The sequence below is a fragment of the Nerophis ophidion genome, linkage group LG02, assembly GCF_033978795.1.
Source record: "Nerophis ophidion isolate RoL-2023_Sa linkage group LG02, RoL_Noph_v1.0, whole genome shotgun sequence".
Lineage (NCBI taxonomy): Eukaryota > Metazoa > Chordata > Actinopteri > Syngnathiformes > Syngnathidae > Nerophis > Nerophis ophidion.
The window spans coordinates 37,291,133-37,414,830 of NC_084612.1; the positions used below are offsets into that span (position 1 = coordinate 37,291,133).

General features: G+C 40.3%; 3 protein-coding genes across 8 annotated transcripts in view; 1 reads left to right on the forward strand and 2 right to left on the reverse strand.

Annotated features, from left to right (window-relative positions):
- The window catches only part of sbf2 (SET binding factor 2), a 269,232-nt gene extending 256,875 nt beyond the window's left edge, over positions 1-12,357 (forward strand). For all 3 annotated transcript variants that reach the window (XM_061882963.1, XM_061882974.1, XM_061882982.1), the window contains 4 exons: positions 2,449-2,639; positions 4,486-4,573; positions 4,652-4,783; positions 11,495-12,357. In XM_061882963.1, coding sequence (XP_061738947.1) covers positions 2,449-2,639; positions 4,486-4,573; positions 4,652-4,783; positions 11,495-11,593 — 510 coding nt within the window. In that variant the 3' untranslated portion in view covers positions 11,594-12,357. The remainder of the gene's footprint in view (positions 1-2,448; positions 2,640-4,485; positions 4,574-4,651; positions 4,784-11,494) is intronic.
- Positions 12,358-27,429: 15,072 nt separating this feature from the next.
- On the reverse strand, positions 27,430-86,074 carry swap70a (switching B cell complex subunit SWAP70a). Of its 4 annotated transcripts, XM_061883002.1 has the most exons (12): positions 85,889-86,074; positions 82,493-82,633; positions 51,508-51,681; positions 51,204-51,428; positions 46,825-46,971; positions 46,614-46,722; positions 46,354-46,535; positions 32,927-33,034; positions 30,884-31,050; positions 28,743-28,926; positions 28,465-28,561; positions 27,430-27,929 (listed from the first exon to the last, which is right to left on the reverse strand). In XM_061883002.1, the coding sequence occupies exons 1-12, from the start codon at positions 85,982-85,984 to the stop codon at positions 27,817-27,819; spliced, it is 1,743 nt and encodes a 580-aa protein (XP_061738986.1). In that variant the 5' UTR covers positions 85,985-86,074; the 3' UTR covers positions 27,430-27,816. The 4 variants fall into 4 exon arrangements, with proteins under 4 accessions (XP_061738986.1, XP_061739004.1, XP_061739013.1 ...); XM_061883020.1 differs by lacking the exon at positions 82,493-82,633; XM_061883029.1 differs by lacking the exons at positions 82,493-82,633; positions 85,889-86,074 and adding an exon at positions 78,210-78,287.
- A 91-nt stretch (positions 86,075-86,165) lies between these two features.
- On the reverse strand, positions 86,166-120,837 carry ipo7 (importin 7). The gene is made up of 25 exons (XM_061882990.1): positions 120,601-120,837; positions 115,049-115,130; positions 113,509-113,662; positions 108,798-108,956; positions 108,561-108,717; positions 104,916-105,005; positions 104,718-104,812; positions 104,556-104,640; positions 104,334-104,468; positions 103,474-103,573; positions 103,315-103,391; positions 103,064-103,180; positions 102,764-102,853; positions 102,448-102,613; positions 102,179-102,339; positions 101,840-101,968; positions 100,474-100,540; positions 100,147-100,272; positions 96,262-96,359; positions 96,085-96,180; positions 95,776-95,996; positions 90,502-90,713; positions 90,182-90,388; positions 89,954-90,070; positions 86,166-87,297 (listed from the first exon to the last, which is right to left on the reverse strand). The coding sequence occupies exons 1-25, from the start codon at positions 120,682-120,684 to the stop codon at positions 87,200-87,202; spliced, it is 3,123 nt and encodes a 1,040-aa protein (XP_061738974.1). The 5' UTR covers positions 120,685-120,837; the 3' UTR covers positions 86,166-87,199.
- Positions 120,838-123,698: the final 2,861 nt, after the last annotated feature.

Here is a 123,698-nt window from a genome sequence, read left to right on the forward strand (position 1 = left end):
CTGATTGTCTCATCCTAACATCATTGGAGCCAACGTGTATTACTATATTCGCATAACTAGTGGTGCGGTTAGCCTGCCGTACGTGTTTACTAGACCTTTTGCGAGTTAGCTCCCTAAGATTAGCTTCAATGTCAGGTGCTCTGCCCCCGGGAATACACTTAATTGTGGCTGGTTTGCTAAGCTTTATGTTTCGGGTGATGGAGTCCCCTATGACTAAAGTGTGGTGCCCGGTAGACTGGGATGTAGGACTAGCTAAAGGGCTAAATCTATTATGCGTCTCAACCGGTACACCGTAGCTTGTAGGCCAGTTAGGGCTGCTACAAGCTGGGCTAGTTAGCTCGCTACAGCTAACGCTAGCAGATGTGTCCGCAACATCTAAAGTTACGAAATTACACTGCTCTAACTGGCGGACACGGCTCTCTAGCAAAGCCAACCTATCCATGAGTAAAGTGCACGAAGCGCAGGAAGCCATACTCACAGAAACTTTCCGTCGCCGAGTGGGGTGCCAGCTGTCTTCGGGAAGTGGTGGTCACGGTGGCGGGGGAGAAGCTTCCTTCAGACCGGCGCTGCCTTTCTCCGCTAGCCTCGTTAGCTTAGCAGCTAGCTAGCTAAGTAGTTGTTTGATGTATGAAGACCGAAACTCTTGGTCAGGACAGAAAATCTCCTCTGGCAGTGACAGGCAGCAGACTAATTATGGACCGTAGATGTTGAAATCCCTAAATTTCTTGCAATTGCACTTTGAGAAACGTTGTTCTTAAACTGTTTGACTATTTGCTCACGCAGTTGTGGACAAAGGGGTGTACCTCGCCCCATCCTTTCTTGTGGAAGACTGAGCATTTTTGGGAAGCTGTTTTTATACCCAATCATGGCACCCGGCTGTTCCCAATTAGCATGCACACCTGTGGGATGTTCCAAATTAGTGTTTGATGAGCATTCCTCAACTTTATCAGTATTTATTGCCACCTTTCCCAACTTCTTTGTCACGTGTAGCTGGCATCAAATTCTAAAGTTAATGATTGTTTGCAAAACAAAAATGTTTGTCAATTTGAACATCAAATATGTTGTCTTTGTAGCATATTTAACTGCATGGCATTTTATTTTTTTTACATTTGCAAATTGAAAAAAATAATACAACTTTTCACATTGTCATTATGGACTAATCAACGTGTGTAGAATGTTGAGGACAAATATGAATGTATTAAATTTTGGAATAATGCTGTCACATAACCAAATGTGGCTTCACGGTGGAAGAGGGGTTAGTGCGTCTGCCTCACAATACGAAGGTCCTGCAGTCCTGAGTTCAATCCCAGGCTCGGGATCTTTCTGTGTGGAGTTTGCATGTTCTCCCCGTGAATGCGTGGGTTCCCTCCGGGTACTCCGACTTCTTCCCACTTCCAAAGACATGCACCTGGGGATAGGTTGATTGGCAACACTAAATCGGCCCTAGTGTGTGAATGTTGTCTGTCTTTCTGTGTTGGCCCTGCGATGAGGTGGCGACTTGTCCAGGGTGTACACCGTCTTCCGCCCGATTGTAGCTGAGATAAGCGCCAGCGCCCCCCGCAACCCCAAAAGGGAATAAGCGGTAGAAAATGGATGGATGGATGTATTCCGTTTATATTTACATCTAATACAATTTCCCAACTCATATGGAAACGGGGTTTGTATATAATGTTGCTAAAGTTTATTTTAGACCGTGTGTGGAAGAAAGAAAATAATGTTGACGACTTCAAGATTTATATTTGAACTGTGTACATTTTCAAAAGCTAAATGATGATATTTTAGAAGAGGGTGGGACGTGGTGTCATTTTCATTCTTGGTACACCTTCAGAATTGTAAAACTTGCAGACAAATTTAACAAAACACTTTATAAAAGTGACTGTGTGGAAAAATGTACACCAAAGTACATCTAATATGTAGTATCTAGGCCAGTGGATTCTCAAGCTGTGGTACACGTACCACTTGCGGTACGCCAATGATTAGAATTTTTTTTAAGTGCAGTATTTTATTTTACTATATTCAACCAGTGTTACAGTTCGAACTGTGCTTAATGTTAAAATGGCCAAAATATTAAATTAACCTCCGCCTTGTTTTTAATGAATACAAGGACCTACTATGCTACGGTATTTCAATGATGGTACGAGGAGAGCCAAGTGTTTTCTGAGGTGTTACTTAGTGAAAAAAGGTTAAGAACCACTGTTCTAGATCACAAGGATATGTTTCTAAATGTAGATTAAAATCATTATAGGTCCTCTCCAAAATCAAGGTAAAAGGTTCAATTAATTGTGATTTAGGTTTTTGCAATGAAACACTTACAGTATTATGTAATACAGTATTATGATATATAGTATATACCATTGAAAGAGTATTAAGTAAAAAACAAAAACAAAGCCTGTTTTCCTCATTTGCCGTTTTTCCTCACTGCTCATATGTCCCATTTTGTATCTGCAGCTCTGCAAGCAGTCGTCGTCCATTTCCGCCCTCATTCCCACATCGAGCATGCAGGCTCTGCAGCGACGCTCCATGATGCACCTGCCAGACAGCGGGACAGCAGAAGACCGCAGCACAGCCACATCCAATGGAATCAACCGCCGCGCCGCTACTCTGTACAACCAATTCACCCCCAAGAGCGAGGAGAACAGGTGGGTCGTAAAACCCTGAACCCCCCCCCCCACCCCCACCTTCCCCCCTCAACACACACACACAGTCTGAGGTTCACTGTTGATTTACTCCCAGCCGGTGCAGGGAATCTTTCCGGATGTTAAGTCAGCGCTGAGGAATGCTGTGTGTCATGATGGCAGCCATCGGCTGTTGAAATGTGCAAAGTACAATTCTTGGCACTGACATGGATATTTTTCTCCCAATCACAAGAACATTTGAAAAATGTCATGCAAATTGTACTTTTTGTCTTCCAAAAAAGCTTCCACAGATGAAATGCTGATGTGTTTGCGTGATGCATTGCCCATAAATCATACAATTCTCTTTTGTGTCAAATCCACAATCCTGTGTGGAAGCCTCACACTCTTCCTCAGTGAGCCAAATGCTGATATCTTACTTATATCAAAATATATATGTAAAGGTCTTCCTCTTCCCTTCCGGCTCCCAGCGGACCAGTGTGACCACAACACCTTGAGACGTTGGTCTTTAACAGGAGGGTTTTAATTTTTTCGTTTGTTGTCGTTTTCAAAGTTCGTCTTTTTGCTTGGCCACGGCCATCTGTGCACCCGGCCTGTGGACCACCTGGAAGTTGTAGGGTTGCAATGCGAGGTACCACCGGGTGATCCGCGCATTGGCGTCTTATATTCGGTGGAGCTACTGCAGAGGTTTGTGGTCTGAGCAGAGACGAATGGCACGCCCCAACAGGTAGTAGCGGAGGGCCCCGACCGCCCACCGGATGGCGAGGCACTCCTTCTCCACGGTGCTGTCACTCGCCTCCTGGTCCGACAACTTCCGGCTGATGTAAAGCACGGGGCGGTCGACGCCCTCCACCCGCTGGGTCAGCACTACCCCCAGTCCCCGGCTCGACGCCTCCGCCTGCAGACAGAAGGTGATATCAAATTTTGGCATGTGCAGCACTGGCTCCTCGCAGAGTGCTGCTTTTACCTCCTCGAACCCCCGCTGGCACTGCTCCGTCCACTGGACCAGATCCTGAGCACCCTTTCGGGTGAGGTCAGTCAGTGGGCTGGTCAGGTCTGCAAACCGGGGAATGAATCGGTGGTAGTAGCCCGCCAGTCCCAAAAACTGCCTCACCTCTTTTTTCGTCTTGGGTGGTGGACAGGCCGCGATCGCCGCTGTCTTGTCGACTTGTGGCCGCAGCTCCCCCCCGCCCCCAAGTGGTACCCCAGGTACTGTACTTCCCTCCGGCCAACTGCACACTTTGCCGGGTTGGCGGTGAGCCCGGCTAGCTCAGTCGGTAAAGCATGAGACTCTTAATCTCAGGGTCGTGGGTTCGAGCCTAACGTTGGGTGCGAGCCCAACGTTGGGTGCCAGTTGTGAAGGTCTTCCTCTTCCCTTCCGGGTTCCAGTGGACCAGTGTGACCTTGAGACGTTGGTCTTTAACAGGAGAGTTTTAATTTTTTCTTTTGTTGTCGTTTTCAAAGTTCGTCTTTTTGCTTTTCTGCAATCTGGTTTGTTTATCAAAGTTTCTTCTTTGCTTTTTCAGCAATCTAGTTTTTCTATCAAAAGTTCCTTCTTTGCTTTTCAGCCTCTCGGTCTCTCCTGCTCCCACGATCTCCTCCCCTCATGGTCTCCGGTGCTGCTAATAAAGGGAACAGGTGATTAGATAACTCGTTCCAGCTGAGATTATCCACTCACCTGTTGGCTGCTTTATGGCCGGCTCCTGCACACACCCTGCCCGCAGGGAACGCGTGACCACGCCCCTTTCCACAATATATTTTCACCACATTAGGCCCAGCATGCACACATGCAGCACACCGTGTAATAGAGCTCACAGTGCTACATGCTAACACAGTGTGTGTGCACCTGCAGGTCGTACGAGGGTATCCTGTACAAACGCGGAGCGCTGTTGAAAGGTTGGAAGCCTCGCTGGTTCGTATTGGACATCACCAAGCACCAGGTAAGAGAGAGCAAGCCACTAGGTGGCGTCAGTGAGTGGTGTTGGCAAGAGTTTGTGACGTGGCTGTTGTGTGGAAAGATGAGGTACTACGACACTGGGGAGGACACCAACTGTCGAGGACACATCGAGCTTGCAGAAGTGGAGTCTGTGATCATTGCGGCACCGACAATTGGAGCGCCCAAACACATCAGCGAAAAGGCTTTTTTTGATGTAAGTAGCAGCGTGTTCTTTTACATTACAACATCAGAGCAAGTGCACACATTTATGCTCTGTTGTCTGGTTTACAACTTTAGTGTTGGCAATAACGCCGTTGCAACATTTTGTAAATTGTGCACATATTTTGGAAGGGCCACTAAAGCACACCTGTGCAATAATCCCGCTGTCTCATCAGGATCTTAAAAGGACACACTGAGGTGGTAGGATGTGCTCACCAACACGTTCGACAGTATTTGAGAGCAAAAGTTTTTTATATTTGAGTTCAGCTCGTGGAAAATGGCAGCAGTGTTGTTTACCATGAATTGATTAACGTGGACCCCGACTTAAACAAGTTGAAAAACTTATTCGGGTGTTACCATTTAGTGGTCAATTGTACTGAACTGTGCAATCTACTAATAATATTATCAATCAATCAAAAAAATGTTGTTCATACATACTGTACATACATTTATTCTGGTTGCGTGTTGCTTGACAAATACATATATGGAGAGCTGGACAGTTCCCTTGATGCCATTGTGACACAAACTTTGAATAAATTAGCCTCTTTATCCAACTCCTAAATGTAAGATGTCTTCCTTGAACCAAGTATTTGTAATCCTAGCAATGCTGTTAAACTCAAAACTAATATTTAAAACTAATGACAAATAATCATTGATTTTCCCAATTAATTGATTAATGAAATTTTCTGTACTACAGCTGAATATTAGTACAGTTGTTACCATAGCATTGTGTAGTGGCCATGGAAGTATAATACACATAACACGTCAGATGCAACTTGTGTCTTGTTGGTTCTGTGACAAGCTCTTAAGTCAAAACACTTTTTATCTTAAATCAACGTCTCCCATTGAAATGAATTAAAATCAATTAAAGTGGTGGCCGCCCAGAACAGCATAATTTTAACATGTAACAAAACCATCTTTTAGATAAGAAATATTGTATAAAAAAAACATTATAAAAGAATGTAGTAGAAAGGCTAAGTGTAATAATAATGTGCAGCATTAACTTTGAAGATTAGACTTCTACAGTATTTCCATCAAGCTTTCTTCTTTGTCAAACACACCATCAGCAGCTTGAGAATATATTTTCATGGTTAAATGTCCACCATTTAGATGTTAATTTCATGTTCTTGGCTGGAGTTCTTCTCAGCACTGTCATTCACACTCACTTTCCTTCTTCCTATGGTTGGAAAAACCAGGGTATGTCCATCTCTGGCTATAAGCTAATGCTAGCGAGTTTGACCAAATGTTTTGGTCGAATCCAACAAGGTTCTCTGTGATATTAGCTACATTAACTAATGACGGAAATGCTTGTTTCTCCAATATTTACTTCTGACTTAAACAATGGTGAAAAGCAGAGAGACCGCTTTTATCTCAATACACTGTTAAGTTGAGGAACCACTGCATTTACAGGAAGAGAGTGGCAAGTACTGTATTGACACAAATAGAAAACTGTATTTTGTCCCCGAGAAAAACATCTCAATAAGTTGAATTGTCTTATATTGATGTTGTAGACATTTATACATGCAAACTAACAATTAAGTCCAAATAAGAGATTCATAGCTTTTCTTCCTGACACTTCCACCTGTGGTGATCTGCTGACATGGAAACCAGCTAGATAAAAGTGACTGATAATTACAACAGAGGATGTTAATTTAACGATAACAATGATCAATGGCGTTCAGTATTCAAATAACTGCTGAACAGCTTAAAAATATACATTTATTATAGCACTGATATTAAAGGAGTCATATGTACAAATCTGGAAATGGTACTGCAATCACGGTCAAAATTCTGTAGTCCCCTCCCTCTCTCCTTGACTGAGGTTGCCAGATACACGTATACATTTTACACAGAAATTGGGCTATTTTCCGGAAGAAGTACGGCATACATGCGTACAACATCACAACAAATGGCAATCATATGGTGATTGTCAGTACTATCAGAATACAAAGACTAAAAGGAACTACAACTAACGTTAGCATTGGTCATACTGGTGAAAATAAGTAGCGCATGCTTAGCAGCCTAATGTACGGCCAAAACTAAAAAGGATACATTTTTACCAAGGTGTGCCTATAGGCTACTGTTTCAGACGTTTCAGATTGTCATATAACTTGGTACATGTAGTCCACAATATGCAAACACGAATGAGGAATTATTTTATTATGTGATTTGGCTGTCTCCATACGTTTCACATTGCCGTGACAGCCGTGCTAATGTTGGAACCCATTTCCTCGGCATATCAGCATATTGAGAACAAATTAGGAACTGACTCTACCCGTATCCACATAGGTTTTATTTGTCAAAAATATAGTTTGCCCTGTCAGTTCAATGACGGATCGACATACAGCCGATATGTCGATGTGTCATTGACCGGGCTAGCATGCTAAGCATTTGTTGCACGAAGACACTAGCTTTGTTAGAAAAGATTATAGAATGTATTGGACAATATAGTTTACATACAAAATGTCCATTTCCATTTATTACAAGTAATAACAAAACGTAAATGCCTTACTTCCCTATGAAGGAGGCAATTAGCAAGTTTGGCATCAGATGAAAAAAATCTTCTCCGCCTTAAATTATCTCCATCTTTCAAAGGCATCCCCGATACAAATCGTTGTTATGTTCCTGGCTTTGTCATAAAGAAGTTGAATCGTAATGAGGCCTTTTAGATTTACTAAGGTCTGACATGTTTAGTAACTTTACCAGTGGCAGTAGCTCGACGAAGGTGGCTGTGTGTAACTGGCAACCTGGATGTGACACACTCACAGACTTTCTAATTGGTTAAACGATGGAGGGCGGGGCATCGAAATGAAATAAATAACAAGATTTCGAGGCTGTAAATCAAATTTTGAAATGAGCATATCTCGGCTGAACTGCTGTTATCAGTTACAGAGGTAGTTGAAAATAACTTGATTTATTAATGCCTTTTGACATATCAGGGCCATTTAATGATGACTTGACATTCAATTCTTATATATGGCTCCTATAATTCTTTTGTACAAACATTTATTTTGCCCTTTTTTGTCCTAAATAACTTTTTTCCTAAAAATGGGTGTTAAAAAAGAGTCTGGTCATAATATCATGTTTGTTTTAGGTGTTTGATCTCTGCAGTATGTATTAAATATTACAAAACAAGTAAAGTTGGCACGTTGTGTAATTCGTAAATAAAAACAGAATACAAGAATACAATGATTTGCAAATCCTTTTCAACTTATATTCAGTTGAATAGACTGCAAAGACAAGATACTTAATGTTCGAACTGGGAACACTTTTTTTTTTTTTTTTTGCAATAATCATGAACTTAGAATTTAATGGCAGCAACGCATTGCAAAAAAGTTGGCGCAGGGGCATTTTACCACTGTGTTACATGGCCTTTCCTTTTAACAACACTCAGTAAACGTTTGGGAACTGAGGAGACCCATTTTTGAAGCTTTTCAGGTGGAATTATTTCCGATTCTTGCTTGATGTACAACTTAAGTTGTTCAACAGTCTTGAGTGTCTGTTGTGGTATTTTACAATGAAGCCCCGCTGTTGTAACACGTGGCTTGGCATTGTCTTGCTGAAATAAGCAGGGGTGTCCACGTTGCTTAGACGGCAACATATATTGCTCCAAAACCTGTATGTACATTTCAGCATTAACAGGGCCTTCACAGATGTGTAAGTTACCCATGCTTTGGGCACTAATACACCCCCATACCGTCACTGATGCTGGCTTTTCAACTTTGGGCCAATAGCAATCCGAATGGTTATTTTCCTCTTTGGTCCGGACTACACAACATCCACAGTTTCCAAAAACAATTTAAAATGTTGACTCGTCAGACCAGAGAACATTTTTCCACTTTGCATCAGTCCATCTTAGGTGAGCTCAGGTCCAGCGAAGCCGGCGGCGTTTCTGGGTGTTGTTGATAAATGGCTTTGGCTCTGCATAGTAGAGTTTTAACTTGCACTAACAGATGTAGTGACCAAATGTAGTTTTCTGAAGTGTTCCTGGGCCCATGTAGTGATATCCTTTACACACTGATGTCGCTTTTTGATACAGTACCGCCTGAGGGATCGAAGGTCCGTAATATCATCGCTAATGTGTAGTTATTTCTCCAGATTCTCTGAACCTTTTGATGATATTACGGACCGTAGATGGTAAAATCCCTAAATTCCTTGCAATAGCTCGTTGAGAAATGTTGTTCTTCAACTGTTGGACCCACGCCCCGTCCTTGTTTGTGAATGACTGAGCCTTTCATGGGAGCTGCTTTTATACGCAATCATGGTACCCAACTGTTCCCAATTAGCCTGTTCACCTGTGGGATGTTCCAAATAAGTGTTTGATGAGCATTCCTCAACTTTCTCAGTCTTTTTTGCCCCTTGTGTTAGCTTTATTTAAACATGCTGCAGGCATCAAATTCCAAATGAGCTAATATTTGCCAAAAATAAAGTTTTCCAGTTCAAACATTAAATATCTTATCTTTGCAGTCTATTCAATTGAATATAAGTTGCAAATCATTGTATTCTGTTTTTATCTATGAATTACACAATGTGCCAACTTGACTCATTTTTGGTTTTGTACAATGTGTGTACAGTACAGTAGGACATGTAGTAAATATTCCAATATATTTACAGTAGGTAGAGTAGTATGTGTAGTAATTATTTAATACATTTACAGTATGTACAGTACAGTAGTATGTAGTAAATATTCCGATACGTTTACAGTATGTACAGTAGTAAATATTACAGTATGTGCAGTACAGTAGTATTTAGTAAATATTAATTTGTACAGTGGAGTCATATGCAGTAAATATTGCAATGTATTTACAGTATGTACAGTAATATGTAGTAAATAAATAAATAAATAAATGATAAATGGGTTGTACTTGTATAGCGCTTTTCTACCTTCAAGGTACTCAAAGCGCTTTGACACTACTTTCACATTTACCCATTCACACACTGATGGAGGGAGCTGCCATGCAAGGCGCCAACCAGCACCCATCAGGAGCAAGGGTGAAGTGTCTTGCTCAGGACACAACGGACGTGACGAAGTTGGTACTAGGTGGGATTTGAACCAGGGACCCTCGGGTTGCGCACAGCCACTCTCCCACTGCGCCACGCCGTCCCCGAATACTACATAATCAAGTATGTGTAGTACAGTAGTATGTAATATTAGTTAGTACAGTACTGTAATATTTAGTAATTAGTTTGTACTGTAGAGTCGTATGTAGTAAATACTGCAATATTGATACAGTATGTATAGTAGTCATATGTAGTAAATATTGCAATTTATGTACAGTATGCACAGTAGAATCTTGTGTCGTAAATACTGCAATATAGTTAGTATGTATAGTAGTCATATGTAGTAAATACTGCAATATAGTTAGTATGTATAGTAGTCATATGTAGTAAATATTGCAATATATGTACAGTATGCAGAGTAGAATCTTGTGTAGTAAATACTGCAATATAGTTACACTATGTACAGTAGTTGTATGTAGTAAATATTGCAATATATTTACAGTATGTACAGTAAAGTCTTATGTAGTAAATACTGCAATATAGTTACACTATGTACAGTAGTTGTATGTAGTAAATATTGCCAAATAGTTCCAGTATGTACAGTAGAGTTGTATGTAGTAAATACTGCAATATATTTACAGTATGTACAGTAGTATGTGTAGTAAATATTACAATATATTTACCATATGTACAGTAGTAAGTACTACAATGTATAGTATGTATCATACAGTAGTAAGATGTGACTTTAAGGTTTTACTACTTACGTATAAAATACTACACGGTCTAGCTCCATCCTATCTTGCCGATTGTATTGTACCATATGTCCCGGCAAGAAATCTGCGTTCAAAGGACTCCGGCTTATTAGTGATTCCCAAAGCCCAAAAAAAGTCTGTGGGCTATAGAGCGTTTTCCGTTCGGGCTCCAGTACTCTGGAATGCCCTCCCGGTAACAGTTCGAGATGCCACCTCAGTAGAAGCATTTAAGTCTCACCTTAAAACTCATTTGTATACTCTAGCCTTTAGATAGACTCCCTTTTTAGACCAGTTGATCTGCCGTTTCTTTTCTTTTTCTTCTATGTCCCACTCTCCCTTGTGGAGGGGGTCCGGTCCGATCCGGTGGCCATGTACTGCTTGCCTGTGTATCGGCTGGGGACATCTCTGCGCTGCTGATCCGCCTCCGCTTGGGATGGTTTCCTGCTGGCTCCGCTATGAACGGGACTCTCGCTGCTGTGTTGGATCCGCTTTGGACTGGACTCTCGCGACTGTGTTGGATCCATTATGGATTGAACTTTCACAGTATCATGTTAGACCCGCTCGACATCCATTGCTTTCGTCCTCTCCAAGGTTCTCATAGTCATCATTGTCACCGACGTCCCACTGGGTCATTATTGTCACCGATGTCCCACTGGGTGTGAGTTATCCTTGCCCTTATGTGGGCCTACCGAGGATGTCGGGGTGGTTTGTGCAGCCCTTTGAGACACTAGTGATTTAGGGCTATATAAGTAAACATTGATTGATTGATATAATAAATATTAGTTTGTACAGTACAGTAGTATTCAGCAACTATTAGTTTGTACAGGAGAGTTGTATCTAGTAATATTGCAATATATTTACAGTATGTACAGTAGAGTGAGTGAAGGGCATGCACTCCCCAGCTGGGCAACGTCAGCCCATCAACAATGTGATGTTTGCTTGTGTTGTTGCAGCTGAAAACCAGCAAGCGAGTGTACAACTTCTGTGCGTCAGACGCGGCGAGTGCTCAGCTGTGGATGGACAAGATCCAGAACTGCATCTCTGACGCTTGAGAGCCGCTCCGTCGCAAGGTTATCAAGGTCGTACGGGGAACATCAAAGGCGGCTTCTTCTCTCAAAACGTCAGCGATTGGAGGAACGACACGCTCACGTCTGCACTGCTCTTCTCTTAGGAGGGGGCGGAGCTTCTTCTTAACACTCATAAGCAATATGACACTTAAGTTGTTTTCCTCCCAGCTTCTTTGTCAACCTCAATGAACTCACAGATTTTTCATGCAATTAGTTTGCACTTGCAGCTCCTAACGTATGCACTCCATAAGCAGACAGAAGACATGATGATGATGATTATTATAAATATGATTATTCACTTCTTTGTGACATGTTCTATTAAAAAAACCGTTTGCACAGCTGGTTAAAAAGTGACCTGACATTATTATTGTATTTAAATGTTTGCTCCATTTCCCATGTTGGTCAGGTCTAATAACCAATGGTTACATGTATCATAAATTATTTTTTTTATCACATTTCTTTGTGTAAATATGTTTGTTTTATGACCTTTTCTAACCTTCCTGGCGTGACTAAAAAGTGTTTTGTTTTTAACTTACTGGTGCAAATACCTGAGTGGCCTGTTCCTGTTGTTCAAAATTACTTCAAATGTTTGTAGGTTTTTATTCAAGAAACATTGTGCAGTTTTTACACACGAAAGAAATGAAGCTATTCAAAGATATCTGAGGCTTTTTTGTTGTTGTTACCAAATCTTTGTACCATGTTTTTGTGTGCACTAATTTTTATGGAAATAAATCAAACCAACCTGAAAAGAGCATTTATCATTGAGGTGTAAGAACTTAATTTGAATGACTTCATTGAGCTACAGTGCATTCGGAATGTATTCACTAGTGATGTGCCATACCATTCATTTTCTTTCCAATCTGAATACGAATAAAAGTCAGGCTGGTATCGAAGATATCGATACTTGGTGCAAATATACTTAATGTGTCAGTCAAAATTTAAATAGTTGTGCATTTCAAATAATATCTCATAGCATGAAGAATAAAATAGTTATTTACTTTAAACTATGAAGTATATTAAAGCGTGACTGACAATATAACCAAGCTAACAGAAAAAACAAAATCATACCAACTACATGAAAATTGTGTAATAAAAGCATAAATTATAAGAGCTACTATTAAAATAAAAAGTGAATCGCAATTCAGTTACATAAACATGTTAACATAAAAATACTGAACATGTAAACAACACGACACATTAGCTCATTCATTGTTTATACTGTGTTCCTGTTAATTATACACAATATCTCAAATGACAAAAGACTCGATAATAGGGGCATTAAGATCTGTTACCAGCAGCATCGATATTTCAGTATCGATCCGCTCATCATGAGTATTCACAGCGCATGTTTTATGTTACAGCCTTGTTCCAAAATGTAATACATCCATTTTTGTCCTAAAACTTCTACAGACAATGTGAATTATGTTAACTTTTTTTGCAAATGTATTATAAAAAATAAATCACATATACTTAAGTATTCAGAGCCTTTGTTCAATACTTTGTTGATTCACCGTTGGCAGCAATTACAGCCTCAAGTCTTTTTGAATACGAAGCACACATATCTTTGGGCAGTTTGCCCATTCCAAGTATCAAGCAAAGGCTGTAAATATGTATTTACATATGATTTTTTATTTACATAGTTGATACTTTAATGCAGGGGTCTCAAACACGCGGGCCAATTGCGGCCCGCGAGACGTTATTTTGCGGCCCGCACCTTAACATAAAAATGTAATGTTGATGCGGCCCGAGAGTTTTATATGAATGGCGCTTTACAGTGTCATACTTTTATACCCTCAATTATTCTGGGAGACTCCCAATTTTCAATGTCCCTCCAGGGGTTGTCGTTCCCCCGAAGTTCACCCAAACAACAATATTATGGGGGCACCGTGGAGGCACTGCCTTTAACGTCCTCTACAACCTGTACTAACAGCGTGTCAGCCCCGTCACATGTTGTATTTGGCTTCTGTAGACGGAGTAAGCAACTGCAAGACATACTTGGTCAACAGCCATACAGGTCACACTGAGGGTGGCCGTATAAACAACTTTAACACTGTTACAAATATGTGCCACACTGAACCCACACCAAACAAGAATGACAAACACATTTCGGGAGAACATCCACACCGTAACACAACATAAACACAACAGAACAAATACCCAGAATCCCACGTAGCCCTAACTCTTCCGGGCTACATAATATCTAAATGCTAACGAGGGGAAATTACACTGTTGTTGGCTTTGACAGAGTTGCTCATTTGCATCAAAACAGTTGTTTTTCTCACTGCCATAGGGCAAAATCATCCTTGTCGAGGCACACCCTCCTGGTTTTTAGAGTATAATCATTTGGGGTTTTGACACCAGCAGCTAGACTAGATCTGACCTATCTAAGTCTATGAGCACAAACGGATGAGCGGTGATACGTCTCCCAATACAAACCCAAAAGTCCAGTTGCAAACGATTGAATGCCCTGAGATGACAATGACCTGGATGAATAACAACATTCATAGACGCGTTATACTACAGTGCAGAACAACCACAATAATAATCTTGTTAAATCAATACTGCTTCTACTGTATCTCAAACCTCAACATTTTAATTTTTCAAAGGCAGATTTTTGTTTGGAAATTGACGTTTTAAATTATTAATTTTAATACACAATATAGAATAAACTAACCTATACATTAAATAGTATTAATTTGATGTCATGAATATGCCATGTCATTATCATTACTATATATATATATAAAATATGAGAATGGTACTAACCAGATGGTTAAGTGGTTATACTCGTTTAGTACTTTTCTACCTTCAAGGCAATCAAAGCGCTTAAACACTTTTTCCATATTCACCGGTCGCTCTACCCACTGAGCCACACCATCCCCAAATTATTATGATTAATATAGCCCGTGTTTGAGAAGACCATTCTTAGTTCCAACAGATTTGATATGTTTTGAAAGGCATCCATGTGCTCGCCCGGCTTGTCTGTCAAATTTCAAAATCCAATGTGGCCCTTGAGCCAAAATGTTTGCCCACCCCTGTCCTATATGTTTCATCTGTGAATAGCAAATAAGTAATAATGTAATAAATTATAATGCGAGTAATTGAGACGCTCATAAAAATCTACACTAATAATTAGGGCTGCGAATCTTTGGGTGTCCCACGATTCGATTCAATATCGATACTTGGGGTCGCGATTCGATTATATATCGATTTTTTCGATTCAACGCGATTCTCGATTCAAAAACGATATTTTTCCGATTCAAAACGATTCTGTTTTCATTCAATACATAGGATTTCAGCAGGATCTACCCCAGTCTGCTGACATGCTAGCAGAGTAGTAGACTTTTTTTAAAAAGCTTTTCTAATTTTAAAGGACAATGTTTTATCAACTGATTGCAATAATGTAAATTTGTTTTAACTATTAAACGAACCAAAAATATGACTTATTTTATCTTTGTGAAAACATTGGACACAGTGTGTTGTCAAGCTCATGAGATGCGATGCAAGTGTAAGCCACTGTGACACTATTGTTCTTTTTTTTTGTTTTTATAAATGTCTAATGATAATTCAATGAGGGATTTTTAATCACTGCTATGCTGAAATTATAACTAATATTGATACTGTTGTTGATCATTTTCATTTTAGTTTCACTACTTTTGGTTTGTTCTGTGTCGTGTTTGTGTCTCCTCTCAATTGCTCTGTTTATTGGAGTACTGAGCGTTGCTGGGTCAGGTTTGGTTTTGGAATTGGATTGCATTGTTATGGCATTGCTGTGTATTGTTTTGTTGGACTGATAAAAAAATAAAATAAAAAAATAAATCAATCAATTTTTTTTTTTAATGAGAATTGATTCTGAATCGCACAACTTGAGAATCGCGATTTGTATTCGAATCGATTTTTTCCCACACCCCTACTAATTATTATGCTTCTCCGTTAGATGTTTTACTGTCGCGTAGCCTAGTTAGCAATTAATACCTACATTCAATGAGATGTTATCTGCAAAAAATAAAACAAAACACAGAAAATACATTTTTGTAACCTAAGATCCAGGATTATGCAGAGATCCACTGTCTATATGTCTATATGTATTTATTGAAATAACAAAACATTTTATGAATGTATACATTTCTGAGATATTTGATGTCCAACATGAAAACATATTTTTGATATTGATGTTTTCCAGTTAAAGTATGCAAAGGTTCAAACAAGCCACACAAAGAACATTGATACATCCATCAATAATATCAATGATAAATCAAACATTGCACAGCCAAAGTGTCAAACTAGTGCCAAGAACATTGTGAGAAGATGACGACTTGATGAAAGTATTAGTTATTATTACTATGGTTACTTAAGTTGTGATCATCATCTTTAGAATTGACCCCAACGGTCGAGTTCATTCCTATTGATTGTCATTCGAATGAAAATAAAGTGTCCAATTATTTATCAAAACATTGTAATACAATTCCTCAATGGAACTTGGAAAGAAATGTTGTTGAAACTTCAACCTTGCTGGTCATGGCGGCACGTGCACAGCAAAGCTTTTTCGACCATCATTCAGATTTATAGGGGAACTGCACTTATGAGAGACAAGAACACGCGGGTCTTTTTTAAGATTTTAAAGATAATAAAAAAAACACTTGAAATATGCGGCTGATGGGAATCAATGTGGTAGCCTTCAAAGCCCTCTAAAACAACTTAAAAACCCTCCATTGACGTTTTATATACACACTGAAAGTCTACATATATTGTAGTAATAGACACTTATCTAGACTTAATCCCTCCCGTCCCCTATTGGAACATTAGGCGATGAACAGATGTTTCGGAGCCGTTGGAACATTCTTGCAGCTTTGCCACTTCTGTTATTGACGTCTTTCTCCATGTCTCCTGGACTTGGGATGTTACTTCCAAGATAGGTGGAGTCGTCAACATACCCTCTGTCATGTTGGTCTATAGTGAGTGGTGGAAAGTGTTGTATTTGTCCGACGGGCATGGCCTTGGTCTTTTCTTAGCCTAGCCGTAGTCCGACCTTTTCTCCGTGCTCATGAAGATTGTTGGTCATCTCTTGAAATGCATGCTGAGTATGGCTGACCAGAGTCAGGTCATCCGCAAAATCTAGGTCGGTTAATCAGCCACCTCCCCACTTGATGCCAACGTATGACTCGGTGACTGACTTTTCATCACCAAGTAAATGACAAATATGAACAGCAATGGCGACAGGATCCAACCGTGCCTCACAGTGGTCACAATGTCGAAGTCATTGGTTGTGCCGTTGTTAGTTTTGGCTCTGCAAGTAACGTTGTGGTACAGTGACTTGAATATGTTAATATACTTTGGTGGTATGCCATACAGCTGGACGATATGCCACAGTGACTGCTGGTGGTTGCTGTCGAAAGCTTTCTTGAAATCGATGTAATTGACCATGAAGAGTGTCTGATGTTCTTTGCACTGTTCAATGGTGTTGCGGAGTGTGAAGATTTGCTCGGAGCTGGAACTTCCCTTCCTAAAGCCAGCTTGCTTTTCCCTGAAGATGTTATCGACCTTGTCCTTTAAGCGTTGGAGCATCACACTGCAGAATACCTTGCCAGGGGTAGACAGCAGTGTGATGCGTCGCCAGTTATCACAGTCCCCGAGGTTTCCCTTCTTAGGCAGCGTCACAATGACGCCAGCTCTCCAGTCGGCTGAGACCTTTTCAGCATGCCAAATCATGTTGAAAAGGCGAGTGAGGCTCACCACAACAACTTCATAACCATGCTTTAACAACTCAGCAGTTACCTCATCAAGTCCCGGCACCTTGTTATTTTTAAGGCTCTTGATTGCTCTGGCAACCTCAGTCCCAGATATCTCATCGTTAGGAGCGGTTGTTTCCTGGTGAAAAGTTAAGAGCATAGGCGGAGTTGGCTGGTTGAGAACCTCTTTGAAATGCTCCACCCACCTTCCCTCCTGCTCTCTGTCAGTCTGTAGTGCTCTGCCATCCTTGCTCTTGACTGGCACACCAGAGCTGCGCCTGGAGCTGGTTTTCTTCCGCACAATCCTGTACAGGGTTTTTGTGTTGTTCTTGTCCGCTGCCTCCTGTGCCTCCCATGGCTTTTCCTCCAGCCAACACCTTTTATCCTTCCTGCAGCTCTCTTTCACTTCCCTGCCTAAGCGCTTTTATTCCTTATCCTCCATCCTCCAACTTCCTTTTCTGTTCTATTTTTACCCTGGCCATCTTTCTTTCATCTATAAATGTCCATGTTTTGCCTGTTATCCACCTTTTTTTGCTGGTACCTCTCCTTCTGCCCAAGACTGACTCCGCAGTCTCAGAGATGGCACAAGAGAACAGGCCCCGCTGCCTCTAAATGGTTGAAGGACGTTGCCATTCTTCAAGCTTCCTCTACAATTCCTCTCGGTAACGTTCTGAAATGTCGGTGTTCTCCAACTGGTCCACTGCGTAAGGTCTCTTTGTCTGCACCTTCCTCACCTTCTTCAACTTCAGCCTGATTTTACTCACCACAAAGAAGTGGTCTGAATCTGCACCCCTGTAGGAGCAAACGTCTATGAGTGATGAGCACCACATTGTGTTGATGCAGATGTAGTCCAGGTGAAACCCAGGTCATCTTATGTATTTGTTTATGGTTGAAAAAAGGTGTTTCCAATACTAAGACTATTGGTGCTGGTTAGCATCATCAGTCTCTCCCCATTGTTGTTTGTGGAGCTTGCAGACCCGTGTGGTCCCACTGTGGTTTTTAGGACCCTTCTGTCATTATCCAGCTGTGCGTTAAAGTCCCCGATCAGCATCTTGATGTCATAGCTGGGGAACTCTTCGAGGACGGTCTGGAGCTGGTTGTAGAAGGCGTCCTTGTCTTCTTCCGAGGCAACCTCGGTTGGGGAATAGACTTGCACGATCGTTACTTTGGCATGTCTGGTGTACAGACTTGCTGTCATGATGTGTTCGTTCACTGATTTCCATCCTACCAACCCTTGTGCTCCACAGCTGGAAAGTATGATGCCGACTCCATGCGTGTGGTGGACTTGTTTCCCGTAATAGAGAACGGTTTCTCCATCAATCATGAGGCACCCCTGTCCACCTAATTTCAGTAATGCCTAAGATGTCCAGGCGATAATCCTTCATGCTCTTCAGCACCTGGTCCATACGACCACACTGATGCGTGCGTTCAAAGTGCCTACTCTGGTGTTGGTCTTGGCATTGAAGATCGGGGTTATGGGGGGGCGGGCTTCCTGCTGGATTTCACTCGGCCCCGTCATAGATACATCCAAGGATGTACCGTCTCTTCTTCGCCGCAATTTACCGGAATGGCTACTTCTCGTCGTTTCCGCAACATACCTTTTGTTTTACAGTGTGAGGTTGTTAACCCCGCGCCCAATCCCCAACCTGGAGGACCGGTTGCTGACTTTTGTCTGACCTCTACTCTGAAACTTGTGTACATGGACCCTGAAGAAGCACAACCCAGGCACCAAAATATGGAACCACTAGATCTTTAGTGAATCGGTCCCCAGTAGTACGGCTGGTTTCGGTCGGTGATAAAGAAAGTGTACAGGATCTGGTGCCCATCCCTGTTAAAGCACGATCGTGATGTTAAACATTTATATTTTGTGAGCATTGTTTAACCGGATTAATAGCGCAGCGCCTTTTTTTTTAAGCCGTAAAAGTGTGGGATTGGTTTTAGAAAGTGTCTTGACATGTTTCAATGTCGGATCGACTGTTAGCTTGTCCCTTTCGTTTGCTTCCATAAACTGCATTGCTAACCACCAAGAAGGAGACTATTTTTGCATGTTAGAATGCAGAAAAAAAAAAGAAAAAAGTTTTCTTTTCTTTCATGATGATTGTGAACCATAGGCAAAATTCCCCCCAAAAAGTGCAGTTCCCCCTTAATCCTACTTCCTGCTGCATGAATTGTGTGGGCATGAAAGTGTTACAGATGATGCAGATTAGTTGTAATCCAGTTAGACAAGCACACATTATTGATCTTATGTAACAACAATGTGGAAAATGAAGCAACAATCATATTCATGAACACAGTCCACTTTCAGGACTACTAAATTGGGCACAGATCTGTGACCCCATGCAAGATGAAATCCTTTTTTTTTTCTTTGAAGTGTTGGCCTGTGAGCTCATCATTATCATCATCATCATCATCATCATCCAAAATCACATCTGTCAAATGTTTCCACAATCCTGAAGAATGTTTGGGTGAGGAGATGTTACTTGTGGATTCCAAATAAAATTATTTTGGACTGTAAACAGTTTTTTTTGTTTGTTTTGGGGGTTTTTGAACAACTGAAAATGTTCTCCACTTTGGATCACAGGCAGACATTAGCTATGTGCACATTGACATATTTAATCCGATTAAAAGACTAACCGGAATATAAATGCTTCATGTAAACATGCCATTCGGAATATTCTGACCCGATCATACGCGTTTGGATCAAAATTGCATTCCGATCGAGACCTGTGGTTTATGCTGAAAGTACACATCTTTCAAAATGTGGGTTAGACTTAGTCTTACCGCGCATGTCTTTGATTTTAGCTAAACTTTGGTGGTGGAGCGGGCACTAAATGAAACAGAATGGAGCGATTGTCTTGCTGCTGTCTCCCCTCATTCAACATTTACAGACGTAGCGTTATATACCGTTGAGTTTGATGCTTTAAAACAAAACAAGCAAAAACAAGAATATGCTCTGTATTGTCATGTGTCGATGTGAATATAAAAGAAGGGTTCCAGTTGTCGTCTTTAAGGCCTACTGAAACCCACTACTACCGACCACGCAGTCTGATAGTTTATATATCAATGATGAAATATTAACATTGCAACACATGCCTATACGGCCTTTTTAATTTACTAAATTGCAATTTTAAATTTTGCGCAAATTATCCTGCTGAAAGCGTCGTGGTATGATGACGTGCATGATGACGCGTGCGCGTGACGTCACGGATTTTAGTGGACATTTTGTTCCAGCACTGATCCCAACTATAAGTTGTCTGCTTTAATCGCATATTTACACAGTATTCTGGACATCTGTGTTGCTGAATCTTTTGCAATTTGTTCAATTAATAATGGATACGTCAAAGAAGGAAGATGTAGGTTGGAAGCGGTGTATTGCAGTCGCCTTTAGCAACACAAACACAGCCGGTGTTTCCTTGTTTAAAATTCCCGAAGGTGAAACTTTACTATGGAACAGAGCGGTCAAGCGAACATGGTTCCCTACCACATGTCAACCGGCAGGTTTCGGTGAGAAAATGGTGGTAATTAGTTGGCTCTTACCGTAGACATGAGCGGAGAGTTTGCGTCGTTCCTCCTGCAGCTGCGGACTCTCTTGCCTCCTCCTTCCACCGGCCGCCCCGACCGTCCGATGCGGGGGGGAAAAAAAAATCTCAGCCCGGCTGCCTTCGCCTCGTCGAGAAACGTGGCTTCCCTCGGAGACACTGGCAGTCACCACACCCGTGGCCACACCCCTTCGACTTTCAGGTACGACCATATAATCTCACTAAAGCCCTAGCAACACAATAAGCAGATAAGGGATGTCTAATAACATCTGAATTGCTCCCACTGCCCTCGCCTTTTTTTTTCTAGTCCTTCACTCTTACTTTCCTCATCCACAAATCTTTCATCCTCGCTCAAATTAATGGGGAAATCGTTGCTTTCTCGGTCCGAATCGCTCTCGCTGCTAGTGGCCATGATTGTAAACAATGTGAGGATGTGAGGAGCTCCACAACCCATGACGTCACGCGCACACCGTCTGGCAAGGCTTTTTTATCAGCGACCAAAAGTTGCAAACTTTATCGTCTATGTTCTCTATTAAATAATTTCAGCAAAAATATGGCAATATTGCGAAATAATCAAGTATGACATATAAAATGGACCTGTTATCCCCGTTTAAATAAGAAAATCTCATTTCAGTAGGCTTTTAACCAGTTGTTTTATTCGCGACATTACAGCTACTCCAAGTGCTAACTGCTAGCCTCCAACACATACACAGAATGTCGTAACAAACACGCACCGCAACTCGTACATAATCACAACATAAAAAGCACAGAACAGCTCCATTTCAAAGAGAGGTTAAACAAAAGTAGTGAACAGAAGGAAAAAAATATTAATACATACCGTGATGACGCTGTACAAGCAGAAATGCACAAAGCCATGTTTGTTTACAGTGGAAGCCACTGCTTAGTCAGCACCTGCAGTGAACAAACTCTTCCAAAAGATGGCGCCATAGCACAAATAAAAACACACCTTTCTGGTTGTGTTAGGTTCTCCGCATGTCAAAGTAAAGTGTTCTGATTTTCACGTCATAATCAGATCTTTTTTTTCAGGGTCCATGTACACAGTAACATTCTAATCTGAATGATGATCGGAAATAAATAATTGTTAATTGCTAAAGTACACGAGGCTACGGTGAAAGTTGGAAATGGAGAAAGAAGGAAGGGGGGCAGAGCCGTAACTAGGATTTGACAAAGACCAAGGTCAAAAATATGTGGACCAAGAGGAACCTGTTCCACATATAATATACATTATATTATCTATTATTACAACGAATTTCCAGAATAACGAAACTGTCATCGAGGTAGAACTATCACCTGTTATATTGTCAAACATCTTTGACAATCTGCAGTTCGCTAGTTTTATTAATATGCTGAAGTTTAGCGTATTAAACAATTTCAACGTCAGTAAAACATAAACTATAAAACTCACTATGATTTCAAGTATGTGCAGGGATCGTAGCCGGAAACTTCTCTTCGACAACGGGGTATTAATGATTGGCGCCACAAGAACTACCAGAAGTCTGAATGGGAAATTAGTGACCATGGTCTTATCAGTGACGGAGCAGGATGTGGCCAGGAATACGTTTGGGGAAAAATGTTATATGAAGTGCCTTGTCATCCAATAATTGACATTTGACACGTGGTTCTCCACACCAAACGTGCCCCGCACGGATGGTGAACACCTAGGCACAGCTGAGTTTAGGGCAGACGGGCTTAATCTCTGAGCAGAACCTTGCTGACATGACAACAGTATTTTCCCGACAGTGTTTCACATCGTTTTCATTCAGGTTAAAACCAACATTAGTTACGTCACTATAATTGAATGTTTACGTTATGTTGACAGCACATTTTGGATTGGATAATGTCATCAATAAAAGTAGACTTCAGTGTGTTACCTTGCTGGAGTATATTGTGAAAGGATGATCTACCATGGGCAGTACGGTGGTAGAGGGGTTAGTTAGTGTATGTGACTCACAATACAAAGGTCCTGAGTAGTCCAGAGTTAAATCCAGAGCTCGGGATCTTTCTGTGTGGAGTTAGCATGTTCTCCCCGCTACTGCATGGGTTCCCTCCGGGTACTCCGGCTTCCTCCCACTTCCAAAGACATGCACCTGGGGATAGGTTGATTGGCAACACTAAATTGGCCCTAGTGTGTGAATATGAGTGTGAATGTTGTCTGTTTATCTGTGTTGGCCCTGTGATGAGGTGGTGATTTGTCCAGGGTGTACACCATATTCCGCCTGAATGCAGCTGAGATAGGCTCCAGTCCGCCCTGCTACCCCAAAATGGATGGATGGATGATATACCGCATGGTGACGTACACAGTACAGCGCACACAATGTCGTCCTACACGATTTGCGGTCAGTCATATCTTCTTTTTGCCACTCAAAAAAATAGCGAGGACATGGCCTTGCTTTCCTCAATGGTAGTTAATGACATGAGTAGAACCACATTTTTTGGAGGTAAATAATTGAAAAAGCACTGGAAAGCTTCTAGTAAAATATGAAAGCTGCATTTACACTTAATGGCCACTAGATGGAGATACACATCGTTGAAGAATAGGCTCAGACTGACCACAACAAAGAATAATAATTAATTGATAAAAATCTGCTTGGAGTTTAAGGAAATATCAGATCCTCATTATCTGATCAGAGAAATGTAATCCACATTCTTCTGAAGAACACAATGTCTCGGGTAACTCCAGTTAATCCCAAACACGCAGTACTCGATGTCAGCTTTTCCATCGATCTAACCATTTCTACCGTTTGTCCCTTTCGAAGTCACAGGGGGGCTAGAGTCAGTTGTACTTGGGCGGAAGGCAGGGAACACTCTGGACAATTTGTCTCCTGTTTGCATGGCCAATGTCAGATATTTGGGTAATAAATCATTTTTAATTAATATTTGTATTTCCTCTTACAATCTTGATTGTATGTTTTTAACTGCAATATGGCTCCACATCCATCCATCCATTTTCTACCGCTTATTCCCTTCCTTGGGGTCGCGGGGGGCGCTGGCGCCTATCTCAGCTACAATCGGGCGGAACACAGCAAATGCGGTTCTGACTAAAACAAGCCTGCCTCTCTTTAACTATTTGTTTGAGCCACAACAAAACCAGAAGGGTCTGAGTGTTTGTGCCATATTCAGGGAAAATATACAGTATACACCCACCAATTGTCATTTGGGGTTTTTTCATCATTTGAGTGTGTGTCATTCAAAATGGAGATAAAACAATCATCCATACTTTGTATCACTATCTACAAACTTCAAATTAATGTATTGATGATTTTATGGAATTCAGTTGTTGCTTTTCTGAGCTGCAACTTTATCGTGGTAGAGGAGTTTGCGTGTCCCAATGATCCTAAGAGCTATGTTTTCTGGGGGCTTCTATGCCCCCTGGTAGAGTTTCCCAGGACAAACAAGTCCTAGGTGAGGAACCAAACAAAGAGCACTTCAAAGACATTTATAAAGAAGAAAAAACAAGGACTCAGATTTCCCTCGCCCGGACACAGGTCACCAATGGTCCCCTCTCGAGGTGGGGCTCGATGGCGAGCACCTGGTGGTCTGGAGAGGCAATGTGGGTCCCCCTTCCAATGGGCTCACACTCATAGAATGGGGGCATAGAATGTGGAGTGTGAGCTGGGTGGCAGCTGAAGGCAGGGATCTTGGCGTTCTGATCCTTGGCTACATAAATAAACTCTTGGAACGTGGAACATCACCTCGCTGGTGGGAAAGGTGCCGGAGCTGGTGGGCGAGGTAAAAAAGTTCCAGGTAGATATAGTCAGACTCACTTTGACGCACAGCAAAGGCTCTGGAACCTGTTCTCTAGAGAGGGGCTGGACTCTCTTCCACTCTGGTGTTGCACGCAGTGAGAGGCGACAGGCTGGGCTGACAATTCTTGTTGCCCCCCGGCTCAAAGCCTGCACGTTGGAGTTTAACCGAGTAGACGAGAGGTTAACTTCCCTCAGTCTTCGTGTGGGGGAACGGGTCCTGACTGTTGTGTGTGCTTACGCACCAAACAGCAGCTCAAAGTACCCACCCTTTTGGGATTCCCTCGAGGGAGTACTGGAGAGTGCTCCCTCAGATGATTCCCTTGTTCTACTGGGGGACTTCAACGCTCATATTGGCAATGACAGTGAAAACTGGAGAGGCGTGATTGGAAAGAACGACTGCCCGGATCTGAACCAGAGTGGTGTTTTGTTCTTGGACTTTTGTGCTCGTCACAGATAGTCCATAACAAACACCATGTTCAAACATTAAGATGTCCATATGTGCACTTGGCACCAAGACACCCTAGCCCGCAGTTCGATGGTCGACTTTGTAGTTGTATCATCGGATTTGCGGGCTCATGTTTTGGACATTCGGGTGAAGAGAGGGTCAGAGCTTTTTACCGATCACCATCTGGTGGTGAGTTGGCTCCGATGGTGGGGGAGGATGCCGGACAGACTTGACAGACCCAAAAGCATTGTGAGGTTCTGCTGGGACCGTCTAGCAGAGTTTCCTATCAGAGGGAGTTTCAATCTCCACCTCTGGAATAACTTTGAACATGTCACAAGGGAGGTGCTGGACATTGAGTCCGAGTGGACCTTGTTCCGTACCTCTATTGTCGATCAGGGATGTGGCCGCAAAATGGTTGGTGCCTGTCAGGGCGGTGATCCCAGAATCCCACCAACGGCGAGGGATGCCGTCAAGCTGAAGAAAGAGTCCTTTTGGCTCCTGGCACCCTGGAGGCAATGGGCCAAGTGGTGTGCAGCTTCGGCAGTCGCACAGGCAAATAATGGGACATGGGAGGAGTTTAGGGAAGCCATGGAAAACAACTTTTGGATGGTGTCGAAACGGCTCTGGACCACCATTGTCACCGATTTTGTTCATAAATTTTATAGACAGAATTTCTAGGCGCAGTCAAGTAGTTGAGGGAATCCAGTTTGGTGGCTGCACTATTCGGTCTCTGCTTTTTGCTGATGATGAGTGTAACGGACTTCCTGCCGTCCTCGTGTGGGTTGGGGAGACACCTGACACATGACGCATCATAGCAGCACTGATTTATTATTTCAATAAATCTATTTTCACTTGGCCCTTGGGTCGCGTCACTTTTCAGTGTGCTCCGTCGGCTCGTCTGCTGCCGCTGCACGCCTTTCGGCGTCCGGGGCTTGCGTCCGCTGCGGGCGTGCGTCATCGCTCTCGTGGTTTGGATTGTCGTGCTTCTGGTCTGCTGGCCAATCTTTCCTCCTCCGTGCTGCTCTCCTTTCCCGTTCCTCCCTCGCCCTTTTTGAACTCTAGCAGCAGATAGACAGACTGTGAGCAGGTGTGTAGTATACGCACGTGTCTTCGATTGCCGCTGCAGCGTCGCTCCGCGTGCGTCACGCCTCCTCTTGCCGCCGCATGCCCCGCCTCCCGGCCTCCAGGTGGGCCCGCGCTGCTGCTTTCCGCCCGTTGTCGGCCCGTCGGCGGTGTCTCTCCACAATGAGGTCCCAATAGCTTCATCCGGCCATGATCTTCAGCTCTCACTGGATCGGTTCGCAGCAGAGTGTAAAGCGACTGGGATGAGAATCAGCACTTCCAAGTCCCAGTCCATAGTTTTCGCCCGGAAAAGAGTGGATTGCCATTTCCAGGTTGGGGAGGAGAACTTGCCCCAAGTGGAGGAGTACAAGTAACTCTGAGTCTTGCTCACGAGTGAGGGAAGAGTGGATCGTGAGATGGACAGGCGGATCAATGCGGTGTCTGCAGTAATGCGAACACTGTATGGATCTGGTGTGGTAAAGAAGGAGCTAAGCCGGAAGGCAAAGCTCTCAATTAATAATATAATAAAATATTTTATGTGAAGAATATGTTAATTTATTTATATATTTTTTAAATATATATAGCACGATGAAGTATGACTGTGTATATTTATGCATAAATGTATAGCGAGGGGAGTGTTGCTGTTTTTTGTCTTTATCGTGTACTTCTTTTGTTTCCCTTTTTTTCCTTTAATTTTTTTTCTTATGTAACATTTACTGTTAAAGTATTGTTTATTTCTAAAAGATAATAAAGAGCAATTTTAAGAGGACAATATATTGTATAATTTTCTGAAATAACTGCAATGAAGTGATGAAAAAAAATTCATTGCATGGCTGGCTGAAAATTTGGAGGGCAATATAAAATAAAAAATGAAATACATCTTTGAATAATTAGTTAAATGTGTCATGATAAAATAAAATTTAAAAAATCGTGAAATAATTAAATAACAAAATTGATAATTCAATTATTAAATATAATTTTACACTAAATAAATTAATGACGGATGTATAAAACATTTATACAAATAGGAAAAAAGGTATTCTATTTAAGTTTATGCAACATTAAACTTTTTCAACCATTCGTTAATCAGTTAAAACCCAGTGTGGGACTCATTTTGTTTGAGTAAGTTTTTAAATATAATGGTTGTTCTTTATATTTAATATGAATCGTTTGATTATGTTTCTGACTGGTAAAAATCAAATGGTTCTACTGCAGTGTAGTTTACTTGTGTTGCTCCCTAGTGGACATGTTGCGTCAATACAAGTCATTAAAGACAAACTCAAATTTTAATGTCTTTATTTGCAAGATGCCATCCTTCCGTTTTTCTACCGCTTGTCCCTCTCGGGTGGCAGGGGGTGCTGGAGCCTATCCCAGCTGCATTGGGCAGAAGGCGGGCTACAACCTGGACAAGTCGCCACCTGATCCTCATTTTAAATTAGGATATTAGAAGTAGATTAAAATATTAAAAACATGGAATTTAAAGTATTTTAGGTAATCGTTGCTTAAGTCGGTTAATTAAGTCTACAAAAATAACATTTACTGTATTGAAAAAGAAAAAAGGGACGAGAGTAAACATCTTATAATGTTTGTCAGAGAAGAAAGAGATCAAAGGTTAAAGGTGCGCGCTATGACCGGTCCCTTCATCAGGTTTCATAGTGCCTTTAATTCACTGAGTGTGCATGTTTTTCCTCTCCTGCCACGACTTCTTTCTCCGTTCCAACTCCTTGTCTGTGACTGAAGCAAGTCCCCAGTTGGTGACCATCTGAGGACCCTTGTCACCTAAAGAGGTGAGAGAGCAACAACTCTCATCAAGACAATGGATTGCAGGTGTACCTAATATTGTGGCTCATGTAATAATAATAATGACAATGGATTAGATTTATATAGCGATTTTCTAGACACTCAAAGCGCTTCACGGAGAAGTGGGAACCCATTATTCATTCACTCCCAGTGGTGGTAAGCTACTTTCATAGCCACAGCTGCCCTGGGGTAGACTGACGGAAGCGTGGCTGCCAGTTTGCGTCTACGGCCCCTCCGACCACCACCTATCATTCATCATTCATTCACCAGTGTGAGCGGCACTGGGGGAAAGGGGGAAGTGTCCTGCCCAAGGACACAACGGCAGTGATTTGGATGGTAAGAGGTGGAGAGTGAACCTGCAACCCTCAGGTTTCTGGCACGGCCACTGTACCCACTACGCCATGCCGCCCCAAGTTTTAAAGTGTGTAAGTAATTTTGAATGCATTTGTACAGTAAAACAATATTGTTAAGTGGTGATAAAATATGATGGCAGGCAGACTTTAAAAATTCTTACCTGGTTGGATGAGACGCATCAGTCCTTCATGTTTGGCTACTTTGTCTTTCCATTTCTTGGTCTGGCGAGAAGCTCGCTCCAGATGTCTTGACACTTCCTGTAGAGAAGGACACAGTGGGTGAGCTGGAGCCTATCCCAGCTGATTTGGGCTGGGCTGTTGGCCAACCAATCACAGAACAACAGTTGTTGCCATCTTGTGACCATGTATTTTTTTGCTTCCTTAGACTTGAGCATGATGAACAACACGACACTTCCAGGGTGCATTAGAAGCCTCTGACCTCATACTTCTGCAGTGCTCCATGACGTTCCTTCTCCACCTTCTCCAGCTGCAGCACGGCCCCCTGCAGCTCTCGCTCCTTCGCCAGCTCGCACTTCTCAGCCTGCGTCTGACACAACGCCCTCTTCTGCTGCAGGTGCAGATGCTCCAGCTCTGCCCGCCTGTTGGTCTCCTCTTCCAGCAGTCTGTATGGTATGGTTGTCACAATGTATTGCTTTTAATGTGCTGAACACAAACTATTTCACATCCCAGCAACCATTCCTGTTCAATCTTCTCATGGACAAAACCATAAAAATGATGGATATGCTTTGGAGTAGTCATCGTGCAGTTTGAATAGCTATCTACAGTGCATCCACAAACTATTTACTTTTTCCACATTTTCTACCGCTTATTCCCTTTGGGGTCGCGAGGGGGCGCTGGTGCCTATCTCAGCTACAATCGTGCGGAAGGCGGGGTACACCCTGGACAAGGGCCAACACAGATAGACAGACAACATTCACACTCACATTCACACACTAGGGCCAATTTAGTGTTGCCAATCAACCTATCCCCAGGTGCATGTCTTTGGAGGTGGGAGGAAGCCGGAGTACCCGGAGGGAACCCACGCATTCACGGGGAGGACATGCAAACTCCACACAGAAAGATCCCGAGCTCGGGATTGAACCCTGACTACTCAGGACCTTTGTATTGTGAGGCACATGCACTAACCCCTCTTCCACCGTGAAGCCACATTTGGTTATGTGACAGCATTATTCCAAAATTGAATACATTAATTTTTGTCCTCAACATTCTACACACGTTGATCAGTCCATAATGACAATGTGAAAAGTTGTATTATTTTTTTCAAGTTGCAAATGTAAAAAAAAAAAAAAATGCCATACAGTAACTATCCAAAGATTTTACTCAATATTTTGTAGAGGCACCTTTGGCAGAAATTATAGCCTCAAGTATTTTTGAAAACAATACCAAAAGCCTGGCATACCTACCTTTGGGCAGTTTCACCCATTCCAAGTGTTGCATTATTATTTTTTTTTAAATTTGCTAAATTTAAAAATGTATATTTTCACATTGTCATTATGGACTAGTGTGTGTAGAATTTTGAGGACAAAAAAAATACGTATTCCATTTTGGAATAAGACTGTAACATAACGAAATGTGAGAAAAGTGAATAATTTCTGGATGCACTGTAGATTTTCTATCCACTGAAAACAGTAGTTATTGTTTATACATGACAACACAAGTTACCACCAAAATAAATGTATCAGGTGAAGTCCGGTGCTGCATGAGTGCTGCGTCCACTAGTGGAGATGTGGTAAATGTAGGTAGAAACAGGTATTCCCAACATGTACTGTGGCATTTTGAAGCAGAGCACAAGCTCACCCCTTGGAGCCCCAACACCTCTAATATGACAAGTGCTAGCTAAGGAAGCTTAAGTGTTACAATATCATCACACTTAGTATTCATTTCCTGCATTTTGTTTTATTTTCTGTTGAGCACTCCCTGTTTTCCTTCATTTGCAACCATTTCTTTAGTCTGTGCTCTGGCTTTATCACCTGCCCCCGGTTGCCACTCAGGATGCTTCTTATGTCAGCCCTGTCTTCTCCACTTTTGCTTGATACCTCACAGTGCTGCATAGCTTGACCTATGCTCCCTGTACCTGGTTGCCTCTGCACCCTGGGGTCCAGACTAACAACACCACACACCGAGTGTTATACTTAAGATGAAGGTCTCCAGCACCCGTGAGACTTCCTCAAGCAGAAGGAAGGTGGTGGAGCACAAAGTGTCCTATCAGCATCTCTGTGATGTCATCACAAAGTGGAAGAGGATTCAAACATGTGCAGCTCTGGTGATTGCTATGTCCAAAAGGATGACGGAAGTAGCGCTCGCACTGAATATTCACACTTTAAACATGTTCGCTGTGTTCACTTACGTTGCCATTTATTTACACACAAATGTTGCGTTGACTCCTTTTCAGTAGATAAGTCCATACTGCTACAAAAGCTGTACACTGACTACTTGAAAGTATATCCAGCAGTTGTCCTCTGAGAAAAACGAAAGACAAAAGAATAAAAAAAGGTTGCTGAAATGTAAGGGGTGTACCTAATATTGTGACCAATGCATGTGAGCGTGCACGTGTGAGACCTGGCCTGCAGTTTGCGCATGGCTTCTTCATCCTGCTTGGCCTGCTTCTCCTTCTCCAAGGCTTCCTCCAGTTGATGGTACATGTCCTCCATCTCCCGCTCGCGCTGCAGATACTGCTCTAGTTCGCTGGCCTTCTGGGCAACCTGTTCCTCCATCTGCCGACGTGCCTGAATACACATGACATTAGCCATAAAATAATCGTTCAATGGTCAGTATCGGACAATTTACTTGAATAAGTATGTGTTCGCCATTGCTGATTAATGCCATTTAAAGCCAATCACAACCGCCGACCACTCTGGCTAATATTGTATTTCTTTTCACTCCCCCGACTGACAAGCCAAGTAACTGTGTATCGCTATAAAGACTGGAGAGCTGCTCCTCTAAGCTTATAATAATCACCACATACCATAATCATTCATACCATGAATTGATTGACGTGGACACCAACTTAAACAGGTTTAAAAACTTATTCGGGTGTTACCATTTAGTGGTCAATTGTACGGAATATGCACTGAACAGTGCAATCTACTAATAAAGGTATCAATCAATCAATCAATCAATCATTACAGCAGTTACTGCTTTTCTTAGTATCAGAAGTAACTTTATCACTGGAGGACGGGGCTAAACATGTTTCACACCGAGAGCAAGTGGGAGAAAGCATGCTATTAGCTAAGCTATCTTGAAACAACATCAATAAATAAGTGCTACGTAAAGTTTAAGAAGTGTAGATGGAACCGTGTTGCAGCAAAAAGCAAGCAGCTATTCACAGGAAATAACAAGTAGATTAATAATAGTCAGGAGCAGGCATGTCAAATTTGTTTTCATAAAGGGCCACATCGCAGTTATGGTTGCTCTCAGAGGGTCGCTTTTAATAGTGAATAGTATATCAATATAAATGAATACCTGTACAATACATATTTATGATTTCCTATACATTTGATTATTATAATAATCTTTTTTTTACATACACTGTTTAAAAATATATTTTACATAAAAAAAAAACATCCATCTATCCATCCATCCATTTTCTACCGCGTATCCCTTTCGGGGTCGCTGGGGTGCTGGAGCCTATCTCAGCTGCAATCGGGCAGAAGGCGGGGTACACCCTGGACAAGTCGCCACCTCATCACAGGGCCAACACAGATAGACGGACAACATTCACACTCACATTCACACACTAGGGCCAATTTAGTGTTGCCAATCAAGCTATTCCCAAATATTGAAGGATTTATTTTTATTTAAACAAAAACTGTTTTGGAATGTATGGGAATGTAATATTTTGCTGCATTATTAGATACAATTAATGTTTAAAAGATATGAAATTGCATGCGGTACATTTTATTTTGAAAGAACAAATACCTTTAGTAAGAAAAATGAAGTAGTTTATTAACTCCTTATTTCCAGGCTTCCACGCGCCACATAAAATGATGTAGTGGGCCATGTCTGGCCCCCGGGCCTTGAGTTTGACACCTGTGCTTTTAGAGAGAGGTTAATACAACAAAAACTGTTGGTGTGTCCACATTGCCACGGCCAGGATTACACAATATGTAAGCGGTGGGATCTATTCAAACACTGGTGGTGTCGATACCAAGGGTAGTAATCAATATATGTTGATTTTGTCCAAATCATTTTTTTGTTGTTTTTGTTCATGTTTACCAGTTCACACAGGAAGAGGGCAAAATGGGTTTCATTGAGTAAGCTATTTGTGTTTAATCATTGCATACTATTAATTTTATTTTGCTCAAACAAATGTATGTAATAAAAGAGAATAAGGAACTTGTTTAGATGCCATGTTGATATTGTTAGCCTGTCAATAGCCCTTATAGTCAAAGACCTGAAAAATTTACGGTTATTTCATCATTTCCCGCAAGATAACACAGACAACACACCGTCTTTGCGTTCAGCTGATAAACAGCAGCTCACAAACACACACAGAGGAGTCAACATCCTTTTTTGCTGATGCTTCCTGGAAAACCACACACACACACTCACGAGCGATGGCAGGAGTATATAAATAAACTGGCTCCTGCTTTATTTGTTCACCAATTTCTCTCTTTCCAGATCCAGCCTGAGGAGATCCTGCAGATCTGACTGAGACTTCTTTCTCCTCTCTTCTTCTGTTGCTGCTTCAGCTGCAACCTTATCCATTTTCTGCCGACAGAGAATCACATCAGGATCACTTTAAGGATACTTCTTAGAAATCATGATTCAATTAGAATTCAAGGTGTCATGGTGAAGAGGGAAGTAATAATCTTAAAGACGCAGGTGTCAGCGCTTCACAATGTTTGCATACACGCTCTCGCTTCCCTCTCCAGTGTTCATGCTCTGCTGCATCCTGTGTTGGCTTCACTTGCTGTTCTTTATCGATTAGAAATAAATATTTCAGCTCATAGTGTTCACAGTTGTCATTATGAATTGTAAAAATATGTATCTAACTTGAGAACAATGGTTCCTTTCATTTATTATAATTATTTTTTAATCAGTCCAACAAAATAATACAATCCTAATTCCAAAACCAAACCCGGCCCAGCAACATTCAGAATAGTAATCAACAGAGAAATTGAGAGGACACACAAACATGACACAAAACAATCCAAAAGTAGTCAAACAAAAATTAATAATAACAACAGCATCAATATTAATAATAATTCCAACATAGCAGTGAGTAGAGATCCCTCGTTCACATTATCATCACAGCCATTTATTAAAAATAAAATAAAAAACATTTAAAAAATGAACAATAATGTCACAAAAATGTTCCTCAGATTTTTTAATGTGTGTGAGCAAACGCAAAAACTCCTGAGCATTCAGTGGCGCACATGTGAGCAACATCAGACATGCACACTGTGGCCACACCAGATGCACACCTGTCTCATACATGACTTAATAAGTTAAATGCTTTATTTTTATAATCAAATGAAAGCAGTCATTTTCACAGGACTAATTCATAATATACAGTATGTGATTTGGCCCACTCGCTATAATTGTCCTGGTCCCAAAAATCCAGTTGTCCTAACATTTTAAATGATTTTAGACCTTTAGCCCTGACCTTTCTGCCAATGAAAACTCTTGAAAGGCTGGTGCGATCAGAACTTTTAGTAAACATTGAACATGCTATTAATCCAGGGGTTCTCAACCTTTTTTCAGTGATGTACCACCCTGTGAACATTTTTTTAATTCAAGTACCCCCTAATCAGAGCAAAGCAATTTTGGTTGAAAAAAAGAGATAAAGAAGTAAAAATCAGCACTATGTCATCAGTTTCTGATTTATTAAATTGTATAACAGTGCAAAATATTGCTCATTTGTAGTTTTCTTTCTTGAACTATTTGTAAAAAAAGATATAAAAATAACTAAAAACTTGTTGAAAAATAAACAAGTGATTCAATTATAAATAAAGATTTCTACACATACAAACCCCGTTTCCATATGTATGGAAATTGTGTGAGATGTAAATATAAACGGAATACAATGATTTGCGAATCATTTTCAACCCATAGTCAGTTGAATATGCTACAAAGACCACATATTTTATGTCCAAACTGATAAACATTTCTTTTTTTGAAAATAATCATTAACTTTAGAATTTGATACCAGCAACGCATGACAAAGAAGTTGGGAAAGGTGGCAATAAATACTGATAAAGTTTAGGAATGCTCATCAAACACTTATTTGGAACATCCCACAGGTGTGCAGGCTAATTGGGAACAGGTGGGTGCCATGATTGGGTATAAAAACAGCTTCCCAAAAAATGTGCACCCCTTTGTCCACAACTGCGTGAGCAAATAGTCAAAAGGCTTAAGAACAACGTTTCTCAAAGTGCAATTACAAGAAATCTAGGGATTTCAACATCTACGGTCCATAATATCATCAAAAGGTTCAGAGAATCTGGAGAAATCGCTCCACGTAAGCGGCATGGCCGGAAACCAACAGATGGCACTGTATCAAAAACCGACATCAATCTCTAAAGGATATTACCACATGGACTCAGGAAGACTACAGAAAACCACTGTCACTAAATAAAGTTTGTCACTACATCTGTAAGTGCAAGGTAAAGCTCTGCTTTGAAAAGCAAAAGCCATTTATCAACAACATCCAGAAACGTTGCCGGCTTCTCTGGGCCCGAGATCATCTAAGATAGGCTGATGCAAAGTGGAAAAGTGTTCTGTAGTCTGACGAGTCCACATTTCAAATTGTTTTTGGAAACTTTGGACATTTGTGTCCTCAGGAACAAAGAGGAAAAGAACCATCCGGATTGTTATAGGCGCAAAGTTCAAAAGGCAGCGTCTGTGATGGAATGGGGGTGAATTAGTGCCCTAGGCATGGGTAATTTACACATTTGCGAAGGCACCATTAATGCTGAAAGGAACATACAAGTTTTGGAGCAACATAGTATATTGTCATTCAAGCAACATTATCATGGATGCCCCTGCTTATTTCAGCAAGACAATGCCACACCACATGTTACAACAACGTGGCTTCATGGTAAAAGAGTCTGGGTACTACACTGGCCTGCCTGTAGTCCAGACCTGTCTCCCACTGAAAATTTTGAAGCCTAAAATACGAGAACAGAGACCCCAGACTGTTGTACAACTTAAGCTTTACACCAAGCGAGAATGGGAAAGAATTCCACCTGAAAAGCTTCAAAAATGTGTCTCCTCAGTTCCCAAACGTTTATTGAGTGTTGTTAAAAGAAAAGGTGATGTAACACAGTGGGGAACATGCCCTTTCCCAACTACTTTGGCACGTGTTGCAGCCATGAAATTCTAAGATAATTATTAATTGCAAAAAAAAATAAAGTCCATGAGTTTGAACATCAAATATTTTGTCTTTGTAGTACATTCAATTGAATATGGGTTGAAAAGGATTTGCAAATCATTGTATTCCATTTATATTTACATCTAACACAATTTCCAAACTCTTATGGAAACAGGGTTTGTAGTAGTACTCATCAACTTAAAGTGCCCTCTTTGCGGATTGTAATAGAGATCCATCTGGATTCATTAACTTAATTCTAAAAATTTCTTTAAAAAAAAAAAAATCTTTAACATCCATATTTATGGAACATGTCCACAAAAAATATAGCTGTCAACACTGAATATTGCATTGTTGCATTTCTTTTCACAGTTTATGAACTTACATTCATATTTTGTTGAAGTATATTTATAAAGGGGACGGCGTGGCGCTATGGGAGAGTTGCCGTGCGCAACCCGAGGGTCCCTGGTTCAATCCCCACCTAGTACCAACCTCGTCACGTCCGTTGTGTCTTGAGCAAGACACTTCACCCTTGCTCCTGATGGGTGCTGGTTAGCGCCTTGCATGGCAGCTCCCTCCATCAGTGTGTGAATGTGTGTGTGAATGGGTAAATGTGGAAGTAGTGTGAAAGCGCTTTGAAGGTAGAAAAGCGCTATACAAGTACAATCCATTCATTCATCATCATTCATAAAGGATTTTTGAATTGTTGCTATTTTTAGAATATTTTTTAAAAATCTCACGTACCCCTTGGCATACTTTCAAGTATCCCCAGGGGTACGCGTACCCCCATTTGAGAACCACTGTATTAATCCACTGCAGTTTGATCATAAGCCTAAAAGAGGAGTGGAGGACAACACACTCACTCTGTTTCATTTGGATTTCAAACACCTGGAGGGACATGGGTGTCATGCCCGTCTTTTGACATCACTTATCTGCTTTTAACATGATTCTGTCACAGCACGTGTGCATTCTGATGCGCATTCATCTGTGCGCTCCGCTGAGCGCACCTCCAAGCACGCCCCTCTCCAGCCGCAGCTGCACGGTTGCGCAGTTGCACACAATCTCCAATCAACACACCTGGCACTGATGAGCGTGAAGACTATTCAAACCACAGCGTCCTGAGATCTAGTGTCAGAACGTAGCAACCTGTACTTGTACCGTAAGCTCGTCTAGCGCCCTTGTTGCCTTCTATCCTGATCTCTGTTTTCCCCAGCGTTGATTGTCGTGTCCTTCCTTGTCCCACAGTCCCTTTGTGTGTGTCTGGATCGAGCGGTGTGTCTCGCATTCCTGGACCTTATCTGGCTCCCGGATCTCGACCACTGGACTGCCCCCGGAGTTCCCTGCATGCCTCGCCCTTGTCGGACCGCACCGCTTCTCTTAACACGGACCTCCAACATTTACGGTAACACTCCAGATAAATACAACACATAGTCGGTTGCTCATTCCCTTTTTGATAGTTACACATCATATTTACTTTCTTAATAAACACGCCCAAGGTTACACGCTCTACCTGCCTCAGTGCCGTCTTTTTCTTCCCCGGTGCCATTACAGATTCAACTCCATATTTTTTTTCATCGTCTTTTAGAAAAATTTAACTCAAGTAATTATCTTGTGGGCTGGATTTGAGACTTTTTAACAAACAGAATGCAACAAGTCAAGGAGTGTTTTTTTTTTAATCCAACACAGTGTGCTCCTTGACAGGCTCCCCATAAGGATGTGTTCCCTCGCCAATGCTTGTTGTTCTCTACATAAATGTGTGAGAGCACTTTTATAAATCTGACTTTTTTTTTATAAAGTATGCAGATGACACTGTAATTGTCGGTCTCATTCAGGGCAATGAAAACAAACATGGGCCTATTGTTGATGATTGTGTCAAGTGGTGTGATGCATCATATCTATAAACGAACAATCTTAAAACACAATATGTGATTATTGATTTTAGAGGGAAGGAAAGAATTACATTTGAGGGAACCATTAAGGGACAAACTGTCAAAGTTGTGCAATCCTATAAATATTTTGGGACCATTATTGATAATGCATTGAATTTTAAGGATAACTGTGTTGCTTTGCGCAAAAAAAAGTCACCAGTGTTTTCATTATCAAAGGGAATTTCTTCATGTTGACAAAACCATGATGATTGTATTTTTTCGTGCTTTTCTTGGAATGTGTATTATCTTTTTGTCTGATGTTATGGTTTGGAGGGCTGCCTCTGAAGGACAGACACCGATTAAGCCAAATAATCAAGTGGTCATATTGACTTATTGGTGAGCCTCAGCTGAGTTTGGAGTCCTTGTACATTCGGCAGTTACAGCGGATTGCCAACTCAATTGCAGCAGAAATCTCTCACCCTCTTTATGGTGAGTTCCAGCTCCTCCCGTCTGGTCGGAGGCTTCAGGGCCCAGGATGCAGAACATCTCGGTATAGGAACAACTTTGTTCCAGCTGCAGTGGTTACTTTAAACAAATTATAGCTGTATTGAACATATTTATTTGTATCTATTTATTTAGTCATTCGTGGTAGCTTTAACTCACTGTCTTTTATTAACTATTAGTCTGCCTCTTTTTATTGTTCGTGTGACTTTTTCTTTCTTCTTTTCCTGGTCCCATGCAGTCTGTTGAGTACTTTGTCATGTTGTGATCTGTTTTGTGTTAATACCTTTTGTTTAGTTTAATATTTGTGCATATGCCATTTTCCTGTATTTTACACTGCAAAACAAATCTACCCTCGGGTACAAATACAGTCACTTGAACACTTACCATCAAATAAAACATCTTGTTTTTTGAGCTATGTACTAATATTGTATGTCCGTGTGTGGGTTCTGCTCTAGAAAAACTTAGTACCCCTCTCAGAGATCATATTTATTTCCCCTTAAACCATTTTCATGTTGCACATTAGATGTAAGCATTGGATAAAGTGTACTTTTCTGTCTGTAAAATACATCTTTGTATTACTTTATATTTATGTAATCTAGTAACATAATTTCATAATTAGTATCAATGAATTAACATTCTTAATAGAAGACAAAAGAATAAGCACACATCTGATTGAGAAGTCAGAGTGTAACGACCTGGAATTTACACTTTACATTGGAGTTATCTGATGTTTTGTGTGGCCATAAACGCACCACTGGCTAAGTGCCATATCATTGTGTGTGTTGGCTCAGGTGAGAAAGAGCGAATGGCTACTGTTTATATGACAGAGTTGGTTTTTGGCCTGGTTTGTACGACAGAACATAAACCAGTTTTTCTAGGTAGAAGTTTTACACTGATGTTTATGGTGTATTTACAGCCGACAAACAGCTTAGCTCAAAGTGATCGACAGAATCCCTGCTCCCTAAAGGGGAACATTATCACAATTTCAAAAGGGTTAAAAACAATAAAAATCAGTTCCCAGTGGCTTGTTGTATTTTATGAAGTTTTTTTCTAAATTTTACCGGTCTCGGAATATCCCTAAATAAAGCTTTAAAGTGCCTTATTTTCGCTATCTTCGAAACCACTATCCATTTCCCTGTGACGTCACACAGTGCTGCCAATGTACACAAACAATGGGAATACCACAGCAAGATATACTGACATTAGCTCGGAATCAGACTCGGATTTCAGCGACTTAAGCGATTCAACAGATTACCCATGTATTGAAACAGATGGTTGGAGTATGAAAGTATTGAAGAAGAAACTGAAGCTATTGAGCGAATAGCTATTGACGCTATTCATAGCCATAGCATGGCCGAATAGCTGCGTTAGCATCGCCAGTAAAATGTGCGGACCAAACGATCAGGACTTTCGCATCTTTTGACACTGCAGCAACTTAAATCCGTCGATTGGTAAGTGTTTTTTTCGCATTAAATGTGGGTGGAAGGAAACGGAATATAGTTGCAAATGCTTCTGCAGGTTATCCATACATCTCTGTGCCATGTCTGCTTTAGCACCGCCGGTAAATAGCATGTTAGCATCAATTAGCGTAGCATGTTAGCATCAATTAGCTGGCAGTCAACATCAACAAAACTCACCTTTGTGATTTCGTTGACTATTGTTGCAAATGCATTTGCAGGTTATCCATACATCTTTGTGCTATGTCTGCTTTAGCACCGCCAGTAAATAGCATGTTAGCGTCGATTAGCGTAGCATGTTAGCATCGATTAGCTGGCAGTCACGCCATGACCAAATATGTCTGATTAGCACATAAGTCAACAACATCAACAAAACTCACCTTTGTGATTTCGTTGACTTTATCATTGCAAATGCATCTGCAGGCTATCCATACATTTCTGTGCCATGTCGGCCTTAGCATCGCCGGTAAAATGGGGGTCTGGCGGCAGACACTTTCGCATCTTCGGGCCAGTGGTGCAACTTGAATCCCTCCCTGTTAGTGTTGTTACACCCTACGACAACACACCCACGAGGCATGATGTCTCCAAGGTTCCGAAAAATAGTCGAAAAAACAGAAAATAACAGAGCTGGGACCCAATGTTTACAATGTGTTGAAAATGAAAATGCCGGCTGTATTACCTCGGCGACGTCACATTCTGACGTCATCGCCTCCAGCGCGATAAACAGAAAGGCGTTTAATTCGCCAAAATTCCCCCATTTATCAATCAATCAATCAATGTTTACTTATATAGCCCTAAATCACTAGTGTCTCAAAGGGCTGCACAAACCACCACGACATCCTCGGTAGGCCCACATAAGGGCAAGGAAAACTCACACCCAGTGGGACATTGGTGAAAATAATGACCCAGTGGGACGTCGGTGACAATGATGACTATGAGAACCTTAGAGAGGAGGAAAGCAATGGATGTCGAGCGGATCTAACATGATACTGTGAAAGTTCAATCCACAATGGATACAACACAGTCGCGAGAGTCCAGTCCAAAGAGGATCCAAGACACAGCAGCGAGAGTCCCGTTCACAGCGGAGCCAGCAGGAAACCATCCCAAGCGTAGGCGGACCAGCAGCGCAGAGATGTCCCCAGCCGATACACAGGCGAGCAGTACATGGCCACCGGATCGGACCGGACCCCCTCCACACGGGAGAGTGGGACATAGAAGAAAAAGAAAAGAAACGGCAGATCAACTGGTCTAAAAAGGGAGTCTATTTAAAGGCTAGAGTATACAAATGAGTTTTAAGGTGAGACTTAAATGCTTCTACTGAGGTGGCATCGCGAACTGTTACCGGGAGGGTATTCCAGAGTACTGGAGCCCGAACGGAAAATGCTCTATAGCCCGCAGACTTTTTTTGGGCTTTGGGAATCACTAATAAGCCGGAGTCCTTTGAACGCAAATTTCTTGCCGGGACATATGGTACAATACAATCGGCAAGATAAGATGGAGCTAGACCGTGTAGTATTTTATACGTAAGTAGTAAAACCTTAAAGTCACATCTTAAGTGCACAGGAAGCCAGTGCAGGTGAGCCAGTACAGGCGTAATGTGATCAAACTTTCTTGTTCTTGTCAAAAGTCTAGCAGCCGCATTTTGTACCAACTGTAATCTTTTAATGCTAGACATGGGGAGACCCGAAAATAATACGTTACAGTAGTCGAGGCGAGACGTAACAAACGCATGGATAATGATCTCAGCGTCTTTAGTGGACAGAATGGAGCGAATTTTAGCAATGTTACGGAGATGAAAGAAGGCCGTTTTAGTAACGCTTTTAATGTGTGCCTCAAAGGAGAGAGTTGGGTCGAAGATAATACCCAGATTCTTTACCGTGTCGCCTTGTTTAATTGTTTGGTTGTCAAATGTTAGAGTTGTATTATTAAATAGAGTTCGGTGTCTAGCAGGACCGATAATCAGCATTTCCGTTTTTTTGGCGTTGAGTTGCAAAAAGTTAGCGGACATCCATTGTTTAATTTCATTAAGACACGCCTCCAGCTGACTACAATCCGGCGTGTTGGTCAGCTTTAGGGGCATGTAGAGTTGGGTGTCATCAGCATAACAGTGAAAGCTAACACCGTATTTGCGTATGATGTCACCTAGCGGCAGCATGTAGATGCTGAAGAGTGCAGGGCCAAGGACCGAACCCTGGGGAACTCCACACGTTACCTTAACGTAGTCCGAGGTCACATTGTTATGGGAGACACACTGCATCCTATCAGTAAGATAAGAGTTAAACCAAGACAGGGCTAAGTCTGACATACCAATTCGTGTTTTGATACGTTCTAATAAAATATTATGATCGACGGTATCGAAAGCAGCGCTAAGATCGAGGAGCAGCAACATAGATGACGCATCAGAATCCATCGTTAGCAATAGATCATTAGTCATTTTTGCGAGGGCTGTCTCCGTGGAGTGATTTGCCCTGAAACCGGATTGAAAGGTTTCACATAGATTGTTAGACGCTAAGTGTTCATTTAACTGGTCCGCAACAATTTTTTCAAGGATTTTTGAAATAAAGGGAAGGTGAGACACCGGTCGGTAATTTACCATGAGGTCAGGATCGAGGTTAGGTCTTTTAAGAAGAGGATGAATAACCGCTTTTTTGAATGCTAGGGGAACAGTGCCCGAGGAGAGTGATAAGTTTATAATATTTAGCACTGATGGACCTAATAATACAAAGAGCTCCTTGATCAGTTTCCCAGGAAGAGGGTCAAGTAAACATGTTGTCTGTTTTATCCCATTTACACGTTGTAACAATTCCTCTAATGTTATTTCCTCAAAACGAGAGAAACTATTTTGGAGGGCAGTATCCGCCGTATATACAATCGTGTCAGTGTTAATAGAACCCCGTTGTAGCTGGGACGCATTGTCTTTAATCTCCTTTCTAATGACTTCAATTTTCTTACTAAAGAATTGCATAAAGTCATCAGCTGAGTGGGTTGAGCTACTGGAAGGAGTCCCTTGTTGGGTTAGCGATGCTACCGTACTAAACAAAAATTTAGGATCGTTTTTATTACGGTGGATGAGATTTGATGAGATTATTTATTTAGAGTTCGGAAATCGGTTAAAAAAAATATGGTCTTTTTTCTGCACCATCAAGGTGTATATTGACGCTTACAGAGGTCTGGTGATAATGTTCCCCTTTAAAGCATCTCGACAGACGTTAAAATAATTGAACAGTGCTGACAAGCATTGTTTTATCTGTTAGGGCCGTTTGGCGTCACCTTTCACTTACAGTTGCATTGCAACATCCTACAGAACAATTTTTTATTTAGTTTATTTTATTTATTTTTGTCCTCTCCAGATTCTCAGGCAAATCATATAGTTGACATAGATGCCCATATTGGCTGTGCAAATCTACTTTACAAAAGAGAAGTGTGGGATACTTCTCTTGTTGCCTTATTTGTATTTGACTTTATTAAATATATTTATATTATCATTTGGTGCAGGAGGGGATAGAAAGAGGAAAAAAGAAAGATAGGAGGAAATTGTGGGTACAAGAGGGAGATAAAACAGAGAGACAAAAACAACAGCAAACACAAAAATAACAACAACAGCAACAACAACAATAGAGCAACATCAGCAAATACGATATGTACAAATGTGATGGTAAAAGTGATGGCAAAGGAGCAGTTAGTGAAGTAAATAATAATACAGAAATGACAATGAGCATTATTACACGACAAATGAAGCATTACAAATAGGAATAGAAGTAGCGCTATTTATCATGAATAATACCAATAATTTACCTCTGTTATCAACAATACAGTTGTTCAAATACAACAATGCATATATTTAATGATAACTAGAGATACAAAAGAAAGCAGAAAAATGGAAAGGAAGAAAGAAAAGCCAGCTATATTAACCCTGTAGATTGTTATTGTAACAATAGGTTAAGCTTTGTCCATGTGTTGCCCAGTTTACCCTAGGGTAACAATGTTAATTTATGTTTAATGAAAGGTGTTTATATGAATGAGTGTATGTATATATATGTACAGAATGTGTATATGTATGTTTGTACAGTGAATGTATATGTACATGTACTGTATGTGTATACATATGTATGTTTGTATAGTGAATGTGCATGTGGATGTACAAACTTTGAGTATGTAGGTATTTACTAGGGCTGCGAATCTTTGGGTGTCCCACAATTCGATTCAAAATCGATTCTTGGGGTCGCGATTCGATAATATATCGATTTTTTTCGATTCAACGCGATTCTCGATTCAAAAACGATATTTTTCAGATTCAAAGCGATTCTCTATTCATTCAATACATAGGATTTCAGCAGAATCTACCCCAGTCTGCTGACATGCAAGCAGAGTAGTAGATTTTTGTAAAAAGCTTTTATAGTTGTAAAGGACAATATTTTATCAACTGATTGCAATAATGTAAATTTGTTTAAACTATTAAACGAACCAAAAATATGACTTATTTTATCTTTGTGAAAATATTGGACACAGTGTGTTGTCAAGCCTATGAGATGTGATGCAAGTGTAAGCCACTGTGACACTATTGTTCTTTTTTATTATTTTTATAAATGTCTGATGATAATGTCAATGAGGGATTTTTAATCACTGCTATGCTGAAATTATAACTAATATTGATACTGTTTTTGATAACATTCATTTTTGTTTCACTACTTTTGGTTTGTTCTGTGTCGTGTTTGTGTCTCCTCAATTGCTCTGTTTATTGCAGTTCTGAGTGTTGCTGGGTCAGGTTTGGTTTTGGAATTGGATTGCATTGTTATGGTATTGCTGTATACTGGTTTGTTGGACTGATAAAAAAAAAAAATCAACAACAAAAAATAAATGTTTTTACAAATGAGAATCGATTCTGAATCGCACAACGTGAGAATCGCGATTCGTATTCGAATCGATTTTATTCCAGACCCCTAGTATTTACTGTATTTGTGTGCAGAGAATGATGCTTGAGAATGTTGTCATTATAATTCAGTAACATTTAGTTTCAGTAGAGGTGTGTAAAATCCTTTAGAGTGACGCTCGGCATGAGTTGGACAGCCACTTTTGTAATCATCTCCTTCCAGACTAAGTGGCCCACTTGGAAAACAGTAATGGGGGGTTATGATGTGGTCAGCTGTTTGTTTCTCTGCGCCAAACACACATACAGTATTGTTAAGAGGAATAAGCAACGCCATTTTGATGGCAGTTAAGCCTGACCCGATGTTGCGGGAGAAGCATCCCATCCAGATCCTGCTAGTCGCCTCAGGAGCCAAATACATTTTGTCAACTTTTTGTGTAGTGACTCAAGGTGTCGGTGTAATGTGAGCTCGCAAGCTTCATGCCGAGATACGTTGGTTCGATATAAAAAGGCAAGGCCTTTCCTTCCTCCCGTCATGTCTCCCTTTTGTCAAGATGGAAGCCTGCTGTTATACTGCGTTTTAACTTCCATCCATCCATCCATCCATCCATTTTCTAACGCTTGTCCCGTTTGGAGTTGCGGGGAATGCTGGAGCCTATCTCCTTCCACTTCTGAAAATAGGAAAATAGTGGATCCCTCTATCGTCTGCCTGATTCTTGCTGGCAGGTCGTGTATAGATGTTGAATAAGAGGGGAGCCTAACTGATCCCTGTGGGACACCATTCGTCAAACGTCGAAACCTGCTTCGCGTACCGTTAGGGTAATACTGCAATTTGGGGACATGATCATAGATTTAGATTTTTCTGTCCGGCAGTATAGTAGTTGTAAAAGCTTGCAGATGGGACCATGACGACAAACAGAATCATAGGCTGCTGTCAGATTGACAAACACAGCACCAGTCTTCTTTTTAGCAGAGAAGCTATCCTATATTTATTAAATAAGGAAAGTAACAGAAGGTAAAGCATTCTTACACGGATATGATTTAGTCTCAGCAGGGGCGCCTAAAAGGGGGGGTAAAGGAGACGGATTCTAGGGGCCCATGATGGAGGGGGGCCAAGAGAGGCCCCTAATGATGATGAAATTATATGTAATTATGTGTTGGGGTCCCTGTAAAGATTCTTTTCATGGGGCCCAAAATCCCTAGCGGCTCCCCTGAGTCTCAGGGCCACATTTTTGGAAAGCTAAGGAACGGGGGACATTTGTTATTAGTTATTGTTTTTGTGTTTGAAGTTGATTTCTGCTTACTGTACCTCCAACAAAATTAAAAAGTAAAAGGTCATAGAGCCTTTGAGTCAGTTGTACCTAAATGGTGGCACTCCCTTATAAGGTGAGACCTGGTCCTTCTGTGGACTTTTTTAAAAGGCAGTTAAAACCACATTTGTTTGGGCATGCATTCTAGTAATATATTTTATTATTTTTATAATAAATATGTTATTATCCTTTTATAAATTGTATCAGCATTCTGTCTGCTATTGCACTGTTTGCATTATAAGCAAGTGAAACACTTTGTGAGCTCTGTCTGTGCTATATAAATATTTACTGTACTTATTTACTCTTAATATGTAAAAAAAAAAATCTGTGATGATGTGGCGACTTGTCCAGGGTGTACCCCGCCTTCCGCTCGATTGTAGCTGAGATAGGCACCAGCGCTCCCTTCGACCCCAAAGGGAATAAGCGTTAGAAAATGGATGGATGGAAAAAAAATATTTACAATCTATAGAAACAAATATTTACAATCTATATGAGAGGCACATTGTGCTCTTTTCAAGAATCTACTGCAAAACCACTCATCAAAGATCCTCTATTAACCAGAGCACTTTATCGTTTTTAAGAGCTACTGCAAAAACACAAGTATGCTCAGTGACATGTTATTAAAATCAGTTATAAAAAGAAATATTAACGTTCGTAATAAATTCTCTCTTGGCTTTTTGTTTCTTTGTCAGTGTGTCATGAGCGCAGCACCTTCCTCATGGCCTCCAGCTGCATCTGGTTACTGTCGTTGGCCGCCTGGAGCAGCTTCATCCTCTCCGCCAGGTCTTCCTCCTTCGCCATCTGCTTCTGACGGACCTCCCTGCGCCTCAGCCTGGCCTCGCGATGAGGTGAGGGAAGACCCAATCTCAACAGCTGGATGCAAGTTTGAATGGCTGCCACAGGAGACACAGACTGACTCAGGAGCAGCACAATAAGCAGGGAGTCAGCAATGACAAATAAACTGCTGCCACCTTGAATCCACTCATGTTTCTTCTTTTTATCAGACGCGCTGATCTCAAAACTCTTATCAGGGCACTTGATGACGAAGAGACATTTCTTTGTTTCTTTGTCTGGCATAGACTTTAAAGAAGTGGTAGTCATCACTTTTTACATTTCACCTTTTCCAATTCTAGACTACATTACATACAAGATGACAAAAATATACATATTGCATTGCTGTACCTCCACACAACAGTTCTGGTGCAGAGTGATATGTCCTTTCATATCCACAAGATCCTCACAAACATAGTAGGACAGTGAAGTGGGTCGCAGGACAAACCAGCGCTCAGTCCAGTTCTTCCTCTTATGGCCCTTCTTCATCATGTAGCCCTTTAATACATGCAGACTTTAAGTCATACTATATGATGTTTCATAGGGCATTAGACATTTCAACCCTACACTATAACCACATTAATTTGTGGTCGGCCACCACAAATAGACTGGCACTACCTGTGCCAAGTGGCGATATGCATCGTTACCCCACTTCTAACTACAGCTCATTCGCACATAATCTGCCAGAGAATAAGAATATGTAGAAGGAGGAATCAGTGTTATCAACTTAAAAGGAACCATAGTGTCCCAATGACCGAAAATTCACAAAAAAAATAGCTTTACGTATTTTATGCTTCTGAAAATTAATCTCGTCAGACTCGACATGTCGACCCCTCTTTTGTCATTTACAGAACTGGAGCCCATTTCCATACATTGACAGTGGTAATAAAGACTTACGCCTATTATTTTGATAAATTATTGCATGTTTTTGTCGCCCTGGTCCATGATTATTTCAAAACTGTTCCCTCATTCTCTTCTAGCATTCCTAAATAACCCTGAGGAAAGCATCAGTAGAAGAGGATGCAAAAAACAATACTAGCGACTTTTTTGTCACATTTACTCAGTCATTTTTCCCCTGCGCTAGTGAACTTGACAGGGGAGGTCCATACGTTCCCCATACTTTCATTATTTTGAAATTTATGAAGGCTGACCCCTTCTTTAGTTGCATTGCTGCAACCTGGAACAAAGCATCTGGCAGCCATATTTGCCAATTCCTTTAAATGATACGAAAAATAATGTGATTCGGAACGAAGATGTTACCAAAACACATTATACACAATAAGACATGGCTTCCAGTCTTCTGTAGATTACATCAGTAGGCTAATGCACGCTCACTCCATTTTGGAGCTGAAAGTGTGATTTCGAAAATGTGCTGAAATGTGTTAGAAAACATGCTTAAGATCACTATTATGTTTATTTTGCGGTATTTTAGCTGTAGACATCATTTTAGGCCCAGAACTATGAAATACTTGTCAATTTTGCCAGCATCAGAGGGGCTGTCAAACATACAGTATGTGATGTTATATTTAGCGTGTATTCAAATCCATCTAGATACTAGGATTGGTAAATGGCTTTGGAAAAGCAAAAAAAAAAAAAAACAAACAAACAAAAAAAAAAGAACACCACCAATTAGCTTTTGTTACCATAAGTGGTTTAACAGAACAAATTTTTATACGCTGTAAAAAAATGACCATTAAAATATGGCAAGCAATTGTTAAATATATAGCAACAGTAAAACACCAACATAGTTTATCACAGTAGTAAATGCAGTGGACTCCTACAAACAAAGAAACTGTGGATGACCTAAATTAATATGGATATAAAATACATAGAAAATATTGACTTTACTGTGAATATATTGAAAAATTGCACAATGCATTTGAAAATACTGTAATATCACAGGCATGCAAATACTCTAAAATTTACTGTCTTATATTGTCCAAATTGGCAGCACGGTGGAAGAGGAGTTAGTGCGTCTGCCTCACAATACAAAGGTCCTGAATAGTCCTGAGTTCAATCCCAGGGTCGGGATCTTTCTGTGTTTTTGCATGTCCTCCCCGTGACTGCGTGGGTTCCCTTCGGGTACTCCGGCTTCGTCCAACTTCCAAAGACATGTACAGTGGGGCAAAATAGCATTTAGTCAGCCACCGATTGTGCAAGTTCTCCCACTTAAAATGATGACAGAGGTCTGTAATTTTCATCATAGGTACACTTCAACTGTGAGAGACAGAATGTGAAAAAAAAAATCCAGGAATTCACATTGTAGGAATTTGGTGCAACTCAGTATTGTGATTTTTTTTCATATTCTGTCTCTCACATTTGAAGTGTACCTATGATGAAAATTACAGACCTCTGTCATCATTTAAAGTGGGAGAACTTGCACAATCGGTGGCTGATTAAATACTTTTTTGCCACACTGTACCTGGGGATAGGTTGATTGACAACACTAAATGGTCCCTAGTGTGTGAATGTGAGTGTGAATGTTGTCTGTCTATCTGTGTTGGCCCTGCAATTAGGTGGCCACTTGTCCAGGGTGTACCCCGCCTTTCGCCCGATTGTAGCTGAGATAGGCTCCAGCGTCCCCCGCATCCCTGAAGGGAATAAGCGGTAGAAAATGGAAGAAGGGATGGAAAAATGGAAAAATATTGTCCAAACTAAAGATTTTGCAGATTGTACATTGAGATTTACAGCATACCTAATTGTTTTAGGGATTTGTGTTAAAGCATTAGCCCAGTGGTTCTCAAATGGAGTTACGCGTACCCCTGGGGGTACTTGAAGGTATGCCCAGGGGTACGTGAGATCTTTTTAAAATATTTTTAAAATAGCAAAAATCCTTTATAAATATATTTATTGAATAATACTTTAACAATATATGAAATTAATTTCATAAACTGTGAAAAGAAATGCAAGAATACAATATTCAGTGTTGACAGCTAGATTTTTTTGTGGACATGTTCCATAAATATTGATGTTAAAGATTTATTTTTTTGTGAAAAAATTTTCAAAATTAAGTTCATGAATCCAGATGGATCTCTATTACAATGCCCAAAGAGGGCACTTTAAGTTGATGATTACTTCTATGTGTAGAAATCTTTATTTATAATTGAATCACTTTTTTATTTTTCAACAAGTTTTTAGTTATTTTTATATCTTTTTTTCCAAATAGTTTAAGAAAGACCAATACAAATGAGCAATATTTTGCACTGTTGTGCAATTTTATAAATCAGATACTGATGACATAGTGCTGTATTTTACTTCTTTATCTGTTTTATTTAACCAAAAATGCTTTACTCTGATTAGGGGGTACTTGAATTAAAAAAATGTTCACAGGGGGTACATCACAGAAAAAAGGTTGAGAACCACTGCATTAGCCTATAGTAAACTTTTTCTTGTATTTTGCCTAGTCGTTTAAGACACTGAGGGGTAATGTCTATGTGCTTCATTGTAAACTGCATCAAAATGAACAATGCTGTGTGCTGCAACTGACTGCAAGCAGCTATTTAACAGATTCGGAGGAATTCAAGCTCAGTTTTAATAGCTCACTTGAAGGAACATGTTGCGGAAGGCCATGTTGTGAGTTGTCCTGGGAAAGCTTGTACAAATACTTCGGAGTTCAAATCCCGATGTACCGCTCACATGTCTCGGAAACACAGGCTTTTGGCAGATACTATTGAATAAAGGTCAGCGGTTAGCGTTTGTGCCTCACAATGAGAAGGTCCTGGGTTAGATTCCTGAGCTATGGGTCTTTCTGTGTGAAGTTTCCATGTTCTCCTTGTGACTGCGTGGGTTCTCCCTGGGTACTCCGGCTTCCTCCAAAGACATGCACCTGGGGATAGTTTTATTGGCAACACTATAATTGGCCCTAATTGGTTTTACGCAAAATTTCAGGCAACCATAACTGCCAGTATTTTGCCTTAAATTTTATATATTTTTTTGTTAACAGGTTAACAATATACATTTTTTCCATAGCAATTTACCGTAATCAAAAACAGTTATCAACTGTAAAATTATCAGATTCAACATTAATATACCGTAATATCTTATAAATCATGAATGTTTCTTTCCACAGTAAATTCCTGGCAACAGCTTCCAGTATTTTACCTTAAATTCTATAGCTTTTTTTGTAAACAGGTTAACAATACACATGATTTTTTCCATAGTAATTTACCGTAAACAAAAACAGTTATCAACTGCAAAATAAACAGATTCAACATCAATATACCGTAATGTCTTATACAACGTGACTGTTTTTTTCCCCACAGTGAATTCCTGGCATCCACAGCTGCCTGTATTTTACTGTAAATCGTGCAGATTTGTCTATATTTTCGACAATGACTTACATTAAAAATAATATTACTTGTCGCACCGAATAATTAGTCTGGCTTTCAGGTTGTAACTCACCGCTGTTTTGTACACAGGTACACAATCTGAGAGCGCACACACGCACAAAATCTGTCCCAGAAAAGCAACTAACAATTTAAAGCAATGTTCTTGTTACGTTTGAATATATATTTTCAATGATAGCTAATGTTAGCAGCTAAAAACTGTCATTAGCTAACAACACACAAAGTTAATGTGTGTGCGTTACGTGTGCCATAGTTTAAATGTTCAAAGCCAGAAGGAAATGGGCTATAATGCTTACACCACATTGCAAAGTCAGCTTCTTTAAGAAGATGTAATTCATCAATGCATTGGAAATGGTCAATGTGCATGTCATCTTTAGTACCAACCTGCTTTAGCACGTCCAGTATGAGCTCCTGGAAGACTTCGTTGATGCCCATAGACACACTCAACCAATCCATGCCCATGGTAAAGGCACCTGTTCCCACCAATTGGATCATCTTCCACACAGTCATACTACTTCTCCTGTTCAGCTGGAGTTTGGAATCTGAAAACTTTTCCTCGCTCCATTTGCTCCCCATAGCCTCAGTCAGCTTTTGTAGGAAGTACTCAACCTGAGGAGAAATAAGAACTGAAAACAACACAATAGGCAAAAGAAGCAACAAGAAGAAGACTATACTGCCTTTTTTTTACCTCCTCTGGGACAATAACAAGCGGGTACTTGTCTTCGGACAGAAAATTGAAAATGCACCAGATTTTAAAAGCATCATAATTTGTGATGAGTAGACTGTTGATGGAGATATTTTTCTTGTGGCACAGTGTCCAGCAGATCTTGTTGAACTCCAGTACATCAAAATCTTCTTGAACCTGCAATTGTCAAGCAGAAGTCAGTACTTTTACAAAGATCCATCAATATATCTGCCTTTACAAATACAACAATATTCATGTATGACTGATTCACACTACTATAAACTATAACCACAGTAATAAACATATTGCCAAATGAATACCTCTCTGTCAAAATTATTATCTGTGAGAGAAGCAAGTAAAGCGCTCTTATCACGTAGCTTGTTAATGCTTGAGCAGACATACTTAACAGGGACGGTGCTAAATGATTCTAAATATTTAAAAAACGTTTGCAAGATGGAGCTAATGGGGAGTCTCCTCTGTTGACTTCAAAGCCCTCTTAAACAACTTCAAAACTGTCCAACGTTTTATATACACGCTACAGATATTGCGGTTTGCGGTCTCAAGAGTCCGCGGATAAACCGCGGGTCGGGCGGTTGACATGACAAAAAAATTGATTTTAATTAGATTTGGGCGGGGTGGCGGTTGAACCATCCGGAAATATTTGTTATGCATGGTTCTATGATCGGTATCCTTTGCCATTCAAAGAGTCATTTAAAACCCATGTCATAGAGCGAATAAGACATTAAGAGACGCTATTATTCTCTAGAATGACTGCCGGAAGTCACCCAGATAATAAGTATTACGGTGTGCTATGAAGTCATTGCCTTGGTCGCCTACTACAACATGTACGATCTGCTTGTCAGGCCAGCATCATGTTGTGTGTGGCTTCCGCAGCAACACGCACACGACTGCAAGGCATACTGGGTAACACAAAGTACACTAATGGTTGTGATATAAACAATTTTAACACTCTTAGTAATATGCGCCACGCTGTGAAGCCACACCCATTAAGAACGACAAACACATTTCGGGAGAACATCCTCACAGTAACACAACATAAACGCAACACAACAAATACCCATAATCCTTTGTATTCATGACACTTTCTGACTATTTTATACACCCTGCTAGCAGCAACCCCCCCCCCGTGCGTCGGTAAGGTGGGCGGGGTTGGGGGCGCGGGGGTGAAAAATATATTCAGGAAGTGTCATGAATAAGTGTCCGTCAGGAGTGACGGAATAAATAAAAGGTACGGCGGGTGGATGACGACTTTGGTGATGCGGATGCGGATAATTGCCTATCCGCACATCTCTAATACATGCTGCAAGTACCTACTCTATATAATATATAGACACATTTATAATAATATATATTATGTACAATAAGTATTGTATTTTTGTCTTTTTCAGAATTACCGGGATTTATTTCCTGTGCGCATTGATTTCAGTGCCCATAGCAACGCACGTTCTACTTCCGGCAACAAATTGGTGTGTGCTCTAATTATGGCAGACTTAATAATAGACTACAAAGACGACTACTTTTGGACAAATGAGGATTCACAAACGCATCCTTTGGATCTACAGAGGATGAACTGTTGGTTATGGAAGCTAAGCAAGCACGAAGAGAGTGTGAAAGGTTGAAGCAGACGGAAGCCAAGAGCGTCAGGATTGGCAAGGCTTGGTGTTGTAAAAGTGGATCTTGGAGCCAAATTATCCCGACAGAAATGGAGTGCTTCACAATGTTTTCATTGATGCAAAGGCTTCTTGTGTCAAGCTTGGAATTGGATGTGGGTTGTTTCTTCGACGCAAAGGATAGTTGGCACGAGCGAGACGTGAATGTGAGTACATATTTATTTTTAACACTATAACTAAAAAAAAGGCAAACAAATGGCGCTCACAAGGAGGTGCAAACACTGGGCTATGGAAAAACAAAAGACTAGCACAAAGTCTACAAACTACAAACATGAAACAAAAACACTTGCACTGTGGCATGAATAACAAAAACTTGCACTGTGGCATAAATAACAAAACTTACGTGGCGTGGACAAAATGAACAGCAAGGCATGAAGCAGATGAGGAATATGGGTGACATGTAGGAAGTTGCCAGGCCGACTACCTGGTAACTGTGGCTTAAATAATAGCTATGAAAACTAACAACAGGTGTGAGACAAGAAGACAAGGGTGTGACATGAAGACAAGGTAAAAACTAATGAGTTGGCATGGTAACGAAAACAAACCCGGAAGTGCAAAACAGGAACTGAGTGTCCAAAAAACTAAACCGAACATGACCAAAACAAAACATGATGCATAGGCGTGACAGAGCCCCCCCGTTAAGGACAGCTCCCAGATGTCCAAAAAAAAAAAAAAACTATGATCGAGAGTCATTGACATGGCGGTGGGTCGCCAGACCACGTGACCTCGTATCCACCGGGGAAGAGTTAGGTGGCGGCAACGCGTAGAGGCCCGCTATACCTGACGAGGTGGGCGACGCAGGAAGGGCCATATCCGTGGCCGACAAGAAGGTCGGCGCCCTTGGCGTGGCGGACGACCACGTAGTGGCCACATCCGTTGCCGACGAGGAGGTCGGCACCCTTGGCGTGGCAGACGACCACGTAGTAGCCACATCCGTGGCCGACAAGGAGGCGGACGCGTCGTCATCGTGGCAGGCGGCAGGTCTTGGTGTGGAGCTTCAGGCGGCGGGTCTTGTCGTGGAGCTTCAGGCGGCGGGTCTTGGTGTGGAGCTTCAGGCGGCGGGTCTTGGCGTGGAGCTTCAGGCGGCGGGTCTTGGCGTGGAGCTTCGGGCGGCGGCACTTGGCATCGTGGAGCTGCGACTGGCGGCACTTGGCGTTGTGGAGCTGTGACTGGCGGCTCTTGGCAAGGTGCAGGTACTGGAGCCCAGCGTGGTGCAAGCACTGGTGCTTGGCGTGGTGCAGGCACTGGTGCTAACCTTGCACGTGGACTTGGTGCTAGCCGTGGACGTGGACTTGGTGCTAGCCGTGGACGTGGACTTGGTGCTAGCCGTGGACTTTGGCTTGGTGCCAGCCGTGGACTTTGGCTTGGTGCCAGCCGTGGACTTTGACTTGGTGCCAGCCTTGGACGTGGACTTGGTGCCAGCCGTGGACTTTGACTTGGTGCTAGCCGTGGACTTTGACTTGGTGCTAGCCGTGGACTTTGACTTGGTGCTAGCCGTGGACTTTGACTTGGTGCTAGCCGTGGACTTTGACGTGGTGCTAGCCGTGGACTTTGACTTGGTGCTAGCTGTAGACTTTGACTTGGAGCTAGTTTGTTTTCTCAACGCAAAGGATAGTTGGCACGAGCGAGACGTGAATGTGAGTACATATTTATTTTTAACACTATATCTAAAAAAAAAGGCAAACAAAGGGCGCTCACAAGGCGGTACAAACACTGGGCTATGAAAAAACAAAAGACTAGCACAAAGGCTACAAACTACAAACATGAAACAAAAACACTTGCACTGTGGCATGAATAACAAAAACTTGCACTGTGGCATTAATAACGAAACTTACTTGGCGTGGACAAAATGAACAGCATGGAATGAAGCAGATGAGGAATATGGGTGATATGTAGGAAGTTGCCAGGCCGAATACCTGGTAACTGTGGCTTAAATAATAGCGATGCAAATTAACAACAGGTGTGAGACAAGAAGACAGGGGTGTGACATGAAGACAAGGTGAAAACTAATGAGTTGGCATGGTAACGAAAACAAACCAGGAAGTGCAAAACAGGAACTGAGTGTCCAAAAAACATGACCAAAATAAAAAATGATCCATAGGCGTGACATCTTGTATCTGGCGAGGAGGACATTGCTCAAAGAAACTGCACCACAACAAAAGACGGACTGATTGTGATTGATTGATTGATTGATACTTTTATTAGTAAATTGCACAGTACAGTACATATTCCGTACAATTGACCACTAAATGGTAACACCCGAATAAGTTTTTCAACTTGTTTAAGTCGGGTGTTTGCGCTAACAATCCCTGCAGTGATAGAAACTTTTTTCCACCTCCCCAAAATCAACTAGAAACATTCCTGGACAGCTGGACCAAACGGGCCACTGTCCATCTTTTAAGTCACTATAATATTGATCATGATACATGCAAAAGATCATGCTTGTTATAACACCTTCATACACTGTCGAGCTAGCAGTGCACAAACAAAACATGCAATGTGGCCTAGCACTTTGTTTTTCGGTCAGTACAGATTGGTGTCCAATTGGGTCTCTGTGAGCAAGGCGATGGGCTAATACGCTGGATAAAGAGTTCCTCAGTGTTCGCTCTTACAATAACAATGTTGCTACAGCACAGTCATTATTAAACAGGTTACGGAATGTAAATGAAGTATTGTTGGTGTTTTTTTGGATGCATTTTAAAGTGATTTAGAGGCAAAACAAATTGCTCCAATTAGCAGCATTGCTCAGCGTCTATAACAAGCCGATTATTAATCACTTAAAGTTTACTTTTATAGTCCTTAATCACAAATGTCTCAAAGGGCTGCACAAGCCACAACGATGAATTAGAATGAAAAAAACAAAAAAGTGCAGTTTGCAGTGGCTCCTAGGGCTCAAGCCACAGACATGACCTGGAAAAAAAACGAATCGAAATTTTGTGTATGTGTATGGAAAATAAAAATTCTCGGAAGTGACGTGCAGTATCAGAGTCCAAAAGAGGCAGCAGCTGCGCAAAGTAGCCTGCATACAGCCTGCCTGAGCCTCCCCTGAAGAAGTTATTTAGCAGCAGTTTCTCTAAATGTCGGAAGACTATAAAAATGGGTGTTGTTTTGTTTTTTTTAAACAAAAAGTACAGCAACAGATTAACAACCACACCTTCTATGAAAAAACTGATGATTCTGGTGTGTGGATCTTGTTTGAAAAGTATTTGCCATTTCTCTGCTGGTTTGCTGAATATAGCTTACAATCAGTGAAGTTATGCTACAAAGAAAGTGAATGATAGCAAGATAATGTTAAATATGTGTTTACATGGAAAGAATCCAAACAACCTTTGATAGTAATAATTTTCATTCATTAAAGCATATTCGTTTAAAAGTGCATATCAGTACTTCTTGTCTGCTTTAATTGGAAAGTTTAGATGGCATATCATCAATCCCAAATCGGCCCCTGGTACCCAATGAAGTGGCCAGTGGTTGTTTGTTTCTTTTCAGTAATGAGTGAGTGTGCTTGCTGAGAGCCACTGGTTAGGCCTCATTTTAATTCAAGTCAGAGCAGAGCACAGAGAAGCAAGAAAACAGCTTGCAAACCCAAACAAAGTCACTCATTTGCCTTCAAAATGTGTGAATAAGAACTCACTCAAGAAACAAACTTGCAGCCCAGCTTATTTGCAAGTTGTAGCAGTGTTCAGATATCTTTCTACATTACTAAACACAAGGTTTTTCTTCAATTAGTGTACAAAATACTCTATTCATCCATCTTTTTACATATACTGCCATATGTATGAGTGTCATCTGGAGCTAGGTAACACAAGTAATGTTAAGAAAAAAACCGTTTTTATTCAACTCAGTAACTTATTGTAAGGTTCTGGAGAAATATCAGTCTAGTTTTAGATAGAACCGCTATACACAGACAGCTTTTTAAAAGGTTTTAAACAGCCTCAGGTTAAATTAGGATTAACAAAGGGTCTAAGTGTTGCTTCTACTGGATCTTAAAATGCAGTCTTTGACTCTGTACCCCACATTATTCTTTTAAACTTACTCTTAACATATTTTTATATAATTGTATATGAATTTATATATGTCTAATATATAATGTGTCAAATTATCAAGCTCATTGTGAATAATTAATTACAGTCATTTTTAGCACCTTATGTTTTTATTCAGTTAATCACATGTTGAATCTTGAATGTTACTGTCTCCGTATGCAAGTTGTCTGGCCCTCTTCATGAGCTTGACTTGATAGGAGTGGAGAATAATGGTTCATCACACCATGAAGTGCTCATTGATTGTCTGTCATTGTGTTGGCATGTTTCAAAGTAGTGCTTGCAGGAAGGTACTTCCGTGTTAAAGAGTCTTCTCTATCGATAGTTTTGAAGCCCAACTACAAACCCCGTTTCCGTATGAGTTGGGAAATTGTGTTAGATGTAAACATAAACGGAATACAATGATTTGCAAATCCTTTTTAATCCATATTCAATTGAATGCACTACAAAGACAAGATATTTGATGTTCAAACCCATAAACTTTATTTTTTTTTTTGCAAATAATCATTAACTTAGAATTTCATTGCTGCAACATGTGCCAAAGTAGTTGGGAAAGGGCATGTTCACCACTGTGTTACATCACATTTTCTTTTACCAACACTCAAGAAACGTTTGGGAACTGAGGAAACTAATTGTTGAAGCTTTGAAAGCGGAATTATTTTCCATTCTTGTTTCATGTAGAGCTTTAGTCATTCAGCAGTCCGGGGTCTCCGCTGTCGTATCTTACGGTTCATAATGCGCCACACATTTTTGATGGGAGACATGTCTGGACTGCAGGCGGGCCAGGAAAGTACACACACTTTTTTACTACGAAGCCACGCTGTTGTAACACGTGGCTTGGCATTGTTTTGCTGAAATAAGCAGGGGCGTCCATGATAACGTTGCTTGGATGACAACATATGTTGCTCCTAAACCTGTATGGACCAGTCAGCATTAATGGTGCCTTCACAGATGTGTAAGTTACCCATGCCTTGGGCACTAATACACCCCCATACCATCAGAGTTGCTGGCTTTTGAACTTTGCGCCTATAACAATCCGGATGTTTTTTTCCTCTTTGCTCCGGAGGACACCACGTCCACAGTTTCCAAATATAATTTAAAATGTGGACTCGTCAGACCACAGAACATTTTTCCACTTTGCATCAGTCCATCTTAGATGAGCTCGGGCCCAGCAAAGCCGGCGGCGTTCCTGGGTGTTGTTAATAAATGGCTTTCGCTTTGCATAGAAGAGTTTTAACTTGCACTTGCCGATGTAGCAACCAACTGTAGTTACTGACAGTGGTTTTATGAAGTGTCTGTAATATCATCGCTTACGTGCAGTGATTTCTCCACCTTCTCTGAGCCTTTTGATGATTTTACGGACCGTAGATGGTAAAATTCCTAAATTCTTTCCAATAGCTCGTTGAAAAATGTTGTTCTAAAACTGTTCGACAATTTGCTAACAAATTGGTGACCCTCACCCCATCCTTGTTTGTGAATTACTTATCATTTCATGGAAACTGCTTTTATACCCAATCATGGCACCCACCTGTTCCCAATTAGCCTGCACACCTGTGGGATGTTCCAAATAAGTATTTGATGAGCATTACTCAACTTTATCAGTATTTATTGCCACCTTTCCCAACTTCTTTGTCACGTGTTGCTTGCACCAAATTCTAAAGTTAATGATTATTTGCACAAAAAAAAATGTTTATCAGTTTGAACATCAAATATGTTGTCTTTGTAGTGCATTCAACTGAAAATGGGTTGAAAATTATTTGCAAATCTTTGTATTCCATTTATATTTACATCTAACACAATTTCCCAACTCATATGGAAACAGGGTTTGTACCTCCATATTGCGCTTCACTTCTTTTTTCCACTTCACTTCTTTTTATTAACTAATAGAATTGCCTTTATTTGCCATTTTTCCTCTCCTCGCAGTTTCCCCTTGTGCACTCTGCTGAGTGTGTGCATGCTGACACACTCAAGATGCTCCTCTGTTCTGTGAGTCATGTGGATGAAAAACAGTACCGCTATTTTTTACAGGCAGTATAGTACCGTTTTGAATTCATCAGTAACACAGTACTTTATTAGTAGCAGAGTTTCTATTTTTGGCGGATCAATTTAGCAAATTCAGCTTGTCATACATAGATAAATCATCGACTTTTCAACAAGTCAAGTCAGTGTACATCACAGACAGAAAAGCCCGGTGACATTCCGCACCGTAGTCGTAACGCATCCAGTGGAAATTCGCATCATGTGTCTTCGGCGAAAACTCTGCAACTGATAGCAAGTTGTCGGTCCAATGACTGTGAACTTTACATTTCAAATTGATAAAGGTAGGTTGATATGCCTTCTTTGTAAGGCATTTGTTGACCACTAAAGCAGCTCGAGCGCATTGTTGCAACTGCAGTCACAGCTAACGTTAGCAGCGAAGATGTTAAATTTAGCATTTCATAGCATTAGCTCTTAGCCAAACTAAACTGGAGAATAACAACACGTGTATGAGCAAGCGCTCAGGAGACTATGAAACGTTGTCAGCCTAAGCACGCAAGTACTTGACCTCCCCGAGGAAGAAATAAGAGACATGAGGTCAGCATAGCTGCTTTGTTCTTTACACCCTACAATAATGATTGATGCTATTTTGTCATCACTTTATTGTGTGATGATGATATTTTTAATGTTCTAATTTACCACAATATGATTGATTAATACTTGCTTTTCTATTTCTCAGAAAAGTCTTTTTACTATCTCCATGTGAACTTCGGAACTTTATATGGACCTGATGTTTTATTTTAATAAATAACTAAGACTGAATCTTTTCAAGAACGTTAAAAACAAGAAAATATTTTGGTTGTATATCAATCCTTTGATCTGCCACAATGATGCAATGAATTTAAATGAAATTAACTAAATAAGTGTAGGGCTTTTCTTAGAATTTTAGGTGATGTCAAAGAGGAACTGCACTTTTTGAGGGTGATTTTGCCTATCATTCACAATCATTATGAAAAGAGATGACGACAGATGTATTTATTTAATGCACTCTAACTCTTAAATAAATGTAAACAGATGCCTGCTTACAGCAGAGCCAATGGGATGTCCCCTATTCCGCCCAATCAACCCAATCAATAACCATCCAAAAAGCGCCAACAATACTCCATTTACATTTTTGGACTTGAATATTAACAAAGTATTAGTGATATTGATATTACTAGCACGAACGCAGACAAACTATGTATAGCAGCGGCAATATGTTATTCTCACAGCCAGACCTGTGTGTTTACTTCCCGGACATGACGGTTTCGACTACAACTGTTGCCTTCCTCAGAGGTTGTTACGTGATGAGGGAGGCAACAGTTGTAGACGAAACCGTCAGGTACTGATTTAAAGACATGTTTGGCTATAAGAATAACAAATTGCATCATTTTTTGGAGACATAATGAACCTCTTTGGATTATATTAAGCGATGTAGTGATAATGAGCTTCCTCATTTGCTTGCTCGGCAAACTTAATTCTTGATCATAAATAATGCCTCTCGCCTGGATAGTAGAAGGACGGAGACGTATTACGACTACTGTATAATGCATATGTTTCTTCTTGACTGCACTTAAATGTAGAATATATTTATACTATTAATATATAATATATTATATATATAATATATGTTATATATTATTTATTATTATTATTGTCTATTGTGAGCGAACTGTGGTGCTGAATTTCCCTCAGGGATCAATAAAGTACTTTCTATTCTATTCTTTTCTACTTGGTACACTTTGACAGTCAATTTAAAAAGACACAAAAATATTCTTTGTTCCACCTCCCTTTTCTTTGCCAGGATTATGAGTCGTTCTTCATCAAAACGGGAATATAAAAAGATTCTATCAGTCGGCATCCTAATGACGGCAGACACTGTACGTGATATAAGTGATGTTTTATTATGTTTATTGGCTCTCAAAGTCTGCAGTGTGTAGAAATCAATAATGTAGTAAAAAAAAAAGCAAACGTTGTGATGAGTTTTTGAAATAAATGATCAAATTACCACCCATCCACTTTCTACCGCTTGTCCCTCTTGGGTCGCACATAAATATTAAATGTTATAATAAATGTGCCTCCTAGTACATTACATTTAAACTTACAAAATATATATATATAAAACACTAATTGAGGATGTTCTTTTAAGGGTTTTATAGGCAGAATAGAGCAGCTCCCATAGTCTCTATTGCAAGAGGACTGGGAAAACCATAGGTAATGACATCTCTTCATAAAGGAGTGAACGAGAGTGTAATAGATTACATCACCCAAGCACTGCGCAATGCAGGAGAGACTTTGAGTGATAGCTTGCTGGTTGCAATGATTTTAAAGACCTTATGTCATGAATTTAAACCATTCTCTGTTTACGTGACACAGCGTGATGACAAGATAACATTTGCTGAGTTTAAAACAAATATGAGGAGCTTTAAGACCACAGAGAAGTTTGGTGCTACTAGCGTTGGAGAAGACAGCTTGATGAAAGCTAAAGGAACCTCAGCTCCCTATTCGCCACATCAGAATGGGACATGTGAAAAAAACCTGGATAACCTTGTTGGTAATGGAAAGATGCATGCTGACTGTGAGCAAATTACCAAAAGAGTTGTGGACGTACGCAGTCCAAACTGCTGCAGTTATAAGAAATAGATGTTGCAACAAATGGCCCTGCGATGAGGTGGCGACTTGTCCAGGGTGTACCCCGCCTTCCGCCCGATTGTAGCTGAGATAGGCACCAGCGACCCCGCAACCCCAAAGGGAATAAGCGGTAGAAAATAGATGGATGGATGGATGGATGGATGGATGTTGCAACAAAAAAATGGGGAAGACACCGTCTCATTTATTAACTGGACAAAGACATGACCTTTGTGAAATGGTTATACTGTATTTGTTTTAGAGTTAATCATATAAATATGACAAGAAAAAGTTGGATACACGTGAAAAGGGGATATTTGTTGGTTATGAAAAAACAGTCCTGCATATCTTGTTTTCTATCCAGAGACAAGAAGAAAACTCCAAAACAGGTAAGTAAAGTATGTTACAAAGAGCACCATAGAGTGTGACACTCAGATGAAAGTACAAAACCCAAACCAGTGAAGTTGGCCCGTTGTGTAAATTGTAAATAAAAACAGAAAACAATGATTTGCTCATCCTTTTCAACCTATATTCAATTGAATAGACTGCAAAGACAAGATAATTAACCATCGAACAGGAAAGCTTTGTTATTTTTTGCAAATACTAGCTCATTTGGCATTTGATGCTTGCAAAATGTTTCAAAAAAGCTGGCACAAGTGGCAAAAAGACTGAGAAAGTTGAGGAACGATGCTCATCTAACACTTATTTGGAACATCCCACGGGTGAACAGGCTAATCGGGAACAGGTGGGTGCCATGATTGATACCCAATCATGGCACTGGCTGCTTCCATGAAATGCTCAGTCATTTGCAAACAAGGATGGGGCGAGGGTCACCATTTTGTCTACAAATGCGTGAGCAAATTGTTTAAGAACAACCTTTCTCAACGAGTTATTGCAAGGAGTTTAGGGATTTCACCATCTACGGTCCGTAATATCATCAAAAGGTTCAGGGAATCTGGAGAAATCACTGCACATAAGCAGCCAGGCTGAAAACCTACATCGAATGCCCTTGAACTTTGATCCCTCAGGCGGCACTGCATCAAAAAGCGACGTCAGTGTGTAAAGGATATCACCACTTGGGCTCAGGAACACTTCCGAAAACCACTGTCAGTAACAACAGTTTGTCGCTATATCTGTAAGTGCAAGTTAACACTCTAGTATGCAGAGCGAAAGCCATTTAGTACAAACACCCAGAAACGTCGCAACATTAGCTAGGTCTGATCTCATCTCAGATGGACTGATGCAAAGTGTAAAAGTGTTCTGTGGTCTGACGAGTCCACATTTTAATCTGTTTTTGGAAACTGTGGAGGTGGTGTCCTCCAGAACAAAGAGAAAAAGAACCATCCGGATTGTTATAGAGCAAAGTTCAAAAGCCAGCATCTGTGATGGTATTAGTGCCCAAGGCGTGGGTAACTTACACATCTGTGAAGGCACCATTAATGCTGAAAGGTACATACAGGTTTTGGAGCAACATATGTTGCCATCCAAGCAAGGTTATCTTGGACGCCCCTGCTTATTTCAGCAAGACAATGCTAAGCCATGTATTACAACAGCGAGGCTTCATAGTAAAAGAGTGCGGGTACTAGACTGGCCTGCCTGTAGTCCAGACCTGTCTCCAATTGAAAATGTGTGGCGCAATATGAAGCCTAAAATACCACAACGGAGACCCCGGACTGTTGAGCAACTTAAGCTGTACATCAAGGAAGAATGGGAAAGAATTCTACCTGAAAAGCTTCAAAAATTGATCTCCTCAGTTCCCAAATGTTTACTGAGCTTTGTTAAAAGCAAAGGCCATGTGGTAAAATGCCTCTGCCAACTTATTTGCAATGTGTTTCTGCCATTAAATTGTAAGTTAATGATTATTTGCAAAAAAAAATGTAAGTTTTTCAGAACGAACATTAAATATCTCGTCTTTGGGGGCGTGGCTAAGATGCACACGCAGTAGTTTGCCTTTGCAGTTACTCCGGTGAAAACTGCAAGATTTAATTTTAATTCTGCTTTTTTTTTTTTTTAATTAAAACTGACAACGATTGGCCAACTATATGCATGCCTATCCCTCTGGATGAGTTACTGTAGACTCTATCAAGATATAGATAACAAAGATAATGCCCAAGACACCAAGAGGGAAGCAAACAGAGTCCCCTGTGGCCGTAAACGAGCTTGAGGCTTTGGAGAAGTTGCTGGATAAGATACTCGAGTCTATAAACAAACGTTTTGACATGCTTGAGGCTCTTACAAGCAAGCAGACGGCACTGACTGTCAGAGTGCAGGACATGGAGCAGCAAGGTTCCAAACACGAGCGCCGCAATGAAGCGCTCGAACAAAAATTGACTCAAACGCAGAAGAGGAACGAGAAATTGGCAGCTAAAATAGACTAATTTGAAGGGCGGTCAAGACGTAATAACATAAAAAAAGTCGGGATACCAGAGCAAGAAGAAAAGGTAAGACTTACGGATGTCGTTCCGGACCTAATACCAAAGTTGTTTGGAGCGAAAAACTTCTCCCGCTTGCTCGCTATGGTGACGGCAAGCGCCCCAGTATCATCATTGCAAGAATACACTTCGACCAGGATAAGGAGCTACTTCTTCGACTGAGCCGCGGCCAGGAGCTGATCTACAAAGGCCTGCGCGTGTTCCTGTTTCCAGACTACACTGCCGAGGTGACAGTGCAAAGACGGGCCTTTCGAGAGGTAATGAACATGCTGCGGGAGAAGGAAATCAAGTTTATGCTACGTTTTCCAGCTCGCCTGCAGTGGAGTACCACGACCAGGTAAAGGTGTTTACCAGGGGCGTCGCACGACAGATTTCACTGGGGCACGTACCCCACTGTTGATCTGCAGTGCCACAGTAAAAATTTCACCAATTTAAAAAAACGCTTCAGAGTTTTAAGTCTACATAACATAGACAACAGCGCACATACTACTTAGTATGGTAATTGATTGCTACTGTATTCACTCCACATAACAGTGAGCACATGGCTAATTAATATGGTAATTTATTCACGTGTGGATTGAGACTTCGGTTGAGAGAGAGAGAGAGAGAGAGAGAGAGAGAGAGAGGGAGGGACGGGGGGTGCGAATCACTGCGTGAGGTAGGTGACGTTAGCCAACAACAATTTGTTAATTACAATATTTTGATTTTGATTTGACTCAAACTGTAACTCCAAATGGATTTAAGAAAGTTATTCGCCCGCAGCAGGGAAGAAGAAGCGAGGAATGAGAGATGTAAGTGAAGTCCTAGCTAGCTAGGCAACATCATTGTCTTAAGTTGATGCTAAGTTAGCTAACGTTATTCCTTGTATCAAGACAAACATTCATTTACTGTACGAACTGTCGGGGGAATTTCCAATGAACATGAAACATAATGTTGGTTATTGTCTGCTGGTTCTGGATCACTGATAATTTGGAGTAAGCATGTGTGAGTTGAGTGCTTCTCAAATGGTTTATCTTCAGGAAAAAAAACATTTTTCCATATCATCAACTCGTGAACCAATTTTTAAATCATTCAAGTTTTTTTCACAGAAAAATAGCACAGTAGACTTGTCTTGTTAATCGGTGTGACTTTGACTCAAATAATCTTGTTTTGTCACCAGAAAAATGGTTACAGCTAAAGCATCTGGTTTTGTTTCCAGAAAAAATAAAAACATTTCTGTATTTGTTTTCAGAAAGATGGCTGAAAATATCGGGTTTTGTTGACCCATTTAGATTTAAAAAAAATATATTTCCATCTCTGTCCTGAGTCCTCGTCCAACTTGTTAGTCGGTTTGCCTTTTGCTAAAATACTCACTAATAGTCACTAGAAAAATGGCTAAAAATATCTGGTTTTGTTGCCACAATTTGATTTTTTTCTCCCTAAACTTTTTTTTTTCATGCACACATGTGACTGCGACTCACTGAAAATGACACACAATCCACTTTTATGTCACGACCCACCAGTTGGGAACCACTGTTCATCTGTATAACAGTTACTGTAATATTTCCATGTCTGTCCAGAGTGATTGACCACTTTGCAAAAATGAAAACGAGACATTACAGTTTACTTCTCAGAAAATGATTCCCTGGACAGACACACAACAGTTGTTCATTTATTCTACTACTGTGGCTTTATTGTTTTGTGTATATTTTATAGTTTTGTGTATCTGAAATAGGATTATCCACATTGCCATAAATGGAAATTAAATAATATAAAAGAACCCAGAGATGTAGGGGTGCTTTATTTTTTGTTTTACTTTTGTAGATGTTAAATTTGCAGATGATTACTGCAATAAATATTTCAAAAAGATTCATTGCTCTTCCTTTTTGCTTTTATCAGTAGCAGTTTAGAAGTCTGGAGTAAAAAAGTGCACAAGTAGGTCAAATGCATTAGTTAATTTCAGGTGGTTAATCAAAGATCCATACAACATAATCTGATATGATTTCATAGTTTAAAGCAATATTTATGTATTTTTAATGATAAATAAGTGCTAAAAATGTTTTTGCTTGCACGCTTTGCACGCTCACATGAATTGTTCGTGCCCCAGGTGTGCCCCAGTATAGTATTAGGTCTAGTGACGCCCCTGGTGTTTACCTCTCCTACAGAAACTAAGACCTTCATTATAAAACATTTTAGTGACTAGTCATCAATAACGGCTCTACCACACAAGGCTTATGATAAGTATAAAAGCAGAAATACACTTTTTCACTGAGGTTTATTTCACCGGAGGACGCACGGGGAAAGAAAGAAAACACTTGGCTGCCGAGCTATTTATTGCTTGGGGCAGTGATCGCAGCTACGAGCATGCGCCCTGCGCCTGAAGAGGGCGTGGGGGAATTTTGGACTGGGGAATCGTCCAACACAACGTCTTATGGACATCACAATGGATTTCACTCTAAAACATTGAACTGCACACGATGGGAACAGAGAGGGGGGAAATGGGGTGTGAGTGCTGTGTATGTGTGAATCTGAGCATGAATGTGGAGGAAAGAGATGCACAATCATATTTCAACTTATTAATTACTATGGTTTTTTTTCATGTAAAGATAAACCCTAAAAGACTATAATGTAAACTTGTAAGAAAAAAAATCACACTAGTTTCATAAAATGTTAGAGGCCTACTGAAATTAGATTTTCTTATTCAAACGGGGATAGCAGGTCCCTTCTATGTGTCATACTTGATCATTTCGCGATATTGCCATATTTTTGCTGAAAGGATTTAGTAGAGAAGATTGACGATAAAGTCCGCAACTTTTGGTCGCTAATAAAAAAAACTTTGCCTGTACCGGAAGTAGCAGATGATGTGCGCGTGACGTCACGGGTCGTGGAGCTCCTCACATCCTCACAATGTTTACATTCATGGCCACCAGCAGCGAGAGCGATTCGGACCGAGAAAGCGATGATTTCCCCATTAATTTGAGCGAGGATGAAAGATTTGTGGATCAGGAAAGTGACAGTAAAGGAAAAAAAAGGGGAAAAAAGACGCAGGCAGTGGGAGCGATTCAGATATCATTAGACACATTTACTAGGATAATTCTGGAAAATCCCTTATCTGCTTATTGTGTTTTAAGTGTTTTAGTGAGATCATATGTTCGTACCTGAAAGTCGGAGGGGTGTGGCCACGGGTGTGGTGACCGCCAGTGTCTTCGATGGAAGCCGCGTTTCTCGACGAGGCAAGGCAGCTGGGCTGAGATTCCCCCTCCACGGTGTAAGCATCTGACGGTCGGGAGTGGCCGGTTGGAGGAGGCAAGAGAGTCCGCAGCTGCAGGAGGCATGACGCAAGCTATCCGCTCATAACTACGGTAAGAGCCGACTTAATACCATACTTTTCTCACCGAAACCTGCCGGTTGACATGTGGTAGGGAACCATGTTCGCTTGACCACTCTGTTCCACAGTAAAGCTTCACCGTCAGCTTTCGGGAATGTAAACAAGGAAACAAGGAAACACGGGCTGTGTTTGTGTTGCTAAAGGCAGCCGCAATACACCGTTTCCCACCTACATCTTTCTTCTTTGACGTCTCCATTATTAATTGAACAAATTGCAAAAGATTCAGCAACACAGATGTCCAGAATACTGTGTAATTATGCGATTAAAGCAGTGTATATAGTTGTGATCGGTGCTGGATCAAAATGTCCGCTATAATCTGTGACAACACGCGCACGCGTCATCATACCGCAACGTTTTCAACAAGATACTTCGCGCGAAATTTTAAATTGCAATTTAGTAAACTAACCTGGCCGTATTGACATGTGTTGCAATGTTAAGATTTCATCATTGATATATAAACTATCAGATTGCGTGGTTGGTAGTAGTAGGTTTCAGTAGGCCTTTAGGGGCTTAGCCAAAAATATTAAAGCAGGGAAGCTTTTTTCACATTTAAATTCATTAAAAGCAGATGTTTTATTCTTACAAGAAACACATCTCTGTAAAGACAACCAACACAAACTCAAAACTAGCTGGGCATCTCAGGTTAATCATGCACCCTTTACTTCACAAGCTAGAGGTGTAGCTATTTTATTTCATAAAAATGTGCCTTTCATACTTACATCAAAAATAATTGACCCTAACGGAAGATTTATTTTATTGAATGGTCATATTACATCCTGTCCAGTAACTTTTTTGAATATCTTTGGACTAAACACTGATGACTCAAACTTTTATCATCGAGTCTTTGGTCTACTTTCTGATGATAGCTCCTCTCATATCTACATTGGTGGTGATTTTAACTGCCTTTTGGATCCTACTTTAGATAGATTGTCAACTAAATCTCATGTAATTGCTAATTCAACTAAAACTATTAATAATCTCATGAGATCAAAAAATATCATAGCCATATGGAGAGTAAAACACCCTAATAAAAGGGAGTATTCATTTTACTCCATTGCACACAATTCTTACACAAGAATCGAGTACTTTTTAGTGGAAGCCTCTGCCTTCTCCAATGTCAGTAATCCTGAGTACCATAGTAGAATAATCTTAGATCACAGTCCTGTGAGTTTGCAGATCCAAATTGATCTCCATAAAATCAAACAAAAATTGAGATTTAATCCACAATTATTATTATATGAAGATTTTAAAGACTATATAAACAAGATTATCCAAGATTTTATTGAGGTGAATGATAATGGAGAGGTCTCAGATTCCACATTGTGGGAAGCTCTTAAAGCTACTGTGAGAGGATATATCACTTCATTTGAAAGCTCAAAACAAAGAGAAACAAGAAAATGGCAGAAAGAATTAGAAAAAGAAATCAAAGAAATGGAAGAAATTCATATAAATTCTCTTTTGCAGCCTGACTACAATAAGATGCTGAAACTGAAAAATTAATGCAACTCTCTTCTTCACGGGGAAGTATCTAAACTCTTGCTGAAAAATAAACAAAAACATTTTGAAATATCCGATAAACCACAAAAACTTTTATCAAGACAGCTCAAAGGAGATCAAGTTAAAGTTGCTATTCACAAAATATGCTCAAAAACAGGTGAAACATGTACAGATCTACAGGATATCAATAATGTCTTCAAAGACTTTTATTCAGAATTATATAAATCTAGTTCAGCTATATCGGCTAATGATTTAAATGATTTTTTTTACCTCATTAAACCTACCTCAACTGAGTCCAAATCATCAGAATTCTTTGGACAACACTATTTCAACTGAAGAACTGCAAAAAGCACTAAAATCTTTCTCCGTGAATAAAAGCCCTGTTCCGGATGGATTCGGTGCGGAGTATTATCAAGCTTTTAGTGCAGTGGTTCTTAACCTTGTTGGAGGTACCGAACCCCACCAGTTTCATAAGCACATTCACCGAACCCTTCTTTAGTGAAAAAAAAAATATATATATTTTTTTTTCAAATTCAAGACAAAGTTATATGTTTTTGGTAACACATTAGTATGGGGAACATATTCTTAGTAACAAAGACTTAATTTAGAGTTATTTGGACACTAGGGGAACATATTCTAAGTAACAAACACTTAATTTAGAGTTATTTGGTTAGGGTTAGGGTCAGGGTTAGAGGGTTAGCGTAAAAATAAGTCCATGCCGAATAAGGCATCGATAAGTACTTAATGACTAGTTAAGAGCCAATATGTTACTAATTTGCATGTTAATAAGCAACTAATTAATGGTGAATATGTTCCCCATACTAAAGTATTGCCATGTTTTTTTTTACTGGTGCACAAAATGAACCGTGCATGAACATCACCTTGTTCAAAGAACAAAACCAACACAGTGCCTAAACTCACAACAAATTACACACCTGTAAATCAGTCAGCTGTTGCCGTTTCCGTAATACGCCGATAGGGAGAAGTTTGTATTTACACGATGAGTCGGGTGTGTTTTGACCTCCGCCGAACCCCTAGGCCTGACTCACTGAACCCCTAGGGTTCGATCGAACCCAGGTTAAGAACCACTGTTTTAGTGATATACTGTCCCCTATAATACTTAGAATGTTAAATGAATCTTTCGTGAACAATAAACTTCCAAGCTCTTTGTATGAAGCCCATATATGTGTAATACCAAAAAAGGGAAAAAATCCACTTGATCCAGCCAATTATAGACCTATCTCCCTGCTCAATTTAGACCATAACATTCTTACTAAGGTACTCTCAACAAGGGTAAGCAACCACATAACAGATATTATTCATCCGGATCAGGGCAGTTTCATCCCGGACAGACCTTCTTTTGGCACTGAACGTGTTGTACTCAGACTGCACAGGAAACAAAAAGGCCGCCGTCCTGACCCTGGATGCTCATAAAGCTTTTGATTTAATTGAGTGGGCTTATCTTTTTCATGTTCTCAAATTATTTGGGTTGGGAGAAAATTTTATAAAATGGGTTAAAATAATTTATTTTGCACAAAAATCATATGTCATAACTAATAGTGTAATATCGGATAGTTTTGAATTACATCGCGGCGTGAGACAGGGTGACTGCCTTTCGCCCTTACTTTTTAATTTGGCCCTTGAACCACTGGCTATTGGTATAAGAAATAACTCTAATATTAAAGGATTTTCAGTGGGCTCATCAGAGAGTGTTCCGTTTTTTCCGTATTGGCCCTCTGTATAGGGGGTCGTCACTCAGCATGAAAGGAATTACTCGCTGTGCACTTTTTTGCTTGTTTTATTTGGTACTGTAACAGCAGCAGTAGCAGTAGCAGCAGCAGCAGTAGCAGTAGCAGGTAATAACCTAAAAGTAAACATGAACACAACAAAACAATGTATCTTGCTTGAATCATCATAATGTAAATAATAGACATGAATTAATCAACTGAACCATACTGTTGTCAACCATGCTATGACATTATCAATCACTGTGATTTTATCCTAACTTACTAATTTTAGCATTACATTTTATTATCATCATTAATTTATGTCATATAATGTTTTAAATGTGATCAGAATAATTTATAATGTCGGCATGATTCATGGACAAGCATACAAAAAAAAACATAAAAGAGAGGCGCTCTGTTTGAGCCACACATTACACACATAAGCAGAACTACATTAAAGAACTACAAATCCCATCAGCCAAACCAGGAAGTAAAGTGCCAGTATTTTCAAACTCAAGCCATACCGAAGAATAAACCTACGATCACTCAAATTCAGCCGGACACATACAACATGACAACACTCTAATACAACAGATTTCAATCTGCACATTACTCTGGTTGTACCCTTTAACTTAATAATTTTGCCGATGTCGTTCAAAAGCTAAAACAGTGAGTGTTTGCTCTGGCTGTCAAACAGCCAGCCAGCCGCACAACAAGCGCCGTGGACTTAGCGAACACACAACAAACAAAAAAGAAAGGAAGCGAGCAAGCATGGATTTTAAACAATAGTTTAGTTGATCTAACCAAGAAAAGCGGACATAAAATGATCTTACCAGTGGGGTATGCCGGTGACGAAGCACGCTGTTTTTTACCAAACGAACAATGACACCATTTTTAAAGCTACCCAAGTAGTCACCTGACAGTGGTTGCCACACCCATCTTAAAATTCCCAAGCAAGCTTGCCATAAATACATATACACATAACAAATACACACAACACCTCCCACTTAAGTTCCTGATGTTCCATCCAAGGAACTTACACCACGATCAGGAGACCCCACCTAGTGATACCTGTTCGATAACCCAGCTACAATGATTTTTTTTTTTTTTTTTTAAATTAGTAACTTCTTTGCATTGGCTAACTAGTGTCCACCCTAATTGTGCAGTGTCGCGTACTGTTGGCAGAAGAAGGGCATAGTCCCAGAGTCAATCATGACACTCTGGCAGATGATGCGTGGCAGGGTCAATATTTTTTTTTTTAAATGGAGTGTGGATGCTTATCTTCGTATATGTACTGTGTGCACTGTGTGGGCATGGTGGCAGCGATCCGCCTACACCAACCAGCTTAAAGGGGTTTTGGGCGTTGATTTGGCCATGTGGTGGGGCAGTGACTGGGACTTTGAAGTCGCCCCGGGAGATAGCATCATGAAGTCGCAGCTGGAGTCGAATCCTCTGCTGGGATCAGCACGACCAGCCGCCTCACATCCCTTTGCAGGATAATGGTTGATGGGAGTTGTTGACTTGTCCTGCCTTTTGCGTGCACTCTAGCGGAAGGTCACTCATCACTTGCTGGCATACTCTAGCTCTTTGCTTTCGGCAGTGGATGCAGTCATTAATAACGCTCCTGACTGCTCGAAGGCCCAGTATGATCCAGGCTTTTCTCCGAGTACCTAGGAGAGTTGCAGCAATCCCCTCGTGGTTCTTGACTGCAGAGGGACCAGAAGAACAGCAGTCTTGCCTTCATTCCAGGACTGAATTCGTCCTCCGCAGAGTAGGAGCCCCGTGACCTCATCTTTCCGGACCACGAGTCGGTCCAGAGTTTCATCCCGGAACTCAACTCCTTCCTGGGCTTCAAGGACAAGGTAATGGAAGGCCTCTGCCCTCTCAACAGCTGTAAGAGCAGGATTTGCATTTTCGTTGGCAGTGGCCTGGTCGCTGCCACCTAACCAGGCCTCCACTGCCCGCCGAGTCCAGGCAACAGTCCCGCACAGCCTGGCGAGGGAGTTAAACCTCACAGGCTCAACGAGGCGCACAAGGGCCACGGCCCGCCTCCGTGTTATGGACAGAGGTGGAGTGGTCCTGGGGCCGCGAGGCTCAGGAGGCTTCATTCTTCTGTCGCTTTCCTTTTTCTTTCGCCTTGTGACCACGGTAGAAAATATGCGTCTTTAAAGCCTCTTGATGCTCTCATCGGCGACCGTGGCAGCAATATCACATGCAGTCTTCACCGGCCACTTGCTTTCAGGCCACTTGAGGAATTCAGGCCCTTTCTGCCACTCCGAGTCCTCTTTTAAGTCAAGCCCAGTCCTCATTTTCCCCCTCTTCTTCGAGAAGTTGATTGTAGCGAGGATGCGGAGTTTGTCTGACTCGGGCTCGTACCTAACCTCGAGGGCTTTGCTGTTCTCCTCTTGCATCTGATTTGGGAGGATGGGGATGTTTGGCGTGCTCGGACAGCCAAGCTGGAGAATGCTATGCCCCCCCCCCCACTTTGGCCAGAGAAGACCCCTCCAAGATCTTCTCCACACCAACAGTTGTCTCTCTTAGAGCTTTACAATCATTGTCCAACGTCAGGATGTCATCGACGTAGCAGTCTTCTTCTAAAACTCTACGATCTTTGAGCATTGACGAGAACTGTGGCAGTTTGGCTGTCTCTTGCATTGCAACTTGGGCAATACATCCTGCTGGCTTATCGCCAATGTTCACTCGGACAACTGCAAACGTCTCTATTTCAGTCAGGGGGTCATCCCTCCACAGGAATCGATGCAGGTGGACCTCTTCATCCTTCAGCCAAACTAAGTTGTACATCTTTCGTACATCGCCTAGGGCAGCATGTTGCCCGCTTCGGAACCGTAAGAGTACTCCTTATTGGATTAAGTACATCTGGACCTTTGTGGAGAAGGTCATTCAGGCTCCAACCCTGAAACTCTTGGCTGCTATTCCACACTATTCTCACAGGGGTGTAAGCAGAGTTGGGGTTCGGGGTGACCAAGTCGCTAATGTACCACTTTGGGCCCTTCCAGGAATCCATCTCTCCTTCTGATAGTTTGACAGCCGCACCTCTTCTGACCATGTCATGGATTTGTTCCCCATACGCTGCTTTCCAAGCGGGCTTTCGTCCCAGCCTGGACTCTGTCCTCCTGAAAGTAGCCTCCACGGCTCTGCGATTGTCAGAGAGAGAGGCTGGGTCTCCTCGCCAGGGATAGGCAGCATCCCAGTGGGATGACTGGCTGTGCTTGTCCGCTCGAACATAGGAGAGGCCAATCTTGATTTTCTCCAACTCCCTTTCTTCTCCAAGGGTCATCTCCTTTCCTCCTGGGGCACACATGCCAAATTTGCAACCCCCACATTGAGGATCGCACGCTGCCCCACCTGAACCACTCTAACACTTCCTTGTTAGTAGTAGCGGTGCTGCTGAGGACTGTCTTCCTTTGTGAACTCTGTGTTCGGGGTGCTCAAGTCCACAAGGACCTCCTCATATACTCTTGAGGCAGTTCTCATGGACCACGCTAAATGGGTGTCGGAGTGGTGGAAGTTTAAATCTACCATCTCAAGGAGATCAGGGTGGCTCCCAGCGACCGTCTTTCCAAGTGGGCCATCCCAAAGGATCAGGTCCCCTTCTCTCCTGACTGGCTGTGGGACCAGGCGACCTTCCCTGTGGCTGATGAGGAGATCGATTTTGGTAGGCCGGACCAAGTCTTCAGCAGCAACACCAGGGAAGAACCCTTGAAGTTGATGTAGTATGACTTTCTGCGTGACCTCTGCGATGCTCTCCAGGCCGTAGCAAATGATTTTGTGCACTCCCACCCTTCCCTTGGGAGTTCCTACCCTCAACCGAAGGGTGTATCTCCCGGTCATGATTGTCCTCCGCATCCCACCAACTCCATGCACAATTACTTTGATGTTCTCTCCACATAGTCCGAGACGATTGGCTGCAGTATTTGTGATGTAGTTGGTATCTGAAGCAAGGTCAATCAATGTACTGATGAGATGGCCAGAGTTGGTAGTGACCTTGAGGAGCATCATTAGCACTGGATATTCTTTAGGTACACTTCCACTTCTGGTGCAGATTGCTGTGGTGGTTTTGTTCGAGAAGACTTTCCTGCACTCTGTCCTCTGCTCTGGGGTAAGCATTGCAAGAAACTCTTCTTGGTGGCTGGTTAGGCCAAGAGGTTTTTTCACCACCTTCGCTGGGACTTTACTGCCACCATCCCTTTGAGTGGCGAACCTGGGGCAGAGCAGGTAGTTGTGAGTCTCGTCATGCCGGCAATCCGCTTTACTACAGAGGAACCCTAAGTTGCAACGGCCATCCTTGGGGTAAATGTTCAAGCACCTGTTGCACACACCATGGATCCTTAGGTGAGACTTTCTTTTTGCCAGGTCCAAGTCCCTGAATGTTTTGCATGCAAAAAGCCTTTCAGTGTGTGTTTCGTCGCCACAGACAGAGCATGCAGATTGTGGCTTTGCTGGAAGCCCGCGTTGACCTGCAGTGACCCTGGAGAAAGCCTTCTTCGCCCTCTTCTCTCAAGTTTCTATCGGGCTTTTCTCAGAGGGAGTCATTTCTGCGAGGCTCGTTTCCAACTGGTCCAGCTCTTCAACAATTACCTCCTGTCTCTTTAGGAATTGAAGAAGACACTCAAAGTGGTTCTGATGGGCGAAACCATTGGTGGGCTCATTCTTGTGAGCCACCCACTTCTCCTTTAGGAAGTTCGGTAGCTTACTTTCCAGAGAGTGTGCCACCAGACGATTTTTCATAACGTCCTCTTCACCCAAGATGAGAAGGTTGCTTAGGGCCCTTTCCACCGTCTGGATCAGCTCAATTGCTCTCCTACGGTTATTTCCTTTTACAGGGGGCAAGCCTTGCACCTCACTCGCAATTTTTTGGACAATCCTTGCCTTCTTCCCATATTTGTTGTCCAAGCGTTGGAACATTTCCTCAGCGGACGCACAGCTGGACAGGACTAGGTCCTTCTTCACTTTCTCACTGAGGCTAGCTAGGAGATGGAACCTTGTTACACCTGCCGTCCTCAGTGGGTTCTCCAATTGCTCCAGTTCTCCCCACTCAGCCTTCCAACGGTAATAGTCTGTTATGTCACCAGAAAATGTGGGGAGACGTGCTCTCTCGAGGGGGAACTGATTTCTGTAGCCGTAACCTCCAGGATACATTTCAGGGATGTCCCGCGGAGCACTCAGTCAACAGCGGTGTGCTATAGGCATTTGATGTGGTTCCAGTGCTACCACCAACTGGTCCACTAAGTGCCTGGATTCTGGTACGTGAAGCTGAGATGGTTGTTGGGAGAGGATCGGATGGAGCAGCTTGGGTGATGCTGCCTGTAGGAAGTTCCTCTTTGGGACTGGGACCGCTAAATGGAGGCTCTGTGAGACTGACTGGGTTGAGCACGTCCTTCGCCCTGTCAGACTCTTTTCCTTGTCGGACTTTGTCATCCATATCTTCATAGGATGACTCTGTGCATCTTGGTCTCTCGTAGAGCATCAAGATCCACAAGAAGTAAAGTGCCGGTATTTTCAAACTCAAGCCGTACCGAAGAATAAACCTACGATCACTCAAATTCAGCCGGACACACACAACGTGACAACACTCTAATACAACAGATTTCAATCAATCCAATCCAATCCACTTTATTTATATAGCACATTTAAACAACAATAACGTTTCCAAAGTGCTGCACAGCCATGTTAAAAACAATATTATGCTCCACCAATGACTGAATAAAACAAAAAATGAATAAAAATAAAACCAATATAAAAACAAATATGATTAAAAACTATTTTAAAGGGTAAAATCAATTAAAATAGTAAAATAAAAATCAAAGTGTATAAAAAACAGAGAGGACAACAGACAGAGGACCACACAACTCACGTAGTGTTAAAAGCCAAAGAATAAAAGTGGGTCTTAAGGCGAGACTTAAAACACTCCACTGTGGAAGCAGTTTGAACATGGAGCGGCAGAGTGTTCCAGAGCTTAGGGCCGACCACAGAGAAGGCCCTGTCTCCCCTGGTCTTAAGTCTGGTCTTGGGCACCACGAGCTGGAGCTGGCTCTCAGACCTCAGAGCGCGCGCAGGAATGTAAATTTGAATGAGGTCCGAAATATATTGAGGTGCCAGTCCATGTAAAGATTTAAAAACAAACAGCAATGTTTTAAAATCAATTCTAAAATGAACAGGGAGCCAGTGCAAACTCTGAAGAGTTGGGGTTATATGCTGGCGTTTCCTGGCTCCTGTTAAAAGTCCTGCTGCCGCCTTCTGGACTAACTGCAACCGGGAGAGAGATTTTTGGCTAATGCCAGCATAAAGTGCATTGCAGTAGTCCAGGCGACTTGAAATAAAAGCCTGCACGACTTGTTCAAAAAGGTTAAAAGATAAAAACGGTTTAACCTTTACTAAAAGACGAAGGTGATAAAAACACGATTTTAAAACGCCATTGACTTGTTTGTCTAGTTTAAAATCGCTGTCTATAGTGACGCCAAGGCTGGTGACTTTGGGACGCACATAATTTTGCAATGGTCCCAAGTCAGTGGGGGCCGGACCAAAAACTAAGATTTCCGTTTTTCGCTCATTAATCATTCAAAAATTCTGGGCTAACCAAGCCTTGACGTCGCATAGACAGTTAAGAAGGGGTGTCAGGGGGCCGTGGCCTTTTGAAATCGGCATATAAATTTGGCAGTCATCTGCATAAAAGTGATAAAACACTCCATGTTTCTTAAAAATATCTCCAAGAGGGAGGAGATAAAGAGCGAACAGGATGGGGCCTAAAATAGATCCTTTGGGGACACCACAGTAAAGCGGGGCAGAAGAGGAGGTGGCGTCCCCCAGCCTGACAGAGAAGGACCTCTCAGACAGGTAAGATCTGAACCACTCTAACGCAGTCCCCCTGACACCCACACAGTCTCTCAGGCGGTCTGAAAGAATTGTGTGGTCGACTGTGTCAAAGGCAGCTGTAAGATCTAAAAGCACTAAAATGGCAGAGCTGCCAGAATCAGGTATTAAAAGCAAGTCATTAAAAACCTTTAAAAGTGCAGATTCAGTACTGTGCAAAGCTTTGTATCCAGACTGAAATGGATCTGCACATTACTCTGGTTGTACCCTTTAACTTAATAATTTTGCCGATGTCGTTCAAAAGCTAAAACAGTGAGTGTTTGCTCTGGCTGTCAAACAGCCAGCCAGTCGCACAACAAGCGCCGCAGACATAGCGAACACACAACAAACAAAAAAGAAAGGAAGCGAGCAAGTATGGATTTTAAACAATAGTTCAGTTGATCTAACCAAGAAAAGCGGACATAAAATGATCTTACCAGTGGGGTATGCCGGTGACGAAGCACGCTGTTTTTTACCAAACAAACAATGACGCCATTTTTAAAGCTACCCATGTAGTCACCTGACAATGGTAGCCACGCCCATCTTAAAATTCCCAAGCAAGCCCACCATAAATACATATACACATAACAAATACACATAGTAAATCCAACAGAGAGTCTCATCTTACTTTATGCAGATAATGTACTTGTAACACTTACCGAGCCAGAAATTGCATTACCACTTCTTTTAGAATATGTAGACTCTTTTGGTAGAATATCTGGTTATAAAATAAACTGGTCCAAAAGTGAGCTTCTGTTCCTAGGGGATAATGTTAAAATCAGTCAAAATCCAGTTAAAGTCGCAGAAATGTCTATCTTGGCTTAACAATATTTAAAAATTATAAATCATTGATAAAATTGAACTTTACTGAAGCCTTTGAGAAACTGAAAGTGTGTATTGAGTATTGGAAGAGCTTACCTCTCTCTATGTTAGTCAGAGTGAATGCTATCAAAATGATCACTCTGCCAAAATGTATTCATCTTTTTCAAAATGTACCAATTCTAATTCCTGCAGATTTTTTCCAAAAACTTGATTCTTTAGTTCTAGTTTTTGTGTGGGGATGTAAGAAACGCAGAATATCCAAAAAGCACTTATTTAGATCTACAAAGAAAGAGGGACTGTGTCTTCCAATGTTAAAATACAAACCCGGTTTTTATAGGAGTTGGGAAATTGTGTTAGATGGCACCCACTTGTTCCCAATTAGCCTGCACACCTGTGGGATGTTCCAAATAAGTGTTTGATGAGCATTCCTCAACTTTATCAGTATTTATTGCCACCTTTCTCAACTTCTTTGTCACGAGTTGCTGGCATCAAATTCTAAAGTTAATGATTACTTGCAAAAAATAAATGTTTATCAGTTTGAACATCAAATATCTTGTCTTTGTAGCATATTCAACTGAATATGGGTTGAAAATGATTTGCAAATCATTGTATTTTGTTTATATTTACATCTAATACAATTTCCCAACTCATATGGAAACGGGGTTTGTATTATTATTGGGCATCAAATCTGAACGCATTGACCTATTGGAATATGGGGTTCCCAAATAATGAATCTCTTAATTCTGCTCCCTTATGGCTGAAATTGGAAACTGCAGTCATTAGTTAAACCCTATACATCATTGCTATCTCTACTTTTTACTAAACCAGTCTCTTCAATTAAATCAATAAGTCATAGTGTAGTAGTACAAAATTCTATCAAAATTCTTTCTCAAATTAAAAAACAATTGAATATTTCCAATGTAACTATGTATTCACCAATATGTCACAATCATGCATTTATTCCATCGATAACAGATAAAACATTTTTTGACTGGTACTCAAATGGAATTAAATGCATAAAAGACATTTATGTCGAGGACAGTCATGTGTCATTTGAGCAATTGCGAATCAAATTTAATTTGTCCCAATTCGGTCGGTTTTGCTATTTGCAGGTAAAAACATTTATTAAAGAAAACATTTCAAAGTCTCAGCTGGTATATGAAAAACATCCTCTTTTAGAATTAATAAATTTATCACCCTCAAGTAAAAAGCTTATCGCTAAATTTGCAAGCTGCTTCATTATGCCCATGACATCAGCAGACAGTGTTAAAAGAGCATGGGAATAGGAACTAAGAACAACAATCAGCAATGGGAACAGGCACTCTCTCAAATTCACAAGTGCTCAATTAACAGCAGACATAGGCTCATGCAGTTTAAAGTGATTCCTCGTTTTTACTTTTCTAAAGTTTTATTACACAAATTTTATCCTGATACATCTCCACTTTGTGATAAATGTAAATCTGCTGAAGGATCATTCTCTCACTCGTTTTGGGGATGTTCAATTATTAAATTATTTTGGTCCGGCATTTTCTTTTTTTACTCGAGGGTATATCAGAGAAAACTTGTCCCTGACAGGGATATAATCTTGTTTGGGTGGTCTTCAAAAACACAAAAACTTTCAAATATATTACAACTCTGTTGCTGATTGGGACGGTCTTTGCCAAAAGACTCATTCTCAGAGACTGGAAAACCTCATCTGCACCCAACTTCAGGAACTGGTTAAATGAACTTGTGAATGTAATGACTCTTGAAAAAATAAGATTTATAAACTCTACAAATATGAATAAATGGGAACTAACCTGGAAACCTTTACTGAAATATATTGAATCATAACTTACAGACATTTAAAGAAAAACAAAACTGCCGTCTTTTTTGTAGTTGTGTTCCTTTTTTTTAATTGTTATTTTTTGTATTGATTTTACACTACAATTGTTTTGTTTGTGTCACTTTCGATATGGTGAGGTTTACTTGCTTTTTTGTTTTGTTTTTTGTGATTATTGTTTTGTATTGATCAAGCCCTGTAATTTTTACTTATTTGTTTTCCTTCTTAAGTGTGTACGGTTGATATGATATGGATATGGATAAGACTAGATATGTGGCAAAAGATTATAGTCAGGTTGCTGGTAGTGATTATAATAAGATGTTTCGTACTACTGCTGATATATACGTATACGTATACAGATACGTGTTCTAATGCAGCTTGCAGCTCAGTATGACTTAAAACTACGTCAAATGGATGTCCTTACTGCTTAGCATGCACCTATACACTGAAATTGATATGGAACAGTCTGAAGCGTTTGAAGTAGAAGCCATTGAAAGCAGGGGGGAAATTATTGCGCATACCTGCAGTAATAAGTCACTTTATGACATAAAATGCTGCACAAGTTCCTTATTGAAAATGAGTTCCTCCAAAATTCAGCTGATTGTTGTCTTTACAGTAAACACAATGGAAAGGAGAGGGTTTTATTGATCATATGGTTTGATGACATCCCTTTTGAAGCAAGTGATTGGGAAACACTCAAAAGTGTGACGGAAGTGTTAGCAGCTGAATTCATAATTAAATACCTGGGAAAACTTTGACATTTCCTTGGCATTGATTTTGCTCAGAAGGAAGGCAAAATTAAAATGAATCAGAGGAGATACTGGTACATTATAAATGTTTTGGAGAGATTTGACATGACTCACTGTATACCGGGAGAAACCCCAAGTTAAAACAAAGTGAAATTTGACAATGAGGGTGAACCTGTTGATCCAAAATGCATCGGGAAGTAGTTGCTAGATTAATCTAATGTATTATCGACCCGATTTAAGCTTCATTGTTAGTAAATTGTCACATCTATCTGAACCAACAGAACAACATTGGATAGCAGCTAAACATGTGTTAAGGTACTTAAAGGGTACTGTACCAGGAATTGTTACAAGAAAAATGGTGATCTGAAACTTGTGGCACATAGTGACGCCAACTGGGCAGCAGACCAGAGTGACAGATGAAGTGTGACTGCAGGTTTCTGTTTGTTAGTCTAAGAGAGTTTCCATTATTTCTTGGAAATCAAAGAAACAATCCATAGTTGCTTTATCTACTTGTGAACCTGAATACATGGTGTTCTCACACGGGGAAAGCACACATCTGCTCCATTTACTGAGTGAAATGGGCAAAGGACATGAATATGCTACAGTAACAATTTTTGCGTACAATCAAGATGCTATTGCCTTTGCAAAAAAATCATGTGTTGTCAAACATGTAAGCACATTATGACATTAGATAACATTTTGTCTGTGGTGGGGAAAAAAAAAGTCTGTAACTAAAATGAGAATGGACACATTTGCATCTTTTCTTTTTTTAAATATAAGTAACTAGATATGGAGAAATGTGTAATGCACCATGTTGTATCCTGTCAAAACAATACAAATCAAGGACAAGTGGGAACTTTTATTGTAAGTTCTTGCTGACTATCGGTCTGACTCTGGGTGTAAGTGGAGCGAACATACCGGTGCGCCTAATTATCAATAAATGACTGCAACTGGTTAATACTCTATGCGGTTGGCCCTAGTGTGTGAATGTGAGTGTGAATGTTGTCTGTCTGTGTTGGCCCTGTGATGGGGTGGCGACTTGTCTGGAGTGTACCTCGCCTTCCACCCGAATGAGGCTGAGATAGGCTCCAGCAACCCCCGCGACCCAGAGAGGGACTAGCGGTACAAAATGGATGGATGGATGGGTTTGTTGTCCTTCGGTGATTCTAGCTCTTCCTAAAATGTCCATTCTAACAGCAAGTAAAATGGATATTTATTTATTGCTCCAGAGTACAGGGTGAGACAGAAATGGTATCTTGATGTTTCTGTATGTTTTGCATGTGTGGAACAATTGACAATAGAGAATCTAACATGCACTATGGCTCACCTTGTCAATAATGAAGGTGTTGAGGTAGGGCAAGTATCCTTGTTTGGAGAGAGGTCCTTTATCGTCATCTTTAAAATGCTCTTCAAGAGCCAAGGGGTCATGGGGGATTTTCATGATGGTGCACAGGCTGTGGGACAGCACCTGAAGAAATATGAAAACTAAAGCAACGAGAACGTGATCCACCCATATGCAAAAAAAAAAAAACACACCCAAAAATATGACATTTTTGCAGGCATGACTGGCCAAGTGAAATAAACACTTGCCTGTTTTTCATATTGTCTTATTAATAGTATTGTAGACACTTCAGGGTCGATGATTTGCTAACACAGAAAGAGTCAAACATGACCAGAATGAATGACGCAAGAATGTAAAAAATAACGCCAAATGGGGCCTTGGTCTCAGTATGATGCAGTACCATTCAACAAGCACAATATGAGACAAACAAAACAGAGTATATATATTATTGTAATGGCAGTTTCCTAATCGCATTGGATGTCGTTAGGGGGTGCAAGTGTACCCACTGAAGTGAGTTTAGTAAACATTGTAAACACTGGAACGTCCAAACCTAAACTAGATGGACGTTCATTTCAGTAAATTAATTTGTTAAAGAGGCAAACTATTCACCATCAATTATCCTTTAAATATGTGCATTCACGATTCTATGGTTATAATTAGACATTTCCTCTTTGCTGTCACAATTGGTTGGTGGTTGGGGGCCACTGTGCTAGAAGACATGCAGGCTATTTCTACAGTGGAGTCACCTGCTTTCATGCAGCTAATTAGCATGATACCGCGTCAAACAGCAAATGGCACGGAAAACATGTTCCAAGTACCTGGACAGTGGGGACATAAAAATGGAAAGCAAGCTAAAAAAAACCACTCTAAACTCTGCTTCTGCTCATCATTCATCACTGAAGGTACACAGTCTGTCACATCTCATATACTGTTGCTCTTTCATTCTAGACTTCTAGAGTGTTTGATTACAACATCACTCTACATGTACAGACTATAAAGTTCACAAACATAAAGAGGGATCCTAGTGGGCCAGGACAATCTTTCCTTAACTCTAACATACAACTGGGGAAATACGTGGAGTGTTCTGGGCTTCAGTACAGTGTTGATCTCCTGAAGACATTTTATTTCCGAATTCCTTGAGAAAAAAATGCCTGGTTAGGCTTTGTGTATGTCATGTGTGCTTTCCTTGGGTGAAGCCAGGTTTACAGCTATGTTGTGACATGTTATTATGCTGTTTGTTACTTATGTATGTTATGTTGCAGCTATTTAAAAGTTTTGTCAATTTGTTCTGGCCTGAAATACATTGGCCCTTTGAAACATATCTTTGTGTGTTGTATGTAGACCTCATGGCTTAGCAAAGTTCTGTGATGCAAATGCATGTCAAGTTGATCAACAGATTGTATTATTCTCCAGTGCAATAACAGTACTGAAATTAAGGCTAAAAAGGCATTAATAGGAGCTTTTTAAAAAAAGAACTAAATAGTTACTTTTTTCAGTAACACATTACTTTTTGGTGTAACGGGGTTACTTTTGAAACAAAGTAACTAGTAACTGTAACTAGATACTGGTTTTCAGTAACTAAACCAACACTGCTCCCGAATAAGTTTTTCAACTTGTTTAAGTCGGGGTCCACGTAAGGAATCAATAAAGTACTATCTATCCATCCATCCATCTTTCTAATCAATTCATGGATCACATTAATCATGTGTAAACACTAATTACTCACACAATTTTGACGGATGCTCCTAATTACCTTAACAGCAGATGGTTACCAAAAGGCAACACAAGTCAGTGATCGGGTCAATGCATACTCAGTACAAAAAGGATCAAGTGAAAATACTTTAGGGCTGCCTAAACGTAGTTTTCAAGGGCCAAAGGAAACATGCCGATCGGCCGTGTGGCAAACAGCGATGTTGAGCGTAGAGCAGCACAATGATTGAAGAGTTTAGAGCAGGGGTAGGGAACCTATGGCTCTAGAGCCAGATGTGGCTCTTTTGATGACTGCACCTGGCTCTCAGATAAATCTTAGCTGACATTGCTTAACACGATAAGTATTGAATAATTCCGCTGGTAATCAGTGTCAAAAATAACGTTCAAAATACAAAACATTCTTATGCATTTCCATCCATCCATCCGGTTTCTACCCCACCTGCTCAAAAAGTCGCATTAATGGCGAGAATTATTTTTTTTAATTTTTGGTTAACCTCAGAATAACAATTTTATTAAAAATGATAAGAGATATACTCTAAAAATGTTGGTCTTTCTTAAAAATGCACGCATAGTTGTATTCAGTGTTTAAAAAAAAAAAAATTGAATGGCTCTCACGGAAACACTTTTAAAAATATTTGGCTTGTATGGCTTTCTCAGCCAAAATGGTTCCTGACCCCTGGTTTAGAGTTAGACCCATTTATAAAAGGTAGTGGTGATCATCACGCTTGATTGATGGAAACTAGTTAGCCTTAGCCTCAATGGTTTAGTGAGATTGAAAGAGGTCATATACATATGTATTGAATTTGGAAAACCACCCAGCGGGGAGGCAAACAAAAACTCTCAGGAAAAATTATGCCCCCGGGGCCCACTTTGGGCACGGCCTGCACTTAACGATTGTGCTGTGCTCACTGGCAAATTTGACCTTATAATACACCCAGATTAGACTTCAGAACGAACTCTAGCAAAGTTTTGAGCAAGTAATTACGTGCATTCAAGTAAAACATTTTAAAAAGTTTTCCCTAGATGGCATCCTGACAAAATTGCACTGACGTACACATATTGAGGTATATTTGGATAATTTGAATTTGGCAAATAAGTTAAAACACGTGATTAATCATGAGTACAAATTCAAGTGTGATTATGATTCCTAATCATGACACATCACACTATTAATAATCACATAAGTGCCATGTTCTTGACTGAGAATCTACCAAACTTATTTCATAGGAAATTTGTACCCTTTTTGCGCCAAAGAAGCTGAAAAAATATTTTTGAGTAAATATAACATTAAATCAGCCATAGTTTCTATATTATTCATTCATTCCAGTTAAATTTATGTTTTCAAATAACTGCAGATATTAAAGTGGCAAATATACATCTCACTTTCAGCCAATTGAGCGATGGTGGTTCTTTTTCAATCAAAAGCATTTTATAATATCGTTAAATGAAACTTGCATAAATGAGCAATAGGGTCACGGGTAATTAGTCCACTTTACATAAGCCAGTTTTGTCAATTTTACTGAAACTTATACTGTTTCCCTTTACTTCAAATATATATTTAAGCCGTAATGGTCAAGTGTAATGTTGGCTTGTAACCAGCGGTAGAAGCCACCTTCATGACGCGAAGTAAGTTAACCCAAGTTGGAAAACTGCTACGGTCATAATTCTCACCTTCAACTGAGACTTGGACACTTTTCCACGCTGGTCCACGTCAAGGGCTGTGAAAACGTGCCATATGGACTTCACGAGTTCTTCGCGGAGCCACATTTTGTTCAAAACTAACACTGAAGTGTGACTACTGCTTGAGTTGAAGTTGTGATGTGCCCTCGTCTGCTGCCAATTAACAAGTGCACGATAGCGCCACTCTACGTTCGCTTTTAGAACACACCCACAGGTTATAACGGTCGGTGGTTTCCTGGTTGGAAAAAAAAACCCTATGACAATTGACCACAGGTGAGTATATGGATTTTAATGATAGTGTAAATTAAAACATAAAATGTTGGTGTAATGAAAAACACTGATCATACAATCCCTTAGCTTTTTTTCTTTTAATATGTTGTTATATAGATGGTTCATCCATACACCAACCAAAAGCTTGAGACTTTCGCGCGAAGTTCAATTGTACATGCTTCAGTAATGTAATCAATTGTACTTTCAGTGCTCATCAACACGTCCTGTAGCCATACTGAACACAGAGAACATTCTCTTCTTGCACAATCTCTAATGTTAGCCCCTTAATCTTCTCTGGATGCAGACGACCAGCCATGGCTCAAGTCGCTCGCAAAGTAACAAGATTTACAGCTGAGTTCAGTTTAAATAGTCCTCAATTTAAAAAAATGCAGTCTGATACAGAAGGCTAGGAGACCTGAACAATATGAAAGTGCTAGTCATTAATTTACAGAGATCAGGCATCACATAGCGCTATGAAGTATCCAATATGCTACATATGAATACAGTTGACACCTTATAAATGCCTCTGGTTGCCTTTCAAGGCTACTTGAAAAAAATCAATAACCTTGGCTTGTATGTACATAAACTAGATTGTTTATGCAGAAAACAAGAGTTAACAACCACTACCAGAGGAATTATCTTATTACGGCCGTGTGGCCACGACAGTGATAATGTAATATTTAGTCCCATTATCAATTCCTTAAATGTTAATCCCTCAATTTTGTTTAAGTGGGAAATAAACAGGCGCATTGTTGTCGTGACAGTCGCCCCTCCTGGACTCCAGAAGACAGTGTTGTTCAGAGCATTTCCTCTTGCATCGCAGCTCAAGTTCTTGGTTTGTTTGTTTCCCCCAGCCATTGGTTGCATTTTGGTTGCTCTCCCACGTTTTCTCGTCCTGTTTCCCCATTTGATAAAATTGAAGAATGACGGAGAAGAACCAGTTCTGGAACCACTACTTAAGGGAAAAACACAAGCTTTTTTTCTCACTTCACTACAATCAGTCACAGAGTAATAAAAAGAAGAGCGGGTGACTCAATTCATTCCTGGGGCAGTGCCTCCAAAGTCAAAAGTAGGTGGTACCACTGGCGCTGTGAACCTGTACCCGCCGTGTTTCTCAATCATCTTGGATTCTGAAAGTTGGAAAATGAAATCAGTGCTAGGGCCTTGAGATTATTTCGTATAAAAAATAAATAAAACAATAAAATAAAATAAAAAACACCTGCAAATATGCTGTAAAAAGTGATGAAATTAATGTTCCCCCAAAAAAATTTCAAGGGCCCTTGTCTAACGTTAAACAATGCCAAAGCGTAAAATCATAAGGTTCTTGCTTTTTGGCGTGAGCTTGCACACAGTTTTGGAGGCTTCTATTCACAGGGTACTGCGGTCTAGTTACATTGTAATGTCACCGCGGGTGGACGTATTTATTAGGACATTAAGTCAAGCGCTCAGCCAGAAGGGGTGGAGCTTATTCCCTCTGTTTCAGGCTGAGGCAACATAAAAAAGGTAGGATAAAGTATTTTCATGTAATCGTGGCATATGCATAAGAACACCAATATGCAGTAACAAATGCTGCTAAAAGCAGTTTTTTTAATGCACTCTGAATCGATATGAGAGTGTGCATGTGTACCTAATTTCGTGACCGGGTGGATTTATGTAATGTTTATGAAGTGTATTTCGGACCATGTCTCCAGAAGAAAATAGCCGCGACGACTTCAAGATACATATTTATTTAACAGTGTACAATTTTAAAATATATACTATGATACTTTCGGAGAAGGTAGGGCGTGATTTAAAGGGGAAAATTATGACCAGACCTATGTAAGCATCAACATATACCGTATTTTTCGGACTATAAATCGCTCCGGAGTATTAGTCGCACAATAAAGAAGAAAAAAAAACAAACATGTAAGTCGCACTGGAGTATAAGTCGCATTTTTGGGGGAAATTTGATAAAACCCAACACCAAGAATAGACATTTGAAAGGCAATTTAAAATAAAGAATAGTGAACAACAGGCTGAATAAGTGTACGTTATATGACGCATAAATAACCAACTGAGAAGGTGCCTGGTATGTTAACGTAACATATTATGGTAAGAGTCATTCAAATAACTAACATATAGAACATGCTATACGTTTACCAAACAATCTGTCACTCCTAATCGCTAAATCCCATGAAATCTTATACGTCTAGTCTCTTACGAGCTAAATAATATTATTTTATATCTTACGGTAATGTGTTAATTCCACACGAGTCGCTCCTCAGTATAAGTCGCACCCCCGGCCAAACTATGAAAAAAACGTATAGTCCGAAAAATACGTCACCTTGATGTTGCAGAAAAAATACCATGTTTTTTAACCGATTTCCAAACTCTAAAAGGGTGAATTTGGCGATTTTAACGCCTTTCAATTGTTCGCTGTCGGAACGATGACCTTTCACCCGTGACATTACAACAAGAAGCAATCCGCCATTTTCTCAAACACATTACACGCACTAAGTCAAATCAGCTCTGTTATTTTCCGTTTTTTCGATTGTTTTCCGTACCTTGGAGACATCATGCCTCGTCGGTGTGTTGTCGGGTGTAACAACCCGATCAGGGACGGATTCAAGTTGACTTACGTTGAGTGTGCATCGATTAGCACGGCATGCTAATCGATGCTAACATGCTATTTAGGCTAGCTGTATGTACATATCGCATCGTTATGCCTCATTTATAGCTATATTTGCATCCAGCCATTCCCTCCACCCACATTTAATGCCAAACACATACCAATTGACGGATTCAAGATGCACCAGTGTCAAAAGATGTGAAAGTCCCTCGTTTGTTCTGCACATTTTACCGACGATAGCGATGCAATGACAGAGATGTGTGGATATCCTGCGACACTCAAAGCAAATGCATTTCCAACGATAAAGTCAACGAAATCACAAAGATGAGTTTTGTTGATGTTATTGACTTGTGCTAATCAGACATATTTGGTCACGGCATGACTGCCAGCTAATCAATGCTAACATGCTATTTAGGCTAGCTGTATGTACATTTGTAGCTATATTTGCATCCAGCCTTTCCCTCCACCCACATTTAATGCCAAACAAACAAACACTTACCAATCGACAGATTTAAGTTGCTCCAGTGGTCAAAAGATGCAATCGTTGGTTAGAAGGCGATCGGCGAATAGCTTCAATAACTATAGCTATTGAGCGAATTGCTTCAATAGCTATTCGCTCAATAGCTTCAGTTTCTTCTTCAATTTCGTTTTCGCTATCTGCCTCCACACTCCAACCATCCGTTTTAATACATGCGTAATCTGTTGAATCGCTTAAGCCGCTGAAATCTGAGTCTGAATCCGAGCTAATGTCGCTATATCTTTCTGTTCCATCCGCCATGTTTGTTTGTATTGGCGTCACGCAGTGACGTCACAGGAAAATAGACTGGTGGATTTACAGATAGCGAAAATCAGGCACTTTAAAGCCTTTTTTCGGGATATTCCATGATGGGTAAAATTTAGAAAAAAAACTTCAAAAAATAAAATAAGCCACTGGGAACTGATTTTTATTGGTTTTAACCCTTCTGAAATCGTGATGATGTTCCCCTTTAATTTGCAATCTGAGAACGCATCCAAAATCAAAGATCTTGCAGCCTCCAAAAATGGTTAAAAAGGTGACTTTGGAGCAAAATTGACACCAATGCATATCCAGTACATGTTAAGACCACAAGGAATTGTTTTAAATTTAGGGGAAAAAACTGTCCCGTTAATAATTATAAGTGGAGAATTACAATACTCACCGTGTGCTGCCTGTCTCTGGTCTGCAAGTGTACCAATGTCATGAAGCTGTTTGCCTTGCTCTTCATCAAGGACTTGAGTTAGCGCCTGGTACCACGCTGGGTCACGTGACTGAATATCTGCATTATCACAAAAGTGATAATGAATTATTGAACACTGGTTATGCACAGTTTACATCAACACTATTCTGTCATTCGGATTTAAAGGGAGCGTTGAATCAAATGTCTTACTTTGTAGTATGGCTTTAAAGATCTGATACTCGTCCACAAAGTTGTCGTCATCATCTACAGCGGTCGTGTAACCCTCTAGTGCCGTCTCCTCAGCATCGTCTTCCTCCCAGTCTTCGTCGTCTCCATCCTCTCCTGCCTGCTTGGCAAGCATCTCTAGATATTCCTGACCTTCATCATCAATGTCGTCCTCATCACTGCCGAGCTCAGCTAAATTCACATAAAATTATGAAGATCAGATTTTAGTTTCACAAAAATACAAGAATGATATCAGCAGAGGAGCAATACAGCAATAAAAAAAAACCTTAAAAGAAAAATTGTACCATTATCATCGTCCTCTTCCCCGTCTTCATCGTCATCGTCGTCGTCCTCATTCTCGTGTTCCGCACGGCAGGCATACGCTCTCTTGAGGCCGCTGAATAGCAGGATAGCTGCTGGAAGAAGCTGCCCAGCCACCTGATTGATGGCCTGGGGCCTGTGCTCGAGGTCAATGAGGGCACATAAGCCCAGGATGCACATTTTCCTGTCGTGAAGCCTGTTTGGAAAATACATGAATTTAAAAATATATATTTCCACTTAAAAAAACTGATTAAAAAAACACCACACTGTAAGGCTTCTTGTAAAAATACAAGTGAACGGTAGTAGATCTATGCCTATTTGTGGTTTGGCATTCACCCCCAGCATACAGTGGTATCTCGGTTTTTGGTATTAATCTGTTTTAAAGTGTCAGTTGAAACCCTAATCATAAAAACCGGAACAATTTTTCCCACCGGAAAGAATGTAAATCAGTTTCCTGTGCTCGAGACAACTAAAATACTAACACAACACAGCTTTTAAAAAAAGATAATTATTATAATATTATTATAAACAATATAAAAAGGCAATGAGGTAGGGAGAGCACAAACATTCATCCATACTACAGACAATATGCGCTATATTATTCTTGATTGTTTGGCTGGACGTGGCTGTTTCAATGACATTCTGGTAACAAGCTCTCATTGACTTTTATTGGACGATTATTGTATGCTACAACTTTATTTGGCTCTTTAGTGGATTATTTTGTTGCTGTACTTAAAAAAGCACAGCACGACTGAGTCACTCATGTGTGTTTAATCATATTAAAACTCCACAGTATACAGACATTTCTTTGGTGAAAATGTTCATTGGGGCAAATTAAAACCATGCACCAGTATCCATAAATCTTATATTATGCCATTTAAATTGTAAATGTATACAATTAATAAATACTTAAGCAAGTTAAATAAAAAGTGGCCTGATGGCATTACTGAGTTGCAGCGATGAATCTAAAAGTGGGCTCAACATCTTCAATCACTCAATCAATCTTTATTTAAATAGCGCTAAATCACTAGTGTCTCAAAGGGCTGCACAAACCACAACGACATCCTCGGTAGAGCCCACATAAGGGCAAGGAAAACTCCCCCCAGTGGGACGTCTGTGACAGTGACAATGATGACTATTAAAAACCAAATAGCTTGACAAGACATGTGTAACAAGAACGATACTGTGCACATGAAAATGTTTCTCAATGTAGAACATTGAATTTCAAATGCTTTTAACATAAAAAGCAAGTTTGAGCTTTTTAGGGTGTGTTCATTTTTGTCAATCAATCATTATTTGTGGTGTTCTGCAATTTGTTAAGAGTCTTGTAACAGTGGGCATCTACTGAAATAGTTTTCAAAGTATTGTATGTACATTAAATGTATTTGATGTGTGTCTGTCTTAAGTTTAAGAAAAAAAAAGGTATAGGTGTTAGGACAGTGTTGGAAAAACAGACATTTTTCTTATGTATTATTCAGGCATGTGAGCTGCACCCTTTAAGAAAAACTGATTAAAAAAAGGGAAAATTATTAAGCGCTGCCACAAAATCCCCAAATAAAAAAAAAAAACAGTAAAAAACTCAAGACTACCTTTTCCTGCAACTGGGTACAAGTCTACATTCTATTTTATCTTTAGATTTATTCTAATGTATCAATCTCTTTTTACTGTTAATTTTGACTCTTTTGGCTGTCATTTTTGACACTTACATGTCGCATGTGATGTACTAGAGAATTTTTAGCTTTTTTGAGTAGATCATTGAACATTATTATCATTGAAAATGTAATGTAAAAAAAAATATTTACCATGCATGCAAAGAACTCCGAAAACGTTTCCCATTTGGCAACTCTACTGTAGGATTGTCTGTATACCAATATGTTGTTACCGATACCAAAATGTATTGCGATACTTTTCTAAATAAAAGGGAACCCAAAAAATTTAATTGGCTTTATTTTTAACAAAACATCTTACGGTACATTAAACATTTTTCTTTTTGCAATCAAAGGTCAATTTATTCTTTAAATAAAATAGTGAACATACTAGACAACTTGTGTTGTATTAGTAAATAAACCAAGGCTCCTTATTTGGGTGCTAACACTCCTGTTAAAATGTGATAATCAGTTATTTTTCTGTTTGGATACTTTACATTAGTTTTGGATGATACCACAAATTTAGGTATTGATCATATACCAAATAACTACAGGATCATACATTGGTCATATTCAAAGTCCTCATGTGTCCAGAGACGTATTTCCCGAGTTTACAAACTAAATAATATGAATTGTTTTAAAAGGAAAACATTTTTTTGTGACGATAATAAAATGGATGTCATCATCATAGTTTTGACTAGATACGCTCTTAGAAGTAGCTAAAACACTGCCAACTGCGGATGGATTTTAGCTGCTAGCTAGCCATGTCTTAAAGCACCTCTTCCTGAGGTTGTTTCAGTGTTTAAAGCTTTACCTTTATTGTTAGTTTTTAGGCCAGAATGAGTCCGTTCTCCTTTTTCTGTCTACACACCTAGTCTGCTTGTGAGTACTCCGTGCTTGTGCGCTGCCGAACCTGCTCTTCTGCATGAAAAACCAGCAATGTCATGACATGACAACGCGCAGTCATGCCATTTACAAAAAAAATAGACAATGAAATTTGGGACAGAGTATAGTACCGTTTTTGATTCATGAGTACAGCAATACTATACTAGTACCGGTATACCGTACAGCCCTACTGTATACTATACAACAATTCCCCCTTTGGTAATATCCTTACCGTGTTGAGACCTCTGTTAACATTAGTCATGTCGAAAATATACCTTCTCGCCAGCTACTAATAAATGCTCTAGAACTACAACTACTTTGGAACCCTCAGCGTTTGTATTGTAATCATCCAAATATGATTAGCAGCAAACTAAAAAGCTGTCAACGTTGAGGCTCGAAGAGCGAACGCAGGCGACTTGTAACAAAAGCTAGCTAGTTTGTTTCGGTGCCCCTGATCGTATCCCTGTCCTGCAATTAAATGTGGCGCTCATGCAATAGGAACAGTGAGTACCTGCAGCTGAGGCGAGCGTCAAACACATTTTGTTTACACAGGTTATTCTTAACCTCTAAAGGCCCAAGCTGTTTGTTTATATGGGTTTTTTTTTTATTACTCTTTGCTATTTGGGTTTATTAGACTCTAATTAGAATAAAAACAAAAAATCATCTTTTGATATGATGTACTTTGTCCAAAAGTACACAAACATGTACTTCATGTGTAGTGTATGCTAATTTTTATTTTTACAATTTTTTTTTCCAAATTCCATTGTATGTTATACTCTTCTGACACCACCAGATAGCAGTATAAGTGTCCATATGTCGGCATAAGACCCCAATTCAGTAGTATACACATTTTTGGAAATAAGAGCTAAAAGGTGCTTCCCACGCATGTGGAAACTAAAGCCTTTAGAGGTGTTAAATTAGAAATCAAGCGTTTCGGTGTACTGAGAACAGGTAATAATGACAAGTCACCCTACAATGCGTGAGTCATCATCAAAGATTTGTTATTGGCCTGAGCTATGTAGACAACAGAAAAGAATCTGGTATGTTTTGGCACATGAGTTATTAGCTGTGTTCCCCTAGGACAGGGGTCGGCAACCCGCGGCTCCGGAGCCGCATGCGGCTCTTTGACTACTCTGATGTGGCTCAGCCGCATACTTGCCGACCGCCCGGAGAAGTCCGGTAGATTTCCAAGTTTCAGTGTCTCTATATGAAATCTCCCGGGTTAACATTTTTCAATTTTCACCCAGACATCAACTTTGAGGACGTGCTGTGATGATAATGCCTCTAACACCCTTGCTACATGTCTTCGCGCCAAGATTTTCACCTCGCTATTTGCGTGCCGGCCGGCCGGTCACATCTTGGATGCGACCTCTATCTGAACGCATACGCTACTGCAAGGCATACTTGGTCAACAGCCATACAGGTCACACTGAGGGTTGTGATATAAACAACTTTAACACTCTTAATAATATGCGCCACACTGAGAACCCACACCAAACAAGAATGACAAACACATTTCGGGTAAAACATCCTCACTATAACACAACATAAACATGACAGAACAAATACCCAGAATCCCATGTATCCCTGACTTTCCGGGCTACATTATACACCCGCGCCCCGACCAACCACGCCCACCTCAACCGACGCACGGAGGGGTGGGGGCTGGGTTGGTGGTAGCTGGGTGTATAATGTAGCCCGGAAGAGTCAGGGATACATGGGATTCTGGGTATTTGTTCTGTCGTGTTTATGTTGTGTTATAGTGCGGATGTTCTCCTGAAATGCGTTTGTCATTCTTGTTTAATGTGGTTTCACAGTGTGGCGCATATTAGTAAGAGTGCTAAAGTTGTTTAAAACGGCCAGCCTCAGTGTGACCTGTATTGCTGTTGAATAAGGAAGCCTTGCAGTCTCTTACGTGTGTCTGCAATAGCCTCGTCAAACAATTCTTTGGGCTAGCAAGCTATTTGTACAAGTTGTAAAGGGTGCTAGCGGTAGTGCCATCATTGTACGCCCTTATTATTATTCATTGGGTGAACACCAGCGTACATTTGAGAGAATAATTACTCTGAAATTTGGGAGTCTCCCGGGAAAATTGGGAGGGTTGGCAGGTGTGACGCTGTCACATTACATTCATTTTAAGGTGCGGGCCCGCATGTCTGAGAGCCCTGGTTTATACATAGCACAAAGCAAAACATAACTCTGTATGCAGTATTATTTCATTATAAATTTCAAAAGAGTTATGTGGTTCCCAGTTTTCTTTACTTTGTGAAACAAGTTAAAATGGCTCTGAGTGGTAAAGGTTGCCGACCCCTGCCCTAGGATATGAAGCAAGCAGTTTACTATTAGTTTGAGTCCAAAGTTTTAAGACACTTAAAAGTTCTTTATGTAGCACTGTGTGAGTAATACTTACACGCCAATCAAATTTACAATCAATATTTGGGAAAACTGCACATCTGACGAAAAAAAGGGTAATGTGCATCAGCAGTTAAGAGTGTATTTATGGAGGCCTGGCTTGGCGTGGAGTAACCCTTTCGCTAATTAAACATCAGTTTGGTTTTCATGACAGGAAATGGCCCACTGGTGTGGGTCTCTTTGATTGTTAAGGGATTTAAAAAAAGTCAAATACCAACCGCAATGCAGATTCAACCTTTTCTCGCCACCTGACCAGCCATAGTTGGTGAAACCATGAAGAAATAGGAAGACTAAACAATGCTAAAATGGTCTTACCCAAGAAAGCAATCAACATCTTTGAGCCACTGGCTGATGAAGTGGTTTGTGATTGGCTCAGTGTTGTTGGGGAATCGCAGATTCTCTAAAGTGTTGAGCAGCAAAGGGGGACTGTAGTAAAGTGCAGCAATGGCCACTTGCAAGCACATTGTCCTCAGCTCACTGGTCTTTACCTCCCTTGTCAAACGCTCCAGTGCAGCAGCCACAAACAGGGGCACAACCTGAAATTACATATGCAAATGTGGATAGTATCATCATACAGTATATGGGGTGGTGTACATGAAAATACTGGAATTATTAAGTGCAGACCTGGTCAATGCCACGACCTTTGCATTGCAGTATGATTACTTCCAGAAGCTTTGCTGCATGGCACTCAGGGTCTTCGCCTGGATCACCTGTCAGGACCTTTGCAAGTTCACAAGATAACCATCAACCATCTGATCACAAAACAAGTTCAGAAGCAATTAGATTTTTAAGACATTTTACCTTCTTGCACATTTCATACATAATTTCCAGGTATTTGGTGTCAGAGAGGAGCGTGTCTGTATCAACTGTTACATAGTTGTGAAGCAGAGGCATCATATCTGAAATGGAGACAATTCACACAACGGAATTTCTAAGTCAGTGCATGTGGTTACAAGAGGTACAAGAAGGGATTGCTTCTTTGATACATCACGATTGGGATGTGGACGATTCTGAATTGACAGACAAATGTCCCAATTCCTTGATTATTTATATATGTTAAGTAATACAGAGGGCTATAAAATCTAGCTAAAGCGAAGATACACAGAGGAATTAAAGCACAACTGGACACGGAGAAGGGAGAAAAGCCATGCTAACCGTGGCGCTAAGGTAGCTTGAATATGAAGTATTTCACATTGCTTTGTACACTTCAATAGAAGTCTAATTGGAACCATGTTACAGCTGAGAGTAACCTGTTAAAACGCAAAAATTAGCAAGTACTTTATTATTGCTGGACAATTAATCAAATTTGGATAATGGCTTCTCACATGAAAATATAATTAAAAAAAGATTAATGGGCCTCGCAACATGCATGCAAATTCTGCATTTTGTAATGGTGAAACAGATGACGGGTGAAAAAAAAAGCCTGAATGAAAAGTTTGGGGTCTCACTATGGTTGCTACTTTTTGACAACATTAGTATGCCTAAACTTAACAAAAAATGGGGTCTCTGCAGGTTTCAAAAAGTCAAATATAAGACAAAAACTTTTTAGGACCATAATGAATATACATTGATTATTTCACATCCAAAAAAGTACAACGACAAAAGGACATTAGAGGGCCAGTTGAATTGTAAGGATAGGAATTCATTCAGTGCTCTTTTACATTAAAAAATAAATTGTTAAATTAACTACTACAGCAGAAGCCTCTATTGTAAAGTATTTGGAAAAAAATATTAGCAAAAGTAACAGCAATTTTTCAGATTTGCCAAAGAACAGTTTTCTTGTGTGCAGTGTGCTTCATATCAGATGTTTTCATGTAACAACCAGAATGTCAGCAATTGTTAAGGTTACACATTATATTGTCTGTGAAAACACTTTTAGTATCTTTGCTATAGCTAAATAGTTAACTTTTGCAGTGATTTGCGTCTGCCAGAATTGAGCAAACATGTAAAAACATCGACATTACTACCACATCTGCACAAAGTTGTGAAAAACAGTGCAGACAGAGTGATGGTCTAATAAGAAAGAAGGTGATTATAGCTTGCAAGTGTCAAACAGAACTTGTTTGTGAATAATGTGGTTAACGTTCAAATTTGCTCAGCTCATTTTATATCTGTTTTTTGTGACTTTTTTGAAAAACCTTGCTGATAAACAAGGACTCGTTCTTATTTAGACATGAACAAGATGACATTCGCAAATCTTCATTGCTATACTTAAATTGATCCTTGTATAGTTGTCCAACTTTTACATTATTATTCCTTTCCTTTTCACCGCAATGTTTACAAACGCTTCCCTCCTCGATGGCTCCACATTTTTTTGTTCTGGAGCCACAAATCATTTAACCTGCACTTACCCATTTTATACAAGTAATTTGACTTTGCTGTGAGCTTTTAAGTTTTCGCTGCTGCTATGATAAGCTGTATGTAACACACGCGGCCCGCACAGCTCTCTGACTGGTGGTGCACGATAAATTTTGACCGGGCTCCACAAGGAGTGTACTTTAGTTTCGTTATATCATCCTCAAAAATCAAAACACTTTAAAAGCAAAACTATAGTTTATGCAAGGTTTAAATAAAAATTAATAATATATTTTTTTAACTTTTCAAAACAAACCTTATTTGAAACCTTATGCGATTTCACCATCATTTTAGATATTTTAAGGCCTTAAATTCAAATTGTTGGATTTAAGACTTAAGACCTCGCAGATAACCTGAAAAGAGTAAGACCATATGAATTCCACATTGATGTAACCATGTACATAGTCTCATGACTGGCCAATAAAACGGAATCCGCTGTTATTCTCAGAATATCAGGTAAATTGACATAAATGTAAGTGAAATATTTACATTGTGAGATTTGTTTGGAAAAATAATCTGCTCAGAACCGCACATTTATCCCCGACACACAATAAGGCTGTCCTAAACTAAACAATCTGTCAAGACCGCCCTTTGAAACAGCGACAAAACTACGATGCAAAAGTTAGCAAGAACAATTCATACACCCACAACACATCTTATCTGCTTGTGTTATTGTGAAAGACCTCATCGACGTAACATCAATGTACAAACAAAACAGCAGGCGCAACTTGAGGGGGGCTCTTTTATTACAGCTTCAAATTGTCTCATTCGTCATAAAGCTGAGAACAGCACAACACACTTCCTCCCTTGACAATAATAGCACGGTGCGCCATATCAAGTCTGATTGCAGTAACAAAATAAAGGTTTCCAAAAAAGTACCTCATACAAGCATAATGTACTTGAAACACTTATTGATACATTTACTTAGTTATTATGCTTTGACCTAAAAAACAGGTAATAATTGTGCAAAACTGTATGTATTGCACCAATAAATTGTTGCATTTATGCAACAGACATATTAATTTTGCCGCAAAAAGCACAATGTGGTAAAGCAGGTGTAAAAGCTTAAAAAAAACAGAAAACCTCAATTGTATTGATTTATATTGATATTGTTTAGTTATATTGTTTTTTATTTTACTTGGTTAAGTTTTTATGGTACAATACTCATTTTAATATTGATGAATAATTGTGTTATTAATAGTGATTACAATACCAATCAAAAAAATTTTAAATTATTTTTTCAATAATCGTCCGACTCTATTCCATGTTTATAGCAACAAAGAATGTACGTGTCTGTCCATATACACAATTGCATCCAAAAACCGAGAAATGACAATACTTAATGTCAGCTGCCAGAGGAGCTTTATATAGACTATTAATATAATTTATAATATATAACAATAGGGATGTTACGATATGAACATTTATTATATTGTGAGCAAACTTATTACGTTATTATTGCGGTATCTTTGAATGTGCTCAAAAAGGACTTATTTACACACACATACACACACACACACACACACACACACACACACACTGAAATCTGTTAATCAAGTTGTATTAAAAAAATTGCTAAAACAAACATGATAGATTCTTGGCAAAAGAAACAAAATTGTTCTGGCTTTTTAAGAGCCATATTTTTATTTGAGTGCTTGAATATGTACTTTCTTCAATTTTAAATTAGTAAAAATAAAAACATTGCATTGATAAAGATTGATAGAGGAAAACCGGGAGTTAACTTTGTTATAGGCACCTCTCTGTGGAAATAGTTGCTAAAAATACACCAAAAAAACCCCACTTCCGTCTGTGTTGTATTCCTTTGAGTGTAGATTGATCAGTCTGTGCTTGCTAAGACAGCACAGCCTGTAGGTTTAATGTACACAATTGAATATCCTAGTTGCTCAGACAGCCAAGTATTCATACAAGGTTAGATTGAGTTGTATAGTTTAATAATGGGGAAAGATGTTAATGTGTCTTGTATTCATGTTAGAATTAAACATAGCTGAAGAGCTTGCGCTGGTCAGTCTAAGTTTATCAAGTTGTGGCGATCATGTTTTTCCCTCCAATAGACTTAGTTTTAAAAAGGTAATACTGTCCGTAGTTTTACCGTGCTTAACATTATCGTTACATCACTAATACACAATATAATAATGCATGTATCAATTTATTATCAAATTGTAGCCTCTGAATCATAATTGTACCGTATCAAAAGATTCAACCCGTAGTTAAAATCATAACAACACTTGATACGTTGGCATGGATCTGGATTAATGACAGGCATAAAAGATAGCCTTGTATTGTGACAGCATGTTCCGTTAGCATATTAACCTGTGAAGTAGTCAAATCCATCTTGCTGGAAGACTTCATAGACCCATGGAAGCAGCTGCCACATTTGTGGTGACACCTGTTGGCAAGTCAGGCTATGAGCCAAAGACAGAATTTCCTCATAGAACTCTGAAAAATAAAACATGATTTAGAAAGTCCATTAGAGTACATTACACAGCAAGAATGTTTGCAATTACATATATACTAAGTTAATATATGCAAAACACATGGGACACAAAATTTATTGACATTAAAACATACTAGTGAGCAAAGGGAGAGCCAAGTGCGGACCGAATGTGGCTCAACAAGATAAACTGGAACTCCGCTTACCCATTACATGTTGTTGCAGCACAGTGCCAATCACCTGCAGACAGATGCCTTCCAGTTGCTGTGTGATCTGCACAAGGTTCAAGAAAAATATGATTATATCAAAAATATATCATGAGAATGCTGTATGAGGACATTTTACTGCACACCAAAGCAAAACACCTAACTACAATTTTATTCTAATTACTGTAATTTCTAGACTATAGAGCGCACCAGGATATAAGCCGCACCTACTAACTTTTAGAAGAGTCGCACTGGACCATAAACTGCAGATATACATTGTGAAGTAAGTTATTTACACAAAAAGATTTTGTAAATTTTTATTTACATACCTTAATTCTTTCCATAAGGTTTCTAACACAGCAGTAAAACGAATGATCAAACAAAACAGAGGTCATCGGCATGGACCGACTAGCTGCAGAAGCTGGCGCATTAATCAGCTAAACAGACTCAATAAGTTTACAATGATGTTTTGGTGAATTTTACCAAAACTCAAACAATACAAAAAGAATGCCATAATAATATAATACGAACAAGGACACTCGTAAATGTGTTAGCATATTAGCTAATGCTAACAATGCTAGCTTCTTTACATTACGATAGCACGTACAGATATGTATTAAACTCTTCTACAGACATTACACATGGGACAGTCTAGTAAGAATTTGTTTAATTCTACAGCATAACTTAAAAACGGTGCATGAAATGATGAATGAAGAATCCATATGAGTAAAAACGCAACTTCTACTTTCGGTTGAAGGCTCAGTTCAAACAGGCTGCACCTGCAGTGAACGAACTGGTCCAAAATATGGCACCACAGCACAAACAAGAACAGACCTATTCAGTATAATTTGCTTTGTTTTTTAAAGCTATTCGCATTATGACTGTCAGCAAAGAAAAAAAACACATAAATTAGCCGAATCGTTTTATAAGCTGCAGAGTTCATGGCCTTGGAAAAAGCAGTGGCTTGAAGTTCGGAAATTAAGGTCCTTACAATTGCATGCAAATGTAATTGTAGGACGTTTCTTAAAATGTTATTCCATTGTTGATAAAAAGGGTTTACAAAAGGGTAACAGTGCTTTGAAGATGTTTTGCAAATGGAGGCATTGTCACATCAAATGGCATTTGGCTTTGTACGCCATACTTCTGCCACTGTGCTTCAGAAGCACAGTGGCAGCAGCGTTATTTTTGCTCCTGCCTTAGTCTGAGTGTTTTAAAACATGGCGAGAGCAGCGCATGCTCTATGGAGCTGGTGGCTGGCTGAAGTTTGTTGGCAGCGAGGCAACAGGAGAAAGTGGTACTGGGATGGTCAGCTTTGTATGTGTGTGCACTTCGTGTGTGGGGCACCCTTTTCAGGGGCTTTGCTGACCTCTTTGTGGTCCTCCACCACACTTAACAATGTGTCGATGGTGTTGAGGATGCCCATAGCTGTAACAGCCTTGTCATCTCCTCCTTCCTCATCAGGCCCCGTCTGAATCACCTGGTTGAACGTCATAGCCTGTCAAGGTAAAGGGAGGATTGTGATTGCACCTTTTAGGAGGCAGTGAGTGATGGCTTTTCAAACTCCAACGGAGGAACAGCTTTAAAATAAAAAAAAGCCTGAGCATAAACCTCTTTAGCCTTTTTTCCCCCCAATCACTCAAGTGTTTTTAAAAGAGGATGTGTCACATAAAATGTCTAACACATATTGCATAAAGATTGTTCTCACCAAATGCTGCGTCATCTCCACTGCGATGGGAGTCACCTCATCACTGTATTCACAGATCATCTTCTGTATGACATTGGTAAGATCATCGTTTTCAGTTTCCCTGACAATATGCAGCAAAGCTTGCATAACTGGCCGAATAAAGGGGGTGATGTATTCTTTGGCTGAGGTAAACAAAAAACACATCCCAGAGGTGAAGAGGACTTAAACGACTCCTTAAATTATACATGAGTCACAAAACCAGAAAATTACGAGCAATATTTTTTCATCACCTTTTTCCTGGTTGCTGATGAGAACCTGCAGAGCAATGGCAGCCTCGACCTTCACAGGCATCTCATTGTCATTGATTAGACAGATGCGGGTAAGCTCCAAAGCAGTTTGCAGGTTCTGGTCACTTTTGAATTTCACCTCACAGAAATACTGAAGCACCCAGCATGCCTAAAAAAATGTTTGACATTTTGTTAAAACAAAATGGGGAAAAAAGTTGTCCGAGACCAGATTACAGTGTCATTACATTAAAAATGTAGCGAGAGTGGCAATTCAATTTAGATTGAAAACCGTTGTACAATCCATACAATTATCACTTACTCTGGCTCTCATGTAGCCCAGTTCATTACGGAAAAGGGGGAAGACGTGATTCTGCAGCATAAACTCCATCTGGTCCTTATAAATTTTTTTCTATGTGACAAAATAAATCATTGTTACGGAAAACCACAAGCTTCAAAATATGTTTACTTTCAACTTAAGGTGTGCAAATTCCAAGAATTTTTGGGACCACATAGCTTCATCCTTATAACTAAACATTTTAAATAGTGCCAACTAAAGAACACCTGGTAAAGATCTTTTCAGTGCGATTCAACTTTATTTATGGGTTAAGAGGTTGATTACCTTAAGCAGGATCTCAGCCAGAGATCCTATCATGTGGAGGCCCCCATCTTTTTTCCTGGGGTCAGTGGCAGGATCAGTTAGAATCTGGTAGCAGAAGCCCATTGTCTTTTGAAGCACCTAAACATAATAGGACAGTTACAATAATAGTCTTAAAAATGTAACTCAGACTACCAGAGTTTTATTTAACTCTTTGAAGTATTGAACATTCGCAGAAATCAACAAAATTGTCAGTAAAGGGCAAATAAACAAACCTCCTTTCTTTTGTTACAGGCAGTAAAGAGAAGCGTCTGGGCAGCTGTCGTAGGAGAAATGAAGTCCTCGAATACATCTGAAGTGGACCGAAGGTACAAATATTTCTGTCCGATTCACTAAATTGATTTAATTATGATTTTGCGGTATATTTTGCTTACCGAACTTCATGCGAATGTACTCATAGGGGTCTTCTTGCCAGCGCTCCTCATCACTGTCTGTGTAACACATGAGGGGGAAAACCACATCTTGAATGATGCCCTAATGGAAAGATGAAAGACAAGAGCAGTCAGTATAGAGAAAGAACATAGAAAGTGGCAAAGAAACTAACATTACAGGTATTAATTTTGGATCATTACTGGTGCTTTATCAAACAAGATTTTAAAAGTGGGGTTCATTCATCAAGCAGAAATAGATTTATATAGCATTACAACAACATATTACAGGCCAAATTGTTTATATTACAGTGGCAACAAGCATTAATTTGCAACAATAAAGTATTGCATTAATAACAGATTCCCCTACAAGTCAGGTACCTTCGGAGCCGTATTTTTAGCTAAAAAAGCTGTTCCGTTTCTCTCAAATTGGTCAAGAACTTGCAGGCTTCACATTGAACGTCTGAAGACCTCTATACGCTGTGATTGGTTGCTTTTTTAGCACATCATTTGTATTTACCTCCGGCAAAATGACTATTGAGGATCTCAGCAAAAAATATATTTGCAAAAATCAAGATGATAAAAAAAAGGTAGTTTTGAAGTAACATGTACAGTAAAAGTGACGAGTGACTAGTTACAGCTTCAACAACGATCTGGATGAAGTTTCAGTCTCCACTGTTTATGACTACTATACACAGTGAGAGTTGTGGCTCCTTCCTCTCTGGAATACACTGCTTACAGCATTTTGGCAAATAATTGCAAGTCCCCAGTGAGCACCCACCAAAGAGCTAAGACAGATTGAAAACGTCACATAGGTAGTGACTTGCGTACTAGCATAATAAAATCCTGTGACACTGGTTTGGTACCTGAATGTGTGGTTTGAGGTTTTTCCATGTGAGAGCATGAGCAATCCCTTGGTTGACGTAATTGAGTGTTTGCTGGAGGACTCTAGGAGCCACATATTGCTGTTCCTTATACTGATACAAGACTTTAAGCAGCACCTAAAAGCAGACAAAAAAGAAAATTATATTTGGACACTGGCATTTAACTAGAAAATTACTGTTTACATCACAGTTCTCAAGCCATACCTGCTGTGCTGGTACTGCATATTCCTTTAGGAAAAGATCAGCAAACTCTGTGTACTCTTTGGTTGTGTTGCCTGGGCTTCCATATCTGCAGGAAGGGTTTTACATTTGAAAGTGACATGCTACAAAACCTTAATGACAGAATACTCTTAATTGGATCTGTACCTCTCAAATAGCCGAGCCAAGATGTGTAGGGCCCACTTCTTACACTTCCACCAGGGCAATTCGGGTCGCTCCTCTTCATCAACTTGCATCGTCTCCTGAACCGAAAACATCAATCCAGTCAGTGCATAATACAGAATAAAACAGTGCACAAAAGATTTTTTTCATTCTTGGTGCAACATATTTAGATTAAATTCTCACCGGGGGGACATCTCTGTCTACTACTGTCTTGATGATCTCCATCCATTCTGTCAAGTTCTGTCTGTTGATGAGTTCTAAGGGGAGGTTATACTGCGCACACAAAAGCAGAAAAAAAAAGTCTTAAATTTTACCTGATTTGTCATAAACACAGCACTTTAGAGCTCCCAAAAATATGATGGTAATAGCAGTAGTAGAGAAAACATACATTCAAAAAACAAGCTCATGTGTAGGTGTTTTAATAGGCAAGCATTTCAGTCCGAATGCTACTTGTTATCCAATAGTAAGTTTATATTATCTGAAATTTAACATTTTAAAAAAAATTATTTTTTAGGGTTGTTGCCTATCTTTCGTAATCCTTGTGTGAGACGCGTCTTCTTATGCATTGTTAATCGTAAATATAAGTTAACAATAGGTGGCGGGGTGTATATTGTAGCCCGGAAGAGTTAGGGCTGCAAAGTATTCTGGGTAGTTGTTATATTTTGTTTATGTTGTGTTACGGTGCGGATGTTCTCCCGAAATGTGTTTGTCATTCTTGTTTGGTGTGGGTTCAGTGTGGCGCATAATTTGTAACAGTGTTAAAGTTGTTATTACAACCAACCTCAGTGTGACCTGTATGGCTGTTGATCAAGTATGTCTTGCAATCACTTCTGTGTATCTATACAAGCCGCATACATGTGAAAGTGCTGGCACGCTGTTTGTATTGAGGAGAAATGGGCGCGACGACAGGTTGTAGTGGACGCTAAAGGCAACGCCATCACGGCATGCCCTCAATATTGTCGAGAGCCATATACCACACAGTGATTGGTAGATCCCTTCAGCTCCACACATAACCCTGTATAGCGCCATTCATTTAGAACTTGCGGGCCGCACTAACATTTAATTTCCATATTAAGGTGGGGACCGCAAAATGACGTCTCGCGGGCTGCAATTGATCCGCGGGCCGTGTGTTTGAGACCCCTGCTTTAAATAGACCCCCTTTAGACCAGTTGATCTGCCGTTTCTTTTCTTTTCTTTTCTTCCCTACCCCCCTCTCTCTTGTGGGGGTGGGGGGGCCACAGATTCGGTGGCTATGGATGAAGTGCTGGCTGTCCAGAGTCGGGACTTAGGGTGGACCACTCGCCTGTGCATCGTTTGGGGACATCTCTGCGCTGATGACCCGTCTCCGCTCGGGATGGTCTCCTGGCGGCCCCACTATGGACTGGACTCTCACTATTATGTTAGAGCCACTATGGAATGGACTTCTACAATATTAGGCTAGAACCACTCGAGGTCCATTGCAGTCTCCCCTCGGGGTGTTCACCCACATCTGCGGTCTTCTCCAAGGTTTCTCAGTCATTCACATCGACATCCCACTGGGTTGTGAGTTTTTCCTAGCCCTTATTGTGGGATCTGAACCAAGGATGTCGTTGTAGCTTGTGCAGCCCTTTGAGACACTTGTGATTTAGTGCTATATTAATAAACATTGATTGATTTTCAGCTCTCACTGGATCGGTTCGCAGCCGTGTTCAGCGGCTGGAATAAGGATCAGCATCTCCAAATCTGAGGCCATGGCATGATTCTCAGCAAGACATGGATGGTTTGTACACTCAATGTAGAGAACGAGACTATGTCCCAGGTGGAGGAGTTTAAGTATCTCGGGGTCTTGTTTACGAGTGAGGGAAAGATGGAGATGGTAATCAGCAAGAGATCCTGAGCAGCTGGAGCAGTACTGCAGTCCCTCTGCCGCACTGTTGTGACGAAACGAGAGCTGAGCCAAAAGGCAATACTTTCGGTCTACCTAGCTATCTACATTCCTACTCTCACCCATGGTCATGAAGTGTGGGTCATGACCGAAATGATAAGATAGCGGATACAAGCGGCCGAAAGGAGTTACCTCAGAAGGGTGACTGGCATCTCCCTTAGAGATAGGGTGAGAATTTCAGTCACCCGAGAGAGACTCAAATTAAAGCCGCCGCTTGGAAAGGAACCAGCTTAGGATGTTCGGGCATCTCGTACTGATGCCTCACGAGCATCTCCCTAGGGAGGTCCTCTTTGACAAACAGTCAGTGCCTAAAAGGTGATTTGCGGAGAATGAGGAAGCGTGTGTCCGGCGGGGAAGCGATGACTCATGGAGACGAAAGTTTTAATAGGGAGGTTAACTTGTTGGAATTGTGCTGTTGTTTGCAATCATAAGATTAATAATAAAAGTAAGCACTTAGAAAAACAATATCACTAACAGTTAATATTCACGTCACAAAATGTAAATCTGTTATTGTCTGGGCTTTTTGAATGGTTATTCATCAAGATTTCATGGGCAGGATAGTGGAGGTCCCATTGGCTTTGCTGTAAGCAAACTTATTTCCTTTTATTTACGTTTATTTAATATTTAGAATGCATTAAAAATATTTTTTAAATCCATCAGTTGACATGTCTTTAAGAATAATTGTGAACTATAGACAAAATTCCAGTGCAGCTCCCCTTTAAGTTGATCTTTTTTGTTGTTCAAGCGTTTGTGGCGTTTCAGCATCTTTTGACACCGACTTTCCCAGATTTTTCACTTTTACATTGACATTCACCGCAATGTTTACAAACACTTCCCTCCTCGATGGCCCCACATTTGGGTCCAAAAACACGTTTCCATATACCAGCTTCAACTATGCATTAAATTGATCGTTCTGGAGCCATAAATCGTTGCTTTGCTGTGGACTTTCGTTACGTTTTCTCCGCTGCTATGCTAAACTTTAACACACGCTGCATGCACAGCGCTCTTGCTAGTGATGTGCTACAGATTCTGACCGGGCAGCATACATTAGTTCCGTCCTGTAGTTATCTTGTAGCGTTCTCATAAATCCAAACATTTAAAAGCAAGGCCGAAGTTTATCAATCAATCAATCAATGTTTACTTACATAGCCCTAAATCACTAGTGTCTCAAAGGGCTGCACAAACCACTATGACATCCTCGGTAGGCCCACATAAGGGCAAGGAAAACTCACACCCAGTGGGACGTCGGTGACAATGATGACTATGAGAACCTTGGAGAGGAGGAAAGCAATGGATGTCGAGCGGGTCCAACATGATACTGTGAAAGTTCAATCCATAATGGATCCAACACGCATGTTTTTAGTAAAAGTAACAATAATACGATTTTTAAGACCTATCAAAATCATATTTAGGACCTTTTATGAGATCTTAGGAGAATGTTAGATAGTTTTAGGCCTAAATTCAAATTGTTAGATATAAGGCTTTTAAGACCCCGCGGATACCCTGCTTAATTTAGTACCAACTATTATCAATTTAGAAGTGATGCTGCAGCTCGCCCGCTCAGTTGTTAGTTGCCGCTCTGTCTTCAAGGTGCCACTAAAAGTAGTTTCTCAACTTGGCTCATATAAAACCAATGTTGGCCTTACTTGGGTAATATTCGGGTCACAAAATGTAACTAGAGTATCGTTGGCGGTTCTTGGATGTTATTAGAGGGCTTCATAAGCGACTAGATCTACTCGACATTAGCTGCACTGTTAACCACATTTTGCGATTTAGAATACACAAAAAATAGAGAAAAACGTGTTCTCGTCTCACACAGGGATTATGAATATTAGGCTAAATGCCCAAAAATGCAGTTCCCCTTTAATGAAGTATCCCGAATATAACGAGGTTTGTGGTATTACCTGGAAAAGAGCATAGAGGATTTTGAAGATCTGTTTCTGTATGAGAACAGAGTCAGTAGAGTGGTCGGGGAGAAGCTGAATGAAACGGTCTTTCAACATAGGCATGAAAATGTGCATGGCAGCCACCAAAGGCTGACGCTCTTCTGGCTTCTTGTATCTGTTTCATACAGAGGAGAGGTAAGCATTAGGATGACTGTATTACTGGAGGACACATTTCTCATGAAATCATTGACTTACTCATAGTTTTTGACCAGCTGGTAAAGGCAGAGCAAGATGCCCAGCCATCCTCCACTGTTGTCGGACTGCAAGTAAAAGCCGATCTTGTCCACGATGGTTGTCCACTTGGCGGGGTAGTCATGCTTGATCATGTGGTGGATACACGTTGTCAATTGGACCCTGTCAGATCCAAAAACAGATTTCAAAATAATGGTGAGTGTTCAGAGGCTGACAAATTTAATTAGGTTCGATGTCAGAAAAAGGGTCAAAGTGTTTCTTCCAGGGCGACACAATATTTTAGGCTGTTGAAAGTTACTGACCAATAAAGGCAATTATGATGCTGATTGATAATTCGGATAATTCAAAATTTACCACAAAAATGAGCCGAAAATACATAAAAGGCTTATCTCCGTGCTTGTTGTCGGTCTCGGCTGTGGTTTGTGCTGACGCCTGCATGCACAACATGTGTACAGAGTTTGGCATGATATTTTTTTTTTTTTTTTATAGAATAACAACGCCGCAGTTATTGTTGTGGGCTTTCTTTAGCATGTCAGAAGACATTATATTTGTAGTTTGTATATTCTAGTAATTAAACGGTGAAGGTTAAAGACGAGCTTCAACACAATAACTTCTGATAAGTTACCTTAAAATAAACTTAAGTAAAGCTGCTACATAGCATTAATAGCAGCGACCGCATCAAATGTAAAACCACAAAGGACTGATGAAAAAGCGTTTGATAGGAGGCAATAGTTTCAAAGAAGAGACCATTGGGCAAAATAACTTGAAGACAAAACTAAGTAATTGTTTGAATCCGGGATTCATTTGGAGGAAAAGATAATTGGTAATTCACTTTTATGATTTGTTTAGTGGAGAAAAATGCAACTTATCATTTGAACCCTAAATTATTTTTGTTCTACAAATAAATGTTGCCGTTATAAACGGCAGGCATTTATTGTACTAGTACTTTATTTCTGTCAGGAAAAATGATTGTATTTTTGTTTATCAACAGATGCTACTACCTCAAATTTAAACATTTAAATAACCATCCAGCATGGCAGACAGCGCAGAAAGATTTTTTACAAACAATGCACCCCCGAATTTTAAATCTTAAGTGTGTAAATGGTTGGATTTTTTTTTTTAAAGAATGGTCAGTTGAATAAAAGTAGGGCCATACCATCAAATGTGTGTGTCTGTATATTAGGGCAGGGCGATATATCGATATATTTAACAAGATAGGATTTAAGAAAATATCGTAATGTCGGTATAATTTGACGTTAAAATGACCAAATACCGCTTATTTTTTGTGTTCCTTGATTCTCCCCTGCTTCCAACTCCCTCTGAACACTCCATAGGATACTAAGCCCCTCCCCGTCCTCCTTCCATGTACGGCTGGTCGATCTATCGATATACGCTATATATCGCGGGTTTGTCTCTGTGCGATATAGAAAATGACTACGGTATATTGTGATATTCAAGTACACATTCTCACACAGTTGCTTTTAGTTACGGGCATTAGAGTACAGGCTCTTCCCACTCCTTGTGTCTCCTTCTCACAGACAGTAAGGGCAGGTTCTTACACACGTCACATACTGTCATGTCATACATCACATACATACCATACGCTCTCGCGGAGCAGAGAGGTAGCATGAGTAATGTTAGCTTTGATGCTAGGGAAGCCGTGCGAGTGGTAATACGAGAGAGATACGGAGTGAATTTGGTAACAAATGAAGGGAATTCTGGCGGTGGTTCAGCTTCAAGCGGGAAGATGTCGAATAGACAACTTTAATTTGTCAAGCGTGGAGCACAAGCGTTGCTACCAAAAGTAGCATTACAGCTAATATGTAGCATCTTTGAAAAGTCACCTACTAATAACTGTTTAATAAATACAGTTTTGCTCAATTGACTAGTGATTTCCTTCTCTGCATGAAAGTTTAAAATGAGCATATATTAATGCAGTATGAACAATAATGTTTTAATGTAGACACATAGAATAATCATACTGCTCTGATTATATGCATCAAGTGTTAATTCAAGGCTAAAGCAAAAATAGAGATATATATCGTGTATCGCAATATAGCCTAAAAATAGAGACATTAAAAAAAGGCGATATTGCGTCCTTGATATCTTTGCACGTATTAAAACATCCATGATTGGTTGGTTGTTTACTATGAGGAGTCACGATTGGTTGAGATTAGGGCAAAACATTAGGGGAAGGCCATTCAGAGGCAAGACAAGGAACCCGGAAAGGAAATGATAACAGATATCCCAAATAACGACGCAAGAGTCGTAAAAGAGAAGAGGGAATTTTCAAGCAGGCGATTAAAATATTGGAAGTGGAAGATGGCAGAGGGATTCTCTTCTTTAAATTTTTCTTTTAGCGATGTAGAATGTCCAGGAAACTCATAATGCGTCTACTTGGCCACATTTGGACAAATGTATGCGTCTGGATGTAACATTCTTTTGAGTTGTTCACCATGTAAGCCCAAATCAAAACTGTTCTCGAGTTGCCAAGCCGGACATATTTCGCACAAAAAAAGCTGGCAAAAATGTATGCCAAAGTGAGGAAGACCATAGCCTCACCATTAACTAAAGTCACTTACTTGGCGCTGACCAGAACCGTACGTGTTGGACAGTCCATTACATCATCGACTGGGAATTAAAAAGTACCTGCCTGCTAATGTATTTTTTATCAGAGTTTGAAACGTTTTGGATTATTTGCACAGCTAAATTATTTATTTTGCATGAACTGAGATAGGCACCAGTGCCCCCCGCTAACCCAAAAGGGAATAAGCGGTAGAAAATGGATGGAAGGATAAAAAGAATACTTTTCTATTTTATTCATGTTATGTAGTTCTGTGCTACTTAAACAGTTGCTTTTATGTGCCGTTAATACCCATCTTGACCAACTGGGTTAATAAAAGTGCCACTGAATGTGTAGGAGCCTAAATACTATTTAGGTTAATTTAAATTTCATGGAAGGTGCATTATGTTTATTCAGCCAAAGGGGGACTATTTACTTTATTTGCATGATAAGAAAATTTATATATTGAATTCTTAGAGTAATTATATAAAGCTCACTTTATTTGTAATTATTGCACTTGTCAAAATAATTTGATGACGTAACTGTTTTAATTGCATATATGGCAGAAGGATCTGTGTGGTGGGGTGGTTTTTGGACGCAAGGTGTCATGGGTAATTGCAGTCAGGTGCGATGGAATCGAGCCACAGTTTTTTGACCTCACTCATACTTTTTCTCATTCATACTTTTTCTAACTTTTACTGTAACAAACTCTCTTTATTTTGTCATTCATTTGTTCCCACATGGTGATTGTTTTACGTTTTGAATTATTAAGATCACAAGTGAACCATACAAACAAAGAGGAACGTCTGGAGTTTTGTTTGTTGATGATGCAAGAAGCGGAGTGAAGGAGAAAGTAGAGGAGCGTCAAGCTAAGGCTACTTTAGGAATCTACAGACTGTTTACAATACAGTTGGCATTTAGTTAAATTTCAGTGAATCTTGCTCAAAAATGAATATATATCGAGATACACTTTTTCGCCCATATCCCCAGCCTTACTGTGTGTGTATGTATATATATAAAAAATGAATATTTTATATATTCATACATGCATGTAAAATTAAAACGGGTGTTGACGCAATGTGATTTCTGCCCAGTGCTCTGAATGTCAAAGTGAAGAAACTGAATGAAACTTGTTTGAAAGGCTGGAGTAACTATCAAAGGCGGCTTCAAAAGACGGCGTGGCGGGTAGAACGGCTGTGCCAGCAACTTGAGGGTTCCAGGTTCGATCCAAGTCACTGCTATTGTGTCTTTGGGCAAGACACTAAACCCTTGCTCCCAGTGCCGCTCACACTGGTGAATGAATGATATAGGTGGTGGTCGGAAGGGTCGTAGCCTCAAATTGGCAGCCGCGCTTTACTACCACCCAAGTGTGAATGTGGAGTGAATGAATACAGTTCTCCTCTGAGAGCTTTGAGTATCTAGTTGATAGAAGCGCTATATAAATGTAATCTATTATTATTAAAGGTATATTATATTGTAAGGTGGTATTGTCTCAAATACATTCTAGAATAAACCCTTATACTGTAACTCGTAATATCAGTATACCGCCCAGCTCTAAGAATGCATTAAAAAACAAGACATGTGCTCTTGTTTTACATAAGGATTGTGAACGATAGCACAACTGCACAAAAAGTGCAGTTCCCCTATAATTTCAGTGGAAGAATGTGGCACAGCCAAAATCTGCAGTTGCACAACTTTGTTCGCTTAAACACATGGGAGAAGTGTGTGTGACCACATGATGCCCTAAGGTGAGTGGATGGGACCGCGGCGGGTGTTGAGGCAATATGATTTCTGCCCAGTGCTCTGAATGCCTAGGTGCAGAAATTGAATGAAGCGCAAATAAACGGCTGGCCTAAATACCACAGCAGCATCAAAAGATATTATACATCGGTATGGTGGAATTGTCTCAAATACAACCCCCTTTCTAAAATTTACTTGTATAACGCATGATATCAGTATACTGCTCAGCCCTAAAAATGCATAAAAAAAGAGATGTTCTCTTGTTTTACATAGGGATTGAGAATGATAGGCACTATTCCTCAAAAAGTGCAGTCCCGCTATAAGTTGAGTGGAAGAATGCGGCACAGCCAAAATCTGCAGCTGCGCAACTTTTTTCACTTAAACACATGGGAGACGTGTGTGTGTGGTCACCTAATGCGCTCAGGTGAGTGGATGATGGCCTCCACTATAGAATCTCGAATAAACTGCCGGTCTTCATCTGGGATTTTATTGGCGGGTGTTTCTGTGGAAGAAGCCTCTCCATCGCACCAATGCTGGGTTACCATGTTTTTAAGGTAAATCACACCTTAATTAAAAACAGGGAAAAAACAAGTTAAGAGGCAGAACAACAATCGGCTATATTCAAACCCTATTTATAAACATTTGAGTAGTGAAACAAACATATTTATGTACTCAAAATGTGATCAAACTAATTATTTACATTTACCAAAAACTTGTTAATTGGATATTGATGATGTAGATAGATACGGGGAAATGGATTGTGTCAGAGGAGATACCAGCCTGAATTTTAGTCTGAATCCGATCAGAAAGAAAATCAGCGGTATCTTCACCTGTAATTTGATTTCATCTTATTATAGAGTGGTTATCTTATTTCTCTCACTTGTATGTAGGGCTGCAGCAAAAGATTATTATAGTAATCGAGTAATCTATTGATTAAATTATTTGATTAGTCGAGAAATTGATTTTAACACTTTCTAGCCTTTATGCGACTTTGGGAAAATGTTTAAAATTAAAATATTTTTCTAATGCCCTTTATTACGGTGTCCTATAAATGCACATAACATTTAAACTGCACTTGTACAACAACTTGTACATGTGCATCGCTATATAACTTACATAATAAATAAAAATTAGGAAAACGTGTTGCCAGATGAACAGGAACCAACTAAAAGATAATAAAAGAACTAAACTAAACAAAGACTAATAAAATATAAATTTAGTGACAATGTAGTCAACCATTTCATACAAACACATTCAAAAGGGTATTAATTGGAGGGTGTTTGATTAAAAAACTAGTTAGCACTAACATTCAAACTGTAGATTCTAACATGTCCTCAACTGTGTTTAAATAAAACATTTGTTATGCATGACACGCATCAGACGGCGTTAGCTGCGAACAGACTTACCCATTTTGGCTTGTTTGCTGCACTTATATATGCAAGGATGATTTCTGGTAATGTTGTGTAATTGATAGAGTACTGTTAAAAAATTACAGTTCTTTTTGACATGGCAAACATTTCACCACAATTTTTGTCTTTTTCAGTTTTAAATTATCCCAAAACCCCATGTTCTCTGTGCCCTTCTCTCTTCCACTGTCATTGTTTTTATGAGCCATCTCTCTCTATACGACCCACATACACAGGTCATCCACCGTGAGCTAGAATTTTTTTACTAAAGTTAATTCATGTTTTGGTAGGTAAGAGTTTGACGGTGGATCCATTTATTGTAGTTAAACTTTTTAGGTATGATCATATTCCTTTATGAATAAATGAGTGACGGATTCACATTAATCACTTTACTTGCATTAAAAACACACACAAAAATAGAATCTCACCAGAAATGCCTCATCTGTTTTATCTTTTGTCTTAACTTTACTACACAGCAAACCCCACAGACCATGAGAATAAAAAATAAAAACAGCGTTGCAGTAAATATACAAAATGACACTCACCCGCTTGCCTGACAGGCAAATCCAGCTGATCAGTCATTGTGACGCGCAACAGAGTGGACAAAAAGTTTACCTGGGTGTGACACTGCAAATCAGAAATGTAAACGTTAGGTACAGCATAACTTCTTTTTTTTTTTAAAGCTAAAAATACACCAAAACATTAGTTTAGTTTACAAATTATTCTTCTTTATAATATATTCTATAGATTAAAACATTCCACTTCTTGATTTTTGTAGGCCAATACAGTTTAAAAAACACAAGTTTTAAAAAATATTGGAATAAAGAGTAAGACAAAGCCATTTTGGATTTACTTAATTAACTTAAGTTCTAACCTAAATATTTTTACATTTCTGCTTAATATGAATAGTGCATGTCCTACATTTCATCACAGCAGTACTTGTTCAATCCCTACCTGGCCATCTTGCACAACAAAAAACAGCCCATGGCTAAGCATAGATCTGTATTTAGAAACTGTACTTGAGCAGAAGGACTCCATCCTCCCCCAGACAACATGTTTTTCACTCTCTGCACAACTTGACAAGTACAGTATGGGATTTCCACAAGCACAATGAAAATTTTGACAGTGATGCAAGCTTAAATTTTCACAAGTACAGCGATTCAACAGTGATTCATACACAATCATTAGTATTTGACATTATAAAAAATAACCTCATAATATAACAGTAACATTATGCAAAGATAATAGGAGAGCGCAAAGCTCAAGGTTAGTAGTATTAACTCGGGCTGGGCCGATAAAAACATTTTCAATACATATCCGGATATGACACGTAGGGCTTCACGATGGAAGAGGCGTTAGTGCGTCTGCCTCACAATACGAAGGTCCTGAGTAGTCAGGGTTCAATCCCGGGCTGGGGATCTTTCTGTGTGGAGTTTGCATGTCCTCCCCGTGAATGCGTGGGTTCCCTCCGGGTACTTTTGCTTCCTCCCACTTCCAAAGACATGCACCTGGGGATAGGTTAATTGGCAAAACTAAATTGGCACTAGTGTGTGAATGTTGTCTATCTGTGTTGGCCCTGCGATGAGGTGGCGACTTGTCCAAGGTGTACCCCGCCTTCCGCCCAATTGTAGCTTAGATGTGCACCAGCGCCCACCGCGACCCCAAAGGGGAATAAGGGCTAGAAAATCGCTGGATGGATGGATGACACGTAATCCATATACGTAAAAATGCCTTTGATATAACATTTGATTTTTTTTGGGGTTGTTGAAAGATGATTCTTTTTTTTTTCGTCGAAAGAAACTGAAAATAATGAAGCCTGGATAGTTGCATGAACAAAGGCACTTGCAATCTGGTAACCTATCAAAACAGGAAGTGAGCAACGGGAGGCACACGCTAAACAACTAATCACATAAGGGTATCAACCATCAAGTCTGGTTGTGCCACCTTGCCGTTGATATGCTGTATTTAGTGAGAAGAAAAACTAAAAATGTGTGTTGCAGAAATTGGAGATATTGACAACAAAACAGGAAAAGTCAACTCAACAGTGTGGCAATTTTGGGGATTTTTCCCAAAGGATAGTAGTCCTTCTCCTCGCTCATCTTTTCTTTCCAACCCTTGTTGTTCCCTATTCGGATGTACGGAACTAAAACTGCAGGACTGAATAAATAAAATAAACAAAAAATAACAAATGCCTTACCTTAAAATAATAATTTGGTCAAATAACACTTAAAATAACTACTGCAAATTCATTTTCGTAAAAATACATGACCATGTACCTTCCTGGCAGTAAACCTGCAAAAACAAATATTTCTCAGGTTTCTGTCTACATTTTTGCACTATTTTGTTACACCTAAGAATTTCTTACATATTCCTTATGTTTTCACCTTAAATTAAAGACATTATTGTTAAGTCTTTGTGATTAATAAGTGTTTTCCATGGTTGTGTTGACATTTCCTTTCGGCCTTGATAGCTGAGGGGAATATAAGAAAAGTAGCATTCGAAATAAAAATGTTAACATTTAATATACATTTCTCCTGGTCCATATTTTTCACATCATTAATTATCACTATCAACCCATCCATCCATCCATTTTTTACCGCTTGTCCCTTTTGAAGTCGCGGGGGATGCCGAAGCTTATCTCAGTTTCATTCGGACGGAAGGCAGTGTACACCCTGGACAAGTCGCCACCTCGTCGCAGGGACAACACAGATAGAGAAACAACATTTACACATTAGGGCCAATCAACCTATCCCCAGGTGCATGTTTTTAGAGGTGGGAGGAAGCCGCAGTACCCAGAGGGAACCCACGCAGTCACGAGAACATGCAAGCTCCACACAGAAAGATCCCGAGCCTGGGATTGAACCCAGGACCTTCGTATAAAAATCTTATAATCTTTATAAAGTTTTCAGCCACCACCTGGCCTCTGTATTAACTCTAAATCACACAATTTGCAGTGTACCTTTACACATTTTAAAAATACATCCATCCATTTCCTACCGCTTATTCCCTTTTGGGGTCGCGGGGGACGCTGGCGCCTATCTCAACTACAATCGGGCGGAAGGCAGGGTACACCCTGGACAAGACGCCACCTCATCGCAAGGCCAACACAGATAGACAGACAACATTCACACTCACATTCACACACTTGGGCCAATTTAGTGTTGCCAATCAACCTATTCTGTCTTTGGAAGAGGGAGGAAGCCGGAGTACCCAGAGGGAACCCACGCATTCACGGGGAGAACATGCAAACTCCACACAGAAAGATCCCGAGCGTGGAATTGAACCAAGGACTGCAGGACATTCGTATTGTGAGGCAGACACACTAAACCCTCTGCCACCGTGAAGCTCGAATACAACGTCATCAAAATCAGAATTTGCATGACATGTGTGAATGTTGTCTGTGTTAGCTCTGTGATGAGGCGGCGACTTGTCCAGGCTGTTCCTCGCCTTCCGACCGAATGCAGTTGGGGTAGCCTCCAGCACCATCCATGACCTCGAACGGGAAAAGCGGTAGAACTGGATGGATGGATATTTAAAACCGCGGTAACCCTCCCGCTTAGTCACGCAATCTCCCAAACATAAGTCAAATGTTACATATGTGAATGACAAAAATGCTGACACTTGTTTAAAGCACTGACCACAGACAGTGAGAATACGACGTAAAACTGTTGTAAGCATTTCACCAATCTCGCGCACTTTGCAAATTATACGTCATTTCCATTGTGTTTAAGCTATTCAAATATCGCAAGACTAGATTTTGTTTGAAAATGGCGCGACCGTGCAAATGGATGGTTTGAGGAAGGCTGAAGAAGAATTTGCGGAATTCTGCACAGAAACCTACATCGAACAGAAGAACAGCAAAACAGTCTCCCAACACTGCGTAGATAGCATCAAGGGTTAGAGTTAGGAGCCAGAACTTCCAACACAAACAATATATAGCTAGGGTTGGGTATCGAGTATCAATTGGAACTGAGACTAACTTTACGATTCTCCTGGAATCGTTCAAAAGTTTAAATTTCGATTCCGAGTCCGCCGACCGGGAAAAAAAAGAATAAGTCGGCGGACCGGAAGAAGAAGCCGCTGAACACCAACGAAGAAACGCCCACCGCCGGAAGTATTAGCATAGCCGAGCGAGTCAGTCAAGATGGATAGTGGTCGTCGGCGGTCGAAAATGTGGCTTTATTTTACTAAAAAAAATTAAATATCGGCGAAATGTAACACATGCGACAGGACTGTTTCGTGCTTAGGGGGGCGCACGTCGAACATGATGAAGCACTTCCGAGTTCATAGAGTACAAATACCCGACCGTCCTCCTCTGCCTCTTCCTCTGGCTCCGACGCCCAGCCTGGCACCTCGGTGACTGCACCGCAGTCCGAATTTGGTAAGTAAAACAATACATTTGCAATAAATAATGTGTTTTGCGCCAATGTGGAGGCAGCTAACAAATTAGCCTGCGTATTTTCTCATAGACAACTTAAAACCTGCTAGCCAGGCTCCGCGATGTGCTCAGCGTACTCCGTTCACCGTAGCGGCAATGGGGAAGATGTCGGTGCCACAGACGGAAGAGTGCCACAGAAAGGTCACTGCACACATAGTCAAAAGACTGTATCCCTTTTCAGAGGTGGAATATCCAACATTTAGGTTAGTTAAGCAATAACGTTAGAGCTAAGCTAATTGATACTGGGCTAAACAGTAACAGCAACATTGCATGTTTGTTTATGTTTGCAGGGATATGGTAAACTCTCAACCCAAAATACATACCACCTTCTAGGAACTACCTGTCAAACACATTGATGGTACAGGAAGAATCGGAATCGAGAATAGTCAGGAATCGGAATCGAAACAAAGAATCGGAATCGTTCAAATTCAAACGATACCCAACCCTAGTGAGAATACGACGTAAAAATGTAAACATTTCACCAATCTCACGCACTTTTCAAATTATACGCCATTTCCATTGTGCGCAATCTATTTGCATATCGCAGGACAAGATTTTGTTTGAAAATGGCGCGACTGTGCAAATGGATGGTTTGAGGACGGCTGAAGAAGAATTTGCGGAATTCTGCACAGAAAGCTACATCGAACAGAAGAACAGCAAAACAGTCTCCCAACACTGCGTAGATGGCATCAAGGTTTAGGGTTAGGTTTAGTAGCCAGAACTTCCAACACAATCAATATATAACTGGAAGCAAATTCCAAAATTGCCAAAATGATTGTGCATTTTACAAATTGTGCATTATACAAATTGTGCCCATTGATTTGCAAAATGTGCACCACACATTATTCAAATACATAGCTGGAAGCAATTTGCAAAAAGATTGCGCATTATACAAATTTGCAAAATGCGCAACAAATTGCTCACATTGGTATTGTGCCTACAACAAAACCACACCGATTTCTGATTAACCAACACATTGTAACTAACTTGGAAGTATTTGGACAAATTAATGTACTGAATTAAATGACAAAAAACGCCACGTATTTTCGCCGTTATAATTAGTGTGGTAGAGAAAAGGTCGGCTGTAGTTAAGGAATAAAAGTATATTTCGCTGTTGAAACGACAAGTCATTGCTTCCACGCTTGTCAGTGACACGTGAGCAGCGGCTATGTGTAGCACAGCCCAGCCAACAAGTAAACCTCCTTCGAACTCAGCTATCTGTTAGCTATGGCTGAAATGGATTATTGTCTGCATTTAATGTGCCAAATAGCTCAGGTCATACCATCACCATATTTCACATTGGGTTACTTTAGCTTTCACTTCCACCGTGGGCGTGTGGTTAAGTGGCTTAATCGCTCTTTCGGGGGAGACACGACGAGGTAGCTAGGTTAGCATTAGCCACACAGCTGGCTCGCTGAGCTAGCAGGGGCCAGGGATTCCAGCTAACGTGATTCTTACAACGACATGGAGGTCAAATGTCGCCGTGTTCGTGGTGGGAGAAACGGTCTGCCGACCAAAGAGCAGGGTTTTGGCGCGTAGACAGTCCCGCTAGCCAGCCTGCGCGGTGGCACCATCTCGAACGAGGCCCGCTGCAAGACGGCGCCACAACTGCCGTCACCCATTAAAGAGCTCAACATGAAGCCTAACTTTGAGCCTCACCTCGGTAAGTTTTCTTTCCGCTGCCTCTCGCAGATTGGGGTCCATGGTGCCCCGCAGGGCCTCGACCAAAACCTCTGGATCCATCGCGAAAACTTGCTAACGGCTCGGGATGTAAGCAATTTCAGATGTCTTATCAGCTCTCAGGCACTGCGCACATGGACGCACGGCTCTCCGGTTACCCGGCGCGAAAGGAAGAAGCGAATGAAGTACCCGGATAAAGCAGCGCCAAATTTGTGCAAACGAATATCCGGCTGCGCCTGCACACCTATGGGAGTTGTAGTTTGTACTGCAACTTAACCCCGCTTCACTTCTACATGTTCCTTCACCATACAAAAACAACAAATCATTAACATATATATATATATATATATATATATATACATATATATATAAATATATATATTTTGAAATTAAATATTGGTTACGTGTTTTTTGGCAACACAAAAATATTTTTCTGTATTTATTGGTCGTCCATAATCCAAAATGCGGTAATTTTTTCCCCAGATGAGTTTGAAGACGTATGTTAAAAAAATGCACACTAATATGAAAAAAGGGAGTGACAACTAGTAAATTTAAAAGCAAAGTGATGTAATCTCCTTTATGACACCATTGTAAAGTGACTTATGCAAACGGAAGATTGACACCTTGACGCAAAGTGCAACGGTGAGTGTCAGAGGAGGGCGACCTTATTCAAATAAATCTGAATGGAAACTGAAAACTTATGACACGGACTTTACAAAATGTCGAAACCAATCTCAAAAATGTTTGTGTTTAATGTAAATTAAACCAAAAAATGTATGTTAAAGATACAGGCATGCAGATATTTATTGAAAACGGCTTATTCGTTTTATAAAATAATCTAAATGTAAATATTTAGTAAATCTTAAATACGACCATTCAGTTGGCACCAGATACTGTAAAAAAAATAAAATAAAGTATGTATATAAAAAACTAAAACAATTTTTGACTAAAAAACAGTGCATAATGTTGCATATTATTTTTGTAGCAGTGTTTTTCAACCACTGTGTGCTGCAGGATACAGTCTGGTGTGCTGTGGAAGATTATCAAGTTTCACCTATTTGGGTTAAAGATATTTTTTGCAAACCAGTAATTATAGTCTGCGAATGATATGTTGTTGTTAAGTGTCGGTGCTGTCTAGAGCTCGGCAGAGTAACCATGTAATATTCTTCCATATCAGTAGGTGGCAGCCGGTAGTTAAGAACTTTGTAGATGTCGGAAACAGCGGGAGGCAGCGTGCAGGTAAAAAAGGTATCTAATGCTTAAACCAAAAAGAAATAAAAGGTGAGTAACCCTAAGAAACAGCATTGAAGCTTAGGGAAAGTAATGCAGAACGAAACTAAAACTGAACTAGCTACAAAGTAAACAAAAACAGAATGCTGGACGACAGCAAAGACTTACTGTGGAGGAAAGACGGCGTCCACAAAGTACATCTGAACATGACATGGCAATCAACAATGTCCCCACAAAGAAGGATAAAAACAACTGAAATATTGATTGCTGTAACAAAGTAAGTGCGGGAAATATTGCTCAAAGGAAGACATGAAACTGCTACAGGAAAATACCAAAAATAAGGAAAAAGCCACCAAAATAGGAGCGCAAGACAAGAACTAAAACACTACACACAGAAAAACTCAAAATAAGTCACGGCGTGATGTGACAGTACGCCTACTTTGAGACAAGAGGTATAGTGATGCATGTTTGGTTATGGTTTGAATTCATATCCATCAATTGAGACAATTAATTTTTACTGTCAACTGAGTTTTCATTTTTGCCTTGGCTCAAAAAAGGTTGAAAAACACTAGTCTGTAGTGTGTGAATGTGATTATGAATTCTGTCTATCTGTGTTGGCCATGCGATGAAGTGGTGACTTGTCCAGGGTGTACACCGCCTTCTGCCTGAATGCAGCTGGGATAGGCTCCAGCACCCCCATGGTAGAAAATGGATGGATGGATTATTTTCAAACATACTGTACATAGTAAAGCCATGTAAATTGGTGTAATATAATGTGTTCCATTTGGAGGCCCTGTTGTTGATCAGTCAGTCCAAATGTATTTGAACAGCACTGGCACAACATGAAGCACAGAGTGATTCACATATAATTCACAATACTCAACATAATTGACCTAAACACTGCACACCTACAAATAAAAACAAATCAAATAACAGCAGAGAATGTAAAATAGATACAAGAAGAAAAAAACAAAAAAAACAATTAAAAGTTAGGCTTAAAGGCCTACTGAAACCCACCACTACCCACCACTCAGTCTGATAGTTTATATATCAATGATGAAATATTAACAGTGCAACACATGCCAATACGGCCTTTTTAGTGTACTAAATTACAATTTTAAATTTCGCGGGAGTTTCGTTTTCGAAACGTCGCGTAATGATGACATGTACGCGTGACGTCACTGGCTATTAGGAAATTTGAGCGCTGCACACACACACAGCTAAAAGTCGTCTGCTTTAACGGCATAATTACACAATATTTTGGAGATCTGTGTTGCTGAATCTTCTGCAATGTGTTCAATTAATATTGGAGAAGTCAAAGTAGAAAGATGGAGTTGGGAAGCTTTAGCCTTTATCCACACAAACACACGGTGATTCCTTGTTTAAAATTCCCAGAGGTGAAACTTTACCATGGATCATAGCGGTCAAGCGAACATGGATCCCGACCGAATGTCAACCAGCAGTTTTCGGTGAGGAAATTGTGGTAAAAATTCGCTTTTTACCTGAGATCAGCTGAACTTGCTCCGTCCATAAAGCTGCCATCGACTTCCCTGAGACATTGGCGTCAAGACACCCGTGGACGTACACCTCCGACTATCAGGTACTGTTAAACTCAATAAAACACTAGCAACACAATAGAAAGATAAGGGATTTCCCAGAATTATCATAGTAAATGTGTCTAAAAACATCTGAATCCGTTCCAATGCAATCGCGTTTTTTTTAAAACTTTTTTTCTTTTTTTTTTTTTCCTAGTCCGTCGCTATCAGTATCCTCAAACACAAATCTTTTATCCTCGCTCAAATTAATGGGGAAATTGTTGTTTTCTCGGACTGAATAGCTGTTTTTGT

Bases quoted from the DNA above. Each gene is read 5' to 3' on its own strand.
- swap70a (XM_061883002.1), bottom strand. From the start codon at position 85,984: ATGTGGCTCCGCGAAGAACTCGTGAAGTCCATATGGCACGTTTTCACA. The intron at 46,723-46,824 runs GTACAGCAATGC...ACTTCTTTAAAG, and splicing joins ACCAGAACTGTTGTGTGGAG to TCTATGCCAGACAAAGAAAC. The intron at 46,536-46,613 runs GTGGCAGCAGTT...CTCCTGTGGCAG, and splicing joins GAAACATGAGTGGATTCAAG to CCATTCAAACTTGCATCCAG.
- ipo7 (XM_061882990.1), bottom strand. From the start codon at position 120,684: ATGGATCCAGAGGTTTTGGTCGAGGCCCTGCGGGGCACCATGGACCCC. The intron at 104,813-104,915 runs GTGAGAATTTAA...TTTTCGGTTCAG, and splicing joins TAGACAGAGATGTCCCCCCG to GAGACGATGCAAGTTGATGA. The intron at 90,714-95,775 runs GTAAGACCATTT...TTTTCCAAACAG, and splicing joins GATGTTGATTGCTTTCTTGG to GCTTCACGACAGGAAAATGT.